This window comes from Oncorhynchus tshawytscha, linkage group LG12 (genome assembly GCF_018296145.1).
Source record: "Oncorhynchus tshawytscha isolate Ot180627B linkage group LG12, Otsh_v2.0, whole genome shotgun sequence".
NCBI lineage: Eukaryota > Metazoa > Chordata > Actinopteri > Salmoniformes > Salmonidae > Oncorhynchus > Oncorhynchus tshawytscha.
Window position 1 is genome coordinate 12,181,566 of NC_056440.1, and position 143,472 is coordinate 12,325,037.

The following is a 143,472-nucleotide window of genomic DNA, read 5'->3' on the forward strand; positions in this document are numbered from 1 at the left end:
GGAGGGTTTAGAGTCTAACCAGACACCTAGGTGTTTGTAGTTGTCCACATATTCTAGCTCAAAACCGTCCAGAGTAGTGATGTTAGTCGGGCGGGGCGGGGGGGGGAGGGTGCGGGCAGCAATCGGTTGAAGAGCATGCACTTTGTTTTACTAGCATTTAAAAACAGTTAGAGGCCACGGAAGGAGTGATGTATGGCGTTGAAGCTCATTTGGAGGTTTGTTAGCACAGTGTCCAGGGAAGGGCCAGATGTATACAGAATGGTGTCGTCTACGTAGAGGTGGATCAGAGAACCACCAGCAGCAAGAGCGACATCATTGATATATACAGAGAAAAGAGTCGGCCCGAGAATTGAACCCTGTGGCACCCCCATAGAGACTGCCAGAGGACCGGACAACAGGCCCTCCGATTTGACACACTGAACTCTATCTGAGAAGTAGTTGGTGAACCAGGCGAGGCAGTCATTCTAGAAGCCAAGGCTATTGAGTCTGCCGATAAGAATGCGGTGATTGACAGAGTCGAAAGCCTTGGCCAGGTCGATGAAGACGGCTGCACAGTACTGTCTTTTATCGATGGCGGTTATGATATAGTTTAGGACCTTGAGCGTGGCTGAGGTGCACCCATGACCATCTCGGAAACCATATTGCATAATGGAGAAGGTACGGTGGGATTCGAAATGGTCGGTGATCTGTTTGTTAACTTGACTTTCGAAGATTTTAGAAAGGCTGGGCAGGATGGATATTGGTCTATAACAGTTTGGGTCTAGAGTGTCTCCCCCTTTCAAGAGGGAGATGACCGCGGCAGCTTTCCAATCTTTAGGGATCTCAGACGATACGAAAAAGAGGTTGAATAGGCTTGTAATTGGTTGCAGCAATTTCGGTTGATAATTTCAGAAAGAGGGTCCAGATAGTCTAGCCCAGCTGATTTGTAGGGATCCAGATTTTGCAGTTCTTTCAGAACATCAGCTGTCTGGATTTGGGTTAAGGAGAAGCATGGGGGGGGCAAGTTGCTAAAGGGGGTGCTGAGATTGTGGCCAGCGTAGGGGTAGCCAGGCGGAAAGCATGATCAGCCATGGAAAAATGCTTTATGGAATGATCGATTATCGTAGATTTATCGGTGGTGTCAGTGTTTCCTATCTTCAGTGCAGTGGGCAGCTGGGAGGAGGTGCTCTTATTCTCCATGGACTTTACAGTGACCCAAAACTTTTGGAAATTAGTGCTACAGCTGGCCTTAGCTTTCCTAACTGACTGAGTATATTGGTTCCTGACTTCCCTGAAAAGATTCATATCGCGGGGGCTATTCAATGCTAATTCAGAACGGGCAGTCAAGTCTGTGGTGAACCAAGGTCTATAACTGTTCTTAGTTCTACATTTTTTGAATGGGGCATGCTTATTTAAGATGGTGAGGAAAGCACTTTTGAAGAACAACCAGGCATCCTCTACTGACGGGATGAGGTCAATATCCTTCCAGGATACCCGGGCCAGGTTGATTAAAAAGGCCCACTCGCTGAAGTGTTTTAGGGAGTGTTTGACAGTGATGAGGGGTGGTTGTTTGACCGCGGACCCAGTACGCACACAGGCAATGAGGCAGTGATCACTGAGATCCTGGTTGAAGACAGCAGACGTGTATTTAGAGGGCAGGTTGGTCAGAATGATATCTAAGAGGGTGCCCATGGTTACGGATTTAAGGTTGTACCTGGTAGGTTTCTTGATGATTTGTGTGAGATTGAGGGCATCTCAAATCAAATTATTTGTCACATACACATGGTTAGCAGATGTTAATACAATTGTAGAGAAATGCTTGTGCTTCTAGTTCTGACAATGCAGTAATAACCAACGAGTAATCTAACTAACAATTCCACAACTACTACCTTATACACACAAGTGTAAAGGGATAAAGAATATGTACATAAAGATATATGAATGAGTGATAGTACAGAACGGCATAGGCAAGATGCAGTAGATGGTATAGAGTACAATATATACATATGAGATGAGTAATGTAGGGTTTGTAAACATAAAAGTGGCATAGTTTAAAGTGGCTAGTGATACATGTATTACATAAAGATGACAATATGCAGTAGATGAATAGAGTACAGTGTATACATATACATATGAGATGAGTAATGTAGGGTATGTAAACATTATATTATGTGGCATTGTTTAAAGTGGCTAGTGATACATTTTTTACATCCATTTCCATCAATTTCCATTATTAAAGTGAGCTGGAGTTGAGTCAGTATGGCCTTGAGATAGAAGCTGTTTTTCAGTCTCTCGGTCCCTGCTTTGATGCACCTGTACTGACCTCGCATTCTGGATGATAGCGGGGTGAACAGGCAGTGGCTCGGGTGGTTGTTGTCCTTGATGATCTTTATGGCCTTCCTGTGACATCGGGTGGTGTAGGTGTCCTGAAGGGCAGGAAGTTTGCCCCCGGTGATGCGTTGTGCAGACCTCACTACCCTCTGGAGAACCTTACGGTTGTGGGAAGAGCGGTGATACAGCCCGACAGGATGCTCTCGATTGTGCATCTGTAGAAGTTTGTGAGTGCTTTTGGTGACAAGCCGAATTTCTTCAGCCTCCTGCGGGTGAAGAGTCGCTGCTGCGCCTTCTTCACAACGCTGTCTGTGTGGGTGGACCAATTCAGTTTGTCCGTGATGTGTACGCAGAGGAACTTAAAACTTACTACCCTCTCCAGTACTGTGCCGTCGGTGTGGATAGGGGGGTGCTCCCTCTGCTGTTTCCTGAAGTCCACAATCATCTCCTTTGTTTTGTTGACGTTGAGTGTGAGGTTATTCTCCTGACACCACACTCCGAGGGCCCTCACCTCCTCCCTGTAGGCCGTCTCGTCGTTGTTGGTAATCAAGCCTACCACTGTAGTGTCGTTCCTCAAACTTGATGATTTAGTTGGAGGCGTGCATGGCCACGCAGTCGTGGATGAACAGGGAGTACAGGAGAGGGCTCAGAACGCACCCTGTGGGGCCCCAGTGTTGAGGATCAGTGGGGTGGAGATGTTGTTACCTACCCTCATCACCTGGGGGTGGCCCGTCAGGAAGTCCAATACCCAGTTGCACAGGGCGGGGTTGAGACCCAGGGTCTCGAGCTTGATGACGAGTTTGGAGGGTACTATGGTGTTAAATGCCGAGCTGTAGTTGATGAAAAGCATTCTCACATTGGTATTCCTCTTGTCCAGATGGGTTAGGGCAGTGTGCAGTGTGGTTGCGATTGCGTCGTCTGTGGACCTATTGGGGCGGTAAGCAAATTGGAGTGGGTCTAGGGTGTCAGGTAGGGTGGAGGTGATATGGTCCTTGACTAGTCTTTCAAAGCACTTCATGATGACGGAAGTGAGTGCTACGGGGCGGTAGTCATTTAGCTCAGTTACCTTAACTTTCTTGGGAACAGGAACAATGGTGGCCCTTTTGAAGCATGTGGGAACAGCAGACTGGGATAAGGATCGATTGAATATGTCCTTAAACACACCAGCCAGCTGTTCTGAGCATGCTCTGAGGACGCGGCTGGGAATGCCGTCTGGGCCTGCAGCCTTGCGAGGGTTAACACGTTTACATTTTTACTCACGTCGGCTGCAGTGAAGGAGAGTCCGCAGGTTTTGGCAGCGGGCCGTGTCAGTGGCACTGTATTGTCCTCAAAGCGAGCAAAGAAGTTATTTAGTCTGTCTGGGAGCAAGACATCCTGGTCCGCGACGAGGCTAGTTTTCTTTTTGTAATCCGTGATTGACTGTAGACCCTGCCACATACCTCTTGTGTCTGAGCCGTTGAATTGCGACTCTACTTTGTCTCTATACTGACGCTTAGCTTGTTTGATTGCCTTGCGGAGGGAATAACTACAATGTTTGTATTCAGTCATGTTTCCGGTAACCTTGCCCTGGTTAAAAGCAGTGGTTTGCGCTTTCAGTTTCACGCGAATGCTGCCATCAATCCACGGTTTCTGGTTTGGGAATGTTTTAATCGTTGCTGTGGGTATAACATCGCTGATGCACTTTCTAATGAGCTCGCTCACCGAGTCAGCGTATTCGTCAATGTTGTTGTTGGACGCAATGCGGAACATATCCCAATCCACGTGATCGAAGCAGTCTTGAAGCGTGGAATCAGATTGGTCGGACCAGCGTTGAACAGACCTGAGCGCGGGAGCTTCTTGTTTTAGTCTCTGTCTGTAGGTTGGAAGCAACAAAATGGAGTCGTGGTCAGCTTTTCCGAAAGGAGGGCGGGGGAGGGCCTTATATGCATCGCGGAAGTTAGAATAACAATGATCCAGGGTTTTACCAGCCCTGGTTGCGCATTCGATATGCTGATAGAATTTAGGGAGTCTTGTTTTCAGATTAGCCTTGTTAAAATCCCCAGCTACAATGAATGTAGCCTCGGGATATGTCGTTTCCAGTTTACATAGAGTCAAATAAAGTTTGTTCAGGGCCATTGATGTGTCTGCTTGGGGGGGAATATATACGGCTGTGATTATAATCGAAGAGAATTCCCTTAGATTTGCGGTCAACATTTGATTGTGAGGAATTCTAAGTCAGGTGAACAGAAGGATTTGAGTTCCTGTATGTTGTTATGATCACACCACATCTCGTTAATCATAAGGCATACCCCCCCGCCCCTCTTCTTACCAGAAAGATGCTTGTTTCTGTTGGCGCGATGCGTGAAGAAACCCGCTGGCTGCACGAACTCCAATAGCGCCTCTCGAGTGAGCCATGAAGCAAAGAATGTTACAGTCTCTTATATCTCTCTGGAATCTAGCTTAGATTGTAGGATGGCCGGGGTGTTAAGCATGTCCCAGTTCAGGTCACCTAACAGTACGAATTCTGAAGATAGATGGGGGGGGGGCGATCAATTCACATATGGTGTCCAGGGCACAACTGGCGTCCGAGTGGGGTCTATAACAAGCGGCAACGGTGAGAAACTTGTTTCTGGAAAGGTGAATTTTTAAAAGTATAAGCTCAAATTGTTTGGGCACAGACCTGGATAGTATGACAGAACTCTGCAGGCTTTCTCTGCAGTAGATTGCAATTTCGCCTGCATTGGCAGCTCTATCTTGTCGGAAAATGTTATAGTTAGAGATGGAAATTTCAGGATTTTTGGTGGCCTTCCTAAGCCATGATTCAGACACGGCTAGGATATCCGGGTTGGCTGGGTGTGCTAAAGCAGTGATTAAAATAAACTTAGGCTTCTAATGTTAACATGCATGAAACCAATGCTTTTACGGTTACAGAAGTCAACAAATGAAAGCGCCTGTGGAATGGGAGTGATGCTGAGGGCTGCAGGGCCTGGGTTAACCTCTACATCACCAGAGAAACAAAGGAGGAGTAGGATAAGAGTACGGCTAAAGGCTAAAAGAGTTGGTCGTCGAGTGCATTCGGAACAGAGAGTAAAAGGAGCAGGTTCCTGGCCGCGGAAGAATAGAGTCAAGGCATAATGTACAGACAAGGTTATGGTAGGATGTGAGTATAGTGGAGGTAAGCCTAAGCATTCACTGACGATGAGAGAGGTTTTGTCTCTAGAGGCACCATTTAAGCCAGGTGCGGTCACCGCATGTGTGTGGGGGGGTGGAACATAAGGGCTAGCTAAGGCATATTGAGCAGGGCTGGAGGCTCTACAGTGAGATAAGACATAAATTACTAACCAAAATAGCAATAGACAAGGCATATTGACATTAGGGAGAGGCATGTATAGCCGAGTGATCATAGGGTCCAGTGAGTAGCTAGGTGAGCTGGAGGCACGGCAATTCAGACAGCTAGCAGGCCGCGGCTAGCAGCAGGGCCTCAGGGGAACGTCGCAATGGGAGAGTCTGTTGAATCCCCCTTGGACGGTTATGTCGACAGACCAGTTGTGATGGATCAGCGGGGCTCCCGCTCTCGGCAGCAAAGGGTCCAGGCCAACTGGCAGAAGAGGTATTGAAGCCCAGGAATTATCTGAGGGATTTCTTCGGCTAGCCGGGAGAAGGGCCTAGCTCGAGGCTAGCTCTAGCCTAACTGGTGCTTGCTTCAGGACAGAAACTCCCTCAGACATTTACATTGCACCCCGACAATACCAACAATACCACCCAATACAAAGCACCCCTACAATATGATGCTGCCACCCCCATGGTGTTCTTCGGCTTGCAAGCCTCCCCCTTTTTCCTCCAAATGTAATAATGGTCATTATGGCCAAACAGTTCCATTTTTGTTTCATCAGACCAGAGGACATTTCTCCAAATAGTACGATCTTTGTCCCCAAGTACAGTTGCAAACCGTAGTCTGACTTTATGGCGGTTTTGGAGCAGTGGCTTCTTCCTTGCTGAGCGGTCTTTCAGGTTATGTCGATATAGGACTCGTTATACTGTGGATATAGATAATTCTGTACCTGTTTCCTCCAGCATCTCCACAGGGTCCTTTGCTGTTGTTCTGGGATTGATTTGCACTTTTCGCACCAAAGCACGTTCATCTCTAGGAGACAGAATGCGTCTCCTTCCTGAGCGGTATGACTGCTGCGTGGTCCCATGGTGTTTATACTTGCATACTATTGTTTGTACAGATGAACGTGGTACCTTCAGGCATTTGGAAATTGCTCCCAAGGATGAACCAGACTTGTGGAGGTCTACAATTTATTTTCTGAGGTCTTGGCTGATTTATTTTGATTTTCCCATGATGTCAAGCAAAAAGGAAGTGAGTTTGAAGTTAGGGCTTGAAATACATCCACAGGTACACCTCAAATTGACTCAAATTATGTCATTTAGCCTATCAGAAGCTTCTAAAGCCATGACATAACTTTCTGGAATTTTCCAAGCTGTTTAAAGGCACAGTCAACTTAGTGTATGTAAACTTCTGACCCACTGGAATTGTGATACAGTGAATTTTGTGAAATAAGTGAAATAATCTGTCTGTAAACTATTTTTGGAAAAATGACTTGTGTCATGGACAAAGTAGATGTCCTAACCGACTTGCCAAAACTATAGTTTGTTAACAAGAAATTTGTGGAGTGTTTGAAAAACAAGTTTTAATGACTCCAACCTAAGTGTATGTAAACTTCCAACTTCAACTGTACTTTGAGGAATCTCCAGGTTTGCATGAATATCCAAATGCAGAAGAATATTACAGCTGGTATTTGGACAGATACACTAGTCCTAACTACAAGCTAACTAGCAAGTTTTATGAAATACACATAGCTAGTTAGATACAAACAAGAGTTAGCGACATACTGGTGATGAAGTGCTTCGAACACAGATAAATGTATCAAGCAACCGGAGCCCACAGCTTTCCATCATCATCACGGCATAATAGCCTGAAATCATGAGGTTCTTCCAACCTGGTTCTTGGTAGTTGATGAATCTTAATTTGCTGTTCTTTTTCTCCTACTATTGTTCAGAGAAAACGGTATGCAACAGCTTTACGGCATCTTAAAAGCAGGGTTACCTCATTGGCTGACAATTGTGATGTACAGTGCATTCTGAAAGTATTCAGACCCCTTCCCCTTTTCCACATTTTGTTACGTTACAGCCTTATTCTAAAATGTATTAACTAAAACATGTTCCTCATCAATCTACATACAATACCCCATAATGACAAAGCGTAAAGCGTTTTAGAAATCACATTCACATAAGTTTTCAGTCTATGAGACTCATAATTGAGCTCAGGTGCATCCTTTTTTCCATTCATCATGCTTAAGATGTTTCTACAACTTGGAGTACACCTGTGGTAAATTCAATTGAATGGACATGATTTGGAAAGGCACATAGCTGTCTCTATAAGGTCACACAGTTGACAATGCATGTCAAAGCAAAAACCAAGCCATGAGGTCGAAGGAATTGTCCGTTGAGCTCCTTAGACAGGATTGTGTTGAGGAAAAGATCTGGGGTAGGGTACCAAAAAATGTCACCCGTCCAAACAGAGCAAACATCGGAGAAGGGCTGTGGTCAGGGAGGTGACCAAGAACCCGAAGGTCCCTCTGACAGAGCTCCAGATTTCCTCTTTGGAGATGGGAGAACCTTCCAGAAGGATAACCATCTCTGCAGCACTCCACCTGCCACCATCACTTCGGTGAAGCATGGTGGTGGTGGCATCATGCTGTGAGGATGTTTTTCAGTGACAGGGACTGGGAGACTAGTCAGGATCGAGGGGAAGATGAACAGAGAAAAGTACAGAGAGATCCTTGATAACAACCTATTCCAGAGCGGGGCTGGAGCAAAATTTCAAAAAGTGAAGGGGTCTTGTAACTGAAAGCAAGTCGGAAAGCCAGTGCAGGTGGTGAGTTTAATAATAAACGGAATGTCAAACAATATAACAAACACGAGTAGCATATAGACATGAAACACATAAACAATACTGACTGGGGAAAGAATCTAAGGGAGTGCCAGTTATAGGGGAGGTAATAAGTGATGTAATGGAGTCCAGGTGTGTCTGATGACGATGTGCAGGTGCGCGTAATGATTGATGCCAGGACCGGTGGTTAGTTTATCGGTGACATCGAATGCTGGAGGGGAGGAGCAGGAGTAGACATGACAGGTATGATTACTTTCCAAACGCACTGTAAATTCCACACAACAGTCTATCTGTTCATGCTAAAAAAAAAAAGGTCGATTTTTAAAATATTTTTTAGGTATGTTGTAGTTTGTTGATTCAGACGACGTGGAAGTATGTTAGAAACGACCTACAAAGCATATACAAAATGTTTATAGAATGATACAACATTTTATTTTAATACTGATACATCCATTGTCGTGTTATGAGTAAAGTAGACAATTTAACATAGAAGTAACGAGAGTACCCTACGTCTGTACCCTACTCTGTACCCTACTCGTTGTTGACAACATGTAAACTATATTTTGTCTCCAATGTTTATTGAAAACATAAATACATTTTCACAATGGGTATTAGTCTCCCAAATCCATTATTAGAGTTGTTGGTTAGCTAGCTAGCGAATTTGAGACATATTAACATTGACATAAAATCAGTCAAAACACCTAAACAACAATGAAACCTTTATTTAACTAGGCAAGTCAGTTAAGAACAAATTATTATTTACAATGACGGCCTACCCTGGCCAAAACCCTAAACCGGACGATGCTGGGCCAATTGTGTGCCGCCCTATTGGACTCTCAATCACAGCTGGTTGACTATTGTCCAAAATAATGAAAAAACGGAGCAAAGTAGCGTACAGTGCTGAGAATGTTCTTTCTTATCTTTTAGGAGTACGGTTTGTTAATGAAGAGCAGCTGATTGGTTGAAGAATCCATTTGAGATATCCAAACTGGTGGAGAGAGTACTGGGTAAAGTGAAGGTGTGAGGATCACGAGAGGAGGGCTTGTTTAGATTTTTTGTACTTCTGAGGATCAGAAGGAATGTGTGTTGCGTCTTATCCGATTTGAGAAGCTTGACGTGTCGGTTGTGTCTCTTTGGAACATGACACCCCTCAAGGGGGTAATATCTGGCGTCTCGTGGGAAGTGGATGTTGCAGAGATGAAAAATATTAATGGAGTGATTGATGCACATCGCATGAATTGTGTGGTGAATGAAGAAAAAGTGAAGGGTATAAGTTATTTCGTTTTTTGATATGGAGTCTCTCCCTACTCAAGTGCAGTTGGGGTATATTAACTACAGAGTCAGAGCATTTATCCCAAGACCAATGCAGTGTGATCACTGTAAAGCTTTTGGACATGTTTCAAGTGTTTGCAGAAAGTTGAAGCCAAGTTGTGGAAAAGATAATTTCATGTGTTATAAGTGATGAATATGTGACATGTTGTAATTGTGGTGGGAACCATGAAGACACATCTTTGGAATGCCCGACAAGGCTGAAAGAGAATGAGGTGGCCAAAGTCAGTGTTGTCCAGAGCATTTCATATGCAGCGGCTGTTAAAACGATTGAGGGTTTGAATGGTGCTTCTGAAGAGTCCATGTGGTGGATAGGCCTTCACTGCAGGCTGCAGGGGTTGCCTTTCACCAGCAGGACCCAGATATGTTATAAAGGTTAAATAAAAAAAATAAAACATATGTTAAAGGTTAAGAAGGTGGACTTTGTGGCCTTTATAGCTATGGTGATTAATGGCACTGCCAAAGTGGAGAGGAAGTCCAGGAAAATAGATATTGTGTATGCGGCTCCTGGCTGAGCGGTTCCTGGCTGGGTCTGAAAGACTTCTCTGCCAAGGAGTTGCATGGAGTATTGTCACAAGCCTTACAACCCTCTCAGGCTCTTGATATGGAGATTTGAAAGAAGAAATTTAGTGGGAGTTTTGTTTTTGTCAATGTACTATTTTTATTTGGGTGGATTAAGTTTGTTTTCCCTATCACATATGAATTGTATTTTTACCTTGTTTTTTCAACCCTGTCCAGTTGGTGGGGGGCAATACCGTTTTTGGGGGGTTTGTAGTCTGCCATAAAGCCCACACAAGAACAAGATGAAACGAGTCACTTACGATTCCTCACATGGCAGTTTCTTGTCATCGTTGGTAGCTATCTGGCCATCCAGAATCATAACTCACAGACTTCTGCCACATAGAAGTGTGCGCATCGTTTTTATGAAGTTGTCAGCTAATTTATGACAACAGGCACAACTCTGATATAAAGTCGTTTTTTTTTACCAAGTTGTCGCTATTCCACATATATCATTCGATTCGCAACAACCTAACCATTACGAAACTTCTATTCAATCAAATTAGCCTCACGTAGCAAACTAACAATTACATTTTTGTTGACCAAATTCGATACTCATTGACTTCCATACAAAAAAATCCTCACTTCGTGGGTTTATTTTCATGGACAAAATTTGGGCAGAGTAAAACCTCTCGCTTCGACTTTTCCTCTCTGACTACAGCTAACAGTCAGATACTTATCCTTGGTTAAATATTAAACTGTTGATTCTGTTTAGCTCTCGTCATAACGTCACTACACAGGCCGTACATATAAAGCTTCACACAAACGAGGGAAAGGTTTCCATTCAGTGTCTGGGGAAGATGGCGGCGACGTGTTCAATATTGCCCAAGGGCCAACTACTGTACAGGAATGCTGTCAAGCTGCAGGTCGCAAGGTAAAGTGAAACCGTTGGAAGTTTTAATTGCTAACATTTACTCGCATCTTTGTTCAACAGAGAACGTACTTAACTTACCCTTACACAGCGCAATTAAATACTTTGAGAATGTGAACCCTAATTATGTGAACTAGGTCGCTTTGAATCGTAGAGTAATTATATTAGGGACGATATATCCAACAATGTCTGCCTGCTAAATGTGTACGTTATCTGCAATTGTTGGTCAAATTATGAAGGTTCAACGATGTAAAGGAGGAAACATCCTGATTAATGATGAAAAAGTTGCACTAACTGAGTCTACTAGCCTACTTTAATAATTTGCTGGGCACCTGAACTTTGACCCATTTCAAATGGGATCAACTGTGTGGTGTTATCACTTTTCCAATGCTGACACAATGTAACTAAACCCTATGACAACATGGCAACTGAATAAAACAAAAAACAACTACTCTATCCTTTCCTCTGACTGCAAATTCAAGTCAGCATGCAAAATTCCATATTCTATATTTTAAGCAATAATGCCCGATAAAGATGGAGTGCCTGGTATATGGCCATATATATATCACAACCCCTAAGGGCTGTTCCTGTTTACGACTCAAGATGGAGTGCCTGGATACAGCCCTGGAGTACCTGGACACAGCCCTTAGCTGTGGTATATTGGCCATATATCACAACCCCCGAGGTGCCTTATTGCAATTATAAACTGTTTACCAACGTAATTAGAGCAGTAAAAGTGTTTTGTTATACCTGTGGTATATGGTCTGATATATCACAGCTGTCAGCCAATCAATATTCAGGGCTTGAACCACCCAGTTTATAATGTCTGTTATAAATGCTATATTTATTATTGCCAGCAGCATACCAACCTGCATACCACTGCTGGCTTGCTTCTGAAGCTAAGCAGGGTTGGTCTTGGTCAGTTCCTGGATGGGAGACCAGATACTGCTGGAAGTGGTGTAGGAGGCACTCTTTCCTCTGGTCTAAAAAAATATCCCAATGCCCCAGGGCACTTCCCTGTGTAGGGTGCCGTCTTTCGGATGGGACATTAAACGGATGTCCTGACTCTCTGAGGTCATTAAGGATCCCATGGCACTTATTGTAAGAGTAGGTGTGTTAATCCCGGTGTCCTGGCTAAATTCCCAATCTGGTCCTCAAACCATCACGGTCACCTAATAATCCTCAGTTTACAATTTGCTCATTCATCCCCCTACTCTCCCCTGTAACTATTCCCCAGGTTGTTGTTGCAAATGAGAACATGTTCTCAGTCAACTTACCTGGTAAAATAACTGATAAATAAATAAATATTGGCCATATACCACACCACCTCTGGCTTTATTGCTTAAATATACCACTGCTGTCAGCCAATCAGCATTCAGGGCTCGAACCACCCAGTTTATAATCCCAATTTTAAAGTGATCCACTGCTAGCCTACACTCAGCTTTTAACTGCTTTGCCATCTTTTGCATTTCCATTCAATCCATCTGATTTGAGTCAGTGACACCAGAGCAGATGATCTGTAGGCCTGTCAGACTGCTTGGTCAATAACTTGATTCAACCAAGTTCTTCTGAGCCACTACTAATGGACAAATCCATGACACTCTTGGATTTAAAATGGTAACACATCTTCACAAGTAATATTGGACATCTTCTATGCAATATCCAAGGCAGGTTCTTGTAAATAACACATGAGTAATGCTGTTTTCATTCAACTGACCAGACTAACATAAATGGCTATTGATCACACTCATACCCAGGGTGTAGGCTACTCATCATAGCGCGATAACTGCAGTGCCACCAGTGGACTCATTTCGATTTCATGGCCTATACTGATCAGACATGTTTCTATTGTATATCAATGCCAAGTTGCCTGATCCTGCAAAAACTCTAAATTCTTTTGATTCTTTAAATTCTCAACAAAAAAAATTGTGTAGGAGGTTTTCAGACAAAGGATGGTTCCAGTCTATGTTTGTGCACGAAGTGGAGGCCAGGAAAGATGCCCACTCCAACCTGCTGTCGAAGAGTGAGACCAGCGACCTCTACAAAATTCAGTGTATGTAATAATATATTATATCCTAGCTGCATCAACACATCTATATTATCTTCTGCAGGAGTGGTTGAGGTTCAATAATAAACTAAATGTGAGACAAATGCAGAAAATTATGTTGAATTGGATTCATTTGCTTTGTACACAGCATAGCCTCTGTGTGACATTTTATCAATCCGTCTCTTTGGAAAACAGTGAAAGGATCATCGTAATTTAAGGCATATTATTGCACCAAGTGACCTACAGGAAGATGGATGCAGATCTGTGGCTAAATAAAGTGAGAATGTGTAATTACATGGTATCATAAAATGCTATCATGTGTTTTGTTGATCATGTGTTTTGTTGTGACAAAAATGTAATTAGAAATGTCTAGTTCTCATCACATACTTTAACTTTGGATAGTTTGTCCTTTGACTTGTCTATAACTTTAGCCTGACCATTATAATCAGCAGGGAAATTGGGTTAGAAAGACCATTACAACCAGCAGGGAAATTGGGTAGGAGGACGATGATCCAAAAATAGTTTATTTGCAGACGGAATAACGCATTAGTCTAATAATATGACTGATGCTGCTCAGTATGTTATATGATATTTCCCTTTTTTTGCCTAAAATCCACCCACCAATATTCAGACTAGCTTATTCTGTCCCTTTCTCTCTCAGTTCACAATGTCAAGCCAGAGTGTCTGGAGGCGTACAACAATCTGGAGTGAGTTCATCTTTATTTTTTATTTTTTGCTCACATGTGCTGTAAATACTAACTGACAGTCTCCTCTTTTGGTCATTCACAGTAGATGTTTACTAGATATCTGTGAGTAGGACTGCACAATTGATGAAAATGCAGACATATACAGTATCTGGCATATTGTGTCTTTGTACGTTTCCATGAATTCAGGGCTGAGGTGCAGCACAAACTCCACTTAGACCAGGACTATCCCTGTGATGTTGTGGGGAGCTGGAATACTTGGTATGGCGACCAAGACCAAGCAGGTAAGTGGCAGAGACGTCGGTGCATAACAACAGTGTCACAAAACCCTAATCGACTGTTATCTAATGATCTGTTGATGTATTCTTATGTTCTCTGTTAACCTTGATCTAATGTTATCACATACCTTTTCCTGAAGATAGGTCTCTTGCACAATGATGTCACTCACCAGAAGCATCTAGCTGATCGAGGTAAACAGTTTGGCTAATACATCACTGACCTCTGCTGTCTGTTTGTTGCAGTGCACCTTTGGCGGTATACAGGAGGCTACCCAGCATTGACTGAATGCTTGACCAAATTGAACAACAATAAGGTAGGATGTGTAAACTATATGTTTTTAGCATTTTAAAAGCAATTAGAAATGATGTTCTGGACAAATCAGTACCACAACAGATCATTCAAAATGTATATCAAGTTATGTCAAATATTTGTAAATCTGATATTGTTATATACAGTTGAAGTCGGAAGTTTACATGCGCTTAGGTTGGAGTCATTAAAACTCGATTTTCAACCACTCCACACATTTCTTGTAAACAAAATATAGTTTTGGCAAGTCGGTTAGGACATCTACTTTGTCCATGACACAAGTAATTTTTCCAACAATTGTTTACAGACAGACTATTTCACTTAAAATGAACTGTATCACAATTCCAGTGGGTCAGAAGTTTACATACACTAAGTTGACTGTGCCTTTAAACTGCTTGGAAAATTCCAGAAAATAATGTCATGGCTTTAGAAGCTTTTGCTAGGCTAATTGACATCATTTGAGTCAATTGGAGGTGCACCTGTGGCAGTATTTCAAGGCCTACCTTCAAACTCAGTGCTGCTTTGCTTGACATCATGGGAAAATCAAAATAAATCAGCCAAGACCTCAGAAAATAAATTGTAGACCTCCACAAGTCTAGTTCATTCTTGGGAGCAATTTCCAATCGCCTGAAGGTACCACATCCATCTGTACAAACAATAGTATGCAAGGATAAACACCATGGGACCACATAGCCGTCATACCGCTCAGGAAGGAAACACGTTCTGTCTCCTAGAGATGAACGTACTTAGGCGCGAAAAGTGCAAATCAATTCCAGAACAACAGCATAGGACCTTGTGAAGATGCTGGAGGAAACAGGTACAGAAGTATCTATAAAACGAGTCCTATATCGACATAACCTGAAAGTCCGCTCAGCAAGGAAGAAGCCACTTCTACAAAACCGCCATAAAAAAAGCCAGACTACAGTTTGTAACTGCACATGGGGACAAAGATCGTACTTTTTTGGAGAAATGTCCTCTGGTCTGAAGAAACAAATATGGAACTGTTTGGCCATAATGACCATCGTTATGTTTGGAGGAAAAAGGGGAGGCTTGCAAGCCAAAGAACACCATCCCAACCGTGAAGCACGGCGGTGGGGGTGCTTTGTGGGGGTGCTTTGCTGCAGGAGGGACTGGTGCACTTCAGAAAAAGGATGGCATCATGAGGGGGACAATTATGTGGATATATTGAAGCAACATCTCAAGACATCAGTCAGGAAGTTAAGGCTTGGTTGCAAATGGGTCTTCCAAATGGACAATGACCCCGAGCATACTTGCAAAGTTGTGGCAAAATGTCTTAAGGACAACAAAGTCAAGATATTGGAGTGGCCATCACAAAGCCCTGACCTCAATCCTATAGAGAATTTGTGGGCAGACCTGAAAAAGCGTGTGCGAGCAAGGAAGCCTACAAACCTGACTCAGTTACACCAGCTCTGTCAGGAGGAATGGACCACAATTCACCCAACTTATTGTGGGAGGCTTGTGGAAGGCTACCCGAAACATTTGACCCAAGTTAAACAATTTAAAGGCAATGCTACCAAATATGAATTGAGTATGTAAACTTCTTGTCCACTGGGAATGTGATGAAAGAAATAAAAGCTGAAAAATATCATTCTCTCTACAATTATTCTGACATTTCACATACTTATAATAAAGTGGTGATCCTAACTGACCTACGACAGGGAATTTGTACTTGGATTAAATGTCAGGAGTTGTGAAAAACTGAGTTTAAATGTATTTGGCTAAGGTGTACGTAAACTTCTGACTTCAACTGTATAAAAATATCAGAGTATCCTCATTATTTTGGGGGGAAAGCATGGCTCTACTACTCGCTGACGTGAAATAACTTTTCTTCTTTAGTTGACTAATTCATGAATTTCAAACAACATGAAACTGTTTTAAAGGAGTATCGGCACTTCAGGATGGAAAGGAGTAAAATGCTGGTCTCACGGCGGAACCAGCTTCTTCTAGAGTTCAGTTTCTGGAACGAGCCAACACCCAGAAATGGACCCAACATTTACGAGATGCGCTCATACAAACTCAAGGTAAGACGCTGATTGGGACTAGAAACATGCAAACTGTGGTCATACAAACTTAAAGGGATACTTCAGGATTTTAGCAATGAGGCCCGTTATCTACTTCCCCAGAGTCCAATGACCTTGTGGATACCATTTTTATATATCTCCATTCAGTTTTAAGGAAGTCGTCAACTTACGTTAGCGCAATTGCCAACTAGCGGTAACGCAATGACTGGACGTCTATGGGAACAGCTAGCATGCAGACTTCCAGTCATTGCTCTAATGCTAGTTAGCATTTGTTCGCAAAACTACCTCTTAACTTCCTTCGTACTGGACGCAGATACAAAAAATAGGTACCCACAAGCTAATCTGACGCTGGGGAGGTAGATAAAGGGCTTCTTTGCCAAAATCCTGAACTATCCCTTTAAGATAAGTCTTGCAATGACCTAGACATACAAATTGCGCTCATAGAAACTCAAGGTAAGATACTGCTGTGAGGACACCCAGAGATATACAAACACTGGACCTACAGAACACAATGGACATCATGTACCAAAGCTAAGATAAACGTCTAATCTCAAACACAACCAACATGTCTGGCTCGACTGTATCTAATGAGTATGTAGGCCTACGTCACACTGCAATGTGTACAAAACTGTATGTTTTGATTGCAGCACCTGCATGTCTAGGAGTATGGTATGTAAATGGGATGCTGTTGCATTCTGTAGGTGAAGGACACGGGTGGTTATGAAGTTAAACGTTTCCTGTGTTCATACTTCAGTGTAATTATCTCCAGTAGCTAGATTTCCATCTAATTAGCGAAAGATTTTCATGCGAATATTCTAGAATCTGCATAAAGAAAATATGTGCATTTTTCCACCAGTGGCATGTTTCCAGCAAATGGACTTGTTGAGAGTAACAATCAGTATGTGATGATGTAGTGCACACAAAATGTACTTTTTCGCTTAAGTTTTCATGTTATGTTTTGTTTTATTTTACCTTTATTTAACTAGGCAAGTCAGTTAAGAGCAAATTCTTATTTTCAATGATGGCCTAGGAACAGTGGGTTAATTGCCTTGTTCAGGGGCAGAAAGTCATATTTTTACCTTGTCAGCTCGGAGATTCGATCTTGCAACCTTTCGGTTACTAGTCCAACGCTCTGACCACTGTACCTAATAAAAATCTATGTGTTCAATGTGTTTCCATTGCATTTTCAACTCTACCGATTAGTTTTATCACAGAAACGGTTACATGAAATAGCAAATGTGCCTACTCTGGTCTTGCTAACTGCGCAATAGCTAACAACTCGCAGATATAGTGCATGTAGGCTGTGTGGGTTGTCTAGTCTACATCAGTGGAGGCAGCTGAGGGGCTGAAGGCTCATAATAATGGCTGGAATGGAGCAAATCAAATGTTATTTGTCACGTGCTGAATACAACAGGTGTAGTAGACCTTACAGTGAAATGCTTACTTACATAACCAACAGTGCAGTTTTAAGAAAGAAAAAAAAAGATGAAAAATACAGATAAAGACTAAAAAAAATATATTATAATTATATAAGATTTTTTTTTTTACAATATCAATATTACAAATAATTAACTAGCAACAGTAGCGAGGCTATACACATGGGATTCCGGTACAAAGTTAATGTGCAGGGGCACCAGTTAGCCGAGGTAATTGAGGTAACATAGCCTACCTGCACTGAACTAAAGGGTAGAGCTGCCACTTTCAAGGAGCGGGACTCTAACCCAGGAGCTTATAAGAAATACCTCTATGCCCTCCTATGAACCATCAAACAGGCAAAGCGTTAATACAGGACTAAGATCGAATCATACTACACCTGCTCTGACACTCGTCGGATGTGGCAGGGCTTGCAAACTATTAGACTACAAAGGGAAGCACAGCCGTGAGCTGCCCAGTGACACGAGCCTACCAGACGAGCTAAATAACCTCAATGCTCGCTTCGAAGCAAGTAACACTGAAACATGCATGAGAGCATTAGCTGTTCCAAACGACTGTGTGATCAAGCCCTCTGCAGCTGATGTGAGTAATACCTTTAAATAGGTCAACATTCAGAAGGCCGCAGGGCCAGGTGGATTACCAGGACGTCTAGCCCGAGCATGCATTGACCAACTGGCAAATGTCTTCACTTATCACGTTTGATGGTAAGACCCAGGTGCAGACAATGTCGAAATAACAAAAGTTTATTACTCGAACAGGGGCAGGCAAAAGGAAAGGTAAAGGGTAGAAAGGTGGGGCAAAGGTACAGGACGGCAGACAGGCTCAGGGTCAGGGCAGGCAGAAAGGACAAACTGGGCAAACTAGAAAACAGGAATATGGACATGGCAGGAGCAAGGGGAAAACGCTGGTAGGTTTGAGGAACAAAACGAACTGGCAACAGACAAACAGAGAATACAGGTATAAATACACAGGGGATAATGGGGAAGATGGGCGACACCTGGAGGGGGGTGCAGACAAGCACAAAGACGGGTGAAACAAATCAGGGTGTGACAACACCCACCCCTCTAGGGATGCCACCTGGCGTCCTACCTGGGCGCATACCTGGTTGAGCGGGGTGCCAGCGCTGGAACTCGAGATGAGGCCTGGGTCCTGGACGTCACTTGCGGAGACCCAGCACCCATCCTCCGGGCCATAACCCTCCCAGTCAACCAGGTAGTGGAATCCCCTGCCCCGAGGTCAAACTGTATGCCGGTCGGCAGTCAATGAAACGGGGGAGAGAGGTGGGCCTGGAAACAGGAGACAAGGGGCAGTCAGACATGGTTTTAACTCTAGACACAGAAAAGGTAGGAAAAATACGGAGGGTACGGGGGAACAGAGGACGAACAGCAGAGGGGCTAATGATCTTGGAGCAGGGGGGAAATGTCTCGGCTTCCGGGGGTGTAGCCGCAGCAATATAGCGACGTACCAGTGCCTCAGGCGTGACCTTCTTGGATACCAGTCGGTGCTGTGGAAGCGAAGTTGTCAGAGCCTTACTGAACCCCTCCCGGAGGTCCTGGTACTCTGCGTAGCTGGCGGAGAGGTCCGGGGCAATTTCCAAGCCCCAGGAAGACATCCCGGGGCAGGCAGAGCTGACTTCAGGCAATGAGTGTGGCAGGACAGGCTCCAGCCCACGATGGCACCAGTAGCCCAGTCAATGGAGGGATTGTGTCGTTGGAGCCAAGAGAATCCCAATACCACGGAACCTGCGGAGACTCAATCAGCAGGAATTGGATCGTCTCGCTGTGGTTTCCCCCGACACTCGTAGGTTGACGTGGGTGGTCGGGTGGGTGACCCGGCCTATAGAGCAACTGTCCAGCGCTCTAACACCCATGGGAATTGAGAGGGGTTGAGTGGGGATGCCCAGCTCGGACGCCAGGGTAACGTCCATGAGACTCACATCGGCCCCCCGAGTCGATGAGTACCTGGAGAGACTTGGACTGGTCACCCCACCGTAGGTTGGCACGGAGAGGGGGGCGAGCAAGGGGAGACGGAAAATGATATTTAAGGCCCACCAGAGTACTCGCTCCAACAAATGAGCTAGGTCTGTTGAAGGGACAGGTAGACACATAATGACCGGCAGTACCGCAATACAGACAACGCTGGGTCTCAAATCTGCATACGCGTTTGGCTGGAGACGGCCTAGCCCTGCCGAGCTGCATTGGCTCGGGAAGAGATGAATCGGCAGTCTCGGGAGGCTCTTGGAGGGACTCGGGTAAACTCGGATCCTCTCGGGGACATAGACACCGGAGTTCATCAGATGCAAGGTGGAATCCTTGAGTGAGCGATTGGGACTGTAATCAGACCTCTTCTCCATCCTATGTTCCCGTAGCCGATCATCGGTCTGGATGGTTAAAGCGATGAGTGAGTCGAGATCCGTTGGTAGTTCTCGGGCTGCCAGCTCATCCTTTACCTCCTCCGATAATCCGTGCAGGAATGTGTCGAACAGCGCTTCCGGGTTCCATTTACCCTCCGCTGCTAGCGTGCGGAACTCCACCGTATAGTCTGCCAAACTGAGGGTGTCCTGCCGAAGCTTGAGTAACTTCCGGGCAGCCTCTCTCCCAGACACCAGAGCCTCAAACTTTTCTCACCTCCGCCACGAATACCTCCAGACTGAGGCCGAAGGCAGATTGTTGCTCCCACACCGCCGTGGCGAAGGCGAGTGCCCTCCCGAACATTAGCGTAATAATGAACACTATCTTTGAGTGGTCTGAAGGCAACGAAGAAGGCTCGAAAACGAGGGAGCATTGGGAGAGAAGAGCCCGGAGGGTTCTGGTATCTCCATCGTAGCGCTTCGGGGAGGTAAGCGGGGTTCCTGGGAAACCGGGGTTTGCACTGCTACCAGCCGGGTTACTGACTGGCTGAGAGGTTACCGTCGTGGTAGGCTGCCTGGTAGGCAACCCACGGAATTGCTCCCGCAATGCGTCCAATGCTAGGTCGTGACATTCGGCCACGTCCTGGAACCCTTCCATCAGAACGTGAAGCAACTCCTCATGTCTAATATTCATTAACTACAGCTCAACGTTCAATACCATAGTGCCTTCAAAACTCATCACTGAGCTAAGGACCCTGGGACTAAACACCTTCCTCTGCAACTGGATCCTGGACTTCCTGACGGGCCGCCCCCAGGTGGTAAGGATAGGTAACAACACATCTGCCACGCTGATCCTCAACACGGGGGCCCCTCAGGGGTGTGCTCAGTTCGCCTCCTGTACTCCCTGTTAACTCATGACTGCACGGCCAGGCACAACTCCAACACCATCATTAAGTTTGCAGATGACACAACAATGGTAGGCCTGATCACCGACAACGATGAGAGCCTATAGGGAGGAGGTGAGGGACCTGACCATGTGGTGCAAGGAAAACAACCTCTCCCTCAACGTGATCAAGACAAAGGAGATGATTGTGGACTACAGGAGAAGGAGGGCTGAGCACGCCCCCATTCTCATCAACGGGGCTGTAGTGGAGCAGGTTGAGAGCTTCAAGTTCCTTGGTGTCCACATCACCAACAAACCAGAATGGTCCAAACACACTAAGACAGGTGTTGAAGAGGGTACAACAAAGCCTATGCTTACTTACAGTCGTGGCCTAAAGTTTTGAGAATTACACAAATATTAATTTCCACAAAGTTTGCTGCTTCAGTGTCTTTAGATATTTTTGTCAGATGTTACTATGGAATACTGAAGTATAATTACAAGCATTTCATAAGTTTCAAAGGCTTTTATTGACAATTACATGAAGTTGATGCAAAGAGTCAATATTTGCAGTGTTGACCCTTCTTTTTCAAGACTTCTTCAATCCGCCATGGCATGCTGTCAATTAACCTCTGGGCCACATCCTGACTGATGGCAGCCCATTCTTGCATAATCAATGCTTGGAGTTTGTTAGAATTTGTGGGGTTTTGTTTGTCCACCCGCCTCTTGAGGATTGACCACAAGTTCTCAATGGGATTAAGGTCTGGGGAGTTTCCTGGCCATGGACCCAAAATATCGATGTTTTTGTTCCCCGAGCCACTTAGTTGTCACTTTTGCCTTATGGCAAGGTGCTCCATCATGCTGGAAAAGGTATTGTTCGTCACCAAACTGTTCCTGGATGGTTGGGATAAGTTGCTCTCGGAGGATGTGTTGGTACCATTCTTTATTCATGGCTGTGTTCTTAGGCAAAATTGTGAGTTTGCCCACTCCCTTGGCTGAGAAGCAACCCCACACATGAATGGTTTCAGGATGCTTTACTGTTGGCATGACACAGGACTGATGGTAGCGCCCACCTTGTCTTCTCCGGACAAGCTTTTTTCCGAATGCCCCAAACAATCGGAAAGGGGATTCATCAGAGAAAATGACTTTACCCCAGTCCTCAGCAGTCCAATCCCTTTACCTTTTGCGAATATCAGTCTGTCCCTTATGTTTTTCCTGGAGAGAAGTGGCTTCTTTTCTGCCCTTCTTGACACCAGGCCATCCTCCAAAAGTATTCGACTCATTGTGCGTGCAGATGCACTCACACCTGCCTGCTGCCAATCCTGAGCAAGCTCTGTACTGGTGGTGCCCCGATCCCGCAGCAGAATCAACTTTAGGAGACGGTCCTGGCGCTTGCTGGACTTTCTTGGGCGCCCTGAAGCCTTCTTCGCAACAATTGAACCGCTCTCCTTGAAGTTCTTGATGATCCAATAAATGGTTGATTTAGGTGCAATCTTACTGGCAGCAATATCCTTGCCTGTGAAGCCCTTTTTGTGCAAAGCAATGATGACGGCACATGTTTCCTTGCAAGTAACCATGGTTGACAGAGGAAGAACAATTATTCCAAGCACCAACCTCCTTTTGAAGCTTCCAGTCTGTTATTCAAACTCAATCAGCATGACATAGTGATCTCCAGGCTTGTCCTCGTCAATACTCACACCTGTGTTAACGAGAGAACCACTGACATGATGTCAGCTGGTCCTTTTGTGGCAGGGGTGAAATGCAGTGGAATTTTTTGGGGGGATTCAGTTCATTTGCATGGCAAAGAGGGACTTTGCAATTAATTGCAATTCATCTGATCACTCTTCATAACATTCTGGAGTATATGCAAATTGCTATCATACAAACTGAGGCAGCAGACTTTGTGAAAATTAATATTTGTGTCATTCTCAAAACTTTTGGCCACGACTGTATATGTAGGTAGAGGTAAAGTGAATATGCATGGATAATAAACAGAGTAGCAGCAGCGTAAAAATGGAAACCATGTGTTTGATGTATGTGATAGAATTCCACTTATTCCGCTTTAGACATTAACATGTGCCCGTCCTCCCCAATTAAGATGCCACCAACATCCTGTGGTCTACATGATGAGATTATTATGGAAAATAGCGAGATTATTTTTATTTGTCAAAAGGCAGTCAAACATCGATCATCATGTCACCAAAGTAAGACCCTCGATATTTGTTAGAAAGCAGTGTCAAGCTCATCACCGTACACTTTCACCACCATGTGAAGTTCATCATTACTTATTTCATCTGTAGCCTAATAAACGGCATGGTTTTCCAAGTCATGCTGGGAGGACCACACATTATATCATTGCTTGACTCCAAGTTTACTTCAATATGATGGTGATTATGTAAATATTTGTGCATCAAAGCTTTTCCACAGCCATTTCCCTTATAATTAATTTTAACGACACAAAAAGATCCCACCATGTCGAACTATCACATTATCTGTTGACATTTATGCATTGATGTCGTGAGAGAGGCGTGATCATTTTTTAAAATACGATATGACTTTACTTGCATAAAAACTGGATGGAAACGTGGTTAAAGACATTGTTTTCTTTTTCTCAACCAACTTTTAGCCTGGAACGATGATTGAATGGGGGAATCATTGGTAAGACTTCTCATGAGACTGCAACATGTTCATTGTTTGAAAGAAATGTGCATGTACCATATGCATCTAAGTTGCATATCATTTTTGTAAATAATTAATGCAGAAATAAAGCTGGTAATAAGTAACATCAGTAAATGTTTCAGTAGAATGTCAAATATGTCCAATATTGACTGTATTCATTACCTATCTTGATAGGGCGAGGGCGATCAAACATCGACAGGAGAACAATGAGGCAGTTGGAGGGTTCTTCTCTCAGATAGGAGACCTGTATGAAGTTCATCATCTGTGGGGTGAGTCGGCTGATGATACCCGTATGCAAAACATTGACACTATTTTATCAAATGAAGCCAAACAATGCTGTGTGTTTGTGACAGACAGTTTACTACTATCAATACACACACTATGGTCCAACACGTTGAATTATTGTTTATTCTGTATGTCAATGTCTGTTGTACCTGCCCCTATTTGTATATTATGAATACATGCATACTAAATAATTTGTTCCATCTACAGCCTATAAAGACCTTCAATCCAGAGAAGAGACAAGAAACTCTGCCTGGCAGAAGGAGGGATGGGATTCTAGTGTCTATTATACAGGTAGGAAAGAATACACACAAAACAAACACATAGACATCAATCAAAACCTCTCTGGCAATGCATTGTGCTTTTTGTCTTCAACTGTGACAGAAGCTTCAGAATAATCATGTTTTTCAATTGCATCAAACTCAGTATTCCACTAGGTTTGTAAGTCTAAATGAATTGTCTTGTGGGCTGTCGGATCAGACTCACTGAAGTACATTCGTGAATACTGATAATTTCAAATAATTTAATGAAAACCCTGTATTACTCCGTCTTGACACAAAATATAGGCTGCTGTCTTTTTTTAAGTGTTTCCCAACTTCGTTCCTCGGTTACCCCCAATAGTACCCTGGACAAACTCATCCAGGACGTGATGATTAGTTGACAAGTTGAATCAGGTGTGCTTGTCTGGGGCTACAATAAAACTGTGAACAGTTGAGGGTACTCACAGATTGCAGTTGAGAAAAAAATGGTTTTAGATGTTTGATGTTGAGCTCTAACCTCTCTCTCTGTCACATCTCCTCTCCTAGTGCCTTTGATCAGGAGCATGGAGTCTAGGATTATGATTCCTACAAAGAGTTCACCTCTGCAATAACCAGATTCAGTCAAAATCCCGTTCTGGAAGACCAAAGCGAGAACAGATTATGGGCATTTTTCCATCGTGTCTCTCTGTCTTTTTCTCTTTTGTTGTAGGTGCAGATAACTTAGGCCTACATGTAAAGCTTGAATCTATAAACTTTGGTAGATGGAACCTTTTGATGACAACTAATGTTTTGATGCACTGGCAAGCTCTCAGTTTGAAGACTGCATTCAAAATAGAATCCAGTTTCCATTTTTGCTACCATGGTGAATCGGGGAGAGATTTTATTTCACCTAAATTGATAGATAAATTATATTTCAGGTGAATTATGTGCCAAACAAGGGAAAGGAAATCTTCAATAACGTCAATAAGGTATGAAGTAGCTATGAAACTGTAAAGTAATAGCTATGATAGGGAAATTATCTTGTTGCTACTGTATTATCATTATGCATCTTGAGTGTGTGAACATACAGCAGTAAGAAATGCCTACTCAGTGGACATGTAGAAGCATATGCCATATCTCAGGTATAAGAAACCTATAGGTCAATGTGAGCTAATGTGAGTCTCTTCCCTTGTCAACCATCTGAAGTAGCAAATCAATAGACATAAGTAGATGCATCTTTGAAATGAGAAACATGAACACTGGATTATTAAATGCTATGTAATCTTTTTCTATGTCTCATTGATTTTGTGTTTTATCTTCTTGTGATAGTGTCATGTTAATCTATTGAATTTAATATTATTTGACCTGGAAATGTATTAAGTGTATGGAAATATGTTTTTGCAGTGGTGGTATTGCAGACCCCAAGTTACAAACACTGTTCTAGAATTGTTAATATTTTTCTGTATAGGTGTGATAATTAGGCTATGGGTATCAGATATTGTTATATCAGAATATGTTATTATACACTCCCCTTCGTATTTATTTGGACAGTGAAGCTAAAACTTTTAATTTGGACAAATTTACTTGTGTAGCTTTAAGAGCAGGGGGCGTGTTATTATACGATGCCTTTTATTTGAATATACAGTAGTGGAGTCAGATTGCGTCTGATGTTTTTCTCTTTATCTGTGACTGACTAATGCAAGACATACAGTTAAATAACTAAGCAGCAAGCGTCTAGTCCTCAGGAATGAAAATAACACACTCAAAACGTTAATTTAGGAACCTTTTATTGGATCGTTCCTGTAAATAGTCAAACATTCATTCAAACCAACTAGGGGATTGCGCTATTCAGAACCATGGATTTGCACATTCTGGATCACAGACTGCGAGTGACCAGCATTTGCAAAAATGGTCTGGTCAATTTCACTCACCCCCTCATCAAACTAATTTTCCTGCGGAACAGAGCAAGGTAAGGTTGTTTGCATGACGAGATTATTTTAGCTAATTTAAAACAGTCAGCGATCCTAAAACCAGCAACAACAAAACAAAAAAAGCAGTTCGCACTCGCTGATAGCAGACATGCTTGCTAGCTAACGTTTGCTAGTTTGTTAACCCTGTCTCACATTCATCTGCTATGTAAATGTTATGATATACTGTAGTTAGCGACGCTATCCCGTTCAATTAAGGCCGTAATTGTGCATGTCATGCTATGTCGATGTAGCCAGCTGCACCCCTAAACAATGATTTAAAACGTTGACCAAAGGTAACCAGACCATTTAATGTGGTGCACTGTTTATTGTACTTGCCGTCAATGAATGAGCACACCAGTCCAAAATGTAGTAGTGTTTAATTTTTCTATACTAATATCAGTCTTTCATTTGCTGAAACAGTAGCTCAGTAAATGTTTAGCTAGTATTTTGAAGAGTGATCATTAGAAAACCTAAAGTATGTTTAGTTGTTATTAGGCCTATTGGTAACTATGCCAACAAACAAAACACGTATTCAGTGTTCAGATACAGGTGGTCTTTGGGCAGAGCAATTGTGTAGTCAACCCCGCCTCACTTTCACTGTTTTCTATTCAGGTACTTGTCTGTTCTTACATGATATTATGATGATGAAAGCACTTTCCTTTCAATGGGACCTAATCACTTCCCCAAGACTTGTCATGGCAAAGGCAGCTCTCTGGAAATTCATCTTTAAAGAGCCTGAATATAAAGCTTTTAAAGTGTCTGGAATGGATGGTGGCTGCAGTGGCAATTTTTAGTTAATCCCTGGAAATCCTGCCTTTGTTATGTAATTGTTTATGACTCGGCCTGTCCTGCATATGCATCAGCCGGAAGAAAGGATTAAACATCTAGCAGTAACTATACAGGCTAGCAGTATATTATATAGTAGTAGCCTATATAATTGTAGGCCTATGAATTCAGAGGTGGAAAGGAGGCTCAACATACACAGTAGGCCTACATAGTTTGGGAAGAAATGCCATCCATGCCAAGTTGGAAAAGGCTGTTTTTAAAAGGTGATTTTTATAGCCTAGACCCCACTTTGTGTTCTGCGAAGTCTCAGCGGCTCTACTGGCAGTCTTCAAGGACTTGCTTATCATAAAGGTTTCACAGATCAATCCAGAAACATCAGTCTACCAGCTCAGGCGCCATACTCGTCTGACAAGCGTCACTGATGATAGAGTTGGCCTTGACTCCTCCCCCCACCCCACACACTGGATATATTGCTCAATGAAAGCTTCTAAAGGTGTTAGTCACCCAAAGAGTTCCTCAGCTTCTCCCTCCAGTGAGTCATTAGTAGGTTATTCATTGTACCTGCTGGCCTATGGATACACTTCATGACAGGTCAGCTACTAGGGTTGAATCCAAAGAAAAGTCAGAATGAAGTAGAATTGCCCTGTCATGCAGTAACAGCTTAGGGACTTAGGCTGTTAACCTACATGGGTTTTGTCTCCCTTTGTTGTTGCTTTGTAGTTATGTCATATTCTGTTGTCCTGGTTGTTTTCCTGTTTTGGGGTAAGGATCAGGCCATGTGGAAAAATAATGGTTTAGACTGAATTGTTTTGAGTTACCATGAATGCATTTGGGGAACATAACAACAACAACCCTAATATAAACAATGTTTTTTTTTTAATTTTAGACCGCTTCACAATATAATTGGTTTTAGACTACAGATCTCCCTCTTGTAGGGCTCTGCAATACATTAGAATATAGGGCACAAAATCACTCAAAAGCAAACAACCACAGAAGGAATTTTCAGGATAGGCTACCTAACCAGTCAGCACAGTATAGTAGCAAGCAGATCTTGTAAGCTGTTTTCTTGTTACAGCTCTGTCTGACAGTTTCTTCAGTAGCACAATTCTCATTCCGCAACAATCTATTGTAGAATATCTGTGTGAGTGTATTATTGAATCTTAAGTAGCCTACTCTAGTGTTCAGCAATAACCAGCTGGTAATGGTAACTTTATTGATCATCGCTCTCTCTCACCAAGTTTCTGGTTCTTCTTGTGTTATTCTTCTGCTGAAATAAGCACCATCAGCCTTCATGATAAGGGTTTGAAGGAAAGGTTAAGGATTATCTCTCTCCCAGCTGAATTTAGTGTCTGCTACAGTGTTAATCTGTAAGGCTGTGGTGGTGGTCAGGGATGCACACTCATACTGTATAATGTTAGCCAGTAGCCTGTGTTGCTGCCTGCCCCCTGACCTCTGCAGCTTGCTGACGAGAGAGCATGGGTCGCAACTCTGAGCCAAAACTAATGTGGATTTCTTTTCTTCTCCATTTGCCTTCTACAGTAGGCAGTCAAGGGCCCTTGGTTAGCAGCAGGGGGAGAGCTGGGTAAACTTCATCCATTGTTCATTCGAAGACACTCTGTGAAAGTGGAACGCCCATTAGGTCAGCCTCTAGCCAATCGCAAGTTTAGACACATACACCATGTTCATCCAGAGTTGGTGGGAGATGGTTCATAACACAGAACGCCATCACGGCTCACAACCCTCACCTTTCCTCTGACGGAACTTTCCTCTGTATTGGTAAAGAACATCATTTTGAGTGCCATTTTTTTCCAAGTCTCTCTTTCACTTGATCTCTTGCCCTCACACCACAAAATAAATAAATTGTTTATCACCAATCATAAATGTGCTGACTGTGCCTTTGTTGCATCATGGAGACACATGAGAATGGAATGGATGTTTACTTTTATCATCTAAGGCTGGAATAAAGAATTAGAATGTTAAACCTCTGTGTCAGTGCCGCAGATGTTTTGTAGAAGCTTTTATAGAAAATCTAGAATGACTAGCACAGAAACAGGAAACTATCCTAACCCAGCAACAGCGTCACGTGGTTGGGAAGTTAAATACCCAGCTCCAAACCATTTTAAGAATGTGCCTGCATCAATTAGGCTACACTCTCCCTTTGGTAATTTTTTTTGGATCATTAATAAGCTTTTAAATGTTTGCAACCTTAACAAAGCAGACTGAGGGTTGCTACCTGTTAGAACAATCCTCTACCCCTTCTTCTAGCAGGCTTTACAATAACAAGTCGGAAATCTAGAAGTAAATTTCGAGGTTGAGAATGAAGCAAACTTTCACTGGCCTCGTTCATGCTCTGACGGGCGCTGGGCTACCTAGCAGTATGTAGCTGTAGAGCCGGACAGGGTGAGAGGTCAACAGGAAGGGCTGACTGTGAGGTGACAGTAGACAATGGTCTGCTGAGTTAGCTCGCTGCCTTGCTTGCTCTACAGACGGCTGGGTGGAGCTATGCATTTTGTCCCCTCTCACTGGTTGTGTCCGAAATGGCTCCCTAGTCCCTACTGTATGATGTGCAGTACACTACTCTGTAGGGAATAGGGTGCCATTTCGGATCCACGCCTCTCTCTGGATTGATTGCCCTGTCTCATGAAACCAGCGGATTACGTTTTGCTGAGTAGGACCCCGTACAGGATTCTAGTGTTATACAGATGGGGGGATAGCCATGGGGGGGTGTTGCTGTCTGTTGCTGAGGCAGAATAACAGTGAAGTGGAAGGTGTTGCACTGTTTAATCATCCAGAAGATTGGTCTGACTCTTAACTCTGCATCCGTGACAACGACCATAGGAGTTGACTATACAAGTCTACAGAACCAACTGATCTGGGGCCAGGCTATTTCCCCTTTGGTTTTGCAGCAACCTTGCAAGGGAGAGAGGCGTGGTCTTGAATGAGCCACATACTGTATGTTTATGCTGAATGGACTTCCTGTTCTTTCACTCCTCTCCTGCAAAACTTCTACTTTGTATTATGCATAGTCCTCGTGAACCGCTCTCTTCTGCTGGCCAGGGGGCATTCTGCCACAAAGACAACATTGTGGACAGAGTGTCTCCAAAACTCCTGTCTCTCTCTGAGACCAAAGTATTTTCGGTTCAGGCCTGAAATAATGAAGCCAGTCGGAGTCCCCCGCTTACCCCAATGTACCCAGTGTCCCCCACTGCTAGGCAGCACAGCATTGGGCCTAATGAATGGGGCCCTCGAAAGAAGGACCATCCTGCCGTCCCATCTCAGAACGGCCTGGTTTGGCTCTGCTCTCTCTAGGATTAAAAAACACAGTGGGTGATTGAAGCAAAGCAGAGCCTTGTTCGATTGGGTGCACACATTGTGAGCAGACCAGGCATGCTGGGGGAATATTGGCACAGTGAAGACTAGAGTTTGGTGCTTGGCCAGAGGGCACTAGGTTTAAATCACCCCTAACACACACACCATCGCCATACTACACAGTAACACTCAGAGTGGCAACATGTTTTAGTTTGTTCTGAAAATGGTGATCTAATCTTCTCTCTCCCTTTCTCTCAGATGCAAGTTCTTCAGTCTGACAGAGACCCCAGAGAACTACACTGTTGTCCTGGATGAAGAGGGATTTAAAGGTAAATGACTCCTCCTTTGTATCAACCAGAGATGCACCACTTAACAAACCTCCACCCCCAGCCTATTCTCAATCACACTCCCTTAACATCCTGAAGTCAACAACTTCAACGTCACATGTTTTTTATGGCCGAAACTCTTTTTCTTTTGAGGTATTTTATTCCCAATGTCTGTATCTCACAGATGTAGTTGACATTACAGGCACATTTTGCCTCCAGGCCTTCTCTATCTTTCTGTCTATTTTAAGAGGTGAAAGCTGGTGCAGAGAATCCACAAGGGGCTGCTTCTGACAAATGATTCCAACCAGAACAGTTCCCCTTTTGAAGGGGAATAGATAGAGAGAAGCAGAGCCTTGTAACACAATTAGACCCAACCAAATCATGAGAAAACAAAAAGATAATTACTTAACTATTTGCACATCATTACAACACTATATAGACATGTCATTTGAAATGTCGTTATGCTTTTGGATCTTTTGTAAGTGTAATGTTTACTGTTGATTTTTGAGAGCGAGATCAGAGTCCTGGCACTGCTGTGAATAAATACCATTAGTTTCCCAGCCTGAAAGGGTTGTTTTTCTTCATCCCCTGAAGCAATGGAAGTTCACTTCACACATTTTTAATTCAAACCAGGCTCATCCCTGAGAACACTGAATTGTTGCATGACAGTGCTCTTCTTATGTGGAATTAAATAGGCTCTATAGCAACTAATATAAAAACATATTGCTATATAAGATTAAATAACATGGCAACAAAATACACTGAACAAAAATATAAAGTGTTGGTCCCATATTTCATGAGCTGAAATAAAAGATACCAGAAATGTTCCAAACACACAAAAAGCTTAATTCTGTCATTATGTGCACAAATGTGTTTACATCTCTGTTAGTGAGCATTTCTCCTTTGCCAAGATAACCCATCTACCTGACAGGTGTGACATATAAAGATCAGTACACAATTCCTGGAAGCTGAAAATGTCCCAGTTCTTCCACGGCCTGCTTACTCACCAGACATGTCACCAATTGAGCTTGTTTGGGATGCTCTGGATCGACATGTACGACAGCGTGTTCCAGTTCCCGACAATATCCAGCAACTTCGCACAGCCATTGAAGAGGAGTGGGACAACATTCCACAGGCCACAATCAACCGCCTGATCAACTCTAAGCAAAGGAGATTTGTCATGCTGCATGAGGCAAATGTTGGTCACACCAGATACTGAATCATATCCCTACTTTTTTTTGGTATCTGTGACCAACCGATGCATATCTGTATTCCCAGTCATGTGAAATCCATAGATTAGGGCTTAATGAATTTATTTAAATTGACTGATCTCCTTATATGAACTGTAACTCAGTAAAATCTTTGAAATTGTTCCAGGTTGCGTTTATTTCAATTTATTTCGGTAAACAAACATTGATTTGTGAAATCCAGTACAATGCATCTGCTAGTGTATTTCAAAAGGTGATTGTGCACATCTCCTTATACAACCCAATATACGAGTGCACTTTCCTCCCAGTTCCTATACTTCCTGTATAAATCAAATATTACATTAAAAGTTTGAGAGCTCACACCTGCTTCCCAAGTAGCTGCTGGGCTATCTGCTGTTGATGACCTGTTTGGGGAAGGGGTGAGGACTGATCAGTGTCCTGTCTGGGTCAGTTATGGCCCTCTACACCCTGTAGGGAATAGTGTTTCCCTGCCCTGTGCCCATCCTGTGTGAATAGACTGATGCAACCAGAGCGGAGAGTGAGAGGAGGAACTGGTTGAACCCTCCTTGACCCCTTCTCAGACCATAAACACACACACTCTGTTAAGAAGTCTAGCGATAGAAGTACTGCACCAGAATCAGCTTACTCTCCCCAAATCTTAGACTGACCTTAGATCAGTCTCTGGGGGCACTTCATCCTGCTCTCAACATACTGTAGGGACCATAGTGGGGATGGTGGAGAGTGGATGATGCCATTATTTACCCCCCCCCCCTCCCTCCGAAGGAAGTGGATGGCAGTGGGGGTGGGGTCCAATCAGAGGGAATTACTTAAAATAGCTGTGTAGACATAAGGTCAGGTTTGGAAAGTATTTTAAACATTTTAAGGGGTGGATCAGCTTAATATTGCGGAAAGAATATTGGTTCCATCAATGTAATTGTCTGCATCGTTTCCAATCCCCCATATATTTCTTTGGTAAATATGTATATATCCATACACGCATGCATACATATACACATATACATACACATTCCTATATAGACATACATACTTTTTAAAAGAATATACCTTTATTATTATTCCCCGCAAACCCTTCCACCGATCCCCCAATTAGAGTAAACTAATAAACACTTCTGCTTTTACCTTCAATTTATACATCTTAATACACATTTTACAGACACAGTCTATTTTACAATAGTTATATTTTGTTTGTTTTTATGTCCTTCCTCTATTTCTGATGTCCATCCAGTTTGATTTCTATTTGTAACTGTGCTATTTCACAAAAGTTCTGAACCTATATACATTTTACAGACCCGTATGTTTTACATGGTTTATCTTGTTATTAGTCCCACCCTTCTGCTCCATTCAACCCCTCCCATCTATCTCTCAACATCATCCATTTGGGATTTCTATTTGCCATATATTGTTCAACTGTGCTGTGATGCTTCAGAAAAGTACTGAACCTTTCTATTCTCATAGCTTCTACAGACTGTAAATTAAAAATAAACATTTTTGCTAAAATAATTATGATATTAATGATTGATTGACTATGACTTTTCAAATCACCCAGTATTGCTATCTGCATCGTTAGTTCTAGTCAAATGTTACAATTCTTCAGCCATTCCTGGACCTGTGACCAAAAATGAGCTACATATGGACAGTACCAAATAAATGACCTAATGACTCTGCCTCCTCACAGCAGAATCTGCAGAGCTGGGAAGAATGTATCCCCCATATATATATAACATTCTATTGGTTGCAAGAATTTTGTATAATAATTTAAATTGAAAAATTTGAAGTTTTGAATCCGGCGTTGTTTTGCGTATCAGTTCATAAACCATGTGCCATGGAATGGGTACATCGAACATCTCTTCCCAACTATTTTGCAATTTATATGGCACAGGTGTCAGTGTTTTGGTCCTTAAATGAAATTGGTGAATGTTTTTATTCATCACACTTTTCTTTAACCATTTATGTTCTTTAATACAGGGCCGACATACAAGTTCCTTACTTTTTTCCACTTGCCTCTTTCATTTTTGTGGTAATGCTGCAATTAATTGGTTGTAATTTTGGGTAGAGCAGACATTTCCATATGTCTGTGTTAGCTGCATGTGTGACAACTCCGCCAGTCCTATTTATGATATCATTCACTAAAATTATACCTTTTTAAAAAATGTATTTGAAAAATAGTTTTTTAAATTAATTTGTATATTTGAATTTAACCACAATATTTGTTGTATTATTTGTTCTGTCTTTTCAGGTGGATTAAACTGAAATTGCAACCAACTTTCTAAGGCCTGTTTAAAAAAGAAAGATATTTTGGAGATTATTTCCTTTTCAAACAACAGAAAGTGAGCAGGTGTAATCTGAATAAAGGGAAAAAGGCCCTTCCTGAATATAGGATGAGACATTTGTACCAATTTACTAGAGAACCAGTTTGGATTTAAGTATAACTTTTGTATGACTGATGCCTTTAGTGAGAGGTCTAATGCTTTTCTATTTCATCATTTCTGCCCTCCGAATTCATATTCGTTATATAATTAGGCCCTTTTCATTTAATCTGGCTTGCCGTTCCAAATAAAATTGAATATTTTATGTTCATATAATTTAAAAAGCAGGAAAGTAGCAACTTTGCATTGGGCTTGTATGTACGATTGCTTTTAGAAAGAAGGCCTAACTTAGCTGTGGGTTTTCTGTTCAATACAGTATAGACCACTAGTGGATAGTGTTTGTTTGAGTGAAGTGGTGTGTGTGTGTTCTGACATTACCTAACCCCCCCCCCCTCTCCCCCCTGCAGAGTTGCAGCCCTCGGAGCATCTACTGGTCGAAAGTTCCGTGTGGCTGCCACTCAACGTGGTCTCCAACGGCAACTCCTCCAGCAGCTCGCAGGCGGTGGGCGTGACCAAAATCGCTAAGTCTGTCATCGCCCCATTGGCCCAGCAGCATGTGTCAGTCTTCATGCTCTCGACCTATCAGACGGACTTCATCCTGGTGAGTCCCCTGTCTCTGTGACCCCTCCAGTTATTACCTGCTGGGGCTTATTGGGTTGTCTGATGTGATTCTTTATCATTGTTTTTCAACGTAATAGGTCTACATTTCTCTCTGAACATTCTGTAACGTTACTCCCTCCTAAACGTGCCACTGGTATCCAACCATTACAACAGTTGCTAAGCAATAGCCAAAGGCGTCATGCCCATAGGGGGCACAAGGGCACAGATTTGTCCTAATTTTTCAGATTTTAAATGAATTACTGAACTTCCTTTTTAAGCCCACGTTTTATCATTATTTATTTTAAAAAAGAGGAGGGTGCACACTCACTGGACCAAGTAAAGTGTACCCCCCCCATTTTCCCAAGTAAGTGGTCCCTTCCAAGGTGTGCCACAGAGCAAAGACACACAGTGTTTGATCTGCCTATAGCTGCCTGTGATGTGCAGGACTCTCAGGAGGTATGCTTGTAAATTCATTTGATCAAGCTATGTAGCCTACTGATTCCTTCTTGATGAGTAAATCATTTAAAAAAACATTTTTATTGGTTCTCTCTAATACCTCATAACTAGCTACCAAGCCATTTTAGGCTATTAATCAAGTTTGAGTAGCTTGTCTAATTATCTTAGCTGGCATGCCTGCTGACAAGATTGCTAGACTTTAGAAAAGCAAGCAATAACTATATACTGAATAAGACTCGCATTCCTTTCAATATTTTACCCAGATTTTAGCAGAGATGCAGAGAAGCATATTTGGTTCCTTTAAAAAATAACCATCAGTCAGGAGGATACAGACAGTTCAAGAGGTATGCTTAAATATGCCGAAAAAGAAACAGACTTTTGACATAGAATTAAGCATAATGATTATGGCTCTATTGCAGGAATAAGCTGTTTCAGGTGTTTGAAAAAATGCTAAGTTCTCAAACTCAAATCTGCCATCCTCACTTACTTTGTCCCCTCAAATCCTTGTCAAAGAAGAGCATTTTACACAATGGTGGGAGCAGTGGGTCAAAGTGTTGCATGTTACGGAAGACGCCGATGATAAGGTGTGATGAAGTAGGTATAGCTTTGCAAAGAAGTTGCATTTGTCCCACTCCAAACGTAAGATAAATGTTATAAGTACAAATAGGCCACTAGTCCATTTGAAGTAATAGAAGTGACTACAATGTAGCTTTTAGCAATGTTCTCTCTCTCAATGTCACTGACTGTCAGCCCGTATGTTGTCCGCTTACTGTAGGTGAGGGAGAAGGACCTGGTTGTAGTTATTAATACTGTCTTACTGTAGCTGAGGGAGAAGGACCTGGTTGTAGTTATTAATACTGTCTTACTGTAGCTGAGGGAGAAGGACCTGGTTGTAGTTATTAATACTGTCTTACTGTAGCTGAGGGAGAAGGCCTGGTTGTAGTTATTAATACTGTCTTACTGTAGCTGAGGGAGAAGGACCTGGTTGTAGTTATTAATACTGTCTTACTGTAGCTGAGGGAGAAGGACCTGGCTGTAGTTATTAATACTGTCTTACTGTAGGTGAGGGAGAAGGACCTGGTTGTAGTTATTAATACTGTCTTACTGTAGCTGAGGGAGAAGGACCTGGTTGTAGTTATTAATACTGTCTTACTGTAGCTGAGGGAGAAGGACCTGGTTGTAGTTATTAATAGTGTCTTACTGTAGGTGAGGGAGAAGGACCTGGTTGTAGTTATTAATACTGTCTTACTGTAGGTGAGGGAGAAGGACCTGGTTGTAGTTATTAATACTGTCTTACTGTAGGTGAGGGAGAAGGACCTGGTTGTAGTTATTAATACTGTCTTACTGTAGCTGAGGGAGAAGGCCTGGTTGTAGTTATTAATACTGTCTTACTGTAGGTGAGGGAGAAGGACCTGGTTGTAGTTATTAATACTGTCTTACTGTAGCTGAGGGAGAAGGACCTGGTTGTAGTTATTAATACTGTCTTACTGTAGCTGAGGGAGAAGGACCTGGTTGTAGTTATTAATACTGTCTTACTGTAGGTGAGGGAGAAGGACCTGGTTGTAGTTATTAATACTGTCTTACTGTAGGTGAGGGAGAAGGACCTGGTTGTAGTTATTAATACTGTCTTACTGTAGGTGAGGGAGAAGGACCTGGTTGTAGTTATTAATACTGTCTTACTGTAGCTGAGGGAGAAGGACCTGGTTGTAGTTATTAATACTGTCTTACTGTAGCTGAGGGAGAAGGACCTGGTTGTAGTTATTAATACTGTCTTACTGTAGGTGAGGGAAAAGGACCTGGTTGTAGTTATTAATACTGTCTTACTGTAGGTGAGGGAGAAGGACCTGGTTGTAGTTATTAATACTGTCTTACTGTAGGTGAGGGAGAAGGACCTGGTTGTAGTTATTAATAGTGTCTTACTGTAGGTGAGGGAGAAAGCCTGGTTGTAGTTATTAATAGTGTCTTACTGTAGGTGAGGGAGAAGGACCAGGTTGTAGTTATTAATGGTGTCTTACTGTAGGTGAGGGAGAAGGACCAGGTTGTAGTTATTAAGTGTCTTACTGTAGCTGAGGGAGAAGGACCTGGCTGTAGTTATTAATACTGTCTTACTGTAGGTGAGGGAGAAGGACCAGGTTGTAGTTATTAATAGTGTCTTACTGTAGGTGAGGGAGAAGGACCTGGTTGTAGTTATTAATACTGTCTTACTGTAGGTGAGGGAGAAGGACCAGGTTGTAGTTATTAATAGTGTCTTACTGTAGGTGAGGGAGAAGGACCTGGTTGTAGTTATTAATACTGTCTTACTGTAGGTGAGGGAGAAGGACATGGTTGTAGTTATTAATACTGTCTTACTGTAGCTGAGGGAGAAGGACCTGGTTGTAGTTATTAATACTGTCTTACTGTAGCTGAGGGAGAAGGACCTGGTTGTAGTTATTAATACTGTCTTACTGTAGGTGAGGGAGAAGGACCTGGTTGTAGTTATTAATACTGTCTTACTGTAGGTGAGGGAGAAGGACCTGGTTGTAGTTATTAATACTGTCTTACTGTAGGTGAGGGAGAAGGACCTGGTTGTAGTTATTAATACTGTCTTACTGTAGGTGAGGGAGAAGGACCTGGTTGTAGTTATTAATAGTGTCTTACTGTAGGTGAGGGAGAAGGACCTGGTTGTAGTTATTAATACTGTCTTACTGTAGCTGAGGGCGAAGGACCTGGCTGTAGTTATTAATACTGTCTTACTGTAGCTGAGGGAGAAGGACCTGGTTGTAGTTATTAATACTGTCTTACTGTAGCTGAGGGAGAAGGACCTGGTTGTAGTTATTAATACTGTCTTACTGTAGGTGAGGGAAAAGGACCTGGTTGTAGTTATTAATACTGTCTTACTGTAGGTGAGGGAGAAGGACCTGGTTGTAGTTATTAATACTGTCTTACTGTAGGTGAGGGAGAAGGACCTGGTTGTAGTTATTAATAGTGTCTTACTGTAGGTGAGGGAGAAGGACCTGGTTGTAGTTATTAATACTGTCTTACTGTAGGTGAGGGAGAAGGACCTGGTTGTAGTTATTAATACTGTCTTACTGTAGGTGAGGGAGAAGGACCAGGTTGTAGTTATTAATAGTGTCTTACTGTAGGTGAGGGAGAAGGACCTGGTTGTAGTTATTAATACTGTCTTACTGTAGGTGAGGGAGAAGGACCTGGTTGTAGTTATTAATACTGTCTTACTGTAGCTGAGGGCGAAGGACCTGGCTGTAGTTATTAATACTGTCTTACTGTAGCTGAGGGAGAAGGACCTGGTTGTAGTTATTAATACTGTCTTACTGTAGCTGAGGGAGAAGGACCTGGTTGTAGTTATTAATACTGTCTTACTGTAGGTGAGGGAGAAAGCCTGGTTGTAGTTATTAATAGTGTCTTACTGTAGGTGAGGGAGAAGGACCTGGTTGTAGTTATTAATACTGTCTTACTGTAGGTGAGGGAGAAGGACCTGGTTGTAGTTATTAATACTGTCTTACTGTAGGTGAGGGAGAAAGCCTGGTTGTAGTTATTAATAGTGTCTTACTGTAGGTGAGGGAGAAGGACCTGGTTGTAGTTATTAATAGTGTCTTACTGTAGGTGAGGGAGAAGGACCAGGTTGTAGTTATTAATACTGTCTTACTGTAGGTGAGGGAGAAAGCCTGGTTGTAGTTATTAATAGTGTCTTACTGTAGGTGAGGGAGAAGGACCAGGTTGTAGTTATTAATGGTGTCTTACTGTAGGTGAGGGAGAAGGACCAGGTTGTAGTTATTAAGTGTCTTACTGTAGCTGAGGGAGAAGGACCTGGCTGTAGTTATTAATACTGTCTTACTGTAGGTGAGGGAGAAGGACCAGGTTGTAGTTATTAATACTGTCTTACTGTAGGTGAGGGAGAAGGACCTGGTTGTAGTTATTAATACTGTCTTACTGTAGGTGAGGGAGAAGGACCAGGTTGTAGTTATTAATACTGTCTTACTGTAGGTGAGGGAGAAGGACCAGGTTGTAGTTATTAATACTGTCTTACTGTAGGTGAGGGAGAAGGACCTGGCTGTAGTTATTAATACTGTCTTACTGTAGGTGAGGGAGAAGGACCTGGTTGTAGTTATTAATACTGTCTTACTGTAGGTGAGGGAGAAGGACCAGGTTGTAGTTATTAATACTGTCTTACTGTAGGTGAGGGAGAAGGACCAGGTTGTAGTTATTAATACTGTCTTACTGTAGGTGAGGGAGAAGGACCTGGCTGTAGTTATTAATACTGTCTTACTGTAGGTGAGGGAGAAGGACCAGGTTGTAGATATTAATACTGTCTTACTGTAGGTGAGGGAGAAGGACCAGGTTGTAGATATTAATACTGTCTTACTGTAGGTGAGGGAGAAGGACCTGGCTGTCGTTATTAACACTCTGGAGGAGGAGTTCAACATCTACAGAGAGGTGGGGGGAGAGTACTCTGCTGTTCTCAGCCAAGATGTCCACAATGGCTTCCAGAAGAACGGCAAAGAAGGTACGTCACAGCAGAGAGGGGGGGGTGTGACTGAATGTATTGGAGGGAGTCACAGAAAGGGACAGACATAGAGAAACGATAATAGAGAAACGATAATATCAGTGCTCTTTTTTTAAGGGAACTATGGGTAACAGAATAGCCATGTTTTACAATAAAATCCCCCCACATGATAAAGTGAAGACATGCTTGTACTCTATAACACTACTTCTCACTGTCCCAGTGCTATAGGTTATTTCAGGTTGGGTTCAGGTTCTAAACTATTATTCCCCTTCTGTTTCATATCCAGCCCCCCAGCTGACAGTGCACCCTTTGCTGATACCTCAGAACCAGTTCTGTGTGATGAGTCTGGACCCAGACACTCTGCCTGCCATCGCAACAACACTCATCGACGTTCTCTTCTACTCCGACAGGTGAGCCTTGCTCCCTGCAAAACCCTTGTCCCTTTTATCAGAGTTGTTGCCTTACCAGTTCAAGTCAAGATGGCTGCAGTGTGAAATCCTTACTTAGGGTAATGGTTCTGCCATATTTTTGTAAACAAGTTGTTTTAAGACGGCACATAAGTGGTCTTATTCTGAGTCTGTGGTGTAAATGATTTTCTTCCTCAGTCCTAAAGAGGGCGCTCTTCCCAGCCAGGACCTGGACTGTATCAAGTTCTTTTCCTTCTCTCTGATCGATGGCTACGTCTCTCTGGTCATGGACACAGAGGCACAAAGACAGTAAGACTCATCTCCTCTTACCTCTCTTACATCTGAGCTGACAAAGTTTCACTTTGTGGGTGGCCTATCGGTTAGAGCGTTGGGCCAGTAACCAAAAGGTTGCTAGTTAGAATCCTTGAGTCAAGACGGTAAAAAAATGTCTGTGCCCTTCAGCAAAGCACTTAACCCTAATTGCTCCAGGGTCCCCATTGATAATGGCTGACCCTGGACGTGACCCCACTCTCTGAGGGTCTTAAGATATGCAAAACCACACTCCCCCTATCTCAATTTCTCACATGCGTATAATACACACAAGAAATAGGACATATAAGCACCCACCTAATTATTATTTTAAATATTTTTTTCTTAGCAGTCAAACTGCCGACGTGTTCACGTCATGTGACATGCACACATCATTGCTATAGTATTTGGAAGATGAATACACAACGCAGAGTTTGAGAGGACTAAAAATTAGAGTACCAATGGTCAATAGCTAATTGTAAGTAGAAGTTGGGTTTCAGTTCAACATCTGTGGAATGTCACTCCTGAACTCAGAGCAACGTGTTCTACGTGGGCCACATTTTCATTGGTCTGTACATTGAGTCTGGAGTGGGATACTTGTTATTTGGCCATTGGCCAAGTTGTCCTGCAAGGACTTCTGATTGGTCAACCCCAGGCTAGGGTGGGGGGTTATAAGTGGCATCCTGTCCTTTGTTCTGGGGGGAAATGCTGAGGACAGGGGGAGACTGAACATCTGACTCCCACCATAACATTTAGATTTGTCCTCTCTGAATAAACCTATTTTTCTCCCCCTGATTTGCTTTGGAGTTTGTTTTATTGAAGGATAGATATACATTGCTAACATCATTTAGACGTTGTTTACACGTGACACTTACATGTTATGTGTCAGTTTACTATTTCATATCAGACAATGAACATGAAATGTCCATCTTATACAATGAAAGAAATCTTATAAGACAACCCTATGCTTAGCATGACTGTAAAATAGTACATTTAGCTAAAATAGGCATATCACAAAGAACAGTAACAACTTATTTTCTGGTATATAATAAAGAAGATTAGGCTAGTTAATATGCAGCCGGCACTCCTGGATCTAGGCCTAAAGTGCCATCGCAAAGTATTCAGACCGCTTTTTCTTATTATTCCACATTTTGTTACATTACAGCCTCATTCTAAAATGGATTACTTAAAAAAATATATAATTGAGGAACATGCTTAATTTGATCCATTTTAAAATAAGGCTGTAATGTAACAATGTGGGAAAAGGGAAGGGGTCTGAATACTTTCCAAATACACTGTATTTCAAAAATAAAATGGACAGTGCCCAGTGCGGAAAGTTGATTAGGCCAATTTACTAAAAGCTTTGTTGGAGCCATTTTTAAGTAGGGTAGTCTTACCTGTTTGACAGACCCAATTATGCTATATTGGTCGTTATTTCCTCCAATAGGGAGTCTCCCCAGATCTTTTCAAAGGTCCCCCATAACCCCAGTTTACCTGACAGTGCAGCAGCTTTTCTCCAGTTTACCTGACAGTGCAGCAGCTTTTCTCCAGTTTACCTGACAGTGCAGCAGCTTTTCTCCAGTTTACCTGACAGTGCAGCAGCTTTTCTCCAGTTTACCTGACAGTGCAGCAGCTTTTCTCCAGTTTACCTGACAGTGCAGCAGCTTTTCTCCAGTTGACCTGACAGCGCAGCAGCTTTTCTCCAGTTGACCTGACAGTGCAGCAGCTTTTCTCCAGTTTACCTGACAGGGCAGCAGCTTTTCTCCAGTTTACCTGACAGTGCAGCAGCTTTTCTCCAGTTTACCTGACAGCGCAGCAGCTTTTCTCCAGTTTACCTGACAGCGCAGCAGCTTTTCTCCAGTTTACCTGACAGTGCAGCAGCTTTTCTTTTCCAGTGGGTTTTGTCTGTATTCCACCCTATCTAGTGTTTTATGAAATTGCAACTGTAGATTTCCTTGCTGAACTCCTATGTGATGGGGTCGAGTCTCTAGATTTCCTTGCTGAGCTCCTATGTGATAGGGTCGAGTCTCTATATTCCCTTGCTGAGCTCCTATGTGATAGGGTCGAGTCTCTAGATTTCCTTGCTGAGCTCCTATGTGATAGAGTCGAGTCTCTAGATTTCCTTGCTGAGCTCCTATGTGATAGGGTCGAGTCTCTAGATTTCCTTGCTGAGCTCCTATGTGATAGTGTCGAGTCTCTAGATTCCCTTGCTGAGCTCCTATGTGATAGTGTCGAGTCTCTAGATTCCCTTGCTGAGCTCCTATGTGATAGAGTCGTCTCTAGATTCCCTTGTCTCTAGATTCCCTTGCTGAGCTCCTATGTGATAGGGTCGATTCCCTTGCTCTCCTAGATTCCTTTATATTCTTGCTGAGCTCCTATGTGATAGGGTCGAGTCTCTAGATTCCCTTGCTGAGCTCCTATGTGATAGGGTCGAGTCTCTAGATTCCCTTGCTGAGCTCCTATGTGATAGGGTCGAGTCTCTAGATTCCCTTGCTGAGCTCTTACGTATCTGGGGGAATAATTAAATGGTTCTCATGGGCAATTTTAAACTGGGACTGGTTATCGCCAAACTCCAACGCCATATAAGGGCTATGCAATACGTTGAATTTCACCCAGCTGATAAAGGCAGCTACAAGGCTGAACCCTAAAGACCTATCTAAATCAACGCTAATTGATATTATCCTAACTAATAACCTGCGTAAGTACCCAGACATCTGTATCTGCCCAAACAATGTGCGTGTGCAAGGCATAATAAAATCCCCAAATTACCCCCTCGGGTAATAAAGGGAATGTCAAGCAGTTTTGTGAACAGGCTTTCCTGAATGAACTTTCTGCATGTGACTGGGAAAAGATGTACATTCCTTCCAGACATTGAGATGGCGTACTCCTAAACTGGGCAAAAAATGAAACGTCCTCTCACTGTCAACTGTGTTTATTTTCAGCAAACTTAACATGTGTAAATATTTGTATGAACATAACAAGATTCAACAACTGAGACACAAACTGAACAAGTTCAACAGACATGTGACTAATGGAAATTGAATAATGTGTCCCTGAACAAAGGGGGGATCAAAATCCAAACTAAAAGTCAGTATCTGGTGTGGCCACCAGCTGCATTAAGTACTGTAGTGCATCTCCTCCTCGTGGACTGCACCAGATTTGCCAGTTCTTGCTGTGAGATGTTACCCCACTCTTCCACCAAGGCACCTGCAAGTTTCTGGACATTTCTGGGGGGAATGGCCCTAGCCCTCACCCTCCTATCCAACAGTTCCCAGAGGTCTTCGCTGGCCATGGCAGAACATTGACATTCCTGTCTTGCAAGGAAATCACACACAGAACGAGCAGTATGGCTGGTGGCATTGTCATGCTGGAGGGTCATGTCAGGATGAGCCTGCAGGAAGGGTACCACATGAGGGAGGATGATGTCTTCCCTGTGACGCACAGTGTTGAGAACGAGCTCAGTCCGATGATGCTGTGACACAACTCCCCATACCATGACGGACCCTCCACCTCCAAATTGATCCCGCTCCAGAGTACAGGCCTCAGTGTAACGCTCATTTCTTCTATGATAAACGCAAATCCGACCATCACCCCTGGTGAGACAAAACCACGACTCGTCAGTGAAGAGCACTTTTTGCCAGTCCTATTTGGTCCAGCGACTGTGGGTTTGTGCCCATAGGCGATGTTGTTGCTGGTGATGTTTGGTGAGGACCTGCCTTTACAACAGGCCTAGAAGCCATCAGTCTAGCCTCTCTCAGCCTATTGCGGACAGTCTGAGCACTGATGGAGGGATTGTGCGTTCCTGGTGTTACTCGGGCAGTTGTTGTTGCCATGCTGTACCTGTCCCGCAGGTGTGATGTTCAGATGTACCGATCCTGTGCAGGTGTTGTTACACATGGTCTGCCACTGCGAGGACGATCAGCTGTTCGACCTGTCGCCCTGTAGCGCTGTCTTAGGCGTCTCACAGTACGGACCGGGGCCGTTTCTTTTTTTGCTGAGTTTATTTCCATAAGCTTTTGTGAACTAGAAATAACTTGACATTAAACTGTATTTTGAAAGGTCTCCGGTCACCATTCAAGTAATAGGCAACATTAAACATATACATTCACACGGTATTGGGGACCTATTTAATTTTTATTTTGTATTCTTACTGGTCCAGTTTTACGATTTCCATCTTAACTCTCCTTCACCCTGGTGTGAAGGAGCGCAATGGCAGAGCAGACCGTGTACAGGCTATTACATGCCAATGGATACATGCCAATATATTTTTCACAACATCTAAACGGATTGGCTTCCCTTCTCCAAAACTCTCCCTACTGAACCAAGAAGTGAACAAACACACTATACAGCGCAAAGCCCACCTCATGATCTCCTGTCCTGCCTTCTAGTCCACACTGTTTTGATCTTCCTAAAAGTCCTCGCATCCGGTCCTAAAAGTCCTCGCCTCCGGTCATAAAAGTCCTCGCCTCCGGTCCTAAAAGTCCTCGCCTCCGGTCCTAAAAGTCCTCGCCTCCGGTCCTAAAAGTCCTCGCCTCCGGTCCTAAAAGTCCTCGCCTCCGGTCCTAAAAGTCCTCGCCTCCGGTCCTAAAAGTCCTCGCCTCAGGTCCTAAAAGTCCTCGCCTCCGGTCCTAAAAGTCCTCGCCTCCGGTCCTAAAAGTCCTCGCCTCTGGTCCTAAAAGTCCTCGCCTCTGGTCCTAAAAGTCCTCGCCTCAGGTCCTAAAAGTCCTCGCCTCCGGTCCTAAAAGTCCTCGCCTCCGGTCCTAAAAGTCCTCGCCTCCGGTCCTAAAAGTCCTCGCCTCAGGTCCTAAAAGTCCTCGCCTCCGGTCCTAAAAGTCCTCGCCTCCGGTCCTAAAAGTCCTCGCTTTGTGAGAGAAGCAGACATGAAAGAGAACTTTAGCCTACCGATGTCAACTAGATTTTTCATTTATATCATTATGGTGAGCAAGGCTTCAATTCGTATTCTAGAGTAACAAGTAGGCTAATGACGAGAAGCTTCATGTATCCAATTTTTGTTGACTAACAAATAGCCTACCAAATGGCAGAAATTATCAGCAGGAACATCAATAACAATGTAATACAACAAAATTAACATGAGGCCTAGTGCTTATTTGACTCTATGCACCTTGCTTTATTTGAAAGGATTTGACGATGGTTAGTTTGAGACTTAGAGGAAAACAGTGCAACGGGTAATGATAGGCCTACACAGTTGAAGACATGACGCACGGGCCCCAAGGACTATAAGCAGCGAAGTTGATGGATACCTTTGAGACAGTGGATTGATGCATGTTGTATATATTACTATTGTTATTAAAAATGTGCCTGCAGTGCCATATAAGACATGTCAAACTCGCAGAGGGCCGAGTGTCTGTGGGTTTACGCTCTTCCCTTGTACTTGATTGAGGAATTAAGGTCACTGGTTAGTAAGGAACTCTCCTCACCTGGTTGTCTGGGTCTGAATTGAAAGGAAAAAACAAAAACCAGCAGACACTAGGCCCTCCATTGAATGAGTTTGAAACCCCTGTTGAAAGAGGACACTTCTTTTGAGCCTAAAATAAAGAAAATAGAATAAAGAAATATGTAGACCTTCCCGCAGTTGAGACTGTACGGTATTATAATAGCACTATGGCTCCAGGCTATTGCTTTTAAGAGTCAGGCGTCACACAGACGTTAGTCAGGCGTTCAATGGTAGGCGATAGCCAGATGGTGGTGCTGTTGCTCCTCCTAAATTCTGGCCTGTGATACTTGGTAGCAGCAATGACCAACACTGTGTGTGTGTCTGTGTGTATTCTAGGTTCCCTGCTGATCTTCTCTTCACAAGTTCCTCCAGGGAGCTGTGGAGGATGGTGCGCATTGGGGGACAGCCTCTGGGTTTCGGTAAACTACCTTTTAATCCATCCTCTGAAAGACCCACTATAAGTAGGTTAGGATCATGCCCAACTCTAACGTGGGTAGACTGATACTTATACTGATACTACAAATACTTAATTGTTGATCTCTCCATCTCTCTTCTCTTCTCCAGACGAGTGTGGCATTGTTGCCCAGATATCCCAGCCCTTAGCCGACAACGACATCTCAGCCTATTATATCAGCACCTTCAGCTTCGACCATGCCCTGGTGAGCAAGCCTTTAGCTGCTAATGTGACAGCCACTGGCACCCAGCTTTACACTACAGAACATGGAGTATAGAACTTTAGAAGAGGGTATGTTCTGATTCTGACCAACAGAGGGCACTGTTCACCCCTGGATAAAGGGTAGCGTGTAGTTTAATGACTGTGATAGTTATTTTATCCAAGAATACAGTAGCAGGTGTTTGCAACGGGGCTTATAAACATCACAAGAATGTCAGCAGTGCTATCAGATGACAGAATGAATGTTTGATTTGTCAGAGGATGCTAAATCAACCGCTTCCTGTGGACTTTCCAGCTTTTGATGGTCTGACGTGTCTTCTGCACTATCTGCATAGTTGACACCTGAATGACACTGATAGTTTGACGTGAGATACCTGACTGAGAGATAAGCTGTCAGTCAGAATACTTCTCATGCTGAAGACAATCAGATTATAAATGGAAAACCATCCACATTGCGGAACCTGACATATTGCTTCCGGACAAGCTAAACAAACCTTTTGGGCACCTTCTTCGCCCACTTTGAAGATAACACAGTGCCACCGACGCGGGCCGCTCCCGAGGACTGTAAGCTCTAGTTCTCCGTGGCCGACGTGAGTAAGACGTTTAAGCGTGTTAACCCCCTCAAGGCTGCCTGCCCAGATGGCATCCCTAGCCGCGTCCTCAGAGCATGTGCAGACCTGCTGGCTGGAGTGTTTTTAAGGACATATTCAATCTCTCCCTATCACAGTCTGCTCTCCCCACTTGGTTCAAGATGTCCACCATTGTTTCTGTACCCAAGAAAGCAAAGGTAACTGACCTAAATGACTATCGCCCCGTAGCACTCACTTCTGTCATGAAGTGCTTTGAGAGGCTAGTTAAGGATCATATCACCTTAGCTGTCACCCACTGCAATTTCCATACCCCCCCAATACATCCACGGATGATGCCATCACACTGCACACTGCCATATCCTATCTGGACGAGGAATACCTATGTAAGAATGCTGTTCATTGACTACAGCTCAGCCTTCAACATAGGGCTGTGGCGGTCATGACATTTTGACAGCCGGGCATTGTCAAGCAAATAACTGCCGGTCTCAAGGTAATTGACTGTTAATTACGTGAACACATTTAGCCTACAAGCCACAGGTGCAGACCTTTGGAACATCTACATTTTAAAAAGTATAATAAATCAATTTAATATACGCCATCACAATACATCCATTATTTATTTTGGCTCATAGAAACATGATATGAAGGGACAGAATATCCAGAAGGCCAGAATAGCATACTCTGAGTTGTCAGTATGTCAGGCCCCAATATGGCTATGGGCTACACTAGTTAATTTAGCAGAGAAGATATACCTAAAATTCTGTGGCATTATTTTATAGTATGAAGCACGTCCTTGTTATTGAATTCTGAGACGCATATTGAAGATGTTAGAAGAACTGTCCACATTTATCCTTCAACAAGATGAGTAGGCCTAACGAACATTAAAAGCACTAGCATATGTCAATCCACTCTCCTCTATTAGTACAAAAGTTGACCTATTCTAAAAGTTGTCCTTCTGTGCAATGAATAAATATTCCAAATATATTCTGGGACAGTTGTGGGATGTGATAGATCCCAAATTAATACAACCATACGCATGAAATAAAACACTTTTAAAAGTAATGAGGCTGATGCAACACGTTTAGCTTAAAATGTTGATAAACTATTAGGCTATTTCTTCATATTTATAAGCGCAGCAATGCGCACATAGCAGTTGGCTATAAGCGCAAATATTCAAAAATGCAATTAACTAATGACCATCAGCAGCATCAGAGCTTGAAGAAGCCTAGTTACCATGACTAAACGGTCATGTGGAATTTGACTGCGGTCATGACTGGTGACCTCCGGTGTGGCGGTAATACTGTCACCGTAACAGCCCCACTTCAGCACCATAGTACCCTCCAAGCTCATCATTAAGCTCAGGACCCCCAGTCTGAACCCTGCCCTGTGCAACTGGGTCTTGGACTTCCTAATGGGCCGCCCCCCAGGTGGTTAAGGTCGGCAAAAACACCTCCACTATGCTGATCCTCAACACAGGGGCCCCACAAGGATGTGTGCTCAGCCCCCTCCTGTACTCCCTGTTCATCCATGACTGCGTGGCCACACACGCCTCCAACTCAACCATCAAGTTTGCAGACAACACAACAGTGGTAGGCCTGATTACCAACAACGACGAGACAGCCTACAGGGAGGAGGTGAGAGCTTTGGCGGAGTGGTGCCAGGAAAATAACCTTTCCCTCAACGTCAACAAAATGAGGAGCTGATCTTGGACTTCAGGAGACAGCAGAGGGAACTCGCCTCCATCCAAATTGAAGGGCCACAGTAGAGAAGGGGAAAAGCTTCAAGTTCCTTGTCGTACACATCGCTGACAATCTAAAATGGTCCACCCACGCAGACCGCGTGGTGAAGAAAGCGCAACACCGCCTCTTCAACCTCTGGAGGCTGAAGAAATGTGTCTTGGCCCCTAAGACTCTCTTTACAGATGCATCATTGAGAGTGTCCTGTTTGACAGTATCACCGCCTGGTACAGCAACTGCACCATCGTAACCGCAAGGCTCTCCTGCGGGGGTAACACACCTGCCCTCCAGGACATCTACAGCACCCGGTGTCACAGGAAGGCCAAGAAGATCATCAAGAACCTCAGCCACCCGAGCCACAGTCTGTTCACCCCATTATCATCCAGAAGGAGAGGTCAGTACAGCTGCATCAAAGCTGGGACTGAGAGAAGGAAAAACAGCTTCCAGCTTAAATAGTCATCACTAGCCAGCCTCCACCCAGTACCCTGCCCTGAACTTAGTCACTGTCACTAACAGGCTACTGCCTGGTAACTCAACTCTGCACCTTAAAGGCTAATGCCTATGTACATTGACATGAAACATGAGACATGGTCACTTTAATAATGGAACACTGGTCACTTTAATAATGGTTACATACTGTTTTTCCCATTTCATATGTACAGTTGAAGTCGGAAGTTTACAAACACTTAGGTTGGAGTCATTAACTCGTTTTTCAACCACTCCACAAATGTCTTGTTAACAAACTATAGTTTTGGTATGTCAGTTAGGACATCTACTTTGTGCATGACACAGGTAATTTTTCCAACAATTGTTTACAGACAGATTATTTCACTTATAATGAACTGTATCACAATTCCAGTGGCTCAGAAGTTTAAATACACTAAGTTGACTGTGCACGCACACGCACACACACACCGGCATTATGGTAGCTGATTCATGTCGGAGAGACAGACAGCAAGGTTTATATAAATCTCCGCTGTTGAAAACTAAATGTCAGTCTAAAAGAAATGTGAGAATGACTAGATGCTTTTTATAGTGGAGATCAAGTTTATTAAGTGCCTGGCTGGACTGATGAGACTGTGGATTGTGCAGTCAGATGGAACAAAGTAAATAGGCATTTCAACATCATAGATTTAGCCGGTGGTAAATTGTGGAATAGACAACAGTTGGCACGGGGTTTTAATCTATCAGCATTCAGGATTAGACCTGTTGTATAATGTTAGATATTACTGCACTGTTGGAGCTAGGAACACAAGCATTTTGCTACACCTGCAATAACATCTGCTAAACACGTGTATGTGACCAATAACATCTGATTTAAGATGCTGATGGAGTAGGAATTGGACCCATATTCCATTCTGTTCTCTTCTCCTGTTCTACTGTAGGTACCTGAAGAGGACATAGTGAGTGTGACTGAGATGCTCCGGCAGCACAGGAAAGAGCCAGCCTGCTGATGGCGACCTGGCGGCTTGGTCCATACTACACCCCTCTCCGTGTCCTGGGGCAGTACAGGTCTGAAGAGAGATGCGAACTCCGTGCCTAGACTAGCACTGCAGCGTGAGCAGTATTAACCATAAACTTTGTTGCCATGACCACCAAAAGCACTTCAAGGAAGGGGTGTCTGAGGAGAGCCTCTTGTCTTCCCAGAATTCCCTGGGAGGCGCATTGTTTGGACGCTGCCAGGACCCCTGACCAATGGGACAAGGATATTGGTGAACTGAAGTACTGTTGTGATGATGGTAACACTGTACTTAAGGCCTGCAGGTATAATGCATTATGATGCAGTTATGTTTTCATTAGAAGACTTGTTATAGGCATATATAACCCCCTCATGTCTTGTTATCGTCTCATAAAGATCCTGACTGAATAACAGCCATCGAGTCATAGCCCATGCCTTGTAATAACGCATTATAAAGGCTTGTACATGTTTATAACATGTAATAATGCATAATACCCGCAGTTTATAAAATGTAACCGTGATGGATTTTCTTATGCTACTTACCTGCTTGCCGCAGGGCACAAACATGTTACTAGTACTATAAACAACACGACTGTCTTCCAGTGGTGTTCATATCGTAATGCTGTGTCAGAACGCCACCCTTTGTGTCAAAGGTCAAGTTATTTCATGGTTGAGTGAATTATGTGAAGCACAACTTATGCATTGGTAAAACATTATTCTCCATTGGTGCTTTCCTTTTTCTTTTTTTCGCCATATCTTCACAAATTGTACTTGTAGTAAGGCACATAAATGGGCTAATCGCACCCCAATAACTGAAGACGCTCAGTGATGTCAGCACAAGTCTTATTTTGGACAATCACATTAGAGAAAAAAAGACATACCGAAAAAAAACTAAGGTAAAGTTTGAGGTGTATTGGTGGAAATTAGTGTTAATTGTTAAACATATCAGAATGATATTTTCTTGAAAAACATACGCAGGCAATACTAGGGGGAAAAAAACAACATGCCATGATTTATCCAGGTTAAAGAGTAGCTTTATTCCGTGATGCAGTTTCAACATCAATATTTTTTTAAGGGTCAACATTTCTGTACTTTATTGTCTTATTCTTCAATTTTCTTTTTCAATTTGCACAATTAAGACATTTATTATTAAATAATGTATTGGTTCTGGTCTTCATTATGGATACATTGTCACCTCATTTTTTTCCCCCAGTTAACATTTGATTGTTAATTTACTTTTGTATGGATGAATTTACACTAAAATAGCTTAGATATGGGTTTGAGGCATTACACATGCTAAGTTATGCGATGTCTTCATGACAACCGTCTTGTTGAGTAGACTTGTAATCTATATTAGATGAGTGGGTGTGCATTTAAATGGGAGGAGAAAGTTCCACACTAAAACATGACATTTTTATAGAAATTCTAAGAAAATGTGACATTTCCTTTATTGGTTGTGGTTGAGACACCACTCATATATTAGAGTTGATCAAGCCATCATACGTGTCTCCTTCGCACACCAGCACAGAAGAACTCTAACAGACTTACAATATGTTTGGTAAATATTTTTACTGTACTCTTACAACAACAGTTAACCATTTGTGACATACTTGGATTGTTAAAAGAATAACCTACTATTGTTGGTGATTGTCAAGTTTTTGTGTGCATGTGTAAAGTGTGTGTTAAGTATACATACACACTGTGTAGCAAACATTGTAATAACCATGTTGCCCTTCACCAGTTTTACTCAGTGTCTTTCTAGTGATCATGTTGGAGACAGCACGTGCAGCACCCCACTCTGGAAATGTGGACAAGTATCAGAAGGCTTTAGAACAAACCATAGAGCTTTCCAAACTGTCAGATCATGAAGCTGGCATCCTCCTGACTAGTTACGTAAGTAACAAGATAGAATGGAGGTGGTTCGGTCAATATTTTTGCCCGAGACCCGATGAATTGCATTAGCTCCCCAGGTTAATGACTGGGCTTTATCTCAGTGGGCTAACCAAGTATTGAGGGAGTGTAGGGAACCGGGGGTCACAGTGACAAACCATAGTGACTGCCTCTTCTGGCGAATGAATTTCCCAAATTCCCCATGATTGGAAGTGATGACTTAACCCACGTGATCTCAGATGGTTTTCTCAGAACTGCCCGTCGCAGTGTCACAGCCATTATTGTTTGAAGCTCAACTTTCTGCCAATATTCCACAGGGTTAGACAGTGATGACTGTTAACCCACATGATTTCCTATGCTTTTCTCAGAACTGTATTATTCATAGGAAAGCTGTAACTACAGTGTAACAACCGCCGATTCAGATCTATGATGGTACCTTTTTACACTGCTCAGCATAGTTCTGAACTATACTAGAAAACAGGTCAATTGCACAAGGAGAATGTCCAGTGAACTGATTTGAATTCCCCCCATCGTGTTTGCAGATGAAAACAAATGGCTTCCTGAATGACCAGCAGGCCCCCAGCATGGATGGTGTTCCCTCCGCAACCATCGCTGGCTCCACCCCTAAGGAGAAGCTTCGGAACATCTCCAACAAAGCCATGATCTTCCACTGGCACATCGACATGGTAACCAAATACATGACTAAGATGTTGGAGGTCTCAGATAATGACACTCAGATTCTTCTGGGTCTCCTGAGCGATTCCAGGGACCGTCTCAAGAAACTCTCTGGCCGCGTAGAGGTGCTCCTGCAGTTTCTGGACCTAAACACACCCACTACTACGTCCACTAAGCCCCAAGACGTGCTCCGTGATGACTATGAGAAAAAGCTCTATGGCTGGGCTGTGCTAAACTGGCACAAGGAATTTCTGGCCATGGTGTTACAGGAAGTTGCTGGCTTTAAGGATAATAGTGTGTGAGGATTATATAAAGTGGTTGTTTGTCACCCAAGGGTGATTTTAGGATATTTATTCCAAAATAATCAGGTATTTCATGTAATTGAACAATCGGGACAAAGGCCAACCGCCAATAATATAAATGTGAAAGAGAAGAGTTTGATTGCTGCACAGTATATATTTTATATCTAGTTTTTTATTTATTTTTTGTTATTATTTTTGAAACAGTCCAGAACACAGTCCTGAAACAGTTTTGAATCAAATTCATTGGTTTGCTCTTACGGTTATCAAATTTTGTATTCATATTTAAGCTACTCAGTTCACTCTCTTTAAGCTATTTTGTCCCTACTGCTCCTTGTCTATGGCGCCTCAATTATTCCCTTATGCCCCACACATGGCAGATACATTGAGGTCAATGAGGTAGTGGACGGTAAACTCAAGTAAACCCAGATTAGGGTTAGGGATCTAATTACCCACGAAGCTCTGGGATTTTGCTCATCATTTTGTTTATGACAACATCCCTGGTTGTAGGTAGCCTGGTCGAACGAGTCAAAATTGAAGGAGCATCTCCTCCTGACTTAGCTGATGCACAGGGGTGATGGTGGTTGTGGTTATAGAGTGAAGCAGAACCACGGGAAGTGGTACAGGCACTTCCCAGACAGTGAAAGGTTGTGTCCCAAATGGCACTCTATTCTGTAGTGAACTACTTTTGACCAGAGCCCAAGTAGTTCACTAAATTGGGAATAAGGTGCCATTTGGGACGCAGTCACTGGCTCCCTAATCAGTCACATCTCATGACTTCCTCCCTGCATCCCCACACAAAACAGATCGCAGGCTGACGTCTGTCAGTTTCATTCTGATGCTGGATACTAAAGCGTTGCCTATGCCATAGATGGTCATTGTATACTACAAATGTATGCATTTGTGTACTGTAGGTTGTTTTTAGGTTGCTTGATGGCCTATTTAACTGTACACTATATGGGTTTGTGTTTAAACTTGCCACTTTTGGTCTCTTAGCTACGTGGTGGCCTTTTTATAAACTGGACATTTGTGTTCAATTTGCACACAAAATGTATGTGTTCAATTTGTCATGCGATTGATATGAACACCTCAAAAAGAAGAATCAAATGGGTAATGTTCCCTTCAAGAACTGGAGCTGAAGGTAGTAAACACTGTAAATGTTATTCATATTTAATTAAAAAACAATATGAATACAGTAATGAATGACTACTTTTACTGTATTAGTTTTGCCATTCATATTAAAAGCTCGGTGTAGCCAAAATTCTGTTTTTCCTTTGTTTTGTATGAAATGTGAACAACAGCTGATGAAACTAACACTGTACATGTGAAACGTGTTCAGTGTTATTTCCCCAATAGTTGATGGTTGAAAATCAACACAGAACCTTAAATTCAGCAGGTTCTGCTTGGCTGGAGCTGTGGATTGCTTCAGGACATCACCAGGTAAAAATAATAAAGACTCTAACAAACGTCTATGCCAATAACCGCTAGCTTTCAAGTTACATATTCCTACCATTAAGCTTCCCTGCTTCACTTCTATGGTAATGCACTGCTCAGGTCCTCTTCCCCGCTCCAATTCTGTGTTCTCACCCTGATCTGTTTCACCAGTCTTTGTGATTGTCTCCACCCCTCTCCAGGTGTCGCCCATCTTCCTTATGATGCCCTGTGTATCTATACCTGTGTTCTCTTTTTGTCTATTGCCAGTTGGTTTTGTTTGTAAAAACCTACCAGTGTTTGTTTACCTGCTCCTGCCTGGTTTCCTGCTCCTGTTTTCTAGTCCCTCCAGGTTTTGACCATTCTATCTGCCCTGAGACAGCCTGCCATTTTGTACCTTACCCCACCGTTCTGGATTACTGACCCCTGCCTTCCCTGAGACAGCCTGCCATTTTGTACCTTACCCCACCGTTCTGGATTACTGACCCCTGCCTTCCCTGAGACTGCCTGCCATTTTGTACCTTACCCCACCGTTCTGGATTACTGACCCCTGCCTTCCCTGAGACTGCCTGCCATTTTGTACCTTACCCCACCGTTCTGGATTACTGACCCCTGCCTTCCCTGAGACTGCCTGCCATTTTGTACCTTACCCCACCATTCTGGATTACTGACCCCTGCCTTCCCTGAGACTGCCTGCCATTTTGTACCTTACCCCACCGTTTTGGACAACTGACCCCTGCCTTCCCTGAGACAGCCTGCCATTTTGTACCTTACCCCACCGTTCTGGATTACTGACCCCTGCCTTCCCTGAGACTGCCTGCCATTTTGTACCTTACCCCACTGTTCTGGATTACTGACCCCTGCCTTCCCTGAGACTGCCTGCCATTTTGTACCTTACCCCATCGTTCTGGGTTACTGACCCCTGCCTTCCCTGAGACTGCCTGCCATTTTGTACCTTAACCCACCGTTCTGGATTACTGACCCCTGCCTTCCCTGAGACTGCCTGCCATTTTGTACCTTAACCCACCGTTCTGGATTACTGACCCCTGCCTTCCCTGAGACTGCCTGCCATTTTGTACCTTACCCCACCGTTCTGGATTACTGACCCCTGCCTTCCCTGAGACTGCCTGCCATTTTGAACCTTACCCCACCGTTCTGGATTACTGACCCCTGCCTTCCCTGAGACTGCCTGCCATTTTGTACCTTACCCCACCGTTCTGGATTACTGACCCCTGCCTTCCCTGAGACTGCCTGCCATTTTTTACCTTACCCCACCGTTCTGGATTACTGACCCCTGCCTTCCCTGAGACTGCCTGCCATTTTGTACCTTACCCCACCGTTCTGGATTACTGACCCCTGCCTTCCATGAGACTGCCTGCCATTTTGTACCTTACCCCACCGTTCTGGATTACTGACCCCTGCCTTCCCTGAGACTGCCTGCCATTTTGTACCTTACCCCACCGTTCTGGATTACTGACCCCTGCCTGCCTTGACCTGTCGTTTGCCTGCCCCTGTGGTTGTAATAAACTATTGCTACTTCTACAGTGTCTGCATCTGGGTCTTACCTAAACGTGATATGTGGTTAATGCACTGCTCTGGTCCCCTTCCCTGCTCCACTCAGCCTGAGCAAGATTATTGTTTTCTTATTCCTTTTTGACCATTTAATGGAAAACCAAACTCAGCAAAAAAAGAAACATCCTCTCACTGTCAACTGCGTTTATTTTCAGCAAATTTAACATGTGTAAATATTTGTATGAACATAATTCAACAATTGAGACAAAACATTAACAAGTTTCATAGACATGTGACTAACGGAAATGGAATAATGTGTCCCTGAACAAAGGCGGGGTCAAAATCAAAAGTAACAGTCAGTATCTGGTGTGGCCACCAGCTGCATTAAGTACTGCATTGCATCTCCTCCTCGTGGACTGCACCAGATTTGCCAGTTCTTGCTGTGAGATGTTACCCCACTCTTCCACCAAGGCACGTGTAAGTTCCCAGACATTTCTGGGGGGAATGGCCCTAGCCCTCACCCTCTGATCCAACAAGTCTCAGATGTGCTCAATGGGATTGAGATCCGGGCTCTTTACTGGCCATGGCAGAAAATCCTGTCTTGCAGGAAATCACGCACAGAACGAGCAGTATGGCATTGTCATGCTGGAGGGTCATGTCAGGATGAGCCTACAGGAAGGGTACCACATGAGGGAGGAGGATGTCTTCCCTGTAATGCATAGCGGTGAGATTGCCTGCAATGACAACAAGCTCAGTCCGATGATGCTGTGACACACCGCCTCAGACCATGATGGACACTCCTCCTCCAAATTGATCCCCCTCCAGAGCACAGGCCTCAGTGTAACACATTCCTTCGACGATAAATGTGAATCTGACCATCACCCTTGGTGAGACAAAACCAAGACTGGTCAGTGAAGAGCAAACGAACCCGCCGTCACTGTCTGGTCCAGTGACGGCGTGTTTGTGCCCATAGGCAACGTTGTTGCCGGTGATGTCTGGTGAGGACCTGCCTTACATCAGACCTACAAGCTCTCAGTTCAGCCTCTCTCATCCTATTGCGGACAGTCTGAGCACTGATGGAGGGATTGTGCGATCCTGGTGTAACTCTTGATGTTCGGATGCACCGATCTTGTGCAGGTGTTGTTACACGTGGTCTGCCACTGCCAGGACAATCAGCTGTCTGTCCTGTCTCCCTGTAGTCGTAGGTGTCTCACAGTACGGACATTGCAATTTATTGCCCTGGCCACATCTTCAGTCCTCATGCCTCCTTGCTACATGCCTAAGGCACGTTCACGCAGATGAGCATAGACCCTGGGCATGTTTCTTTTGGTGTTTTTCAGAGTCTGTAGAAAGGCCTCTTTTTAGTGTCCTAAGTTTTCATAACTTTGGCCTTAATTGCTTACCGTCTGTAAGCTGTTAGTGTCTTAACAACCGTTCCACTGGTGCGCGTTCATTAATTGTTTATGTTTCATTGAACAAGCATGGGAAATAGTGTTTAAACCCTTTACAATGATCTGTTTAGTTATTTGGATTTTTACTAATTATCTTTGAAAGATAGGGACGTTTCTTTTTTTGCTGAGTATATTACAGCAAGTAACTTACTTGTTATCCAGAACAATTTGATATATTGAGATAAAAACAGCTGGACTGGGCCTTTAATAGATGATTACACACAACATGACAAACATGGCATTGTGAATGTATTCTGGTTCATAAATCTCATTGCATATCTTCAGCCTGAGCCAAACTTTCTGTAGTGGCAGTTGCATCACTTTCTTGCACGTCAACTTCCTGAAGTTGAGAAATAGGTAGGTGTCATGGGAATAATACCAGGTGATTCAGTGGATATTCAGACATGTAACTCATCGGCCACAAAAAAAAACTGAAGATGGAGTTTGGTTAAGCAAATAACCACGTAAAAGGAAACATCTTAATTGATTTTTCTGATGGGTTTTCACCTTGTGTGATATCACATTGTAGGATATGAAGGAAGTTGATCATATCTGCATAACTTTTTTTCAACATATGACGAAGCAAGATGAATATAAGACTGTGACCACTGTCAATGGGCTGAGCAACTCATTCTTGGCTAAACTGACAACATAAGCAAGGAAAAACTAAATATATAATGACATATGAGATTTTATATGTGAAGTTAACTGCAGGTAATATTATGCAACATCTGTGTCCACAACTACACTCAATTACAACATATTACAGAAAGAAAAGTTTTGCAAATTATTCACAAAAAGACCTACTTGAAAACCATGTGTACTTTAATTCATGTCTTTCAGTATTGTAAAATATTGCTGTAATTTTGCATTGACTTCTTTCCCAGGACTTCTTAAAGCATTGTGCATATTGGTGATGATGGTCACTCTGGAGGCTGACTCTTTACACCGAATGAAATCACCCAGGGGCTGCAGGGTCAAGGAGCTAACCACTCTCTCCAAAACACTCATCAATGACAGCCTAACCAGCTATGTAAGTAGCTACATCTTTCCTAATATGCCATTTAACAGACGCTTTTATCCAAAGCAACTTACATTGAATATATAAAAATGTTGTATGTGATCCCAGCAGGAATTGAACCCACAGCCTTACTTGGAGTTGCTAGTTCTGCCATTCTCTTACCAACTAAGCCACACACACCACCTGAACCAAACAGTCTTCAGTAGCTATGTTTCCATTAACTTCCCCATGGATTTTTGTTGTTGTCTATAAATGCGACAATTGCCTTGTAGGGTGCTTTGCCATTTCACAATTTTGTTTCGATAAAAACAGCTGGTCGTAATGACGTCACACCTAAAAATCGCGAAATACTTTTGAAGCTACGCAGGCACGTGAAGTTTCGAATAAAAATGTGGTGGTTAAAGTGTTTCCGTTACTCATTTAGACAAATTGCGCATTAATAAATTGGCGACAGCCTGTATGCCCTCCCACCTATCCGTGTCATGCCTCAGGTACCCCGCGAAAGCCAGCATGGATAGAATGCAATAATTTACTAATGTGTGTCATATAATAATTCTCATGTGCCAACGTATCGCCAAGGTTCGTGCCATGGTGAAACTTACCCTCCTGAAGATCTGAAATAATTGGATGTTGAAACTTACCAGCCAACCAGAAAAGCAAGGCGATGCAGTTCAAACCCCCCCATTAAAAAAAAAAAAAAGTATTTTGCCAGCATTACGCATTTAGAATGACACGTGGAGTGAAGGTTGTGGTTACATGATGACAACACGTGCCCCACGTACCTTCAAAAGTAATCGGCAATCATCATTTATTAGAAAAACTGTTTCCATCGTCATTTGTCGCAATTAAGTTCGACAAAAGAAAAATGTCTCCAATCTTCCGTTTCCATTACACGTGATTTTTCTGCCAACATTGCTTTTGTCGAATAAACCTGGGTCAATAGAAACCTGCCTACTGACTGACTTTAGTAACCGTGTTTACTTACATACTGTACCTGTACAATTACTACTGTTCTGTTCCCTTGGGTCCCATCGTGAAGCTTTCAGTTCTTTACTTATTGATCCACGCAAATTCCAACGTTTTCCTTTCTGCCAATTTGGCGAAAGACAAGTCAGTTCATGGGTCAAAATACCAACTGTTGTTACTGGGATATTAATTGCCCTCTTTATTTAACTGAGACATTCTGTCCATGATAAGTAACAACTGAAAAACATTGACTTAAAACAGAATGTACTGAAGACATTCCATCATGTCAGAGTACATATTTATGGTCTATTTTCAAATATTTTTTTCCACAGATGGCAGCCAATGGACAGAACCAACCTTTTGCCCAGGGGTTCCCAGTTCTGGACCTCAACAGTACCTCACCTTCCCCTCTGGAGAGAGCTCAGTGTGGGCTACACTTCATTGGCAAGGCCCTGAAAGAAGTCCTCAAGGACCAAGAGAGTGACCTGAACCCAGATCACATATCAATGCACAACAACCTGAATGACTCTGTTACCATGGTGGGGAGGCTATCTGCCTGTCTGAAGATAACCATTGGGGTTGACTGCACCCAGAAGACAGCCCATCCCGAGATGCCCAAGCCCCCCTTTCAGAGGAAGCGGTGGAGCATTACCCTGCTGGAGGAGTCGCGGGACTTCCTGGTTTGGGTGGAGTCTGTAGTGGATTCCAGAATACCATTGATTCTATAATCACTGAATTATATTTTATTTATTATAATATTGTATTTGGTGAATTGAATGTATTTATTCATCTTAAATGCTATTTATTCAAATGTTATGGATGCTTTCTTTTAGTACAAAGTATCAGCATATTACCAGCTCATATCTATCTTGACTACAGCAACAGCATTTCTGTTTTCTTATAAAGCTGATTTGTATCGGAAGTTCTGCAATAATAATAATAATACCATTGCCAAACAGTGTCATGATGACATAGTTCTAATAGTTTGTGCTAAATGAAACAGTTTGCATACTTAGTGGACAGGCCTACACTGTGTTCCCTTCCCATGTGACAGTCATTAATCAAATAGCCATGAATGAACATTTGTCAGGACCTTAATATATTTTCTAATTACAAGACAGATTCTGTTTTCACAGCCTTCAGGATGATTAATTGTTTAGCTCTGGCTATGTTCCCCAAGTGGATAATTTAAAGGCATGGAGAATTATTATATCTGCAGAAGGCTACTGTGCATCCCAAATGGCACTTTATATAGGGGCGTCAGGTAGACAAGTGTTTAAAGCATTGGGCTAGTAACCGAAAGGTTACTAGATCGAATCCCCAAGCTGATAAGGTAAAAATCTGTTGTTCTGCCCCTGAACAAGGCAGTTAACCACTGTTCCTAGGCCATCATTGTAAATAAGAATTTGTTCTTAACTGACCAGTTAAAATAAAAATATACCTGCACCCTACATAGTGTTTAAATTACAACCACTGAAAGCCCCTTCTTCAAATCAAGCGAGATGCTTCAAGCTCATCAAACACTTCTGAAATTGATGTGACACTGTCCAAGTTTCTCATCCCCCACTTTCTGAAAAAATAAAAGATGTTTAAAAAGTTTTCATTTTGTCATACTGTATATTAAAATATGCCAATTCTTGTTGATACAGCTCTGACCCCCGGTAAACATTATCCAATATATAGAATGCTTTCATAGTGTGAAATACATAAACTTATTTAATAAAATACTGAGAATTTTTCTGAAAGGGTCTGCGCAATGTAAACTGTAAGCCGATAACTTTCACAGTCACTTTATTAAATAACCAGTCAGTCAATATCCATGCACGACTACACACAAAAGTAGACATTCTTTAGTTTGTTTTTATATTCAACAATAAGGACTAAACAACCAATAACAACCTTCAGTATATCGTCAGGCATTAAATACAGACCTTTATAACATGGGTCGTGTTCATTTTGCACCGAACAGACTAAAACATGTGAGACTCAAACATTTTCTGTTGCGTGCCCTAATGAACATGACCATAATGTGGAACAATGGCAGCATGAGGTGAATCCTAACTGGTCTAATGAGCCCTGATGATCATCACTGATGAAGTTATGAAGCTATGCACTTATGAAGTGTAAATAATATAGCTATATCACATACAGTATTTGTCCATTGTTGTGAGGTTACGATAGTGTTCTTCAGAGCCATATGTAGAGACTGTTACTCTCGTTACTTTATCAAAAGGTTCAACATGGCGTCCGTTATTGTCAGTCAAATCCCCTCTATACAGGGTTTGGTGTTCTTGGTGGCTCCCATCTGTTAAGCACCATATGGTGTCAGACGTTTCAAGGCCATTATGTCGACACAAGATGAAGGGGAATCCCGTCTTCCCACGGAGTATCAAGGTGTGTCTCTTGGCTCTTAGTTGGACTCTTAGTTGGACTCTTAGTTTTCTTTACATTCTCGTAAGTCCCAGACAACCGTTATTAGTTTCAATACAGTCTCGTAAGTCCCAGACAACCATTATTAGTTTCTATACAGTCTCGTAAGTCCCAGACAACCATTATTAGTTTCTATATAGTCTCGTAAGTCCCAGACAACCATTATTAGTTTCTATACATTCTCATAAGTCCCAGACAACCGTTATTAGTTTCAATACAGTCTCGTAAGTCCCAGACAACCGTTATTAGTTTCTATACAGTCTCGTAAGTCCCAGACAACCATTATTAGTTTCTACACAGTCTCGTAAGTCCCAGACAACCGTTATTAGTTTCTATACAGTCTCGTAAGTCCCAGACAACCGTTATTAGTTTCAATACAGTCTCGTAGGTCCCAGAGGACCATTATTAGTTTCAATACAGTCTCGTAGGTCCCAGAGGACCGTTATTAGTTTCTATACAGTCTCGTAGGTCCCAGAGGACCGTTACTAGTTTCTATACAGTCTTGTAGGTCCCAGAGGACCGTTACTAGTTTCTATACAGTCTCGTAGGTCCCAGAGGACCGTTATTAGTTTCCATACAGTCTTGTAGGTCCCAGAGGACCGTTATTAGTTTCTATACAGTATCGTAGGTCCAAACAATCATATAGGCAGGAGTTCGGGTGGACTTTCTCCATAACAGTATTTTGCTTGTGGATTTCTGTAGGTATTTTCATGTTGGACACTCTTCAGGAGCAAAAAGAGAGGGTAATCACAACCATTAGAATGTTTTACATCAATCTCTCTTGCCATCTCTGCATGACAGGATGTGGGTAGGGTCAGGGAGTGATGAGAGAACTGGGCCCAGATTCACAAAACCTTAAGAATATATTTCTCATTAACTACCATTTTTTTTGATAAAAGCTAGCTAAATCAGTTTCCTAGCAACAAACATCTTAAGAAGCTTCATAAGAAAATCATTCAATCTTGTTGAAGAATTGCATTTACAAACTAACTTATTTTTTTCTTATTTATTAAGAAGCTTCTTACATTTTTGCATAAGAAGTGTTTTGTGAATCTGGGCAAGGTTATCCTTGTTTGTTTCATGTAGACAACTCAACCTACCTGCGATGAAGTCCGACACTTGGCTAAACACAGCTCAAAGTGGTCCTCCACGGCTGTGAATAGGTTCTGGAAGCCATCTGCAGCTCTGTTCAGGAAACTCTCTAGAAGAGGTTGCTGAGAAGGAGAGAATATGAGAAAGAGAGAGAGAGGAGTAGAGGTGCAACAGTCAGATCAAAATCTGGTACTTCTCACATGGATTAGTCATAACACAACCACTGCAAAAGGTTCAGATGAAAACAACGTAAAGTTAAAGATGTCAGGGTAAGATAGAGATCTGACTCCATTGCCTGAAAAGCCATGCACCCAAAAGGTGTACATGCAAAAGATGCAAATTCTCATTTGGAACAAAACATTTTGCTGTTGGATGCAGCTCAACAACAGTGCCACAGCTTGAATACCTTATCAGGCTGGAGGCAGCAGGACACACAGTGCTCGTAGATGTTGCAGCAGCCATTGGCCAGACAGCTTTTACAAATGTACTGTCTTGAGCTGGGGGCATTGACATTACAGCAACCATTCACCAGCAGATCGTTTCTGTCACACACATAACCTGTGGGGACATTCACATGTACAATGGATTAGTGACTTGAATATTGAAGTGGTATTTTATAATACCTCAATGATAGGGGCATTTCTCACATCATCTTTCCTTAAAACGCATTGGGGAAGAAGAACAGAGGGGAGGGACCTTGGGCATTCTTCTCAAATACAGTTGAAAAGAAGGTGAGGAGAAGGTGAGAAAAAACTGTTGGAGAAAGAGGCGTTATTCCCTAAGGGATAACAAGTGAGTGAATGAGTCCAGTTAGGTTCATAACTCACCCAGTTCATCTGTGAGCAGCGTTTTGCCCTGAATGGAGTTCCGGCACTGAGTGATCTGCCTGCTACTGTTGCCCAGGTTGAACCTGACTTTCCATGGGATCCGGTGATCCGGGTCCCTGGCCTCCAACAGGTTGCGATCCCGTATGGTTCTCTCCTCCTGCATAACACATCACAATATATATCTCACACACACATCTAGTATGGCCAAAAGTCAAGACCTTGCTGCAAGACAGATAGATAGTCAGGTGTGGTTTGACAAACTAGTATAGCCTAGAGCTGGACCTCATATCAATCAAATGTATTCATAAATCTGTGTTCTGTGGACTAAATATAAACATGAGATGTCAAGAGTTTAAATACCTGTTTCAGGGTGCTGGTTAGGAAGTAGATCAAAGACAGTCCAAACACCACACCTAGCACCCAACGTTTTCTCAGTAACCTTCTTAGCACCATGGCATGACGTTATTGGAAGATCCCTGATTGGATTACAACAATGCTAACTAGATAATATTAGCTGGATAAACCATATGGTAGCTAGAAATTTCTGGTTTAACTGGGGTGTCTGGTTATGATTGGCAGTTTAGAAATCACGTTCAATAACTGAGCTTCGTTTGGTCAACACCACAACCTAACCCATTTTGCTGGCTAGTTAGCAAAGCTAGGCAAGACACAGTGGTAAATAACGTTAGCTAGCTATCTGTATATAAATACGCTGTAGAGAAGGACCACAGCTGTGCTAGTTAGATAGCTACAAAGTAACGTACACATTCGCTAGCCGTTTAAAATAAAGACTGCTTTGTTAGCCTGCGTCGCTGGAAACAAGCTAACGATGCTAGGCTAACTACTCACCCAGCTAGCTAGACTGACAGTTAACATTAGCTAGCTAACGTTACCTGCCGTGAGATACATTAGCTAGAGTTAGCTGGCTATAACTCTGCAAAACAACCCCTACTGACAAATAACATATATTGTTGACGTTGCCGTCAGATAAATGACCGAGAAAGCTGAGAAAATAAACAACGTTTTCCCCATGAAATCTGACGTCCACCATCAAAACAATTCCCTAACACGGATGTGTGGTGGGAAAGTGAACGCTGATTGGCCGAGTTGAATGTCATTGACGTCATACAGGAAAAACATCGTCGCGAGCCAGGCCAGGCAAGCCGCAGGGGTGTGTAGGCAAAATAACTACATGGGAATGAGAAGAATAAACAAAACGATGATTCAGGTGAGACCAACAATTGCCGTGGACAAATATTAACTAAGAATCATGCATATAAATCATGCAATAGAGAAACCAGTAAACCATTGTACTGTACATGTAAATGGTGGCGTGATGGTGCGACTGCCAACCATCATAGCTAGTTAGCGTTAGCTATCTGCGGTTAGCTAATTGTTGCAATAAAGTCTATCCAACCATCGATACTCTCCTTGCGGCGTTGTACTGTATTCACTTATTGCAGTCTGTGTGTCTGTCTGCACCCCACCATAGCCCTGGATCACTCGGGTATGAACTGGATGTGCCATGCAGAGAAGACACAGCAGCAACACGGATGGCATGCCCTCTGAAAGGTTTGAGTTCACGTCCTAGGACACAGGCATTTGCAGGTTCATCATCACAACCTGAAATTGTGCACTAAAGAGGATTGAATATATATATTTATATAACTGGTTAACTTCGGGAGCCAAATCCATTGAAAGGCAATGCAAGAAATAAACAATAGACAACAGTCTTTGAACCGTCAAAAGATGCAGCTGATCCTCTCTCTGCTCTCCAGGAGCCGTAGCCAAACCCTTGGATCAGAAAGCAGCCTGGACGAAGGAGGTGTGTTTGACTGCCTGAAACCCGACTCGCCCACCTCCCCCCAGCAGCTCTTCTCCGGCCTGGTTGGGGTCGGGGTTCCCTCGGGATCTGGTGTGCCCTCCGCAAACTTCCAGGCGGCTGGTCTTGTTCTGGGGACTCCTCCAGACGTCTTCATCCAGATGACTGCCTCCTCCAGGGAGGAAGGGGGGCCACACCGCTCTGAGTGTGGGCCCTACCTCCCCCGCCCGCCCCCGCACCATCATCACAACCACCACCACTTCCACCAGCCACTACAGCACCGTACATCCGGAGAGAGGCATGGGAACAGGGAGGAGGCCTCGGAAGACCCCTCTACACCAGCTCCGGCCTTGTCGGAGCTGAAGCCTGTAGTCACCTGGCTACAGAGGGGGTTCCCGTTCATCCTGATCCTCCTGGCTAAAGTGTGTTTTCAGCACAAGCTCGGTAAGACTGGTTTTAGATCTCAATAAATAAAAAAAAGTGACTCTTACACGTGTGTAGTAATACCAATACTACACTGATATACTACACTGAAATAAATACTATACTGATAAATACCTCACTGATATAAATACTACACATATATACTAGACTGATATAAAGACTACACTAATGACAATGTTTTTGTTAGTAGTTGCTTGGTAATTGTATAGTATTGGAGTCGGTCGTTTTGAGGAATAAGTAGAATAAGGAAAATTTGGAAACTTTGGACGTGTCAGATACTGTGTGTGACTGACTGGTAACTTCTGTTTCTCTCTGGTAGGTATTGCTGTCTGTATTGGGATGGCCAGCACGTTTGCCTTCGCCAATTCATCATTCAAGCACCAGGTGTCACTACGGGTAATTTTCACCTTTTGTACAACTTTGATATGAGAGCATAACTCTGATACTTTTTATAAACATTATTTGAGTGTTATCGATCTATGTAAATAGCTAGCCCGAGAGAAAGTGAGAATATGCGTACATTGGTGATTAGTAAAGTATTTGATTATGTACTATTTGTCTGTCTGCATATCAGGAGGAGAGGTCTGTGGTTGTAGCTCTCTGGATGATCATGTTCCTATCTGGAAACATAGTGTATCTCTACTACACATTCAGTGCTGAGGAGCTGTACAACAGGTAGGGTAAAACCATGTCTTGTGGTTCTTTCTTATGGTATTGCACTGAAAACCTTACATTGCACTGAAGACCTTACATTGCACTAAAAACCCAACATTGTCAACCACTCAATATTTAGGCCTAATGGTTTACAGTTGGCTGACATTGACATTTACCTCTTTGATATTATTCTCTTTCTCATCGATCTGTATACAGTATGACTGTGGTAATTTTTTCATTCAGTTTTGTCCTTTTTGTTGTTGTAATATGATTTTCATTGTCTTTAGGTTATGTTACCATGTGCCTTCTTGTCCTGTGAGTATTGATTTTCGTTTATCATTTCACCTGTTTTCACATTTTGTTTTGTCCTTCACATTTTGTTTTGTCCTCCACATTTTTAGTCATGTTGTTAATTTTTGTTACTGTCTTCTGTGTTGATCCATGAATGTGTCCCTTGTAACCATTAGAGACTAGACCAGACATAAGGTATCACATCCATCCACAATCAAACCTCAACCTGTAAAGTACTGAAATCTGTCTCATCTCTGCCCCCCCCAAAAAAAATCAGTCTGATGTTTGCAAAGCCCAACATAAACAGCTTTGACTTCTTTGATCTAATCTGGGCGGTGGGGATCACCGACTTTGTTCTCAAGTACTTTACAATCGGCCTGAAGTGCTTCATCCTGTTTCTACCCAAGATCCTCCTGGCCTTCAAATCCAGGGTAAGAGCCTGTGTTAGTGTGTTTTTATATTCATCAAAGTTTTTACTGTTTTCCTCAGGGTTACAGCTAGTGTGTGTTTTATATTCATTAAAGTTTCCCTCATGTCCTTGGGGTCACAGTGTGGGAGTGTGTGCATTGATGTCTTATCCACATGACAGTTTTGCTTATAATAACCTGTGGTCACAGAAAGAGTGTGTGTCTGTGATTGTGTATCTGTATGTGTTCTATCAGTGTGCAGGTTTTGCACCTGGGGCTCACAGTATGTTTTGACAAGTGATTTATACATACACTAGATGACTGATAGGGGGCGCTGTGTTGAGGCCACCGTGCCTCCATATTGGCATTCCTATACCGTTGTAAAAAATATTCTGGAATCTATAGAAATCCATTTATTAATGTGTATTTGTTTTTGCCACATGTATTCTGTTACGGACACCTTCATGCATACTTTTAAATGACATGTGAGCTAAATATATATTTTAAAAATATATAAAAATGGTTGCTTAAACTATATCTTTTTGAGATTACTAATGCCACTGGCCCCACTACAACAACGAATATTCAATACATGTCATTTTGACCATGAAACATTTAATTGAAATACTGTAGAATTCCATTAATTCCTATGGACGGCTGCTCCTACTGGGGAGTGCCACAATTTTCTGACCGGTGGCTTCAAAGCCTCTCGATAGCCAATACATAAAATCAGCAATCCAGGGTTTATATACATCATTGGTTTTGACTCGACTAATAAACAGGCCAATCGGAGAATTAGGCGGCTGCCACTGAGCTCATTCATCCTGGGGGACTGCAGGGGTGAGGTCATCACTCCCTGGGGCTGGACCATTACTGTGGTGTGTGTGTGTGCTCCCACTACCACTCACTTTCGGCTGCTGGGGAAGCCCACGCCACGCAATCACTAAACCGACCGACCAACCCCCACCTCAGCCCCCATCCTCTGCCTTCCTGCCCCCCCTTACAGAAAAAGACACGCCAGACTCATGTACATTGATTTATTATTTGATTTAGTTTGCTCTGCTGTTTCTTCAACATTGCTCCTTGGCTGGCTACATTGTTGGCACTGTCAGTGCACTCCACTCTAGGGAAATGTATTTTCTAGTATCCATGGATCCACTTGAAGCAAGATTTAATGAAAACATGTTTTTAGCAGCTGAGGGGGATAACTCATAACAGTGGCGTACCCTAACTGCTGGTTAGGTTTTGATTGGTAGTCTGAGAGGTCAGCGTCACTAATGAAAAAAACCCAGCAGGAAGTCCCAGAATGTGTTGGAACTGCTGCCATGGCTCAAAGTTTCTGGCTGGAGTCCAGTTTTTGTTTGACACATCCAGTGTGTGTGTGGGGGGGGTCAACAATGAGGAAAGATGAATTTCCTGCTTGCGGAGGTCTCCCACCCTCAGTGTCTCTGCTACAGGGTTTCCAACCCAGAGTGATTAATCTCAGTCAAGTGATATCCACATAACCATTATACATACTGTGATGCCACTGGGAATCCATTTCCTGTTAGTGTTAGCCTTCTGTTTTTGAACCCCCCCACTCCTCCCACACACACAGCAACAACAGGAACTTTTTATTTTTGAAGAGTACTTTCGCCTTGTCCTCCTGGCTTCCCCTGTGGGATCCATTGGAGAGCAAGGAGGAGTGGCCTCTTAAAGAAAAGATGGCTGCCCCTGCAGGTTGACTTGCCTAGGGCTGAACTGTGTGGGTAGCAGGTGAAGAGAGCCAAGTGGCTGCCAGTTTCTCTTGCAGTGTGGGGAAATTGCCTTTACTGCTGTGAAGCTGCAGCCTGCGGAGCCCTCGCCGGTGGCCATGCTTAGGCTGGAGCTTGTTGCTTGCAGTGTGCTGCTGCTCAACAGATCGGACTAGAGCTAGCCTTATATGTGCTGCTTTTTGGCCGTTTACTTAACTTAATGAAAAACAGACTATATTGAGGGAATATACACTTGTCTTTGAAGATTAAAATTAGTTTGTGATGAAACCTCAGTTTTTTTCACACCATCTCAAACCACAGACATTGTTCAGATGAATCATAAAACATGTATTACATGCATTTCCAATGTCTTATCAGTGTCCTCCATGTGTGTGTATGTCGCAGGGTAAGTTCTACCTGGTGATAGAGGAGCTGAGTCAGTTGTTCAGGGCCTTAGTGCCCATCCAGCTGTGGTACAAGTACATCATGGGAGAGGACCCGTCCACCAGCTACTTCCTAGGAGCCATGCTCATTATCAGCTACAGCCTCTGCAAGGTAACGTAGCGCTAATATAACTCACCCACAGCCTCTACAAGGTAACGTAGCGCTAATATAACTCACCCACAGCCTCTACAAGGTAACGTATAGCTAATATAACTCACCCACAGCCTCTACAAGGTAACGTAGCGCCAAAATAACTCACACTCCTTTATGTGTAGGTGGTGGTAGTTATATTCAATGTTGTTGGAGTAGCCTGTTCAATGGAGTCATATTCAGTTATATTCAACTCTGTATATTTAGGAGTTGTTGGTATTGTGATTGCTAAATGTGGGTGGGTGGGGGTAGTGTATGTGCAAGAAATGCATGATAAATAGGCTAAAGCATGAAGACATCATGGGTGGCTACAGCTTTGAAAGTATTATGGGTTGAGATGAGACACTGGAGAAATTTAGTCATAGTTGTTCATAGATGTGTGTCCTCAGAAGGTTGCAAAATGGGACAGGACACTGCACCTCACTGAGTGGTTAAAGAATAGAACATTTCATTCAGTTAAGAATAGAAAAGGAACCAAAATATATTGACCTAGTAGAGAATTGTGTTAGTTAGAAAGAACGTCATAAGTTAGAATTTTGTAATGTTTTCAGGATAATATTCAGTGGTCACCAACCCTGTTCCTGGAAAGCTGGAGGTGCAGGTTTTTTTTCCATCCATGCACTAATGCACCCGATTCTAGAGCCTTGACTGTTTGTGTTTATCTTTCAGTCGTTTGACCTCTGTGGACGAGTATCAGCCATACGCAAGGCCATGGCAATTCTCTGCAGTTCTCAGGTGAGAAATTATTACTTTTTGTAAATACAACTATCTGGGTCAATTGGCAACCCACTTCACTATCCTATAGCCATGGAAGTAATATTTCTAGCTAAAGTAGTACACCTTCAACTGTCAACTGGTTGTGCCTGATCTTGCACTCTGATTGAGTTATATTACTACGTATACATTATTAGATATACAGTGGGGCAAAAAAGTATTTAGTCAGCCACCAATTGTGCAAGTTCTCCCACTTAAAAAGATGAGAGAGGCCTGTAATTTTCATCATAGGTACACTTCAACTATGACAGACAAAATGAGAAAAAAAATCCAGAAAATCACATTGTAGGATTTTTAATGAGTTTATTTGCAAATTATGGTGAAAAATAAGTATTTGGTCAAGAACAAAAGTTTATCTCAATACTTTGTTATATACCCTTTGTTGGCAATGACAGAGGTCAAACGTTTTCTGTAAGTCTTCACAAGGTTTTCACACACTGTTGCTGGTATTTTGGCCCATTCCTCCATGCAGATCTCCTCTAAAGCAGTCATGTTTTGTGGCTGTTGCTGGGCAACACAGACTTTCAACTCCCTCCAAAGATTTTCTATGGGGTTGAGATCTGGAGACTGGCTAGGCCACTCCAGGACCTTGAAATGCTTCTTACGAAGCCACTCCTTCGCTGCCCGGGCGGTGTGTTTGGGATCATTGTCATGCTGAAAGACCCAGCCACGTTTCTTCTTCAATGCCCTTGCTGATGGAAGGAGGTTTTCACTCAAAATCTCACGATGCATGGCCCCATTCATTCTTTCCTTTACACGGATCAGTCGTCCTGGTCCCTTTGCAGAAAAACAGCCCCAAAGCATGATGTTTCCACCCCCATGCTTCACAGTAGGTATGGTGTTCTTCGGATGCAACTCAGCATTCTTTGTCCTCCAAACACGACGAGTTGAGTTTTTACCCAAAAGTTATATTTTTGTTTCATCTGACCATATGACATTCTCCCAATCTTCTTCTGGATCATCCAAATGCTCTCTAGCAAACTTCAGACGGGCCTGGACATGTACTGGCTTAAGCAGGGGGACACGTCTGGGACTGCAGGATTTGAGTCCCTGGCGGCGTAGTGTGTTACTGATGGTAGGCTTTGTTACTTTGGTCCCAGCTCTCTGCAGGTCATTCACTAGGCCCCCCCGTGTGGTTCTGGGATTTTTGCTCACTGTTCTTGTGATTATTTTGACCCCATGGGGTGAGATCTTGCGTGGAGCCCCAGATCGAGGGAGAATATCAGTGGTCTTGTATGTCTTCCTAATATGTCTTCCTAATTTCCTAATAATTGCTCCCACAGTTGATTTCTTCAAGCCAAGCTGCTTACCTATTGCAGATTCAGTCTTCCCAGCCTGGTGCAGGTCTACAATTTTGTTTCTGGTGTCCTTTGACAGCTCTTTGGTCTTGGCCATAGTGGAGTTTGGAGTGTGACTGTTTGAGGTTGTGGACAGGTCTTTTATACTGATATCAAGTTCAAACATGTGCCATTTATACAGGTAACGAGTGGAGGACAGAGGAGCCTCTTAAAGAAGAAGTTACAGGTCTGTGAGAGCCAGAAATCTTGCTTGTTTGTAGGTGACCAAATACTTATTTTCCACCATAATTTGCAAATAAATTCATTAAAAATCCTACAATGGGGTTTTCTGGATTTTTTTCTCATTTTGTCTGTCATAGTTGAAGTGTACCTATGATGAAAATTACAGGCCTCTCTCATCTTTTTAGGTGGGAGAACTTGCACAATTGGTGGCTGACTAAATACTTTTTTGCCCCACTGTACACTGAGTTGACCTTGTATGGAATGGGAATGTAAACATTTACATTTAAAAAATATACATTATTTAGTAATTTAGTAGACACTCTTATCCAGAGCGACGTGCAGGAGCAATTAGGGTTTAAAGTGGTGAAAGTGCACATTGACCGATTTTTCACCTATTCGGCTCGGGGATTCGAAACCAGCAAACGTTTGGTTATCGGCAGCCTTTCGGTTAACCGCTAGCCTACCTGCCTTTGTCTCTTTGTGACCACCTAGTTGCTGCTCTATCACCCACAGAGTTATGGTGTGAGAGCCAGCAGCCAGCAGTGCAGTGAAGCCGGAGATGTGTGTGCTATTTGTCAGGGCGACTTCAGAGACCCCATCGTTCTTCTCTGTCAGGTGAGGGGACATATATGAACCCATGGCCCTGTCTCTAGCTACTATCCTCACTAGTATGTTATTCACTGCTAAGAGTTCTATGTTACATTTGTGTCAGGTTGTCATTTTTTACCAACAGCTGATTGTGTGATATTGTGGGCAATCTGTGGTGTAGACAGTAAGTAGAGTAGTGTCATGTCATGGGTGAAGGAGTGCATGTAATCGTTAAACTTAATTTTGTCTGTCTGTCTGTCTCTCTCCCCTCTAGCATGTGTTCTGTGAGGAGTGCCTGTGTCTGTGGTTCGACCGTGAGCGAACGTGCCCCCTGTGTCGATCTGCGGTCATAGAGACCCTGCACTGCTGGAAGGACGGCACCACCTCTGCCCACGTCCAGATCTACTAGTGATTGATGGCCAGATGCCCACCAGACACTGGGTGGCACTATGGAGTCAAATTTAGTATGCCATTAATGTATCAAGTCAGTTACTATACCTTCTCTACACCGCTGTCACTATCCCTATCACACTGCTTGTCTAAGTTTGGCTTCAGCCATGTCTTGCAAAGAAATAGAATATTAACTTATCTCAGTGTGACCCAGCACCATGTGGTATGGGTTAGTATTCTGGCAAAGGGTACCTATAGTAGTATCTCAGTGCAACAATTGCTTGTTTGCTCATGTATTTAGTTTGATTTAGTTACTTATGCATTTCACCTGATTTGTAGTGTAGATTCAGCTTATGTTTAATGACATTATTTAAAATAAAAAAACTTTATAGAAAAAGTCACAGGTTCTGTTGTCTTTCATTGTGTATCAGACTTTCCAATTAAACCATGATTTATGCAGTATTGTTCAACATTTATTGAATGTTTTATGTTGTCACGATATTGCTCATTGTATAATAATTATAGCATGAATACATTTTTACTTTTCAAACTTTTATTATCTAGATTGAGCACAGAATTCACAATGTAATACATATTTAAATAGCATGTAAAGAACACATTCTTTATAAAAGACACAGATTCAGCACTGCAATTGAAAACTACAGTTTTTGTGATATATAAAAACAGCTTATGACTGTAAACATAAATAGCATGCCCTTATATTTGCACATGGTTTCTTGCACGGTTTCATTAACATTATCTGCATGAACACTGCTACAAAATGCTGAGCCCCCAAGACAATTTCAAAAGTTCCAAGAAATGTAACAGTTAATGTATTCCCCTTTCTTCAGTCATCAATATTTGATACAGCCCACAGCATTATTCACCTAATAAAAATAAATGACTAGAAACAAAAAAACGGTAGGAAAAAAATCGTATCAAAATGGATTTTCATCTGTAGTGATGGTAGAGCCCAGACTTTACATGGTCTATAATTATTACAGAAGCTTATCTAACAAGTACAGTGCAATTGTTCCACTGAGCACCAAGAATGCCCATCACAAGAGACAATGCGCCTAAAAGTAGGCTGCACGCGTTCTTAAATGTATGTTTTTGCATACCAATAGGATATTTCAGTTAGGTAATTGACATCGTATATAGTGCATCGATAATTCAAGTGTAAATTCATCAACGTATGACAGTTGCGTGGGCAATATAAGTACGTTTTTCCTTTGGTAACCGTCAGGGGAGAATGACATCACCGTTCCTTACTCGGAAGAACCGCCAGACATTGAGAGGGATGATAAAAGTTACGTCAATTCATATCTGAATACAAATGAATTCAAAGCAATGAGTCAAATGATCTAATAAATGGGGGAAAAGCGTACCGAGAAATGTATTCACGCAGTACTGTATCTTAGACCCACATGTCCTAAAGTATTATTTGAATTGAAAATGTTACTCAATCTCTGTGACATAATGTTATGTCACCTGAATTCAGAAGCACAACATTTTCCTTAGCCAACATAAAGTACAAATAATATATGTCCTTTGATTTTGGTCAGATTCCTTATTTTTCAAATCCCTGTTCCTAACAGTCTTGCTGCATGTGTGGCATGTTTATCATGATGACATGCCAGTGTGCACGCTGGACCTCGGCGCTCTGGGGCTGACTGGCTGGCATCCATTTTCTCAGTGCAAATATTCTGACAGCTTTCTCTCCTCTTCGGGATCATCTAAAATGGATAAATAAATTCAAACGTTAGTGCATTATAAACATTTAGTTCATATTTAGATTTTTTTCATAATCTTTGAATAGTCCAACATAGTTTTGCTTATGAATAACTAAATTATACATACTCAAATTGTAAATAAACTACAGCTTACACCAACTATAGTTACATATTTATAACCGCAATTTACCTGCTGAACATTGTTGGGGAAAGTTGACAAACAACCGTCTATACTCGCAACCAAGTTTGTTTGCTTTACTCATATGCTGCGTTCAAAGCAACTCGAAACTGGGAACTCGGAAATCTCCGACTTCAGACTTCAGTGAGTTCAAAACAACTGGGAACTCGGACAAAAACGAGCTCCGACTGAGAAAAATAAATTTGAACGGTCATTCAACTCGGAATTCGAACTCGGGAACTCGGGCCTCTTTCTAATGGTCCGACTTTCCGACCAAAAGATTACTGACGTCATGATTTGACCTCGTATTTTTCCGAGTTCCCAGTTGTTTTGAACCTGGCAATAGTGATGACGCGTACCTGTGAAGCTTACCGGTTGCTGGTTTTGCCTTTGCAGTGTCTCGCACCTACAGGTGTCGCTTTCTGATAAAGAGCATGAGGACGGTGATTTGTATTGCTGTGCATACAAAACGTTTAAAGTAGACTTTTCTATTAAACTCCAGTTTATCGTAATATCTGTTGTCTCGAGAGCCAACCGTCCAGGTTTTATCCATCTCGTCCCCGATCCTCCGGAGGCGGGAGGCGAGCGACTGGGTCCCGGAGCATGGTGAGGGTCCTTGGGCACATATAATCGAGTCACCGGGTAGAGGCAGAGGCTGGTCTATCGGGAGCCAGCACATGTTCTCAAAAAATCTATTTATATTTATTATCTGTCCTTGTCCCCTCCTCTTATCCACTCATCGGTAATATGATCCTCTTTACTGTACGGATCAGATCTGGACTGTGTTGTTTCGCTCTCTCTCTTTCTTATATTATTCATGATTAAAGAGTCACATGGTGTGAGGGGTTTACATCATATTCTCCCAAAAGAGAGAGGTAATCATTAACTCTTAAAAACCCGTCGTCTCATTTTATCCGCATAGGCTTTTGTTTGATATAATGGTCAAAGAGAGGTCTAGTTGAATAATCATAGGATTTAAAATAATAAGTATAATACATTTGAGAGTACTGTACCTAGAAAGTATACAGTCGGGATCATAAACCTTTTTCTTTAATAATTGTGTATTTTCATTTAAACTTTATTCATTGTACACGTTATTCTTTGTTGAAATTAAAATATGAAACAATCCACTATTACAGACCGATGCGCCCATAATAAACTGAGGAATTACATTCTGTGGAACTAATCTGATAGCAAAGTCTATAGTCGGACAGGTTTTGGTACAGGACTTCACTGTTTTTTGTTTTGAGATGGGCTAGCTACAAAAATGTTAACCCTACCGCTTTGTTATTTTGTCGAAAAATAACAAGTTAAAGATATATGTTGTTGCAACAATGGTAGAAAATATGGCAGCGTTTACAGAGCGTTTGAAGCAAGAACTGACAAACAACATACCCGCATATTGACTCGGTACCGATACCCCTGTATATAGACTCGTTATTGTTATTTTATTGTGTTACTTTTTTCCTTCCGTTTTCATATATATTTTTGCAAATAATTTCTTACTTACTTTTAAAAACAGTTCTGCATTGTTGGTTAAGGGCTTGTACAGTATTGGCCAAAAGTTTTGAGAATGACACAAATATTAATTTTCACAAAGTCTGCTGCCTCAGTTTGTATGATGGCAATTTGCATATACTCCAGAATGTTATGAAGAGTGATCAGATGGATTGCAATTAATTGCAAAGTCCCTCTTTGCCATGCAAATTAACTGAATCACCAAAAAACATTTCCACTGCATTTCAGCCCTGCCACAAAAGGACCAGCTGACATCATGTCAGTGATTCTCTCGTTAACACAGGTGTGAGTGTTGACGAGGACAAGGCTGGAGATCACTTTGTCATGCTGATTGAGTTTGAATAACAGACTGGAAGCTTCAAAAGGAGGGTGGTGCTTGGAATCATTGTTCTTCCTCTGTCAACCATGGTTACCTGCAAGGAAACACGTGCCGTCATCACTGCTTTGCACAAAAAGGGCTTCACAGGCAAGGATATTGCTGCCAGTAAGATTGCATCTAAATCAACCATTTATCGGATCATCAAGAACTTCAAGAAGAGCGGTTCAATTGTTGTGAAGGCTTCAGGGCGCCCAACAAAGTCCAGCAAGCGCCAGGACCGTCTCCTAAAGTTGATTCAGCTGCGGGATCGGGCCAGTACAGAACTTGCTCAGGAATGGCAGCAGGCAGGTGTGAGTGCATCTGCACGCACAGTGAGGCAAAGACTTTTGGAGGATGGCCTGGTGTCAAGAAGGGCAACAAAGAAGCCACTTCTCTCCAGGAAAAACATCAGGGACAGACTGATATTCTGCAAAAGGTACAGGGATTGGACTGCTGAGGACTGGGGTAAAGTCATTTTCTCTGATGAATCCCCTTTCAGATTGTTTGGGGCATTCGGAAAAAAAAGCTTGTCTGGAGAAGACATGGTGAGCGCTACCATCAGTCCTGTGTCATGCCAACAGTAAAGCATCCTGAAACCATTCATGTGTGGGGTTGCATCTCAGCCAAGGGAGTTGGCTCACTCACAATTTTGCCTAAGAACACAGCCATGAATAAAGAATGGTACCAACACATCCTCCGAGAGCAACTTCTCCCAACCATCCAGGAACAGTTTGGTGATGAACAATGCATTTTCCAGCATGATGGAGCACCTTGCTATAAGGCAAAAGTGATAACTAAGTGGCTTGGGGAACAAAATATCGATGTTTTGGGTCCATGGCCAGGAAACTCCCCAGACCTTAATCCCATGGAGAACTTGTTGTCAATCCTCAAGAGGCGGGTGGACAAACAAAACCCCACAAATTCTGACAAACTCCAAGCATTGATTATGCAAGAATGGGCTGCCATCAGTAAGGATGTGGCCCAGAAGTTAATTGACAGCATGCCATGGCAGATTACAGAGGTCTTGAAAAATACTGTAATTGTCAATATTATGTAATTGTCAATAAAAGTCTTTGACGCTTATGAAATGCTTGTAATTATACTTCAGTATTCCATAGTAACATCTTACAAAAATATCTAAAGACACTGAAGCAACAAACTTTGTGGAAATTAATATTTGTGTCATTCTCAAAACTTTTGGCCACGACTTGTTGTATTCGGTGCATGTGACAAATACAATTTGATTTCATATAAACGATGAGTAACTGAACTCCAATGGTGTCTCTCTTGGCCAACCAAGTCGGGAGGACTCTAAAAATAAGATGTTTTGTGAAAACGTAAGTGGACCAGAAAGAAGACAGAAGCATGTGTCATCTGCAACTTTACAGGGGAACAGTGAACAAGAAGAGGATCAACCACAATGTATCGATAGCCCGAGGGCTTGCTTGGTGGAAGGACCAGTCCCTTGTTGGAGAGGATTCAAGAGGAGAGGATATGAAGGAAGAGACAATACCACAGTGTGAAAGTTAACAAGGCGAACAAATTGGTGGATCAATTCATTCAAGACCTGGTAAGATGATGTCCAGGATGATCATGACAATTCCACCAGTAGAGGTAGCCTACCTACCACTTCATTAAGTGGAACTCAATTTCATTGCTGATTTACTTATTTTTTGCAGAATGAGATAAATGACATTCCCTTCTTTGATGTCGAGTCGCCCTATGAGTTAGCCCCGAATATCTTCCAATATCTTAGACGGACAGAGTTGGGATGATGTGCTCAGGTAAACTAAGATCATGATCAGATCCGTCAGTTATATAAAACTCAGAGACTACTCTGTTTTCACTTGAAGCATAAGTAGACCTGAACAGACCGCACACTGTTTTGTGCAACCCTAATGTGACGTAGGCCCTAGTAAGTGATGATGACCACTATCCAACATGTTCCCTTCAATATCCTCTCCAGGTCAGCAAGATGTGTAGTATAAGTACACCGTTCTACTTTGCTGTACCTAGTGATGATCACTCAATATGCTTCCACAGGTTCCACGGCGTGGGCCGTCCTGGCGGAGGACGATGTGTTGTCATTTAGAATGTGTCTGGAGAATGGTTATCACCACGGTACCGCTGTCTCTGACTCCCCCTGTTGGAAGAACACACTACGAGACTGCAGGAACTCTGAGAACACTGTGCGCTCCAACTGGGAGGTAGGAGACGGCTTGGCTTGATAGGGGTGTGTGTCTGACTGCTTGGCTGTGTGTGTGGCACTTTAACTCAATGCATTTTTTTAGATAACACTTCATCTGAATTTGCCCTTAAACCTGTGTAACTATACAATATTAACTTAAACCTGTGTAATAATACAGTATTAACTTAAACCTGTATAATAATACAGTATTAACTTAAACCTGTGTAATAATACAATATTAACTTAAACCTGTGTAACTATACAATATTAACTTAAACTTGTGTAACTATACAATATTAACTTAAACCTGTGTAATAATACAGTATTAACTTAAACCTGTATAATAATACAGTATTAACTTAAACCTGTGTAACTATACAATATTAACTTAAACCTGTGTAACTATACAGTATTAACTTAAACCTGTGTAACTATACAGTATTCATTGTAGTAATAACATTGTAATTGCAAGGACCCCGATAAACAACATTTCGACTTGCATGTCTTCCTACTCCTAGAATCGTGTTGGATCAATCAGCTAACTGCAGTATGACCTTTGAGAAGGTGCTGTGTGACATCAGTTCCTGTGACAGCTATGTTGTTGCCGATGTAAGATATACAGTATATAACCAGTTTTCAGTGTCAGAAGGGGCAAGCAGCTGTGTTGATAAGCACATTTCCAGCCTAATGAAGACAGATCAATAGACATTGAGCTGCTATTTTGACTCTGTACTAAAAGAGACCACCACTTGTCTTTGAACTCCTTTTTTTCATGTTCTTTTAATTCAACCTGTTGTGAAAACACAATAGACTTCAGCCTCTATGTTATGTCCCTTACAGCTATTCGACTGGGTCCGGTGTACAGTAGGATGATAGCGTGACTTGAGCTGCTGAAATGAGTCTGTTAAATGTTGTTTCAGGAGGCTGGGGCCCACAGGGAGTGGTCTGATTAAATTCTCCTCTGGCGCCGGTGAACTCTGGCTGGGTCCCAAAAGGCACTCTATTCCCTACATACAGAGACAGAGGGCTGCCTGCTGCAGCAAATTGTATTCACCCAGAATATCATGTCTTCCCCCTCAGGAGGCTGAAAATATTTGGCATAGGCCCTTAGATCCTCAAAAAGTTTTACAGCTACACCATCGAGAGCATCTTTACTGGCTGCATCACCGCTTGGTATGGTAAATGCACCACCCTTGACTGCAAAGTGCTACAGAGGGTGATGCGGACAGCCTAGCACATCGCTGGGCCGAGTTCCGTGCCATCCAGGACCTCTATATCAGGCGGTGCCAGAGGAAGGCTCGAAGAATTGCCAAAGACTCCAGCCACCCAGTCAAAAGTTTGGACACACCTTCTCATTCAAGGGTTTTTTCTTTATTTTTACTATTTTCTACGTTGTAGAATAATAGTGAAGACATCAAAACTATGAAATAACACATATGGAATCATGTAGTAACCAAAAAGTGTTAAAGAAATATATTTTATATTTGAGATTCTTCAAAGTGGCCACCCTTTGCCATGATGACAGCTTTGCACACTTGGCATTCTCTCAACCAGCTTCATGAGGTAGTCACCTGGAATGGATTTCAATTAACAATTGCGCCTTGTTAAACATCATTTGCTGCTGTGCCTCTGTTCTTTATTTTACTCTTATTATTATCTGTCCTGATGCCTAGTCACTTTACCCTGCCTTCATGTACATATCTACCTCAAATACCTTATTATTATCTATCCTGATGTCTAGTCACTTTACCCTGCCTACATGTACATATCTACCTCAAATACCTTATTATTATCTGTCCTGATGCCTTGTCACTTTACCCTGCCTTCATGTACATATCTACCTCAAATACCTTATTATTATCTATCCTGATGCCTAGTCACTTTACCCTGTCTTCATGTACATGTCTACCTCAAATACCTCGTACACATGCACATTGATCTGGTACTGGTACTCCCTGTATATAGCTTCACATTCATCTGGTAGTGGTATTCTCTGTATATAGCTTCACATTGATCTGGTACTGGTACTCCTTGTATTTATATTTTTTTATTTCACCTTTATTTAACCAGGTAGGCAAGTTGAGAACAAGTTCTCATTTACAATTGCGACCTGGCCAAGATAAAGCAAAGCAGTTTGACACATACGACGACACAGAGTTACACATGGAGTAAAACAAACATACAGTCAATAATACAGTAGAAACAAGTCTATATACGATGTGAGCAAATGAGGTGAGAAGGGAGGTAAAGGCAAAAAAGGCCATGGTGGCAAAGTAAATACAATATAGCAAGTAAAACACTGGAATGGTAGATTTGCAGTGGAAGAATGTGCAAAGTAGAAATAAAAATAATGGTGTGCAAAGGAGCAAAATAAATAAATTAATTAAATACAGTAGGGAAAGAGGTAGTTGTTTGGGCTAAATTATAGGTGGGTTATGTACAGGTGCAGTAATCTGTAAGCTGCTCTGACAGTTGGTGCTTAAAGTTAGTGAGGGAGATAAGTGTTTCCAGTTTCAGAGATTTTTGTAGTTCGTTCCAGTCATTGGCAGCAGAGAACTGGAAGGAGAGGCGGCCAAAGAAAGAATTGGTTTTGGGGGTGACGGGAGAGATATATCTGCTGGAGCGCGTGCTACAGGTGGATGATGCTATGGTGACCAGCGAGCTGAGATAAGGGGGGACTTTACCTAGCAGGGTCTTGTAGATGACATGGAGCCAGTGGGTTTGGCGACGAGTATGAAGCGAGGGCCAGCCAACGAGAGCGTACAGGTCGCAATGGTGGGTAGTATATATATCTTTCAGAACATCAGCTGACTGGATTTGGGAGAAGGAGAAATGGGGAAGGCTTGGGCGAGTTGCTGTGGGGGGTGCAGTGCTGTTGACCGGGGTAGGAGTAGCTAGGTGGAAAGCATGGCCAGCCGTAGAAAAATGCTTGTTGAAATTCTCAATTATAGTGGATTTATCAGTGGTGACAGTGTTTCCTATCTTCAGTGCAGTGGCAGCTGTATATCGCTCCACATTGATCTGGTACTCCCTGTATATAGCTCCACATTGATCTGGTACTCCTGTATATAGCTCCACATTGATCTGGTACTGGTACTCACTGTATATAGCTCCACATTGATCTGGTACTCCCTGTATATAGCTCCACATTGATCTGGTATTCCCTGTACATAGCTCCACATTGATCTGGTACTCCCTGTATATAGCTCCACATTGATCTGGTACTCCCTGTATATAGCTCCACATTGATCTGGTACTCCCTGTATATAGCTGCACATTGATCTGGTACTCCCTGTATATAGCTCCACATTGATCTGGTACTCCCTGTATATAGCTCCACATTGATCTGGTACTCCCTGTATATAGCTCCACATTGATCTGGTACTCCCTGTATATAGCTCCACATTGATCTGGTACTCCCTGTATATAGCTCCACATTGATCTGGTATTCCCTGTATATAGCTCCACATTGATCTGGTACTGGTACTCCCTGTATATAGCTCCACATTGATCTGGTACTCCCTGTATATAGCTCCACATTGATCTGGTACTCCAAGTGTATATAGCTCCACATTGATCTGATACTGGTACTCCCTGTATATAGCTTCATATTGATCTGGTACTGGTACTCCTTGTATATAGCTCCACATTGATCTGGTACTCCTTGTATATAGCTCCACATTGATCCGGTACTCCTTGTATATAGCTCCACATCGATCTGGTACTCCCTGTAATATAGCTCCACATTGATCTGGTACTGGTACTCCCTGTACATAGCTCCACATTGATCTGGTATTCACTGTATATAGCTCCACATTGATCTGTTACTCCCTGTATATAGCTCCACATTAATCTGGTACTGGTACTCCCTGTACATAGCTCCACATTGACCTGGTACTGGTACTCCCTGTACATAGCTCCACATTGATCTCGTGTTCACTGTATATAGCTCCACATTGATCTCGTACTCCCTGTATACAGATCCACATTGATCTGGTACTCCCTGTATATAACTCCACATTGATCTGGTACTCCCTGTATATAGCTCCACATTGATCTGGTACTCCCTGTATATAGCTCCACATTGATCTGGTACTGGTACTCACTGTATATAGCTCCACATTGATCTGGTACTCCCTGTATATAGCTCCACATTGATCTGGTATTCCCTGTACATAGCTCCACATTGATCTGGTACTCCCTGTACATAGCTCCACATTGATCTGGTGTTCACTGTATATAGCTCCACATTGATCTCGTACTCCCTGTATATAGATCCACATTGATCTGGTACTTCCTGTATATAACTCCACATTGATCTGGTACTGGTACTCACTGTATATAGCTCCACATTGATCTGTTACTCCCTGTATATAGCTCCACATTGATCTGGTACTGGTACTCCCTGTATATAACTCCACATTGATCTGGTACTCCCTGTATATAGCTCCACATTGATCTGGTACTCCCTGTATATAGCTCCACATTGATCTGGTACTCCCTGTATATAACTCCACATTGATCTGGTACTCCCTGTATATAGCTCCACATTGATCTGGTACTCCCTGTATATAGCTCCACATTGATCTGGTACTCCCTGTATATAGCTCCACATTGATCTGGTACTCCCTGTATATAGCTCCACATTGATCTGGTACTCCCTGTATATAGCTCCACATTGATCTGGTACTCCCTGTACATAGCTCCACATTGATCTGGTACTCCCTGTATATAGCTCCACATTGATCTGGTACTCCCTGTATATAGCTCCACACTGATCTGGTACTGGTACTCACTGTATATAGCTCCACATTGATCTGGTACTCACTGTATATAGCTCCACATTGATCTGGTACTCCCTGTAAATAGCTCCACATTGATCTGGTACTCCCTGTATATAGCTCCACATTGATCTGGTACTCCCTGTATATAGCTCCACACTGATCTGGTACTGGTACTCACTGTATATAGCTCCACATTGATCTGGTACTCACTGTATATAGCTCCACATTGATCTGGTACTCCCTGTAAATAGCTCCACATTGATCTGGTACTCCCTGTATATAGCTCCACATTGATCTGGTACTGGTACTCCCTGTATATAGCTCCACATTGATCTGGTACTGGTACTCCCTGTATATAGCTCCACATTGATCTGGTACTGGTACTCCCTGTATATAGCTCCACATTGATCTGGTACTCCCTGTATATAGCTCCACATTGATCTGGTCCTGGTACTCCCTGTATATAGCTCCACATTGATCTGGTACTCCCTGTATATAGCTCCACATTGATCTGGTACTCCCTGTATATAGCTCCACATTGATCTGGTACTCCCTGTATATAGCTCCACATTGATCTGGTACTCCCTGTATATAGCTCCACATTGATCTGGTACTCCCTGTATATAGCTCCACATTGATCTGGTACTGGTACTCCCTGTATATAGCTCCACATTGATCTGGTACTGGTACTCCCTGTATATAGCTCCACATTGATCTGGTACTGGTACTCCCTGTATATAGCTCCACATTGATCTGGTACTGGTACTCCCTGTATATAGCTCCGTTCTTCTGTATTTTATTCCTTGTGTTAATATTTTATTATTTTGAAACTCTGCATCTTTGGGAAGGGCTCGTAAGCAAGCATTTCACAGTAAAGTATACACTAGTTGTATTCGGTGTATGTGGACAAATAACATTTGACTTAATTCGATTTGGATCACTGAATTTTATAAGATACTATGCGTCACTATGAGATCCTTGTATAACCAGGGTTGAGTTTTAGCTGACATTTTTTTCCCCCGGTGGTTTTTCGAGGCAAACTGATCAAATATTTCTCTCACCTTCATACAGTATCTTGTAGATGCACTGAGGAAGCAGAACTGCAGGTTGTGCTTTGATCTTGCCTAAAATTGATACATCAAACGTTTCATGGCTTGGAAGAGGGAAAGGCATGGATTTCTCCTGTTGATTCTTGGCTGAAGGACGATGCACTAATTATGTTGAGTGTTGTTACCTTCCTGACAAACCCTGAGATGTCAGATGGAGAGTCTGTCTGTCTGTCTGTCTGTCTGTCTGTCTGTCTGTCTGTCTGTCTGTCTGTCTGTCTGTCTGTCTGTCTGTCTGTCTGTCTGTCTGTCTGTCTGTCTGTCTGTCTGTCTGTCTGTCTGCCTGCCTGCCTGCCTGCCTGCCTGCCTTCCTGCCTGTCTGTCTGTCTGTCTGTCTGTCTGTCTGTCTGTCTGTCTGTCTGTCTGTCTGTCTGTCTGTCTGTCTGTCTGTCTGTCTGTCTGTCTGTCTGTCTGTCTGTCTCTGTCTGTCTGTCTGTCTGTCTGTCTGCTTGTCTGTCTGTCTGTCTGTCTGTCTGTCTGTCTGTCTGTCTGTCTGTCTGTCTGTCTGTCTGTCTGTCTGTCTGTCTGTCTGTCTGCCTGCCTGCCTGCCTGTCTGTCCCATTTCCTCATGCTGGAAGACCGATGCTCAGTGAAGTGGGTGGTACAGTAGCTAGCTGAAGTGGTATAAGTGATTGTAGCATGTAAATTGGGGAGTTGAAGCTAGCTATCTTACCATCTTGTTTGTGCCACAGTGTCATTGGTAGCAAACTAGTTGAAAGGGTTTATCTGGCAGCCCTTTGGTGCTACTCTCTGTGGTTATCTCTGTCTGCAGCTCTCTCCAACAGCCCAACCCAGCACCAGTCCTGACCCACATCCAGGTTCCAGCACCGTAGAGGAGCTCTGTCTGTCTGAGACAGCCCAGGGCAGCTGGTGCTGGGGTGGACCTGGGGTAGCTTGTCTCATGGCTATTCTCATGCCGACTGTGAGGAACTCAGCTGCCACCTCACTCAACTCTGCATGTCTCCAATTGACTAAGCTGCAAATGGGAAACTTGGGAAGCATTTGGTGTTTCTATGCATGTGCAGAGAGAGGACTGTCTAAAGCTAGGATGAGCTAGTTATATCTGTTTAGAGCTACTGTAGGCCATAACTGATATCTGCCTGGTCCTCTTGAGCAGTATGCATCAATGTGACTAAAAAGTGACTGTTTTAGGCTTCTATTCACTATGTTGCGAATCTCTTTAATGTTAATATAATCCCTCGTGTTGTGTAACGTTGTTTTCCGTCCCCCCCAGGTACACATCAGGGGATGTGAGACTGTGGGACACCCTCCACTAGGACTCTGCACCCCCCTTCCTGAGGCCCACTTCCTGAGGCCCAGCCCCCTTGACTGCAGACCTCAGCCCCAGACCTCACATCAGTCACGTCTGGTGTGGCTTCCTATGGCCATGGTGAGTGGGGGTCCTCAACTCTCCAGTCAACTTAATGGCTATTCCACTGGCTAGCCTTTTCTGGGAATTGTACAGAAAACATTTTGCTTTCACAAGACTTGGAAATAACAGTTTCAGGGTGTGATTAGCAAGACACACATTCCACATTAGCAAGCTAGCTGGGCAAAAGGTTCCACGTGACTCTGGCTGCTGCATCTGGTCTTGGATCTTGGACCTGCTACTCATGCAAGTCCAGGATTAGTTTCAGCCAGAGTTTGTTTGTGTTTCACACATGATTTGCAGCACATAGCAGGGTTCCAGATCCCTGGGAGGGTCCACACACCCTGGCTCTGAGCCTGGAGAGCCCCACCTTAGCTGCTGGGCTAGACGTCCGGCTGGACCAGCCTGATGACGGGCTACTGGAGGACCCTCTGCCAGGCCACGCTGCCCAAACCTGTGTCTCTCTCAATTCAATTCAATTTCAATTCAAAGGGCTTTATTGGCATGGGAAACATATGATTACATTGTCTCTCTTTCTCTCTCTCACTCTCTCACTCTTTCTTTCTCTCTCTCGGTCTCTCTCTTTCTCTCTCTCTTTCTCTCTCTCTCTCTCTCTTCCTCTCTCTCTGTCTCTCTCTCCCTCTCTCTCTCTGTCTCTCTCTCTCTCACTCTCTCACTCTTTCTTTCTCTCTCTCTCTCTCTCTTTCTCTCTCTCTCTCTCTTTCTCTCTCTCTCTCGGTCTCTCTCTTTCTCTCTCTCTCTGTCCCTCTCTCTCTCTCTCTCTCCCTCTCTCTCTCTCTCTCTCTCTCTCTCTCTCTCTCTCTCTCTCTGTCTGTCTGTCTGTCTGTCTGTCTGTCTGTCTCTCTCTGTCTCTCTCTCTCTCTCTCTCTCTCTCTCTCTCTCTCCTCTCTCTCTCTCTCTGTCTGTCTCTCTCTCTCAGCTTGATCATTTGAAAGAGGATTATGATAGAATCCCCTGATGCAATGATACGGTGTCTACATTGATCCAGTCTGCTGTTGTGATTTCTCATATTTGAATTCCTCTATCTGTCACAGTCAAGCCATTATATACCATATTAGTTCATTAGCAGTGCAACTGGACTTTTCATATGTGAGGTACTTTACTGTCACATGGAGTGAGAAGTCTAATCAGCAGGCTGAATAAAGTTCACTTTTCTAACAGTGGCTCTGGTCGCAGGAGGAGTCTATGGTCCTAGTACCAGGGGCTGAGGGGAGAGGAGTAGACAGTAGCCCCACGGTGACCCTCTCTGCTGGGGAGACAGTGTACCTGCTGGCCCCTGAGGACCTGGAGCCCCGGGTGCTCCATACCATCTACGGCCTCCCAATCATCTGTCTGGACGCCTCAGTGACACACGCTGCCCTGGGGGTCAAGAACTGTGGCTGGGACATGAACGATGGAGGCAAGGTAGGTGAATCAACATGTAATTGATTACAGTCTTTTGACAGGGTCGTATTCATTAGGGAATTCATTGAAACATGACAGACAATGAGGGATTCTAATGAATACAAACCCGATGTTGTTTTTGATATACTGTACCTGGAGTTAGGAACAGGGTTACATTAAGGTAGGTATGCCAAAGCTAAGCACTAAGCAAATACTGAAGCCCAAACCATTATTTTTCTGAGTGCTCAACACATTTGGACGGCTATAAATTGGCCAACCTTTAATGTTTGTTTTTTACTGATATAATTATAGGGCTGAATTGAAACCCGAAGTGAATAGCATCCCTATCGTCACCCCAAACCTGCATCTCTCTGAGTCTGAGTAGCAAAACACCCATCTGAGTCTGAGTAGCAATGCACTAATCTGAGTCTGAGGAGCAATGCGCTAATCTGAGTCTGAGTAGCAATATACCCATCTGAGTCTGATTACCAATACACTAATAAGTCTGAGTAGCAATACACTAATCTGGGTCTGAGTAGCAATGTACTAATCTCAGTCTGAGTAGCAAAACACCCATCTGAGTTTGAGTCTGAGTAGCAATACACTAATCTGAGTCTGAGTCTGAGTAGCAATACACGAATCTGAGTCTGAGTAGTGTCATGATGTTGCCCTCTTTGGGTACAGCAAGCCCATCCCCCTCTCCCTGCCTCCCCCTGCCTCCTTCAACTAGCTGCTGTGGTCAGAGAGAGGTTGTAAATTCCTGAGAAGACCCTGCCTCATGGCCACACAGTATAAGAGACAGAGTGAATTTTCATAGAGAACAAAGGAATTTCTTCCACCTCACAGAACTGGAGGTCCGAACAAATTTCATGTTCCCGGACAAGGTATAAAAGATTGGTGAAGAATCCAGCTACGAACTGGTCCGTTTGTTACATTTTGGGGAAGCTCATAAGAGACGGTGTGGCCACATTGCCATAACGCTGTTTATATAATAGCCTCAGATATGAGGTTTACATCTAATTGTTGTATAAGATTAATGAGTGAGTATGATACTGTTTGTAAAATTGTTTGATGTGATTTTGGACTGTTAAATGAAGGAAACTCCAATTCCCTTTTGAGTTGAACTAAATCAGAGGATCGCCCCTGTTCCCAATTAGGGTCAGGCATCCTGGGGCAGCCCTTTTCTGCAATTCCGAATAAAACCCAACTTTGAGAAATGATCACCAGACCATGTTTCTCTCAATCACGGTAATACAAAGGTTGTAGACCATTGCTGAATCTTTTAACCATACCACGTGGTTAAACTCTTAGAATATCGATACCGACAGAATAAGAACAGGGCTTTGATATTAATTACTAGTCTGCAGCTAGGAATTCGGTATCATTGAACGCAAAGAACGACAACCGCCGAAACATCCACTCTACAACAACATGATTGAATGTCACTCTGAACTATCCTTTCCACTATAACCACAACAGAGAGAGAGCGGGAGAGAGACAGACAATTCTACAAAAGACACAACTTTTCAACAGCGATTAAGACGACACACTGAGCGTAAATATATATATTGATTGCAATTGTTCCCGAATGAGTGAGCGTTCATATGCAAAGGATTAGCATTTCAATTGTTATAATTATCAACTCTGTAGTGACTTCTCAGTCGATCCCCACTTCCCTTTTTATCCACCAAGCCGCGATGCCGGTTCATCCCACTAGGGCACATTCCCTTATCATTTCTGGTAACCATATTGACTTTGTTTGTTTATGCATTTCTGTGAATTACTTAGTTAGTAATATATAAATGATTTAAGACAATTGATGTATGGATCATAGTGAAGACTGGGTTCGTGCAGATAACCAACAATTTACAACGTTTGGAATGAGACTAACGTGAGGTAAATAATTAATTACTCAGAAGACTATGGATCAGATATGAAAATATCTGAAAAGTTATTTTAGGAAATGATAACTTTTTAATCTGAATATTTTCCTTGGTGCCCCGACTTTCTAGTTAATTACAGTTACATGATTAATCAGTTTAATCGCGTAATAATAATTACAGAGAATCTTTGATAAAAACTAAAAGTCTTCATTTAATGATAGTAAAGACACGACAGTAGCAATATACCCACCTGAGTCTATTAACAGTCTCTGGAACCCCAACAGGGAGGTGCACCCCAGTCTGGGGAATCTGGGACAGTCGCTGGGTATTGTGGGTATAGAAATAGCTGAACTACTCCTACTGGGCCTTGTTCCTAATTACTGTAGTATTTGGTTTACTCTTTACTCTTGATCCACATGCACACGCACACATACACACACTAAACATGTGGAGTCTATTTCCCAAAGTATCTGCTATTTGTATATACTGTATTATTGTGGTGTATCTAAGGGCCCTGCTCCTAACTGAGGCTAGTACCTTCATTTAGCCCTCTGCTAATTACAGGAGACTGAGTTTATGAAGCTTTTTCTTCGAGCAAAACGCAACAGTGAAGGTACAATGCTGCGTACAGAGCCCTCCACACACAGTACTACAATACGTTGAGTTACCCACAGCTGTGAAGTGAGCTGTAGCCTATTGTGTGTTTGTGTTAATGAGTCTGTTATTAAATAATGGGAAACAATGTTGTGTATGTTATAGTGAATTTTCCAGTACATATGTGGCAATTATTTATTTCAGAAGGTGTCAGCAAAACTAGTACTCTGTATGTGCTCTAGATCATTGGACACCATTAGATATGCACCTGTCGGTTATTCTTGTAATTGTTATGGCCATCTATGGTTACACCTCTTGGGTCATTTCCAGAACAGGGGTGTCCCTTTCAGAAGAGTTAGCAAGATGACATGTATTGGTCATTCCTGTAGAGTGCCATGGTCTGTTGCTATGGTCCTACATGCATGAAACTATTTCTGTGGCTCTACAGGTTACATTTCCTAATATGAAGGCAATATGATAACGGTGGCTAAATGCCAGAGGTGATGAGCCATTAAGAGGAGTTACTATGAGTGTGATGTAATGAGGACAAATAACACGTGTGTGCCAAGACTGGAAGGAGTTGTATTCATGAACCAGCTCGGCTTTTATGATGAAGTAATTAGAAGTCTATTTGAACTCACATGCTCCGGCATTTGTAAAATATGATTGACCAAATATTTCCACGACAATGTTTGCTACAGCTTTTTTTGTTGCCTAAAATTAATTTGTAGAATATTATACTGTACAGTGCATTCGGAAAGTATTCAGATCCCTTCACTTTTTCTACATTTTGTTACGTTACAGCCTTATTCTAAAATGGATTAAATAGTCCCCCCCCGTCAATCTATACACAATACCCGATAACGACAAAGCAAAAACAGGTTTTTAAAAATGTTTGCTAATTATTAGTATTTTTTAACTGAAATATCATATTTATATAAGTATTCAGAACCAGAGCGTTGCTGCACAGCTATTTTCAGGTCTCTCCAGAGATGTTCCATCAGGTTCAAGTCCAGGCTTAGAGACTTGTCCCGAAAGCACTCCTGCGTTGTCTTGGCTGTGTGCTTAGGGTTGTTTACCTGTAGGAAGGTGAACCTTCACCCCAGTCTGACGTCCGGACCGCTCTGGAGCACATTTTAATCAAGGATCTCTCTGTTCACCTTTCCCTCGATCCTGACTAGTCTCTCAGTCCCTGCCTGGTTTCCTCTAGACACTTGGCATTCAGGCAAAAGAGTTTAATCTTGATTTCATCAGACCCGAGAATCTTGTTTCTCATGGTCTGAGAGTCCTTTAGGTGTCTTTTGGCAAACTGACTACCGTCTGGCCTCTCGACCATAAATGCCTGATTGGTAGATTGCTGCAGAGATGGTTGCCCTTCTGGATGGTTTTCCCATCTCCACAGAGGAACTCTGGAGCTCTGTCAGAGTGACCATTAGGTTCTTGGTCACCTCCCGATTTCTCAGTTTGGCGATGGTGGTTCCAAACATCTTCCATTTAAGAATGATGGAGGCCACTGTGTTCTTGGGTACCTTCAAGGCAGCAAACATTTTGCGGTGGACATTTTTTGGTCCTTCCCCAGATCTGTGCCTTGACACAATAATGTGCGGACAATTCCTTCGACCTTATGGCTTGGTTTTTGCTCTGACATGCACTGTGGGACCTTATATAGACAGGTGTGTGCTTTTCCAAATCATGTCAAATCAATTGAATTTACCACCAGTGGAATGCAAATTGTGGAAACATCTCTAGGATGATCAATGGAAACAGGATGCACCTGAGCTCCAATTTGAGGATCTAATTTGGGCTTTAGTTGTAAATCGGTGTCATGCATTTCAGTGTATTTCAAGATAAATATTTGCAAGATGTAGTTTTGTGACAAAAACCCTGTTTGAAAAACCCACTTTGTTAAACACCTTATTCTGTCTCTCTCTAAATGTTGAATGTTTTGATAGGCCCAGATGCTGGTACTTAAGTAATTAGTCGAGTGACTAGGGACCGGACCTAAATGGAGCCTCTCTCTGTTGGTTAGACATTTCTTTGGCAGAGCTATCCCACTGACATCATTACAATGTTCTCATTCCTGATGATGTTATATTATCACTAAAGCGCCACATATTGGGCCTAGGAGAAAGTTTGAGGGATAACTTTGCTGCAGTGCTTCCTCTCAAGGTTACAGCTAAAGGATTTTTTTAAAATCTTGTAAAATCAAGAGAGATGTCATATACAATGGCAAGAAAAAGTATGTGAACCCTTTGGAAATACCTGGATTCCTGCATAAATTGGTCATACAATGTGATCTGATCTAGGTCACAACAGTAGACAAACACAGTCTGCTTAAACTAATAACACACAAACAATTATATGTTTTCATGTCTTTATTGAACACACCGTGTAAACATTCACAGTGCAGGTTGGAAAAAGTATGTGAACCCTTGGATTTAATAACTGGTTGACCCTCCTTTGGCAGCAATAACCTCAACGTTTTCTGTAGTTGTGGATCAGACCTGCACAACGGTCAGGAGGAATTTTGGACCATTCATCTGTTCAGCAATATTCTTGGGATGTGAACCGCTCTCTTAAGGTCATGCCACAGCATCTCGATCGGGTTGGGCCACTCCAGAAAGGTGTATTTTCTTCTGTTGAAGCCATTCTGTTGTTGATTTACTTCTGTGTTTGGGTCATTGTCCTGTTGCATCACCCAACTTCTGTTGAGCTTCATTTGGCGGACAGATAGCGTAACATTCTCCTGCAAAATGTCTTGATAAACTTGGGAATTCATTTTCCACCGATGATAGCAAGCTGTCCAGGGCCTGAGGCAGCAAAGCATCCCCAAACCATGATGCTCACTCCACCATACTTTACAGTTGGGATGAGGTTTTGATGTTGGTGTGCTGTGCCTTTTTCTTCACACATAGTGTTGTGTGTTCTTTCCAAACAACTCAACTGTAGTTTCATCTGTCCACAGAATATTATGACAGTAGCGCTGTGGAACATCCAGGTGCACTTTTGCAAACTTCAGACGTGCAGCAATGTTTTTTGTTGGACAGCAATATCTTCTTCTGTCGTGTCCCCTCATGAACAACATTCTTGTTTAGTGTTTTACGTATCTAAAAGATGTTAGCATGTTCCAGAGATTTCTGTAAGTCTTTAGCTGACACTCGATGATTCTTCTTAAAATCATTGAGCATTCTGTGCTGTGCTCTTGCATCATCTTTGCAGGACGGCCACTCCTAGGGAGAGTAGCAACAGTGCTGAACTTTCTCCAATTATAGACAATTTGTCTTACTGGGACTGATGAACGTCAAGGCTTTTAGAAATACCTTTTTAACCCTTTCTAGCTTAAATGCAAGTCAACAATTCTTAATCGTAGGTCTTCTGTGATCTCTTTTTTTTCGAGGTATGGTTCACATCAGGCAATGCTTCTTGTGAATAGCAAAGTCATATTTTGTGAGGGTTTTTTAGAGGGCAAGGGAGCTCTAACCAAAATCTCCAATCTCGTCTAAGTGATTGCACTCCAGGTTAGCTGACTCCTGACTCCAATTAGCTTTTGGAGAAGTCATTATCCTAGGGGTTCACATATTTTTTCCAACCTACACTGTGAATGTTTAAATGATGTATTCAATATAGACAAGACAAATACAATAATTTGTGTGTTATTAGTTTAAGCACACTATATCTATTGTTGTGACTTATATGAAGATCAGATAAAATTTGATGACCAATTTCTGCAGATATCCAGGTAATTCCAAAGGTTTCACATACTTTTTCCTGCCACTGTAGCCTACCAGCTCCACAGGTCTTCAATCTGACTAGGCATACATGTTGATGTCTCACGTCCTGTCCAAAATACTGCCGCTTAGGCCTCTTTTTCCATATGAATTATTCTAAAACAACACTACTGATTGGATAATATTTGATATGGTAGTGATCATGAATTAAATCGAGCATTGAGTTTTCGTTCGTTTCTTCTCTCCACTATAGACCTAGCTAGCTCATCTTCTCTAAATTATGCCAATTCATGATTAGCACATTTTCGCTTCACTAATTAAACTGAAGAATTACAGCTTTTAATCGGCTTTAACAAGTCTATCGGTTTCATAGTGTTTCTGACAGCATGTTCCTTCTGCAAAGTGGGAAGTAAGACTTGCCAACAAACTCTGAGGCAGAATGTGTTATGTGTTATTTCATGAGAAGACATATGCCTAATTAAAAGCTGTGAAAAGAATGGAGGTGGCATCCAGACGTTTTCTCTTCACACCGAGGAGTTGAGTCATCACTAGGACTTGTTGCTTTTCCAGCTACATATTTTAGAGGTATTATGATATGAATGGTCTTTGTAATGATCCTATCTCTCTCTCTCTGTCTGTCTGTCTGTCTGTCTGTCTGTCTGTCTGTCTGTCTGTCTGTCTGTCTGTCTGTCTGTCTGTCTGTCTGTCTGTCTGTCTGTCTGTCTGCATGCTCATGTGTATGGTATGTTGCTAAGTGTCTACATGTCTCATGTATTTGTCTGTCTGTCTGTCTGTCTGTCTGTCTGTCTGTCTGTCTGTCTGTCTCTGTCTGTCTGTCTGTCTGTCTGTCTGTCTGTCTGTCTGTCTGTCTGTCTGTCTGTCTGTCTGTCTGTCTGTCTGTCTGTCTGTCTGTCTGTCTGTCTGTCTGTCTGTCTGTCTGTCTGTCTGTCTGTCTGTCTCTGTCTGCCTGCTCATGTGTATGGTATGTTGCTAAGTGTCTACATGTCTCATGTATTTGTCTGTCTTATTCATGTCTTTGTCTATTGGCCTGTCTGTCTGGTGTCTGTGAGAGTCAGCCAGAGTCAGCTGAACAGTCAGTCTCCCTCTCCTCTGGACCTGCACCCTCCTTCCCTTCCCCAGCCCAATTCCTCCCTTCCCTCTCTCCCCTCCCGAGCCAGTGGACTTGGGGGTCTAGACATCTGCTCAGTGCTCCTGTTACCCTGTTACCCGCCACCTCTATAGGTTACACACAACACATCCATGACATAGATTTGTTCAGTGAAAAGTGTGGCATGTTCCATTAGGATCCTTTTGTTGTTTAGGATCAATGGTCTTGATTAACTTCTGACAGTTGCTTTGAATGTGTGTCTTCAAACTCTGTGAGCTTGATATACTGTATTCATGCCAATGTTTGTTCACATTGGATCTATAAGTTAGTTCTACTTGTTTTTAAATGCATTAACCTACCTGACATCTGAGTCAGTGTAAAAACAATGCAACATGAACTCAACTGACTGCATAATTTGACAATCATTTAGGGACATTCATCTTCATTTACTTAACAAAGGAACTCGTGAAGGGAGTGATTTAGGACAAATTATAGATCATTTTATTTTTGTTCTAACTATCCCTCCAGGAATCCAGCAGCACGATGACTCTGCTGTAGCCAAAGCCATGAGGCCTTTCATCAAAGCATGCTGAGGTGCTCCCTAAACTGTTTCCATATTAGCGTCAAACTGCCTCTATACTCCCTTTCGCTGACAGCTCCTCCACATAATAGCTGGTTTGGGCTGCTTTTTAATCAAATCCCCTCCCCCAAAACTGAGATGATTCATCGAAAAAAAGACAAGCAGACAGCCCCTTCTCATCCACTCCTGTCTCCTTCCCTTTCCTTCCTTCCCTCTCTCCTCTCCTTCTCTCTCATCTCCCCTCTCTCCTCTCCTTCCTTCTTCTCTCTCCTCTCCACTCTCCTCTCTTTCCATCTCCTGTCCTCTCCTTCCCTCTGCTCTCTCCTCTCATCCCCCCTCTGATCTCTCTCTCCTCCCCTTCTCTCTCCTCCCCCGCTCCCCTCTCCTTCCCTCTCTCCTCTCATTCCCCCTTCCCTCTCCCTCTCCTTCCTTCTCTCCTCTCCTTCCCTCTCCCCTCTCCCCTCCTTCCCTTTCCTCTCCCCCCTCTTCTCCTTCCCCCTCTCCTCCTAGGCCCCTTCCCTCTCCCTCTCCTTCCTTCTCTCCTCTCCTCCCCTCTCCCCTCCTTCCATTTCCTCTCCCCTCTCTTCTCCTTCCCCCTCTCCTCCTAGGCCCCTTCCCGAATCCCATCAAGCTGTCATTTCAAAGTCCTGTGTGTGGGTTTGTGTGTGTGTGAGAGTGTGTCCTGTGTATGTCCTGTGTGTGATTTTGGCTTGCTCCGCTTGGGGCTAGCTCACATTAACACTGCCTGGCCCAAATAGGAGACACAAAACAATTGGCATCTTCTCAAGCCTTACATCATGCTGCTTGCTCCCTCTCCTCTCTCTCTCGCGCTCTCTCTCCTACACAACTCTCTCTCTCTCGCTCTCTCCTACACACTCTCTCTCTCTTCTCCCCCCCTCTTCTCTTTTCTCTCATCCTTTGTTTAATGTCTTTATCTATCATTCCCCATTCTGTCTGAAGGTTGGCTAGTTTGTTTAGTGTTGTTTTGAAAAGAGAACTGCTCCAGCCACTAATTGACCAATTATAACACAGCCAGATTACATCATTTAAATAACATTTTAAAAGGCTTTTGTTATGGAGCTGGAGGGAACACAATTAATCATTCTCTTTGAATTAATATTGATATGCTTGTGGGTCAATGTCCTTCCTATCATATTCAAACCTTTTTGTTATTTAAGCTTTACAATACTGTATTCATAGCCCTTTTTGCCAAGAAAATGTAGTGTTTATAATTACTGACAGCCATTTAATTTAATTTAGATTCTGTTAATGTCCCTTCGTGTCAGTTACAAAGCATGGTCTGCTGCCTGCTTGTTAACAGCACAGAGATGAATTCCTGTGTAAAAGCGTAGGCAATGGAAAGTGTTGTGTTGAGTCTCGGAGCTCAGACAGACAGAGACGGTGTGTGTGAGAGAAGAAAGTTGTGAGGATCACTTCACTGCTTCATGTCTCATGCTGCTGCTAGATGTAGAGTACACCATGAGGACGTTTTACGCTCTGCTCAATCTGCTCAAATCCAGGTGTTATCTAACTCATGCTGCAGTGTCTGTAGCAACAGTATCCATTGCCAAATAACTCTGTTTCTATGTGTTACCTCTGTTTATATTCAGGTGCAGAATAATTTTTAGTAGCCAGTGAAGGAGTCTAACTCTCTGTGTAGTATTGTGTACAGATCCAGATAGACAGTCTATAGACAGGCAAGTCTGAGGTGTCTCTGGGAAACTCAACAGGAGACTGTTCCTGTGTCCACCTAAGAGACAGCCCCCCTCACCTGATGGTGTGAGGAAACAAAGACAGGAGGTGTCATTACACCTGCTGAGTGCACACACACACACACACATACACACACTGGCACATTATTTTGCCTGTCAGATTTGAGCACCACAGTAGTACCAGATTAGATCCAGTGGCTCCCTTGGGTACAGCCGCTGGGCTCTAGTCAGAAACAAACCTGTTTATCACAACACAATATTCCTCAACACACAATCACAACTGATTAGGAACATTGAAATATGGAGGTACAAACAGCATACTTGCAGGAGGGAGGCTCAGGTGTTTGGAAAAAGAAAAGCAATTTTCTTCGCACCTCTCTCTCTCGGGTTGCCGAGAGAGAGAGTGAGAGAGATATGTAGAAAATCAACTAAATGTATTGAAAGTAGTCTACAAAGTAGTCTATGCTTACCTGGCAGAATGAAATCATGATTATTTGCATCAATCCAGTGGGTAGTTGTTTTGCAAACTCTACCATCACACGTGCTACAAAAACACAGCCAAACAACTGCCTCTTGCTGAAATTTTAAGGATAACTACACCCAAAAATCCTAGACCTCAAAAGTGCTCTCCTGGTGTGTTTTAAGCATTGCTGTGGACTTCCAACCAATATAGTTGTTTTTCTATAATAATAAATAAAAAATCTGATTTTGAGAGCGAAAACCTGAGAAAACGGAAACCTGGAAAAACTAAACAGAGAAAACCTAAATGAAGTCAGCCAAAAAATAAAATAGATTTTATAAGAGGGAGCTAGGTGGATCAGCAGAGTGTTATAGCCTGGGGGTATTTGTGAGGGAGACAACGGGAGGCAGATGCTGGCAGCCTTCACACTGCTGTCCTGTGGCCTCGCCATTCAGCCGCTAAAACACACACACACGCGCACACTGTATCTGCAACCTGGCTCTCAGAATGGGGGAAAGAAAGACAGAAAACGAGCCATTTTCATCTGCACTTGTCCCTGACAGCGGTGCAGGAGTTGGCAGGTAAAATAAAGGAAAAATAATTGGGCAGAATCCTTACCAATCAAACTCCTGCCATGACTTTCCTACCAAATTCATCAGGCAATAAATAGACAGACTAATGCAGACAAAGCCCAGACAACTCTATGTCTCATTGTGCATAGCCAGTCTTTTAAAGGTGGGACCCCCAGCTCACCTGCAACAACAGCCAAAGTAGAATACTTAACTTTGTCCCTCCGCCTTATGTAGTCTTATATGTAGTCAGTCTCTCTGATGTAGTAGTCTTGTATGTAGTCAGTCTCTCTGATGTAGTGTTGTATGTAGTCAGTCTCTGATGTAGTAGTGTTGTATGTAGTCAGTCTCTGATATAGTAGTCTTGTATGTAGTCAGTCTCTCTGATGTAGTAGTCTTGTATGTAGTCAGTCTCTGATGTAGTAGTCTTGTATGTAGTCAGTCTCTCTGATGTAGTAGTCTTGTATGTAGTCAGTCTCTCTGATGTAGTCGTCTTGTATGTAGTCAGTTTCTCTGATGTAGTGGCGTTGTATGTAGATAGTCTCTCTAGAGTAATGTGGTATGTAGTCAGTCTCTGATGTAGTGTTGTATGTAGTCAGTCTCTCTGATGTAGTAGTCTTGTATGTAGATCGTCTCTCTAGAGTAGTGTTGTATGTAGTCAGTTTCTCTGATGTAGTAGTGTTGTATGTAGTCAGTCTCTCTATAGTAGTCTTGTATGTAGTCAGTCTCTGATATAATTGTCTTGTATGTAGTCAGTCTCTGATATTGTAGTCTTGTATGTAGTCAGTCTCTCTGATGTAGTAGTCTTGTATGTAGTCACTCTCTATAGTAATGTTGTATGTAATCAGTCTCTCTGATGTAGTAGTCTTGTATGTAGTCAGTCTCTGATGTAGTAGTCTTGTATGTAGTCAGTTTCTCGGATGTAGTAGCGTTGTATGTAGATAGTCTCTCTAGAGTAATGTTGTATGTAGTCAGTCTCTGATGTAGTGTTGTATGTAGTCAGTCTCTCTGATGTAGTAGTCTTGTATGTAGATCATCTCTCTAGAGTAGTGTTGTATGTAGTCAGTTTCTCTGATGTAGTAGCATTGTATGTAGTCAGTCTCTCTATAGTAGTCTTTTATGTAGTCAGTCTCTGATATAATTGTCTTGTATGTAGTAAGTCTCTGATATTGTAGTCTTGTATGTAGTCATTCTCTCTGATGTAGTAGTCTTGTATGTAGTCAGTCTCTGATATAGTATTCTTGTATGTAGTCAGTCTCTATAGTAGTGTTGTATGTAATTAGTCTCTCTGATGTAGTAGTCTTGTATGTAGTCAGTCTCTGATGTAGTAGTCTTGTATGTAGTCAGTCTCTGATGTAGTAGTGTTGTATGAAATCAGTCTCTGATATTGTAGTCTTGTATGTAGTCAGTCTCTCTGAGGTAGTAGTCTTGTATGTAGTCAGTCTCTGATGTAGTAGTCTTGTATGTAATCAGTCTCTCTGATGTAGTACTCTTGTATGTAGTCAGTCTCTGATGTAGTAGTCTTGTATGTAGTCAGTCTCTGATATAGTAGTATTGTATGTAGTTGTAGCTCCCTTCAGTAACCACGAGCACAACCGTTCCTTGATTTTAACTAGCGGCTTTATTCTGTAGTTTTAGTCAGAATTATCACCTTCCGTGAGAACTATAAAGTAAATGAAAAATACAGTTAAGCACACTCTTACAACCTTATCTTACGAGTGACTTATTAGCTTGGTATAACTCTGAAGTGCTTACATACATAACAGTTTAACCGGCGTTATAACGGGTTCAGATTAAACACATGAATAAAGGAAAAAATACCTCATTGGCTGCTTATTACAGAAGGGAGGAAATCAAACTTCACACTTATTATTCCTGGCATGAATTCACACTTCATCCTAACATACACTCTTCAACCTTTATGAACTACACCCGATGACATGAAAACTTGCCTTCCCTCCAAAAGTGTGTTGCTACAATAAGGATCCCCGTTACAATAGTATTAGCTACGTAGTTCCGCTTGTATTATCATTTCCCCCGCACAGCGGACACGTAAACAATTCAAACAAAAGACAACGACATAACCTGTAAGTCTAACTGTCAGTTACAGTAGTCAGTCTGTGATGTAGTAGTCTTGTATGTAATCAGTCTCTGATGTAGTAGTCTTGTATGTAGTCAGTCTCTGATATAGTAGTATTGTATGTAGTCAGTCTGTGATGTAGTAGTCTTGTATGTACTCAGTCTCTCTGATATAGTAGTCTTGTATTTAGTCAGTCTCTGATGTAGTAGTCTTGTATGTGGTCAGTCTCTGATATATTAGTATTGTATGTAGTCAGTCTCTGATGTAGTAGTCTTGTATGTAATCAGTCTCTCTGATATAGTAGTCTTGTATGTAGTCAATCTCTGATGTAATAGTCTTGTATGCAGTCCGTCTCTGATATAGTAGTATTGTATGTAGTCAGTCTCTGATGTAGTAGTCTTGTATGGAGTCGGTTCTGGCTGAGGGGGGCTGGAGTCTGTTCTGGCTGTGGGGGCTGGAGTCTGTTCTGGCTGTGTGGGGGCTGGGGGCCGGAATCTGTTTTGGCTGTGGGGGCTGGAGTTTGTTCTGGCTGTGGGGGCTGGTGGCCGGAGTCTGTTCTGGCTGTGGGGGCTAGGGGCTGGAGTCTGTTCTGGCTGTGGGGGCTGGTGGCTGGAGTCGGTTCTGGCTGAGAGGGGCTAGGGGGCTGGAGTCTGTTCTGGCTGTGGGAGGCTGGAGGCTGTTCTGGCTGTGTGGGGCCAGGGGTTGGAGTCTGTTCTGGCTGTGGGGGCTAGGGGCTGGAGTCTGTTCTGGCTGTGGGGGCTGGAGTCTGTTCTGGCTGTGGGGGTCTAGGGGCTGGAGTCTGTTCTGGCTGTGGGGGCTGGGGGCTGGAGTATGTACTGGCTGTGGGGGCTAGGGGCTGGAGTCTGTTCTGGCTGTGGGGGCTAGGGGCTGGAGTCTGTTCTGGCTGTGGGGGCTGGGGGCTGGAGTCTGTTCTGGCTGTGTGGGGCTAGGGGGCTGGAGTCTGATCTGGCTGTGGGGGCTGGAGTCTGTTCTGGCTGTGGGGGCTGGAGTCTGTTCTGGCTGTGGGGGCTGGAGTCTGTTCTGGCTGTGTGGGGCTAGGGGGCTGGAGTCTGAAATGGCTGTGGGGGGCTGGAGTCTGTTCTGGCTGTCCATTAGGGTGGCCAAGGGCCAGGGTCTAATGCACGTCTTCCTCCTCTCCTCCTCCTCTCCAAATTGGTTGCTCTCTCACTCTTTTTCTGGAGTTTCCAGGGAGCAAATGAGGGTCTTGATTAAACCGGGGCTGTCTGGAATACTGCCTGTTCATAACTGCCCAGGCCACAGATGGGGAGAGGGAGAGAGAGCCAAGGTCGTGCCCAGTGGTCCTGTGCCAGTAGAAAAATAGCCTGTCTGCAATGTCTCCTCTAGTAGGCTTTCTGTTTCATGGCAGTCTGTGACTCTGCACTATGTGTTAAAACATCAAATAGTTAGTCTAGTTTTCAACATACCTTTATTGACCTCAACTGTTAACATAACATGTTCCAGTATTTGAGTGTCCACGGTACGATGATGTAATCCCAATCTGGTGTGTGCAGGCTCACTGTCACTTTGCTGTGTTTCTAGTAGAAAACAAGGATGGGAATGATGAATGTGTAGTAGTGTGTTCACTGGCAGCTTAGGGAAGACAGGGGCACAGTTCAAACAGACTGCCAGACAGTAACTTTTAATCCCCTGAAACAACACCACTCAGCAGCCACGACCATGGGTGCATCTTAAATTGCACCTTATTCCCTATATAGTGCACTACTTTTGACCAGGGCCCATATAGGGCTCTGGACAAAAGTAGTGTACTAGGTAGGGAATAGGGTGCCTGTTGGGACACACCCATGTCTCGCCATACGTCTTAGTTACAATACTAATGCCCATTTAGCTATGCAACCCTGATTCGTTTAATTTCTTGAAGCGGAAATTTAATCTGTTCACCCCCAAATAAATTAGATTTGGTGTATGAACTTTTGGAAAGCTTTTAGCATGGACTCATCCTCTGGCTGTTGCTGGGGACCCAATAAACTGAAGCGGTGATGAACAGATGGAGCTGTGGTCCATGGGGCATGTGTGGCTCGTCAAACCAGACCCAAGAATCTTCCTCTTAGTTTTATTAATGCTACAGCACTGCCATAACGCAGCCCAAAATGGCACCCTATTCCCTATATAGTGCACTTCTTTTGACCAGAGCCCCGGTGAAAAGAAGTGCACTATATAGGGAATAGGGTGGGATTTAGGAGAGAGATCATGTTTAATCAGTTCAGAACACCTAAAATACCTGTAGCTTTGAGTGAATTCGTGTTATTGGTGGCTATAGTAATGACATTTTGGTTTATATGAGGGCAGAAGCAGATGAAAACCTCTCAATGCCACCTGCTCTTGCTGTTTCTACCTGTCTTTGTTGGTGTGTATCTTCTCTGATCATGTCTCACTGATTCTCTGTTAGTTCCCTCTGTAATTAATTGTTTTGAGACACCACTGTTGCTCTGGTAATCTAGTAAATATGAAATTACAACTTCCTCTCTGTGTGTTCCGTTTCAGGGTGAGGGTGTTTTACCTGCGCACCGGCTCCTCTGTGACATCACTGTATGCCCACCACATGGGCGTAGCCTCCGTGCAGGCAGACGATTGGAAGATTGTGAGCGGCTGAGGCGAGGGATTGGTCTGCTAATGGGAGATGAGGATGGGAGCCAACCTGTGTAAGGTGGGACAAGAGAGTTCAATTCAATTCAAGGGCTTTATTGGCATGGGAAACATGTGTTAACATTGCCAAAGCAAGTGAGGTAGATAATATATAAAGTGAAATAAACAATAAAAATTAACAGTAGACATCACACATACAGAAGTTTCAAAACAATAAAGGCATTGCAAATGTCATATTATATATATATATATACAGTGTTTTAACAATGTACAAATGGTATAAAGGACACAAGATAAAATAAATAAGCATAGATATGGGTTGTATTTACAATGGTGCGTGTTCTTCACTGGTTGCCCTTTTCTCGTGGCAACAGGTCACAAATCTTGCTGCTTTGATGGCACACTGTGGAATTTCACCCAGTAGATATGGGAGTTTTTCAAAATTGGATTTGTTTTCGAATTCTTTGTGGATCTGTGTAATCTGAGGGAAATATGTCTCTCTAATATGGTCATACATTGGGCAGGAGGTTAGGAAGTGCAGCTCAGTTTCCACCTCATTTTGTGGGCAGTGAGCACATAGCCTGTCTTCTCTTGAGAGCCATGTCTGCCTACGGCGGCCTTTCTCAATAGCAAGGCTATGCTCGCTGAGTCTGTACATAGTCAAAGCTTTCCTTAATTTTGGGTCAGTCACAGTGGTCAGGTATTCTGCCACTGTGTACTCTGTAGGGCCAAATAGCATTCTAGTTTGCTCTGTTTTTTGTTAATTCTTTCCAATGTGTCAAGTAGTTATCTTTTTGTTTTCTCATGATTTGGTTGGGTCTAATTGTGCTGCTGTCCTGGGGCTCTGTAGGGTGTGTTTGTGAACAGAGCCCCAGGACCAGCTTGCTTAGGGGACTCTTCTCCAGGTTCATCTCTCTGTAGGTGATGGCTTTGTTGTGGAAGGTTTGGGAATCGCTTCCTTTTAGGTGGTTATAGAATTTAACAGCTCTTTTCTGGATTTTCATAATTAGTGGGTATCGGCCTAATTCTGCTCTGCATGCATTATTTGGTGTTCTACGTTGTACACGGAGGTTATTTTTGCAGAATTCTGCGTGCAGAGTCTCAATTTGGTGTTTGTCCCATTTTGTGAAGTCTTGGTTGGTGAGCGGACCCCAGACCTCACAACCATAAAGGGCAATGGGCTCTATGACTGATTCAAGTATTTTTAGCCAGATCCTAATTGGTATGTTGAAATTTATGTTCCTTTTGATGGCATAGAATGCCCTTCTTGCCTTGTCTCTCAGATCGTTCACAGCTTTGTGGAAGTTACCTGTGGCGCTGATGTTTAAGCCAAGGTATGTATAGTTTTTTGTGTGCTCTAGGGCAACAGTGTCTAGATGGAATTTGTATTTGTGGTCCTGGTGACTGGACCTTTTTTGGAACACCATTATTTTGGTCTTACTGAGATTTACTGTCAGGGCCCAGGTCTGACAGAATCTGTGCATAAGATCTAGGTGCTGCTGTAGGCCCTCCTTGGTTGGTGACAGAAGTACCAGATCATCAGCAAACAGCAGACATTTGACTTCGGATTCTAGTAGGGTGAGGCCGGGTGCTGCAGACTTCTCTAGTGCCCGCGCCAGTTCGTTGATATATATGTTGAAGAGGGTGGGGCTTAAGCTGCATCCCTGTCTAACCCCACGACCCTGTGTGAAGAAATTTGTGTGTTTTTTGCCAATTTTAACCGCACACTTGTTGTTTGTGTACATGGATTTTATGATGTCGTATGTTTTACCCCAACACCACTTTCCATCAGTTTGTATAGCAGGCCCTCATGCCAAATTGAGTCGAAGGCTTTTTGAAATCAACAAAGCATGAGAAGACTTTGCCTTTGTTTTGGTTTGTTTGGTTGTCAATTAGGGTGTGCAGGGTGAATACATGGTCTGTTGTACGGTAATTTGGTAAAAAGCCAATTTGACATTTGCTCAGTACATTGTTTTCATTGAGGAAATGTACGAGTCTGCTGTTAATGATAATGCAGAGGATTTTCCCAAGGTTACTGTTGACGCATATTCCACGGTAGTTATTGGGGTCAAATTTGTCTCCACTTTTGTGGATTGGGGTGATCAGTCCTTGGTTCCAAATACTGGGGAAGATGCCAGAGCTAAGGATGATGTTAAAGAGTTTTAGTATAGCCAATTGGAATTTGTTGTCTGTATATTTGATCATTTCATTGAGGATACCATCAACACCACAGGCCTTTTTGGGTTGGAGGGTTTTTATTTTGTCCTGTAACTCATTCAATGTAATTGGAGAATCCAGTGGGTTCTGGTAGTCTTTAATAGTTGATTCTAAGATCTGTATTTGATCATGTATATGTTTTTGCTCTTTATTCTTTGTTATAGAGCCAAAAAGATTGGAGGAGTGGTTTACCCATACATCTCCATTTTGGATAGATAATTCTTCGTGTTGTTGTTTGTTTAGTGTTTTCCAATTTTCCCAGAAGTGGTTAGAGTCTATGGATTCTTCAATTACATTGAGCTGATTTCTGACATGCTGTTCCTTCTTTTTCCGTAGTGTATTTCTGTATTGTTTTAGTGATTCACCATAGTGAAGGCGTAGACTCAGGTTTTCCGGGTCTCTATGTTTTTGGTTGGACAGGTTTCTCAATTTCTTTCTTAGATTTTTGCATTCTTCATCAAACCATTTGTCATTGTTGTTAATTTTCTTCGGTTTTCTATTTGAGATTTTTAGATTTGATAGGGAGGCTGAGAGGTCAAATATACTGTTAAGATTTTCTACTGCTAAGTTTACACCTTCACTATTACAGTGGAACGTTTTACCCAGGAAATTGTCTAAAGGGGATTGAATTTGTTGTTGCCTAATTGTTTTTTGGTAGGTTTCCAAACTGCATTCCTTCCATCTATAGCATTTCTTAATGTTACTCAGTTCCTTTGGCTTTGATGCCTCATGATTGAGTATTGCTCTGTTTAAGTAGACTGTGATTTTGCTTTGGTCTGATAGGGGTGTCAGTGGGCTGACTGTGAATGCTCTGAGAGACTCTGGGTTGATGTCAGTGATAAAGTAGTCTACAGTACTACTGCCAAGAGATGAGCTATAGGTGTACCTACCATAGGAGTCCCCTCGAAGCCTACCATTGACTATGTACATACCCAGCGTGCGACAGAGCTGCAGGAGTTGTGACCCGTTTTTGTTGGTTATGTTGTCATAGTTGTGCCTAGGGGGGCATATGTGGGAGGGAATGCTGTCACCTCCAGGCAGGTGTTTGTCCCCCTGTGTGCTGAGGGTGTCAGGTTCTTGTCCGGTTCTGGCATTTAGGTCACCACAGACTAGTACATGTCCCTGGGCCTGGAAATGATTGATTTCCCCCTCCAGGGTGGAGAAGCTGTCTTCATTAAAATATGGGGATTCTAGTGGGGGGATATAGGTAGCACACAGGAGGACATTTTTCTCTGTTAGGATGATTTCCTTTAGAATTTCTAGCCAAATGTAAAATGTTCCTGTTTTGATTAATTTAATGGAGTGAGTTAGGTCTGCTCTATACCAAATTAGCATACCCCCTGAGTCCCTTCCCTGTTTCACACCTGGTAGTTTGGTGGATGTTCTTTCTCTTGGTTGTTTAGTGTGCATCTGTTGATACATCTATTTGTTTGTATCACTAAAGGCAGGTAGAGTACTGACATGTGCTGTTCTGCACTTATTCATATCTTCATTTATGTGTCTTGCGGTTCCTGTCACTTGTACGCATTTAAAAAATATTCAGCAATATGCAACATTGACCTATCAGGCTGACATTGGCAGCAAACCAACAGGTGCATCAGTATTGATTGATCAATTCTCAGCTCCTTAGTGAATGTGTTTGGGTTTGTGTGTGTTTGGGTTTGTGTGTGTTTGGGTTTGTGTGTGTTTGGGTTTGTGAGTGTTTGGGTTCGTGTGTGTTTGGGTTTGTGTGTGTTTGGGTTTTGTGTGTGTTTGGGTTCGTGTGTGTTTGGGTTTGTGTGTGTTTGGGTTTTGTGTGTTTGGGTTTGTGTGTGTTTGGGTTTGTGAGTGTTTGTGTGTGTTTGGGTTTGTGTGAAAAATATGTTTATAAAAATATATATAAAAAATATTTAATTGTAAAAAATGGTGTTTGTTGTTTCTCCTTCCTGTCTATTTTCAGGCACCAAGTCAGACACGTCCGGTTCAACACTAGCTCCCTGATGACCACCAACCTCCCAGACAAAAGTCTCCACGAGGGGCCTGCATCACAGACGACGACCTCACAGCCTCCCTAACCCCTCTAACACTGACTCCCGCTAACACTCTAAACCCTGAAGGCTGTTTGATGCTAATGCTATTCATAAACATGGCATACCCCGGTTCTAAGTACTTCCTCAGGCTGTCCTATCCCAATACAGATCCTTGCACAAGAAAATACTTCTCATAATTATAAGCTTTTGGCTTAGCGTACCTCTACTCTACAGAGAAAATTATGCAGAGAGCATTGGCTCATTCTCTCTGTCCACACGACACAGGGGACAGAGAGTAGTGTCTGTTGTTTAACTCACCTCATTCTCTCTGTCCACACGACACAGGGGACAGAGAGTAGTGTCTGTTGTTTAACTCACCTCATTCTCTCTGTCCACACGACACAGGGGACAGAGTAGTGTCTGTTGTTTAACTCACCTCATTCTCTCTGTCCACACGACACAGGGGACAGAGTAGTGTCTGTTGTTTAACTCACCTCATTCTCTCTGTCCACACGACACAGGGGACAGAGAGTAGTGTCTGTTGTTTAACTCACCTCATTCTCTCTGTCCACACGACACAGGGGACAGAGAGTAGTGTCTGTTGTTTAACTCACCTCATTCTCTCTGTCCACACGACACAGGGGACAGAGAGTAGTGTCTGTTGTTTAACTCACCTCATTCTCTCTGTCCACACGACACAGGGGACAGAGAGTAGCGTCTGTTGTTTAACTCACCTCATTCTCTCTGTCCACACGACACAGGGGACAGAGAGTAGTGTCTGTTGTTTAACTCACCTCATTCTCTCTGTCCACACGACACAGGGGACAGAGAGTAGCGTCTGTTGTTTAACTCACCTCATTCTCTCTGTCCACACGACACAGGGGACAGAGAGTAGTGTCTGTTGTTTAACTCACCTCATTCTCTCTGTCCACACGACACAGGGGACAGAGAGTAGTGTCTGTTGTTTAACTCACCTCATTCTCTCTGTCCACACGACACAGGGGACAGAGTAGTGTCTGTTGTTTAACTCACCTCATTCTCTCTGTCCACACGACACAGGGGACAGAGAGTAGTGTCTGTTGTTTAACTCACCTCATTCTCTCTGTCCACACGACACAGGGGACAGAGAGTAGTGTCTGTTGTTTAACTCACCTCATTCTCTCTGTCCACACGACACAGGGGACAGAGAGTAGTGTCTGTTGTTTAACTCACCTCATTCTCTCCGTCCACATTAGACACAGGGAAGTGATCTGCCACTAGGACTTCTCTGAAGACTCTTCCTCCCAGGACCATGTTCTGCCCATCTGCAGTTCTCACTACGTAGAGTCATCTGGTTACAACCTCGGCCGTTCCGTATGACATCCTGTCTTGCTCTTACCCTTCCTACTGACCCACGTACACAATCTACAACCAGGACTTTTATACACTGGCTCCGCCTCTGGACACTGTATGTTATGTGTGACTGCATTGTTCTGATATCCTGGTTAAATCAAAAATCTAATCAAAATCAAATTTTATTTGTCACATGAACAGGTGAAATGCTTACTTTACAAGCCCTTAACCAACAACCAACAATGCTTTAAGAAGTTTTAAGAGAAATAAGTCTAAAGTAAAAAATTAAAATGACAAATAATTAAACAGCAGCAGTAAAATAACAACAGCGAGGTACAGAGTTTAACGATGTTCTCTCCGTCACATTAGACAGGGAAGTGATCGACTGTTCTCTGGGACACTTCCTCCCAGGACCATGTTCTGCCCATCTGCAGTTCTCACTACGGGGGCATCTGGTTACAGAGTCGATGTGCGGGGACATCCTGTCTTGCTCTTACAGAGTCCTACTGACCCACGTACACAATCTACAACCAGGACTTTTATACACTGGTCAATCTGCACTGTATGGGGGTTAAATCAAAAATCCAAAAAGCCCTCAAATTTTATTTGGTATGTTATGTGTGACTGCATTGTTCTGATATCCTGAATCGATGTTGAACAGGGAAATGCACTTTACAAGCCCTAACAGAACCAACAATGCTTTAAGAAGTTTTAAGAGAAATAAGTCTAAAGTAAAAATTAAAATGACACCGGTTAAACAGCAGCAGTAAAATAACAACAGCGAGGTACAGAGTTGATGTGCGGGGGCACCGGTACAGAGTCGATGTTGCGGGGGCACCGGTACAGAGTTGATGTTGCGGGGGCACCGGTACAGAGTCGATGTTGCGGGGGCACCGGTACAGAGTCGATGTTGCGGGGGCACCGGTACAGAGTCGATGTTGCGGGGCACCGGTACAGAGTCGATGTTGCGGGGGCACCGGTACAGAGTCGATGTTGCGGGGGCACCGGTACAGAGTCGATGTGCGGGGGCACCGGTACAGAGTCGATGTTGCGGGGGCACCGGTACAGAGTCGATGTTGCGGGGGCACCGGTACAGAGTCGATGTGCGGGGGCACCGGTACAGAGTCAATGTGCGGGGGCACCGGTACAGAGTCGATGTGCGGGGGCACCTGTACAGAGTCGATGTGCGGGGGCACCGGTACAGAGTCGATGTGCGGGGGCACCGGTACAGAGTCAATGTGCGGGGGCACCTGTACAGAGTCAATGTGCGGGGGCACCGGTACAGAGTCAATGTGCGGGGGCACCTGTACAGAGTCAATGTTGCGGGGGCACCGGTGCAGAGTCGATGTGCGGGGGCACCTGTACAGAGTCAATGTGCGGGGGCACCGGTGCAGAGTCGATGTGCGGGGGCACCTGTACAGAGTCAATGTGCGGGGCACCAGTACAGAGTCGATGTGCGGGGGCACCTGTACAGAGTCAATGTGCGGGGGCACCAGTACAGAGTCAATGTGCGGGGGCACCGGTACAGAGTCAATGTGCGGGGGCACCGGTACAGAGTCAATGTGCGGGGGCACCGGTACAGAGTCAATGTGCGGGGCACCTGTACAGAGTCAATGTGCGGGGGCACCGGTACAGAGTCGATGTTGCGGGGGCACCGGTACAGAGTCAATGTGCGGGGGCACCGGTACAGAGTCAATGTGCGGGGGCACCGGTACAGAGTCAATGTGCGGGGGCACCGGTACAGAGTCGATGTGCGGGGGCACCGGTGCAGAGTCGATGTGCGGGGGCACCGGTTAGTTGAGGTGTTTGAGGTAGTATGTACATGTAGGTAGCGTTAAGTGACTATGCATAGATAAGAAGATTGAATGCTGTGCTCACTGTTGTTTCATCAGTGTTCAGTCTGGTTTAACCAGGATATGGGGTCTGCACAAATCAAACCAGCTTTTATAAATCTGTTTGATTTTCCAAACGGAATAAATTTTAAAATTTTGTTTGTGAAGGTAGTAGTCCGTATTTATTTTTAAAGAACCTCATGTTTCCTCATAAAGGTGTAAATGTACATTCAAAGCATTGGTTTTGCTATCCACATTTTGTACAGTGAATTGTTTAATTGAACTTATGATGTAAAATAAATGAATTCAGAATAAATGCATTGTCATGATGGGATTATATTTTGTTAATAAAGAGATATTGAACTTCACACTGATACAGTATGCTCCATAAATTGAACAACAATCAACTAATCTTTCTGCTTAATTTACTTCAGTGGAACTGCGTAAAGTGCTTCTGTATTCACAAGAAGATGCACGCAAAACACAAATAATGTTGACATTTTTCATCACAATTTTTATTTTGAATTTATAGAAAATGTATATAAATTACTGTCAAGGCTATTACAACTTCTTTGGGCATAATATCCATTTAATGTATTAGAAATTGAACTTAAAACAAAGAAGTAGTACATTTAAGTGGTTATTCTTTGGTTTTAGAGGGTAGGAAGGTGAGACTTACAACTTAGAGAGTGCTGTAAGTCTCCCTACCAAGGCCATAGCAGAGGATAGTGTCCAGTGTTTCAATTGGAAAAACACAGACATAATAAAGCTGGGAGAAGTAGATAAATGAGTCCCAAGTCTCTAGCCCTGTAGGAATGCACTGTGCCCCGTGTCTCAGGCTCTGAATGTGAGCCAGAATAATAGTGACCCTGGATGCCATTGCCAACTCTGATCCTCAGAAGTAATCCACATAACAGGTCATGTGAACATCTAGGCACTCAAAATGTTAGCACTGTAAACATAACATTGACATGAGGGGGGCAGTATGGAGGGAGGAGGGGGGTATAAAGGTTGAGGGGGGTATATGTAGATAATATTGTGCATTTACATGTCATGTATCACAATGTATTATTCTGATAATAATTTCCCATGAATAATTAAAAGTATGAAAACATTAGTGCATGTTAATTGTATTTAAATATTAGTGCATATGAAAAGTATTTGGCTTTATTACAGAGGAAGACGGAAGAGGCTAATTCAACAAAAAAACAGCAGTACCATAACGATGTCTCTTAAAGGAGACCGAGGCTCATTTAGATTTTCCACATCGCAAGGTTGCAGTGTCCATGTGTAAGAATCGAACATGCATCCTCGTCTCAATATCGAAGGTGTTTAGAATCTGAGGGGAGAAAGGCTAGTGGAATATAAGACTGATATGGCAGTATACAGTATATAAAGTATACAGTACAGTATATAAATAAATAAACAGTATATAAAGTAAAAAGAATAAAGTATACATTATATAAAGTAAACAGCATAAAGTATATCAAGTATACAGTATTGAAAGTATAATGTATATAAAGTATACCAGAATTTAAAGACACCAAATGTCACTGTTTTAATAGCTTGTGTTTGTATAACTCATAGTGAAATGGCATTTCCTTTTTTTTAATGAAACAGACAATTTGAATATCTTGTGCAATACACAGTTAACACCATACCTGTAGAAAATTTTCAAAAGTGATTCCTTCATAGAATTCATCAGGTTCCTGAAAAACAAAGTAACCCAATTCAAGCAATATGGCATGATGACCTGTTCTTAGGCACGACACGAAGCAGTACACAGTAGAACGGTACTTTGCACTTCAAAATAAGGTGTGGTTCACTGTAATTAATCGCGCTATCAGCATATCTTACTCATATACCTACTTCATCAACTATTTGATCAGTAGTACAATAAAGCAGTGTTAGTGATAACCCCGTTACCATTTTGCCCCTGGTAGTGCTTGCCACTTCCAGCATGGCAGCGTCTGCGATGGCTTTGGCGGTTTCCTGTCCGATAGTGCCAGCCTTAGATAGGAGCTCCTCCACCACCTAGATAGAAAACAGCACAATGGTCCATAAAACATTTATTCATTTATTGTGTTATCTTGAATTTCTGATGTACACGCAATTCAGCTTTAAAGCTGCCATGAATATTGGAATAAACTCAATTTATACTAAAATGGTCGATGATAAACCGTCCATCACAAAGCGTCACAGGGATAGGAGTGCTGACAGGATCAGTATTGCGTTTTAGATCCTAATGTAAAAGATTACTATGTGGACAGTGGGACCTGATGTTACATCAGCACTACTTCTCTGAGACACTTTGGGGGGAATTCCGACCCGAGTTAAACACACCGGTAAATGGATAGTCCCTTATATGCACTTTTCTCTCTATGAGTATACTGACCTTGATCTTAAGCATGAGAATAGCATGCTATTCACCCTGCTGTTCGTTTGGGGTGGAGATCAAATAAATGAAAGTTTGGCTGTGGTGTCTACAGATACACCGGATTCTGACCTTGACTTAAATCCCACCTTTACATGCGCTGAAACTGTGAATAAGGGCGAGAAACCTGTCGGCTCCAAGTGGAACAACATCAACTTAATTTTTTTCTGATGGAAATAACACCATTCTCCATGCACTGCCATTTACAGATTGATAAGAACTATTGATAAGAGCTGGGTAAATGAGTAAGCCGTAACGACAGGACCATTGTCATCACAGTTCCATGATTATTAGGGTAGATTTATAGGACTACTGTTCAACCCCTACTGTACACTGTTCTCACTTTACAATATGTCATGGATTGAACAATTGAATATGGTCAATTTCAGGATGAATCAAACAACTGTATTTTAATTGATTTTATTCATAAATACTTTCCTACCCCTAAATAATATACAAGATCAGAGTATTTTTAAATCTACCAATTGGTTCTGAAACAGAGATGAATATGCATATATTTAGATGGCTTTCATTAATTGATCCCTAATATTCTGAACCCTTCTCTCCATAAATTCTAGTGAGTCTGTCAAGAAAATTCAAATTAAAGATAGGCCTACACTAAATTCAAATTAAAGATAGGCCTACACAAAATTCAAATTAAAGATAGGCCTACACAAAATTCAAATTAAAGATAGGCCTACACAAAATTCAAATTAAAGATAGGCCTACACAAAATTCAAATTAAAGATAGGCCTACACAAAATTCAAATTAAAGATAGGCCTACACAAAATTCAAATTAAAGATAGGCCTACACAAAATTCAAATTAAAGATAGGCCTACACTAAATTCAAATTAAAGATAGGCCTACACTAAATTCAAATTAAAGATAGGCCTACACAAAATTCAAATTAAAGATAGGCCTACACTAAATTCAAATTAAAGATAGGCCTACACTAAATTCAAATTAAAGATAGGCCTACACTAAATTCAAATTAAAGATAGGCCTACACTAAATTCAAATTAAAGATAGGCCTACACAAAATTCAAATTAAAGATAGGCCTACACTAAATTCAAAGGGATGGCTTCAGATAAATTTACTGAAAAACATATTGAATGTAAACTCCACGAGAAAATCTGTTGGCTAGCAAGTGGGAGGGGTTTTCAGCAGTTGAATTAAATGAATTCAGTGCGCCAAGGGAACCATGCCTGCAAAGCCTGTTACACACCAGCACAAGGTGAAATCCAACTACTGAGAAGTGTGTAGGAAAGGCGTACATTTCCCAAGTCTGAATCGGGCCCTTTGCGAATACAGGCCCTGGGCCTGGAGGACTATGGTGAGGAGAGAGAAGTAAAGGGAGGCGTTACCCGTCTGTACTCCTCCAGGTTGATGGTGCCGTCGCTGTCTGTGTCATGCATGTTGAACAGAACTGGAGAGACAATAAAGAGGAACAAGCTAAACAGTATGTTTTTTACCAAATATTTTCTCTATAGAAAAATAGTGTAACTTAAGGGTCTCTTACTATCATTGTTCAGGGGAAGGATATGACTCTAATGGCTCTAATGACTCTAATGAATGATTAGAAAACTATTTGCCTCTGAGATTCAGCCATGATTATGAGGATCAAGACAGACTGGCTGGTGCACTTTAGGCCGTATTTAGATTCTAGACAAGAGTATGATTACTGAACTGAAACTTTGTTAGAATTCTATCTACGCTTGAAGAATAGCCCTTAGAATAGAAACTCAGAATATGTTATTTTTCTTCAATTATAAATCTTGGTGTTGACTTAGTATCAAACCCATGTATTCTGCATGACTCAAGACCACGTTAGCTCACTGAGTTAAAGCCTAGGCATTAGCCCAGGGTACTAACCCAAGTCTTAGACAATCTTACTTTACTCATCACCAAACCAAACTCACATCGTAGTTTCTCCCTCCTCAGGTTCTCTCTCTCCTCCTCCGTTAGGCCCATGGCTGCTGGGCGGAAGTGCGTCATCACCATAAGGAACTCCTCAAAGCCAATCTCCTGGACTGTACCCGTCTCATTCTGGTGGAGGTTTCTGTATCAGGATACAGAGGAGGCATTTAGCTGGTTAAACCAGGCTCACCAGTGAGGGCAGGGTTCAGTTTGGTTCAACCAAACAATTAGAGAGGCATAAAGTTACAGTTACATGGCAATTTACTGACTGCCATGTGCTGAACATGCTTCACGACTAAAGCCTTCACAGCATCACTGATTACTTCATGAACAAAACTCTTGTCTATGTGTAATAACTTGGTTATAACAGTCAATGGCAGTAAAGATGTATTGCATGAGTGATTTCAATATTTTCAATATTGTTTTTTATTTTATATATTTTTTACCTATTTTTCTCCCCAATTTCGTGGTATCGAATTTGTAGTTACAGTCTTGTCTCATCACTGCAACTCCCGTACGGACTCGGGAGAGGCGAAGGTCGAGAGCCGTGCGTCCTCCGAAACACAACCCAACCAAGCTGTACTGCTTCTTGACACAATACCCACTTAACCCGGAAGCCAGCCACCACCAATGTGTCGGAGGATATTTTCCATATTACACTTTGGCTATATACTCACCTTTTATCAAAGAATGCATTAATAATTTGAGCCCGGATTGGATTGTTATCTAGAGCAGGGATGCTGGCCAAATCCTCTCGACTGCAGAAGAAACATGATATGACAATACGTTAGTAACAAGTCAACAACAAAACAGAAAACATGATATAATAGTTATTTACCTCTATTAATCAAAGTTAAATGGCGTCTTTTTTTTCTAAAGGTCAAGGTTATTGTTCTGTCAATACATATTATTTCAATTCAGTACAGTACAGAATATCAAAAATAAATACTTGCACACTCCCTTTTTCTTTCTAAAGGGAACGCCTGTGCAATCTATCACTATGTCACTATGCAAGGCAACCTGCCAATGATGAGTGATTGTGTGTGTGTGTGTGTGTGTGTGTGTGTGTGTGTGTGTGTGTGTGTGTGTGTGTGTGTATGTGTGTGTGTGTGTGTGTGTGTGTGTGTGTGTGTGTGTGTGTTTGTGTGTAGTGTCAATGTGTGTGTGTGTGTGTGTGTGTGATGTGTGTGTGTATGTGTGTGTGTGTGTGTGTGTGTGTGTGTGTTCATGTGTGTGTGTGTCCCACTGTGTGTGTGTGTGCTATGTCTGTGTGGGCCATAACATAAATACCCACAATGCAACACATTCAAGAGGACTTAGCAGGCACTATTTTAGGCCTAGATTCAATCAGATCATGCGTTAACCGACGATAGCCGACACCCGCATAGCTGATGTTTTGGAGGTGTCGGAGGTGGAACTGCTGAGCAGCTGCTCTTGTTCATTGTCACGAAGCCACACTCATCCCACTAATATTAGTTCAGAAGGAGAAAGTGTGGGCGATATAGAAATAATGACACTCACATTTAAAATAATTAAACAAAATGATGAGGATTTCTATCGGCCTAATCGAGGTGTAGATTACATCTCACATTCAAGTCTTCAAACTTATAAACAAGGCTGCATGAGATTTCTCATAATGCGACTCCGTGCAGGCAGGTGTAGATTTACAGTGGGGCAAAAAAGGGCGCTGGTGGACCGTATGAGGGCGTTGGTGGACCGTATGAGGGTGTTGGGGAACTGTATGAGGGCGTTGGTGGATTGTATGAGGGCGTTGGTGGATTGTATGAGGACGTTGGTGGATTGTATGAGGGCGTTGGTTGGATTGTATGAGGGCGTTGGTGGACTGTATGAGTGCGTTGGTGGATTGTATGAGGGCGTTGGTGGACTGTATGAGGGCGTTAGTGGACTGTATGAGGGTGTTGGGGAACTGTATGAGGGCATTGGTGGACCGTATGAGGGCGTTGGTGGACCGTATGAGGGTGTTGGTGGACCGTATGAGGGCGTTGGTGGACCGTATGAGGGCGTTGGTGGACTGTATGAGGGCGTTAGTGGACTGTATGAGGGTGTTGGGGAACTGTATGAGGGCGTTGGTGGACCGTATGAGCGCGTTGGTGGACCGTATGAGGGCGTTGGTGGACCGTATGAGGGCGTTGGTGGATTGTATGAGGGCGTTGGTGGACCGTATGAGGGCGTTGGTGGATTGTATGAGGGCGTTGGTGGATTGTATGAGGGCGTTGGTGGACCATATGAGGGCGTTGGTGGATTGTATGAGGGCGTTGGTGGACTGTATGAGGGCGTTGGTGGATTGTATGAGGGCGTTGGTGGACTGTATTAGGGTGTTGGGGAACTGTATGAGGGCATTGGTGGATTGTATGAGGGCGTTGGTGGATGGTATGAGGGTGTTGGTGGACTGTATGAGAGCATTGGTGGATTGTATGAGGGCGTTGGTGGACTGTATGAGGGCGTTGGTGGACTGTATGAGGGCGCTAGTGGACTGTATGAGGGTGTTGTGGAACTGTATGAGGGCGTTGACTGTATGAGGGCGTTGGTGGACTGTATGAGGGCGTTGGTGGACCGTATGAGGGCGTTGGTGGACTGTACTGTATGAGGGCGTTGGTGGACTGTATGAGGGCAGTGGTGGATTGTATGAGGGCGTTGGTGGACTGTATGAGGGTGTTGGGGAACTGTATGAGGGCGTTGGTGGATTGTATGAGGGCGTTGGTGGATTGTATGAGGGCGTTGGTCGATTGTATGAGGGCGTTGGTGGACTGTATGAGGGCGTTGGTGGACTGTATGAGGGCGTTGGTGGATTGTATGAGGGCGTTGGTGGATTGTATGAGGGCGTTGGTGGACTGTATGAGGGCGTTGGTGGACTGTATGAGGGCGTTGGTGGACCGTATGAGGGTGTTGGTGGACCGTATGAGGGCGTTGGTGGACTGTATGAGGGCGTTAGTGGACTGTATGAGGGTGTTGGGAAACTGTATGAGGGCGTTGGTGGACCGTATGAGGGGCGTTGGTGGACTGTATGAGGGCATTGGTGGACTGTATGAGGGCGTTGGTGGATTGTATGAGGGCGTTGGTGGACTGTATGAGGGCGTTGGTGGATTGTATGAGGGCGTTGGTGGATTGTATGAGGGCGTTGTGGATTGTATGAGGGCGTTGGTGGATTGTATGAGGGCGTTGGTGGACTGTATGAGGGCGTTGGTGGACTGTATGAGGGCGTTGGTGGATTGTATGAGGGCGTTGGTGGATTGTATGAGGGCGTTGGTGGATTGTATGAGGGCGTTGGTGGACTGTATGAGGGCGTTGGTGGACCGTATGAGGGCGTTGGTGGACCGTATGAGGGTGTTGGTGGACCGTATGAGGGTGTTGGTGGACCGTATGAAGGCGTTGGTGGACTGTATGAGGGCGTTAGTGGACTGTATGAGGGTGTTGGGGAACTGTATGAGGGCGTTGGTGGACCGTATGAGGGCGTTGGTGGACTGTATGAGGGCATTGGTGGACTGTATGAGGGCGTTGGTGGATTGTATGAGGGCGTTGGTGGACTGTATGAGGGCGTTGGTGGATTGTATGAGGGCGTTGGTGGACTGTATTAGGGTGTTGGTGGACTGTATTAGGGTGTTGGGGAACTGTATGAGGCCGTTGGTGGATTGTATGAGGGCGTTGGTGGATTGTATGAGGGCGTTGGTGGATTGTATGAGGGCGTTGGTGGACTGTATTAGGGTGTTGGGGAACTGTATGAGGGCGTTGGTGGATTGTATGAGGGTGTAGGTGGACCGTATGAGGGCGTTGGTGGACTGTATGAGGGTGTTGGGGAACTGTATGAGGGCGTTGGTGGACCATATGAGGGCGTTGGTGGACCGTATGAGGGCGTTGGTGGACCGTATGAGGGCGTTGGTGGATTGTATGAGGGCGTTGGTGGACCGTATGAGGGCATTGGTGGATTGTATGAGGGCGTTGGTGGATTGTATGAGGGCGTTGGTGGACCGTATGAGGGCGTTGGTGGATTGTATGAGGGCGTTGGTGGATTGTATGAGGGCGTTGGTGGACTGTATGAGGGCGTTGGTGGATTGTATGAGGGCGTTGGTGGACTGTATTAGGGTGTTGGGGAACTGTATGAGGGCGTTGGTGGATTGTATGAGGGCTTTGGTGGATTGTATGAGGGCGTTGGTGGATTGTATGAGGGCGTTGGTGGATTGTATGAGGGCGTTGGTGGACTGTATGAGTGCGTTGGTGGATTGTATGAGGGAGTTGGTGGACTGTATGAGGGCGTTGGTGGATTGTATGAGGGCGTTGGTGGACTGTATGAGGGCGTTGGTGATTGTATGAGGGCGTTGGTGGACTGTATTAGGGTGTTGGGGAACTGTATGAGGGCGTTGGTGGATTGTATGAGGGCGTTGGTGGACTGTATGAGGGCGTTGGTGGACCGTATGAGGGTGTTGGTGGACCGTATGAGGGCGTTGGTGGACTGTATGAGGGCGTTGGTGGACTGTATGAGGGTGTTGGGGAACCGTATGAGGGCATTGGTGGACTGTATGAGGGCGTTGGTGGACCGTATGAGGGTGTTGGTGGACCGTATGAGGGCGTTGGTGGACTGTATGAGGGCGTTGGTGGATTGTATGAGGGCGTTGGTGGACTGTATTAGGGTGTTGGGGAACTGTATGAGGGCGTTGATGGATTGTATGAGGGCGTTGGTGGATTGTATGAGGACGTTGGTGGATTGTATGAGGGCGTTGGTGGACTGTATGAGAGCGTTGGTGGATTGTATGAGGGCGTTGGTGGACTGTATGAGGGCGTTGGTGGACTGTATGAGGGCGTTGGTGGACTGTATGAGGGCGTTGGTGGACTGTATGAAGGCGTTGGTGGACTGTATGAGGGCGTTGGTGGATTGTATGAGGGCGTTGGTGGACTGTATGAGGGCGTTGGTGGACTGTATGAGGGCGTTGGTGGACTGTATGAGGGCGCTAGTGGACTGTATGAGGGCGTTGGTGGACTGTATGGGGGCGTTGGTGGATTGTATGAGGGCGTTGGTGGACCGTATGAGGGCGTTGGTGACAATACCTTAGTGTCTCCTCATTGTTACTCAGCTGTCTGAATCTCTTGTTGATGTTGCCAATCTGCTCCAGGGAAACTGAAAGAAACCAATCACAGTAGTTTAGAGCAGATTAGCATTCGCAATTTATCAGTAGTGAGCCACTTAAGACTTAAAGTCCTAATAACTTGAGAGTATTGTATTTACAGATACACCGCCCTCCTAGACTGGTTGGCTATCTTTACACTGCTTTTCATTTTCATTCAAGCTTTCCTTCTGGATTCTATCTGTTGTGAAATGCAAAACGTGTCAATGAACTGTAGCAAAACATAAGGTGCAAACAGGTACAGAACAGATAGACCTGTTCAGAACTGTGACAACAATGGGCCTACGACACAATCAGCCTGATGATAAAAACACAATCAGCCTGATGATAAAAACACAATCAGCCTGATGGAAAAACAAACACACTGGTGTGATTATATTTGCATTCAAAGGGAACTTTGAATTATTGACTTATGTGTGAGCTAATGTCTTCACATGAGCATTTGAATGTTATGGTTGCTAGATACAGTTATAGAACCATAGTTTGTGATATTTGGAAGAGGTTATTTAGCCGACAATAGTGTTTATTTTAAAGGAGGAACTTGCTTCACCTCTCAGTGCCTGTTAAGAGCACATACTCAAATGCATATTTACAGGAGCAACAACTACTGTAGGTGAATATGCTTCAGTAACCACAGAACAATAGGCTACCACACACTAGACTTTGCACAGGCAGGTGTAGAGATTAATGTAGGTGGGGGTGCATTCATTGTCAAGATCTCCATTCTCACTTTACACACACGGTAATAAACTTAAGTTGGAATTTTATTGGAAACGGTCCATGATCAATCAGAGTATTATTATCAGTCTTCATTGAACTCTCTCACCCTCTCTTCTGAAAATCAGTCATCCCGTTTATGAAAGCAGCCAGCTGATAAGATTAGCAGATCAATGTTCCAAACACCTAGCTACCACTTCAAACCTGTACATGTTATACACTGAGGAGAAGCTAACCTGTACTTCATCCACGTGTTATACACTGAGGAGACGCTAACCTGTACTTCATCCACGTGTTATACACTGAGGAGACGCTAACCTGTACTTCATCCACGTGTTATACACTGAGGAGACGCTAACCTGTACTTCATCCACGTGTTATACACTGAGGGGAAGCTAACCTGTACTTCATCCACGTGTTATACACTGAGGAGAAGCTAACCTGTACTTCATCCACGTGTTATACACTGAGGAGACGCTAACCTGTACTTCATCCACGTGTTATACACTGAGGAGAAGCTAACCTGTACTTCATCCACGTGTTATACACTGAGGAGAAGCTAACCTGTACTTCATCCACGTGTTATACACTGAGGAGAAGCTAACCTGTACTTCATCCACGTGTTATACACTGAGGAGACGCTAACCTGTACTTCATCCACCTGTTATACACTGACGGGAAGCTAACCTGTACTTCATCCACGTGTTATACACTGAGGAGAAGCTAACCTGTACTTCATCCACGTGTTATACACTGAGGGGAAGCTAACCTGTACTTCATTCACGTGTTATACACTGAGGGGAAGCTAACCTGTACTTCATCCACGTGTTATACACTGAGGAGAAGCTAACCTGTACTTCATCCACGTGTTATACACTGAGGGGAAGCTAACCTGTACTTCATCCACGTGTTATACACTGAGGAGAAGCTAACCTGTACTTCATCCACGTGTTATACACTGAGGAGAAGCTAACCTGTACTTCATCCACGTGTTATACACTGAGGAGAAGCTAACCTGTACTTCATCCACGTGTTATACACTGAGGAGAAGCTAACCTGTACTTCATCCATGTGTTATACACTGAGGAGAAGCTAACCTGTACTTCATCCACGTGTTATACACTGACGGGAAGCTAACCTGTACTTCATCCACGTGTTATACACTGAGGAGAAGCTAACCTTCATCCACGTGTTATACACTGAGGGGAAGCTACTTCATCCACGTGTTATACACTGAGGGAAGCTAACCTGTACTTCATCCACGTGTTATACACTGAGGAGAAGCTAACCTGTACTTCATCCACGTGTTATACACTGACGGGAAGCTAACCTGTACTTCATCCACGTGTTATACACTGATACACTGAGGAAGCTAACCTGTACTTCATCCACGTGTTATACACTACAACTGTACTTCATCCACGTGTTATACACTGAGGGGAAGCTAACCTGTACTTCATCCATGTGTTATACACTGAGGAGAAGCTAACCTGTACTTCATCCACGTGTTATACACTGAGGGGAAGCTAACCTGTACTTCATCCACGTGTTATACACTGAGGAGAAGCTAACCTGTACTTCATTCACGTGTTATACACTGAGGAGAAGCTAACCTGTACTTCATCCACGTGTTATACACTGAGGAGAAGCTAACCTGTACTTCATCCACCTGTTATACACTAAGGAGAAGCTAACCTGTACTTCATCCATGTGTTATACACTGAGGGGAAGCTAACCTGTACTTCATCCACGTGTTATACACTGAGGAGAAGCTAACCTGTAATCCACGTGTTATACACTGAGGGAAGCTAACCTGTACTTCATCCACGTGTTATACACTGAGGAGAAGCTAACCTGTACTTCATTCACGTGTTATACACTGAGGAGAAGCTAACCTGTACTTCATCCACGTGAGAGAGAAGCTAACCTGTACTTCATCCACGTGTTATACACTGAGGAGAAGCTAACCTGTACTTCATCCACCTGTTATACACTGAGGAGAAGCTAACCTGTACTTCATCCATGTGTTATACACTGAGGGAAGCTAACCTGTACTTCATCCACGTGTTATACACTGAGGGGAAGCTAACCTGTACTTCATCCACGTGTTATACACTGAGGGGAAGCTAACCTGTACTTCATCCACGTGTTATACACTGAGGAGAAGCTAACCTGTACTTCATCCACGTGTTATACACTGACGGGAAGCTAACCTGTACTTCATCCACGTGTTATACACTGAGGAGAAGCTAACCTGTACTTCATCCACTTGTTATACACTGAGGGGAAGCAACACTTTTCACTTCCAAAAATACTGTGATATTTGTTGGACTGTCAATTAATTTTTAGATACATAATTGACAGTGCAATTTTGAAATCACAAATTATTATTTTTACTACAAAGTAAAAAATCTGACTATAGAGTAGCCTGTAGACTCAACATATTAATCTTGCATGGAGCCATATTGGCAAGTTGCATGACATTCTATACATCTGGTTCAATAAACAGTGGTCCCTCTGTCCTTACCTACCACCACCTACCACCTTCTAATCAAATGTTCAATTGAATGACAGAAGGACAATCCAACTATTGTCTATTCATGTGAAAACAGCCAGAATACAGCATCTCATTCTGTGCTCTTCAGAAGACTGACCAAAGAAATGTGACTATGCAATTCAGAATTCTAGTTTGAAATATGAACTGAGGAGGCACTTCTAGATTTGCTACACTGCCCCGGTCAACTGTAAGTGCTGTTATTGTGAAGTGGATACATCTAGGAACAACACTGGCTCAGCCGTGAAGTGGTAGGCCACACAAGCTCACAGAACGGGATCGCCAGGTGCTGAAGCGCATAGCACGTACAAATCGTCTGTCCTCGGTTGCAACACTCACTACTGGGTAGCAAACTGCCTCTGGAAGCAACTTCAGCACAATAACTGTTTGTCAGGAGCTTCATGCAATGATTTTACTTTTGCCTAGCAGCCGCACGCACACAAGCCTAAGATCACCATGCGCGATGCCAAGCATCGGCTGGAGTGGTGTAAAGCTCGCCGCCATTGGACTCTGGAGCAGTGGAAATGTGTTCACTGGAGTGATGAATCACGCTTCACCATCTGGCAATCCAATAGACAAGTTTTTAGGTTTTGCGCATGCCAGAAAAACGCTACCTGCACCAATGCATAGTGCCAACTGTAAAGTTTGGTGGAGGAGAAATAATGATCTGGGGCTGTTTTTCATGGTTCGGGCTAGGCCAATTAGTTCCAGTGAAAGGGAATCTTAACACTACAGCATACAAAGACATTCTAGACAATCTTGTGCTTTCAATTCTGTGGCAACAGTTTGGGGAAAATGTTCCTGTTTCAGCATGACAATGCCCCCATGCACAATGCGAGGTCCATACAGAAATTGTTTTTCAAGTTCAGTGTGGAAGAACTTTAGTGGCCTGCACAGAGCCCTAACCTCAACCCCATCGAACACCTTTGGGATGAATTGGAAAGCCAACTGCGAGCCAGGCCTAATCGCCCAACATTACCCGACCTCACTAATGCCCTTGTGGCTAAATGGAAGCAAGTCCCTGCAGCAATGTTCCAACATCTAGTGGAAAGCCTTCCCAGAAGGGTGGAGGCTGTTATAGCAGTAAAGGGGTTACCAATTCCATATTAATGCCCATGATTTTGGAATATATTCAGTGAGCGGGTGTCCACATACTTTTGGACATGTCGAGTATTTTCCCTTCATCAAAGTTTAGTCTATTTATTGATAAATAAAGAGTTGTTTTGAATTTGATTATAATCAAATAGAAAGTGAAATAAAACTGTTAAGAGTATTGTAAAGCCTAGGCTACTTACATCCAGTTCGATCAGCCAGATCTTGGAACTCGTGTTCAGTGCCCGCAGACTGCGAGGCTCCCATTGCGATTATTCTCAAAAGAGCTGCAAATGCGCATTGAAGTTCTTTCAGGAGCGCACTATGATCTTAACCGCAGGTAAAACTACTTGAGTTGTACCGTCCTCACTAGTACCAAGAAGCTCTTTCCTCTGCTTTCATAAGGAAGTTAGTAACATACTCTTTATTATGGTCCATTGGGAGAGACGCTGTGCTGACTTCCCCAAGGTCCTAAAACAGTGTACCATTGTAGAGGAATATATATCGATTTTTTTTACACGAGTCAATTCAGAATGAGTCGACTGTGTCCTTGAATTAATTACTGGTAATGTGACGGATGCACAATCAGTCATTAATAGCAGAATGAGACTTTCATTTCAAATGTAATCTTTGCGTGTAGTGAAAAGGCATTGTCATTGAGTGTAACGTTACAGACCCTTATCTTTCAAAAACATATACCTACTATATTCTCAAGTCAGAGTACATTCTAGAAGAAATAACAGAAAAAAAACTGCAGTAGGCTTATGTAATAACACAGTCAAGACCAAAATAAACATTTTATTTCTATTTATTAAGTCTGGCAACCCATTCCTGTTTCAAGTCATTGTAGTCCTGCAATGTTTTACTTGTAAATATACAGCATTTTTTTAATAACAAGTTCTAGAAATGTGAAAGTCATCCTTTCATAAGTGCATGAATCATTATTATAATGTAATGTGACAGAAGAAAAGAGGGGCACCTTGTCAGTTGAACAACTGAATGTATTCAACTCAAAATGTGTGAGGAGAAACTGGAGCGCTCATGTTCATATCTTTTCATACTGTAACACTCATTTTCATACTGTGACATTCATTTTCATATTGTTTAATACTGTAAAGTTAATTTTCATATTGTTTCATACTGCAAGGTTCATTTTCATATCGTTTCAGACCGCAAGGCTCATTTTCATACCGCAAGGTTCATTTTCATATCGTTTCAGACTGCAAGGCTCATTTTCATACTGCAAGGTTCATTTTCATATCGTTTCAGACTGCAAGGCTCATTTTCATACTGCAAGGTTAATTTCCATATCGTTTCAGACTGCAAGGCTCATTTTCATACTGCAAGGTTCATTTCCATATTGTTTCAGACTGTAAAGTACATTTTTTTAATATTGTTTCATGTGGAAGTGGAAAGGGGTAGAGAGACTAGGGAGTCAAGTCTGGGAAGACCTCTTGACAGATGTTGGAGAAAGTATATTGAGGTGGAGAGAGAGAGAGAGAGAGAGAGAGAGAGAGAGAGAGAGAGAGAGTAAGTGTTTCGATCTCAGTAAGTCTTCATGAAGTTAGAGAGAGAAAAGGGGCTTTGGCTTTGACTGGTGTTGGTTGGCAGGCGGTGGTACAGCACATGATCCAGGTACTGAAGAATTAACGGGTCAGTATTCAAAATAAGCTTCTCAAGAGTAAGAGCGCTGATCTAGGACCAGTTTTGCCCTTAAGATCATAATGAATGAGATAATATGGACAGGTGGAGAACCTGATCGTAGATCAGCACTTTCTACTCAGACTCTGTGAATACCGACGGCCCTGATGGTTTTGGGGACAGGATGTTGTGTCAAGTAATGGAACTGGATGGGGAACAGAGGGCCCTGTCCAGAAACAACCCCTAGACCCTAGTAGTAGCTCCACCCTGCCCTATAATAGGCTAGTAGTAATGCCTCCCTGTCCTATGAAAGGCTAGTCGTAGCGCCAACCTGCCACACAATAGGCTAGTAGCACCCTTAGCGGCATTGGCTGAAAGCGGATGTCTGGTTTTCAGGGATAAAGTATGTTCAACCTAACTTCCATTTCCCCTGAAAAACGGAAGTGAGGACTCCACTCAGGCATCTTTCCACATTAGGTTAGGCTAGTAGTAGCTACAATCTGCCCTATGACAGGCTAGTTGTAATTCTGCCATATTGTTTATACACATCCAATCCTTTCAGATGTACCTGTGCCTAGGTGGTAGGAACTAGGGGTTGTTTTGAATGGGGCCGAGGAGTAGTGAAGGCTTAGCTATGTGGGCATGGTGTCCTGGTTCTCCTGGCTGTCCTGGTTCTCCTGGGAAGGTCCCTCTGGGCCGTTGGGGCTCTCCTGTTGCACTGGGCTGGGCATCAGTCTGTGGTAGAGGTCCCGTACGGTGCCCAGGGTCTCTGCCATGTCCTCTGGGTAGCGTGTCTGCAGCTCCTCGTTGGCAACATAGTGGCTGTCATGGAACTCTGAGAAGTAGCGTCCCACCTCCGGGTGAGCGATCTCCAGAGGGGCAGAATGGGGCTCTAGATTTTCTAGGAGACGAGAGAAAAAGAGGCATAAAGATACTAAGTATAGTGTCATTTAACAGGAAATCTCAAACTGAGCCGAGGCAAGTTACTGTACAAGATAGCTGCATATTCTGTGTACATTTGAAAGTATATAGGCCTACACCTCAGCAGCACCTTACTCATCCAGCATGTATAACTCTTCAATAAGCATTTCAAGTATTACATTTGTCATGTTTCTTCTCAGAATGCCTCCTTAACGAACTACCACTGCCCTGACATTGAGAATGACATACTGTACATGTCACTGAAAGATAATGTCTCTGGTATAGATGTACCCTGGGCAGCGTATCGGCAGGTGCCGTCCTGCACTAAGACGTTGTAGAAGGGCTGGTTAGCCCCGCTGGACAGCTGGTGGACCCTCATGGTGGTAATCCACTCCTGGCTCATGGTGCACTTGGGGTCCCAGCCATAGATTGCACAGTTATAGCCAGACCTGGAGAGAAGGGGGACAGTCACACAGTGTCACACATGGGGAAAGGGCACACTACAGGTTTATAAATCACAATGATTATAATAAAAAGTATTATTCCATAAATAGCTATTCTGCCATTCAACAGAGTACAGTAGTTTTACATTGACAGTGTTAATCAACAGCAGAGGATGGCAGCTTTACCCAGATAGAGGGTGGTGGAGGACAAACAGCTGATTCAGGGATGGATGGAAGGACAAACAGATGGAAAGATTGAGGGATTGATAGACAGGAAGGATTAATAGACGGAATGGATAAACAGACAGACATGCAGACGGACTGTTTGCTCGGACAGACTGAATGCTCAGACCCACCTCTTGTGTTTCATGATGAGGCCTACACTGTACTGCAGCTCTAGGTGTTCGGGGGCGCTGCGTCTCTTCACCTCTGGCTCTACAGGGTGCTTCTTGTGCTGGATGTGTTCCAGGGTGTGTTGTACCAGATAACCCACTGCCCCGTGTTGGGATGGGTCCAATGCCTGGATGTGCTGCAGGATGTCGAGGACCTGGAAGAGGCAGGAGAGGGGTCAGACACCAGTCATTATCAGTTGGGGAAAGCTTGTCCTCTGCTCTGAACTGTAGTAAGCAGGTAGAGGCAGGTTAACGGTTAGAGCATTGGGCCAGTAACTAAAAGGCTGCTGGTTTGAAAACCTGAGCAGACGAGGTCGAAAAAAAGAATCTGCCTATTTGCCCTTGAGCAAGGCACTTAACCCTTATTTGCTCCAGGGGCGCCGTGTAAAACAACACATTTCACTGGACATATCTGGTGTATGTGACAATACAACTTAAAAAAAAAAAAAAAGAAAGCCAGCAATTTTTTTATATTTTTTTTACAAGAAATCTGCAGTATCAAAGCCAGGGTAAAGCCATTCAGTCCAATTACATGTACACTACATGGGCAAAAGTATGTGGACACCTGCTCGTCAAACATCTCATTCCAAAATCATGGTCATTAATATAGAGTTGGTCCTCCCTTTGCTACTATAACAGCCTCCACTCTTCTGGGAAGGCTTTCCACTCGATGTTGGAAGAAGGTGTTCAATGGGGTTGAGCCAAGTTTTCCCACACTGAACATTTCTGTATGGACCTCGCTTTGTGCATGGGGCATTATCATGCTGAAACAGGAAAGGGCCTTCCCCAAACTGTTGCCACAAAGTTGGAAGCACAGAATCGTCTAGAATGTCTTTGTATGCTGTAGCGTTAAGATTTCTCTTCACTGGAATTAAGGGTCCCGAACCATGAAAAACAGCCCCAGACCATTATTCCTTCTCCAGCAAACTTTACAGTTGGCATTATGCAATTGGGCAGGTAGCGTTCTCTTGGCATCCGCCAAATCTAGATTCCTCTGTCAGACTGCAAGATGGTGAAGAGTGATTCATCACTACAGAGAACACATGTTGAGCTTTACACCACTCAAGCCGACGCTTGGCATTGTGCATGGGGATCTTAGGCATGTGTGCGGCTGCTCGGCCATGGAAACCCATTTCATAAAGCTTCCGACAAGCAGTTGCAACCGACGACAGACTAATTTTACACCATGCGCGCTTCAGCACTCGGCGGTACAGTCCTATGAGCTTGTGTGGCCTAAAACTTTGCGGCTTAGCCGTTGTTGCTCCTAGACGTTTCCACTTCACAATAACAGCACTTACAGTTGACCAGGGCAGCTCTAGCAGTGCAGAAATGTAACGAACTGACTTGTTGGACAGGTGGCATCCGATGAAGGTGCGATGTTGAAAGTCACCGAGCTCTTCAGTAAGGCCATTCTACTGCCATTGTTTTCCTATGGAGATTGCATGGCTGTGTGCTCGATTTTATACACCGGTCAGCAACGGGTGTGGATGAAATAGCCGAATCCACTAATATGAAGGGGTGTCCACCTACTTTTTGGCCATGTAGTGTATTTGGGTTTCGTGGGGCTCAGTTGGTAGAGCATGGCGCTTGCAACACCAGGGTTGTGGGTTCGATTCCCATGGGGGAGTCGCTCTGGATAAGAGCGTCTGCTAAATTACCAAGATGTAAATGTAGATATGCCGTGTTGAAATATCATGCTAACCTTCTCAGGCCAGATGCCCAGGTGGAAGTAGAGTCTGGCCTGTAGTAGAAGGTACTGAACGTTGTCTGGGTTGATGGTGAGGTAGAGATCCAGAGAGTCTCTCAGCAGCTGGTATGATTTTTCATTGCCCTCCCTGCATGACATAGCACAGTGATACACAGTGTTGTTTCATACCACAACAGCGACAGCTGAGTGTAGGAATGTATTTTTGACCAACTCTAACATTACCTCAAGGATGAGATCCTGAGGACAACATAGAAAAATCAGGAAAAAAGAAACATTTGGATTGATTCAATTCCATGATGTACGGTTGGAAATGTTCTGATGTCAGAAAAGCATAAATTATATATTAGTCAGAAAAAAAACATTCCTATGTTCATAAGTCTTACCCTCGTTTGCCGATGTTCAGCAGATTTCCCACCATCCTTAACAGCACTTCTGTTGTACTGATGGCATTGTAGTAGTCTGCAGTCACCTGATGACCAATGAGGTACTCGCACTCCTTAGCCGTCAGCTGCTTGCCTTTACCGAAGGCGTCAATGTACACAAAATCATAGATGTCCCCACTCCTGAATGAGACATGAGGTTTTATCAATACAAGTACAAACATGTTACTTTGACGCGGTTTCTGGCATGCAATGCAGACAATGCTACATCGGGTATATTGAAACCAAGCATTTATGGGAGCGCAATACTGAATTTCACCCAATCATGAACTAGTTGAAAACTAAACGTTAAACTATCCCATCAAGATCAATTAATTTTATGATTGTCTCTATGCACAACTATGCCAGTGGATGGAAAAACGTATAGTCCTTGATCACTAAAGAAGCATTTGCCTTCCATTCACTTCCTCTCACAATTTGGCCCCTTACCCTCTTTGTTGCTGGCACCAGCGAAGCAAGAAGTGATTGGGGAAGTTGACAGGCTCCAGTTGAACCCCCAGTTTCCTGGCCAGCGTCATGTAAAGGACAGAGAGGCTGATGGGAATGCCTGTCCGGCGGAGCAACACCTACGTAGGGAGGAGATATGGGAGTATGAGAGCCACATAATGTCTGTCATGTTTCTTAGTTGATTAATATAGCATTATAAAAGGTCCTATATAGACTTTCACTTTATTTGAATAATCAAGTCCAGGGCCCATTTTCACAAGGTCTCAGAGTAACAGTGCTGATCTTGGATCAGGTCCCCCTGTCCAACTACTGTTATTCATCATGATTGAAAAGACACACTGATCAGAACTAAAACTCTGACACGCTTTGCGAATACTGGCGAAGGAAAACATCATCATCCATGTCCTCTATAACCTCTCTGAGCTACTGTACCTGGTGTATGTAGGAGTTGAGAGGGTTGTAGTAGCTCATACCTGGTGTATATAGAGGTTGAGAGGGTTGTAGTAGCTCATACCTGGTGTATATAGGAGTTGAGAGGGTTGTAGTAGCTCATACCTGGTGTATATAGAGGTTGAGAGGGTTGTAGTAGCTCATACCTGGTGTATATAGGAGTTGAGAGGGTTGTAGTAGCTCATACCTGGTGTATATAGGAGTTGAATGTTGTAGTAGCTCATACCTGGTGTATATAGGAGTTGAATGTTGTAGTAGCTCATACCTGGTGTATATAGGAGTTGAATGTTGTAGTAGCTCATACCTGGTGTATGTAGGAGTTGAGAGGGTTTTAATAGCTCATACCTGGTGTATATAGGAGTTGAGAGGGTTGTAGTAGTCACACTCGTTGCCCTTGTACTGAAGCTGCTCGTATAAAACAGCATTGAGGGTAACGACCACCTGTCTCTGGAGATCAAAGTCATCTACAGCAAAACAATCGCCTAGAACCAGACACAATCAGAAAACAGGATCACATTGTAAAGTACATCAGTGAAGAATAGGGCTGAGGATTAAACAAAATTATACTTACACTCAAGACCTACAGATGAAGTCGGAAGTTTACATACACTTGCTGTAGTCATTAAAACTCATTTCTCAACCACTCCACAAATGTCTTGTTTACAAACTATAGCTTTGGCAAGTCGGTGCATGACACAAGTAATTTTTCCAACAAATGTTTACAGACAGATTATTTTACTTATCATTCACTGTATCACAATTCCAGTGAGTCAGAGGTTTACGTACACTAAGTTGACTGTGCCTTTAAACAGCTCGGAAAATTCCAGAAAATTGTGTCATGGCTTTAGAAGCTTCTGATAGGCTAATTGACATCATTTGAGTCAACCTGTGGATGTATTTCAAGGCCTACCTTCAAACTCATTGCTTCTTTGCTTGACATCATATTAAAATCAAAAGAAAGACCACAGAAAAATTATAGACCTCCACAAGTCTGGTTCATCCTTGGGAGCAATTTCTAAACGCCTGAAGGTACCACGTTCATCTGTACAAACAATAGTACGCAAGTATAAACACCATGGAACCACGCAGCCATCATACCGCTCAGGAAGGAGACTCGTTCTGTCTCCTAGAGATGAACGTACTTTGGTGCGAAAAGTGCAAATCAATCCCAGACCAACAGCAAAGGACCTTGTGAAGATGCTGGAGGAAACAGGTACAAAAGTATCTATATCCACAGTAAAACGAGTCCTATATCGTCATAATCTGAAAGGCCGCTCAGTAAGGAAGAAGCCACTGCTCCAAAACCACCATAAAAAAGCCAGACTTCGGTTTGCAACTGCACATGGTGACAAAGATCTTACTTTTTGGACAAATGTCCTCTGGTCTGATGAAACAGTAATAGAACTGTTTGGCCATAATGACCACCATTATGTTTGGAGGAAAAAGGGGGAGGCTTGCAAGCCGAAGAACATCATCCCAACCGTGAAGCACGGGGTGGCAGCATCATGTTGTGGGGGTGCTTTGCTGCAGGAGGGACTGGTGCACTTCACAAAATAGATGGCATCATGAGGCAGGAAAATGATATGGATATATTGAAGCAACATCTCAAAACATCAGTCAGGAAGTTAAAGCTTGGTTGCAAATGGGTCTTCCAAATGGACAATGACCCCAAGCATACTTCCAAAATTGTGGCAAAATGGCTTAAGGACAACAAAGTCAAGGTATTGGAGTGGCCATCCCAAAGCCCTGACCTCAATCCTATAGAAAATGAGGCATACTAACCTGACTCAGTTACACCAGCTCTGTCACGAGGAATGGGCCAAAATTCATCCAATTTATTGTGGGAAGCTTGTGGAAGGCTACCCGAAACGTTTGACCCAAGTTAAACAATTTAAAGGCAATGCTGCCAAATACTAATTGAGAGTATGTAAACTTCTGACCCACTGGGAATGTGATGAAAGAAATAAAAGCTGAAATAAATCATTCTCGCTACTATTATTCTGACATTGCACATTCTTAAAATAAAGTGGTGATCCTAACTGACCTAAAACAGGGAATTTTTACTAGGATTAAATGTCAGGAATTGTGAAAAACTGAGTTTAAATGTATTTGGCTAAGGTGTATGTAAACTTCCGACTTCAACTGTACCTGGTTAGATATTTTAAAGGGCGAGTTAACTCTAAAATCAAGTTTGGCATTTGCAGAGCAAAAGTGGATCGTATGTCAATATGAACGTGCATGGACTCAAAACGACAGACTAATTATTCTGCTTCAAATCCACATGAAGACTACTTTTCCACATGAAGACTATGTTTTTTTTTGCTTTGGAATAAGCTCTTTGTATTCATTCCTAAGAGACACTGAGAGAACATGTGTTTCTCTTCAACTCCTCAGTCCAGACCAACCTTGTGTGACCCTCAGGCTTGGATGAGAGGGGTTCTTTATCCGCAGCATCTTCTTGACCTTGTCAGTGATCTCCTCCAGCTGGGAGGATATACCGTCCAATGACACATCTGCCAGGGGGTTACAATACTGGTCTACCAGCAGAGCTCCTACAACAGGAGAGGAGACAATTGGAGACTGTAAAAATACATGGTTAAAAGCTGGTTATACACATTCTTTCTTATGACCTTAACACTTTCACTCTATTTATGTTATTTTCAAAAACCACAATGCAGAAGGAAACACAGACATTGTTTTTTTCCCCTAAACACCTCATTATTTCCAACATTATGCCCAAGATTCCCAACATTATTCACAAGAAGACAATGCTTACCAAGCTGTTTCTCTGAGTTTGTTAACACTAGTCACTGGGATAAGAGTGTATTGTGCAGTGCAGTGTGCAGTGCAGTGTATGGCTAAGCCCACTCCACATGTATGCTATTATATCCATATTATTCAGCGTTACTTTGTTTGAGTGGTGTAAAGTACTTAAGTAAAAATACTTTCAAGTACTACTTAAGTCTTTATTTTTGGTATCTGTACTTTACATTACTATTTTTTATTTTTGGAAGACTTTTACTTCACTACATTAGAAAATAATGCACTTTTTACTCCAAACATTTTTCCTGACACCCAAAAGTACTCGTTACATTTTGAATGCTTTGCAGGGCAGGAAAATGGGCCAATTCACACACTTATCAAGAGAACATCCCTGGTCATCCCTACCGCCTCTGATCTGATGACTCACTAAACACACGCTTCATTTGTAAACTGTGTTGGAGTGTGCCCCTGGCAGGCCGTAAATATTTTTTTTTAAATAAAAAATGGTGCAATGTGGATTACTTAAAATAAGGAATTTTAAATGATTTATACTTTTACTTTGGATACTTAAGTACATTTTATCAATTACATTTACTTTTCATACTTAAGTATATTTAAAACAACATTTTAGACTTTTACTCAAGTAGTTTTACTGGGCGACTTTCACCGGAGTCATTTTCTATTAACGCATCTTTACTTTTACTCAAGTATGACAATTGGGTACTTCTTCCACCACTGCCTTGTTTACACTGCAAGTCATGAAAGTCTATTATCAACCTAAGTGCAATGTAGTGTATGGCTAGGCCCATTCCACATCCATGACTCACCCTCTAGGGCTGACTGCTGCTCTGCAGGCTGCTCCAGAAACATCTTTAAACTCCTCAGGATGTTCTTCTGGCGCAGGAAATAAAGGATTTTCTTTGCATAGTACTTCAGTGTCAGGCTTTTCCTATGGGAGGCAGAGAAGGTGTGAAGAGAGATAGGAGAAAGAGTGAGCGAGGGAGAGAGCGCAAAATAGGGAGGGGTGGAGCAAGGGAGGTGAAAATGAGAGAGAAAGATAGATTGGGGACAGAGTGATGAGAAAGAAGGCAAGAGAGGAGGGAGAAAAACAGATTTTCATTGTCCATTGTTACAACGCTCCAGGGAGGATTAACACAGAACACAGAATTAATGGCCAAAGATAGTAGTTGTGCTGGACTGGAGTGTGGACATGGTTCTTACCTCCTGTCGGAGTTGAGTATGGAGAGCAGCTCGTCTTCACAGAAGTGCTCTGGGGCGCCGAGGGACTCGATCTCAGCAAAGCTGTCCCCCAGCACCTGGCCAACGCAAGGCTGCATTACAGATCTCTGGGTTAGTGCTAAAGAGGCCAGCCCAGCTCACACACACTCAAATACGGACACCACTACATGCACATAGCGCAGGTAACACACGCTTGCATGTGCTCAACACACACACACAATGCACATATACACCATCAGGCCAGCCCAGTCACATTGAGCATGATGTGGTGGGGTTAGGATGGCCAATAAATACAGTATCTTTCATGCTCATTTTTTACAATGTTAGTAACACCTCTTTCCGTCTCCACGAAGTACACAGAGCAAAAATATAAAATGCAATTCTAGGCCTGCCCAGTCATGTGAAATCCATAGATTAGGGCCTAATGAATATTTAAAATGTACTGATTTCCTTAGATGAACTGTAAATCAGTAAAACATTTGAAATTGTTGCATTTATATTTTTGTTCAGTATAGCTAGGCTGAATCAGAATTACAATGGCAGCTTACTACTAAAGATATCACTTACAACTTCCGTGAAGAATCTCTGGGAGATGGATACAACTGTTCGTCGTATTTGTAGGCCAACAGTGTGCCGCGTTCTGTATTCTTTCTGCCAATCACAGCACTCGTTCTGGCGGTAATGCTTCTGCAATCTTGGCCATCTGGGGAGAGTAGGAAAAGGGACTGCAGTCAGAAAGTTAAGGCAGACAGTTAGCCATATAAAGTATTGACTTGAGGTGTGTGACAGTCTGACACATGATCACTCACAATAAAACAATCCAAAAGCATCCAATGTCTGCAATCTGCATTAGGCTTCAATTTAGTGCTGAACGATTAACCAACATTTTATTTTTTGGGTTATTAAACAACTAATTGACCAAAGTCGGTTCAATTACTTCAATTCTGTTTTTTGGAGCCTAACACGCCATTTCTCTACAGAGAAATCAAATCATTCACAAAATAAATCAAATCAAGAACCATGTGGGATGCAGGGATTAAAGGAGTTGTAGTTTTCATTAAGCAAATATTCAACCTAGTTCAGATCAGAAACGTAGTAATTAACAACAATGGTCATAATCCCTTGCAGCAGTTTTTTTGAGGTTCAGACAGATCAGAGAGGAAGAGGCAAAGCGAAAGGTTTTACTCTCGCCAAAATCAGTCCAAAACAACCCCAATGCGTTTCTATGGGTTTATTTTGGACCTAAGTTTGTCACCTGCCTTCCCACCTTTGGGACAACGACTCCCATTGTTAGGGCGGAGACTTGAGCATCTCGTCATTAGATAGATCTCTGGAAGAACACACCTGTACATCTGCTATGTTACGTTAGATACACACAGACCACCTGAGAGAGGAACGTACACAACAACGACAAGAGGGCCAGAGACAATGTGAAAGTATGCCTTATCTACTTTGATGAACTCGTAAAATGATTTTCCGACAGCTCTGCAGCACACTTTGGCAGCCTAGCTATACTGAACAAATAAAAAAAGGCAACATGTAAAGTGTTGGTCCCATGTTTCATGAGCTGAAAGAAAAGATCCCAGACATTTTCCATATGCACAAAAAGCTTATTTCTCTCACATTTTGTGCACATATGTGTTTACATCCCTGTTGGTAAGCATTTTTCCTTTGTCAAGATATTCCATCCACCTGACAGGTGTGGCATATCAAGAAGCTGATTAAACAGCATGATCATTACACAGGTCCACCTTGTGCTGGGGACAATAAACAGTCACTCTAAAATGAGCAGTTGTGTCACACAACACAATGCCAAAGATGACTCAAGTTGAGGGAGAGTGAAATTGGCATGCCGCCTGCCAGAATGTCCACCAGAGCTGTTGCCAGATAATTGAATGTTAATTTATCATAAGCTCCTTCCAACATCGTTTTATAGAAGTTGGCTATAAATCCAACTGACTTCATGTGTAACCCCGCCAGCCCAGGACCTCCACATCCGGATTCTTCACCTGCAGGATGTCTGAGAACAGCCGCCTGGACAGCTGATGAAACTAAGGAGTATTGTCTGTAATAAAGCCCTTTTGTGGGGGGAAAAAACTAATTCTGATTGGCTGGGCCTGGCTCCCAAGTGGGTGGGCATATGCCCTCCCAGGGCCACCCAGGGTCACACCCCTTCCCAGTTATGTAATTTATTTATTTAAATTGAGTGATTTCCTTAGATGAACTGTAACTCAGTAAAATCTTTGAAATGGCTGCATGTTGCATTTACATTTTAGTTCAGTATAGCTAGGCTAAGTCAGAATGACAACCATGGTAGCTTACTACTAAAGACATCACAACTTCCTTGCATGTTGCATTTATATTTTTGTTCAGTATAAATAGGATGTCTAAAGACAGTACAGTATGGGGATGACAATGTTAGATGGCCTGGCTGACCGCTACTGCCTGAGCAGATGAGATGGTGACTTTTAAGGAATGAAAAATAAGAAAGTAATCAAATAAAAACTAAGTAATATACACAACTGAAATATTGAAATAATACATAGTAATTTCCTATGTTTCTATTGATGTCTACCCAATGTGGACCTGATCAGAGACAATGGGATATTTTCTGTTTAGGCTGTGGGATTTCCATTAAAAAGCTCAGAAAAACATTTTAAAGTCATCGTTTCATAATGCATTTCATGTTTAAAAATAATAATAATCGAAACTGACTTCAAAAGGCATTACCTAAATTGCAAATGATATAAGTAGCTTGCTGATAGTTGGTGGCCTTCAAAGAATGCCAATAGATTCTGAACCACTACGTTACTGCACGGGACTCAGAGAAAAACAAAGTGCCATGTCAAGCCAACTGATTTTTACAACAACTAACGTTACACAAGACCTGCAGTCCAATCACTGTATTTCCCACCATTCAAGGTCACACAATTTCAATAGCTGTCCTCAGCGGCACAAGACAAATAATTGTGAAATTGTTATTTTGACTGAGACATTTTATTAGTACAGCTGCCTAGCTCTAAACTGGCTATAGTACCTACTGCTTTGTGTGATGTCAAATGTGGTGCATCAGCAGAAAGTCAACGGCCGTTAGACAGCTCCCTTTGCTTGCTCGCTATAACGGATCTGTTCTGACTGTACTGAAATAGATCTAATATTTTAGAGAGGCAACTGCGATTTAGATGCCAATTAGCGTTAGAGAGTCAAAGCTCTAGTTAGCAAGATAGCTAACAAGATGATAATAATGTCAGTTCACCTGAGTTTGTACTGGTGTCCCCAGACCTTCCCCCTGCCGTGGCAAACGTCGTGTAGCCGCTTGCAGCTACAGGACACGTTGCAAATGTCGACATGTTTGAGGACAGGAAAGCATAAGATGTACTCAAGTAATTCGGCTGGCAGGTCTGTAAATTGTTTCTGTTCTATCTCGGAAACGAACCCGTTCATGCTGGAGCACCCATCTCCTGCTCCAGACGTCGCCATCTTTACTGTTTACTCCGATTACCTCAATCCACAAGTCCGCCCCTTTCTGGCGCAGGGGGCCGAACTTCGAGATCACCCAAAACTGTCAATAGCGTCTCAAAACCGTCCGGAGGGGCACATTTGGAAGATTGTTATTTAGAAATTTAAAATTAAATCGTTTTATGGAATCAATTCACTGTTGTTAGTAACAACAAGACAAGTGTATGCTGCATATATTAGTGATATATCAACATGCCATGGTTAATATGTTAGGATGTCAACACATGTCATTTCAATTGTACACACACAGAGTATATCTGACCAAATTATGAAAGACAAGCATTGTCAATTTGAATTCCGTAAAGTATGTGCGGAAATTATTCTTGTCTATCAACAATGACAAGCCACCGGGTTCTGACAACTTGGATGGGAAATGACTGAGGTTTATAGCGGACAATATTGGCACTCCTATTTGCCACATATTAAATGTAAATCTACTAGAAAGTGTGTTCCCTCAGGCCTGGAGGGAAGCAAGAGTCATTCCGCTACTTAAGAATAGTAAAGCCCCCTTTACTGGCTCAAATCGCCGACCAATCAGCCTTTTACCGACCTTTAGTAAACTTTTGGAAAAAATGGTGTTTGACCAGGTGCAATGCTATTTTACAATAAACAAATTGACAACAGACTTTCAGCACGCTTATGAGATTGAAGGACAAAATATTGTCATCAAAGTCTGGCATTCTCTGGATTTATGGTGATTTCAAAATAATTGGGATCTCAGAAAAAAGCAAGATCGAATCATGATGATGTCATTGATCTTCAGATCGTAGCTCTAGAAATATGCCGGATTTACAATTCTGAGTTGGATGACCGTTCAAATCATATTTTTCCAATTGGAGCTTATTTATTCCCGACTTCCCAGTTGTCTTGAACTCACTGAAGTCAAGTTAACAGATGTTTTGGGCACAGTACAAATCATGCTTCATTGACAGCATGGCCAATGTTGAATGTTTATAATTTTAAACTTTGAAAATAGCCCCTTAATCCCAGATTTGGGACCACACAGCCACTCCACTGAATATCAGGCTAGTGATTGCTTTGCAATGCTTGCAGTTAGCCACTGTCACGGATTCCTTTCAAACCACTCACTGTTGAATTTGCGATTTCCAACTTGTTATTTAATGCTCATGTGCAGTGGCCGATGAGCACCGATACCCTTTATCTATCATTTCTAAAAAGGATTTGCCAGTAGATTGTCGACTTGATTCATGATGATGACTGCAAGCTAAGATTTTGAAAGTATGATGTTGACATGATCAGTCCAAAGCTACTGTACATGTAATGTGATTTAACGTAATTTTATCTGTGGCCAATGACCTTTGAGCCTTCTTGGAGGGGCACTTCCAATGTAACTCTATGGCAGCACCCGAGGGGCTAGAATTTTCTAGCTCTACCCTTAGACTTGGCGGTGACGTAGTGTCCCCAGGAGTGGCATTACATTTATCCCAGCAGCATACAATCCTGCATACCACTGCTGGCTTGCTTCTGAAGCTAAGCAGGATTTGCCCTGGTCAGTTCCTGGATGGGAGACCAGATGCTGCTGGAAGTGGTGTTGGAGAGCCAGTCGGAGGCACTCTTTCCTCTGGTGTAAAGAAAATATCCCAAATGCCACAGGGCAGTGATTGGCCCTGTGATTGACACTGCCCTGTGTAGGGTGCTGTCTTTTGGATGGGATGTTAAACAGGTTTCCTGACTCTCTGAGGTCATTTTGATCCCATGGCACTTATCATAAGAGTAGGGGTGTTAACCCCAGTGTCCTGGCTAAATTCCCAATCTGGCCCTCAAACCATCACGGTCACCTAATAATCCCCAGTTTACAATTGGCTCATTCATCCCCTCCTCTCCCCTGTAACTATTCCCCAGGTTGTTGCTGCAAATGAGAACGTGTTCTCAGTCAACTTACCTGGTAAAATAACAGATAAATAAAATAAATAATTACACTGAGCCAATCACAGCACAGCGCTCTATATTTTCTGCTGGCTTGCCCCACCACCACAGAAAGCACTGAACTAGGCTGAAACACCTGCATTCTGGAGCTGCCTTACTCAAGAAAGCAAAAAAGAGACCATGTTTGTATGCGGCTTAATTAACTCAATGATATATATATTTTTTTAACATTGTTTGCAAACTGGTATGTGACAAGTATTATGCCAAAATAACATGCAAAACAGACAAGCCCCCCCCCCCCACAAAAAAACCCCAATAAGATTTTATTTATTTTGCTAAAAATGTGGGTCATGCAAAACAGACAATCTTTTCTAACGACATGCCACTGGCTTTATTGAGTGTCTATGGATGCGGAGGACTCAACACTTTACATCTCATCTACTACAGCCCCCCTAAATATTTAAAAAACTAAAAGCACTGTACCCTGAATTGTAAACTGTCATGATCAAAACATATTGATACAACAGTAGCTAAGATATAGAGAAGCCTGTTCTTAATAAAGCACTGGTCTGCATTCTTAAAAGCACTATCAACAAGGCAGGTCCTACAGGCCCTAGGTTTGTCACACATGGACTACTGTTCAGTCATGTGGTCAGGTGCCACAAAGAGGGACTTAGGAAAATTGCAATTGGCTCAGAACAGGGCAGCACGGCTGGCCCTTGGATGTACACAGAGACCTAACATTAATAATATGCATGTCAATCTCTCCTGGCTCAAAGTGGAGAGATTGACTTCTTCACTACTTGTATTTGTGAGAGGTATTGACATGTTAAATGCACAGAGCTGTCTGTTTGAACTACTGACACACAGCTCGGACACCCATGCATGCCCCACGAGACATGTCACCAGAGGTCTCTTCACAGCCCCCAAGTCCAGAACAGACTATAGGAGGCGCACAGTACTACATAGAACCATGACAACATGGAACTCTATTCCACATTAAGTAACTGATGCAAGCAGTCGATTCAGATCATTTAAAAAATAAAAATACAGGCACAGACACATGCATACACACCCACAATAGATATGTGGTAGTAGAGTAGTGGCCTGAGGTCATATACTTAATATGCGTGCTTAATGTGTTCTGAAATCTGTTGTGAATACATTGTAATATTTTTTAAATGGTATAAACTGCTTTAATTTTGCTGGACCCCAGGAAGAGTAGCTTCTGCCTTGGCAGGAACTATTTGGGATTCATAATAAATACAAATACACACACACTGTTAATTTGCTGGCTGACACCTTTTTTTGTCTATACAGTATACTGTACGTATTCGCAGTATTTCACAATTGTCTTCTTCCATTTTGTTCTTTCTATTTTAGTCAACTAAACATCCAGCAGATTGCCAGTTAAATAAATCAGCTTCTTTAGGGGAAAGTGTTGCTTTGATGGGCAATGTATCCATGACTACTTATCAAGTCATCTGGAAAAAAAGACCCAGTTGTGATTTTTGCTCTAATAAAACTATGAGCAACTTCCCTTCAGACAGGATGAATGTTGATCCTGTTACACCTAGAGATGAGGATCTCTGATGTAGAGCTGACTGACACATGGCTCTACAATTGTGCAGTAACAGGTGTATGGGGTGTAAGGATAATGAAGTTGAATTTGACCATCATAGGTAGCCCTATCCTCTGATCATCCTTATCCATTCTTGGTTGAATACTTATCCTCTGACCAGCCTTATCCATTCCTGGCTGAATACTTATCCTCTGATCATCTTTATCTATTCCTGGCTGAATACTTATCCTCTGATCAATCCTTATCCATTCCTGGCTGAATACTTATCCTCTGATCAATCCTTATCCATTCCTGGCTGAATACTTATCCTCCATTCCTGGCTGAATACTTATCCTCTGATCAATCCTTATCCATTCCTCACTGAATACTTATTGCCAAATGCTGTTCAATCATGTTCTCTTATTTTACCAGATAAATCACATTATAAATAAACAAATGACAGAATATACTGGTAACAATTTTTGTCTAGGACCATAGTTAATGCACGTGCTATACTATATGTACATCTTCATTTCATGTGTTGACCAACAGGTGTTGATGCTGGTCCTCATAGGAGGTCTGTAATTTACTGGGCTTCTCATCACTTGCCACAGTTCCTGAGTGGCGCAGCGGTCTAAGGCACTGCATCTCAGTGATAGAGACATCACTACAGAACCTGGTTAGATCCCGAGCTGTATCACAACCGGACGGAATAGGGAGTCCCATAGGGCGGCGCACAATTGACCCAGAATCGTCCGGAGTAGGCCGTAATTTAAAAATAATAATTTGTTCTTAACTGACTTGCCTAGTTAAATAAAGTTTAAAAATAAATAAATAAATCACCAGGTGTATATGTCAGGTAACATAGTGCTCTGCTCCTCTTCTGATACCTCAACAATAACATGTCACACAACAGATATACCACACCACACCCTACATTCTCTACACATTTGTGATCATCACTTATATATACACTTCACCATTCAATCCCTCAAACTAGTATAACAGTGATGATCGTCTCTTTCTGATTAAATGGGTCTAATATTGACAGATTGGGTGATGGTGGGTTGTTACTATTAGAATACTGTGAATGTTGTATGTTCTGCTGCACTTGTATTCATTCAGGGATATTTATGTCTCTCTGTGTTTTCAGAGACAAGCATCGGTGGCCCAGGAGTCTGCAACTCAAATGAGAGACAGGTAGAGGAAGTCAGCTCAGAGAAAGTTCTTAATTCACGAGAGAGCAGGACAGGATTAATGCATGATGGGAGAAACAGTGTCATGTACCCACAGCTTGCTTTTGCTTCTATTAACTAATTTATTCAGCATAATCAATGGCTTAACATCCTGTATTTGCAGATATAAATCAAATGTAGATTGATATGAATGTAAATGTCAGGTTGATCTTCACTGCTTGTGATATAGATAAGGGCCCACTGTGTACTGAACAATAAACTTTGTGCTATTGTCAATAACTTTGCTTACACTTAACGTACTAACAATAAAAACATTTTACTTAGCTACTGACCGAACCTATGACTCTCTCGTTTTGACAATATCACTTAGGGCCTACTGAAGGCGAGTCAAAATACCAGTATAAACATCACACAA

General features: G+C 42.9%; 7 protein-coding genes across 15 annotated transcripts; 4 read left to right on the forward strand and 3 right to left on the reverse strand.

Annotated features, from left to right (window-relative positions):
• The first annotated feature begins 10,756 nt into the window (after positions 1-10,756).
• On the forward strand, positions 10,757-25,532 carry nipsnap1 (nipsnap homolog 1 (C. elegans)). The gene is made up of 10 exons (XM_024438186.2): positions 10,757-11,006; positions 12,938-13,056; positions 13,712-13,757; positions 13,944-14,038; positions 14,276-14,346; positions 16,241-16,381; positions 23,672-23,703; positions 23,899-23,993; positions 24,217-24,300; positions 24,813-25,532. Exons 1-10 carry the CDS (start codon positions 10,933-10,935, stop codon positions 24,875-24,877), a joined length of 822 nt encoding a protein of 273 aa, XP_024293954.1. The 5' UTR covers positions 10,757-10,932; the 3' UTR covers positions 24,878-25,532.
• Positions 25,533-25,868: 336 nt separating this feature from the next.
• On the forward strand, positions 25,869-51,594 carry LOC112262567 (cytosolic arginine sensor for mTORC1 subunit 1-like). Its single transcript, XM_024438187.2, has 9 exons — positions 25,869-26,214; positions 30,569-30,639; positions 34,639-34,832; positions 39,653-39,788; positions 40,075-40,198; positions 40,394-40,504; positions 46,296-46,378; positions 46,524-46,618; positions 50,344-51,594. Exons 1-9 carry the CDS (start codon positions 26,102-26,104, stop codon positions 50,410-50,412), a joined length of 996 nt encoding a protein of 331 aa, XP_024293955.2. The 5' UTR covers positions 25,869-26,101; the 3' UTR covers positions 50,413-51,594.
• Positions 51,595-61,436: 9,842 nt separating this feature from the next.
• Positions 61,437-65,098, reverse strand: spring1 (SREBF pathway regulator in golgi 1). The gene is made up of 5 exons (XM_024438190.2): positions 64,372-65,098; positions 64,012-64,168; positions 63,591-63,742; positions 63,193-63,306; positions 61,437-62,814 (listed from the first exon to the last, which is right to left on the reverse strand). The coding sequence occupies exons 1-5, from the start codon at positions 64,462-64,464 to the stop codon at positions 62,731-62,733; spliced, it is 600 nt and encodes a 199-aa protein (XP_024293958.1). The 5' UTR covers positions 64,465-65,098; the 3' UTR covers positions 61,437-62,730.
• Positions 65,099-65,124: 26 nt separating this feature from the next.
• On the forward strand, positions 65,125-73,629 carry rnft2 (ring finger protein, transmembrane 2). Of its 2 annotated transcripts, none has more exons than XM_024438188.2 (10): positions 65,125-65,239; positions 65,504-65,583; positions 65,790-66,277; positions 66,597-66,673; positions 66,852-66,952; positions 67,500-67,653; positions 69,768-69,917; positions 70,626-70,691; positions 72,764-72,865; positions 73,113-73,629. In XM_024438188.2, exons 2-10 carry the CDS (start codon positions 65,537-65,539, stop codon positions 73,245-73,247), a joined length of 1,320 nt encoding a protein of 439 aa, XP_024293956.1. In that variant the 5' UTR covers positions 65,125-65,239; positions 65,504-65,536; the 3' UTR covers positions 73,248-73,629. The 2 variants fall into 2 exon arrangements, with proteins under 2 accessions (XP_024293956.1, XP_024293957.1); XM_024438189.2 differs by having other exon boundaries at positions 65,137-65,239; positions 65,475-65,583.
• Positions 73,630-75,606: 1,977 nt separating this feature from the next.
• Positions 75,607-108,515, forward strand: LOC112262570. 7 transcript variants are annotated; one of them, XM_042331346.1, is made up of 8 exons: positions 75,607-75,745; positions 78,404-78,585; positions 78,695-78,799; positions 79,059-79,222; positions 86,328-86,483; positions 87,645-87,887; positions 103,104-103,266; positions 107,362-108,515. In XM_042331346.1, the coding sequence occupies exons 3-7, from the start codon at positions 78,787-78,789 to the stop codon at positions 103,263-103,265; spliced, it is 738 nt and encodes a 245-aa protein (XP_042187280.1). In that variant the 5' UTR covers positions 75,607-75,745; positions 78,404-78,585; positions 78,695-78,786; the 3' UTR covers position 103,266; positions 107,362-108,515. The 7 variants fall into 7 exon arrangements, with proteins under 7 accessions (XP_042187280.1, XP_042187284.1, XP_042187281.1 ...); XM_042331347.1 differs by lacking the exon at positions 75,607-75,745 and adding an exon at positions 75,942-76,014; XM_042331345.1 differs by lacking the exon at positions 75,607-75,745 and adding an exon at positions 76,343-76,549.
• A 2,568-nt stretch (positions 108,516-111,083) lies between these two features.
• tesca (tescalcin a) lies at positions 111,084-124,898 on the reverse strand. Its single transcript, XM_024438199.2, has 8 exons — positions 124,654-124,898; positions 120,011-120,080; positions 115,627-115,707; positions 114,952-115,091; positions 114,397-114,458; positions 112,522-112,629; positions 112,257-112,304; positions 111,084-111,934 (listed from the first exon to the last, which is right to left on the reverse strand). Exons 1-8 carry the CDS (start codon positions 124,715-124,717, stop codon positions 111,845-111,847), a joined length of 663 nt encoding a protein of 220 aa, XP_024293967.1. The 5' UTR covers positions 124,718-124,898; the 3' UTR covers positions 111,084-111,844.
• Positions 124,899-125,242: 344 nt separating this feature from the next.
• On the reverse strand, positions 125,243-138,407 carry fbxo21 (F-box protein 21). Of its 2 annotated transcripts, XM_024438197.2 has the most exons (13): positions 138,151-138,407; positions 135,462-135,597; positions 134,877-134,986; positions 134,483-134,604; positions 133,298-133,444; positions 131,238-131,374; positions 130,425-130,561; positions 129,939-130,118; positions 129,778-129,792; positions 129,550-129,682; positions 127,812-128,002; positions 127,304-127,461; positions 125,243-126,992 (listed from the first exon to the last, which is right to left on the reverse strand). In XM_024438197.2, the coding sequence occupies exons 1-13, from the start codon at positions 138,372-138,374 to the stop codon at positions 126,724-126,726; spliced, it is 1,959 nt and encodes a 652-aa protein (XP_024293965.1). In that variant the 5' UTR covers positions 138,375-138,407; the 3' UTR covers positions 125,243-126,723. The 2 variants fall into 2 exon arrangements, with proteins under 2 accessions (XP_024293965.1, XP_024293966.1); XM_024438198.2 differs by lacking the exon at positions 129,778-129,792.
• Positions 138,408-143,472: the final 5,065 nt, after the last annotated feature.

What these genes read in the sequence shown, in the direction of transcription:
- LOC112262570 (XM_042331344.1), top strand. Translation starts at nt 79,122, where the DNA reads ATGGTTATCACCACGGTACCGCTGTCTCTGACTCCCCCTGTTGGAAGA. An exon ending in CTGTGCGCTCCAACTGGGAG is followed by an intron (nt 79,223 to 79,721) that starts GTAGGAGACGGC and finishes TCCTACTCCTAG; the next exon opens with AATCGTGTTGGATCAATCAG. An exon ending in ACAGCTATGTTGTTGCCGAT is followed by an intron (nt 79,813 to 86,327) that starts GTAAGATATACA and finishes CGTCCCCCCCAG; the next exon opens with GTACACATCAGGGGATGTGA.
- fbxo21 (XM_024438197.2), bottom strand. Translation starts at nt 138,374, where the DNA reads ATGGCGACGTCTGGAGCAGGAGATGGGTGCTCCAGCATGAACGGGTTC. An exon ending in AGAGATTCTTCACGGAAGTT is followed by an intron (nt 134,987 to 135,461) that starts GTAAGTGATATC and finishes TCTGTAATGCAG; the next exon opens with CCTTGCGTTGGCCAGGTGCT. An exon ending in ATACTCAACTCCGACAGGAG is followed by an intron (nt 134,605 to 134,876) that starts GTAAGAACCATG and finishes TGCCTCCCATAG; the next exon opens with GAAAAGCCTGACACTGAAGT.
- nipsnap1 (XM_024438186.2), top strand. Translation starts at nt 10,933, where the DNA reads ATGGCGGCGACGTGTTCAATATTGCCCAAGGGCCAACTACTGTACAGG. An exon ending in GTCAAGCTGCAGGTCGCAAG is followed by an intron (nt 11,007 to 12,937) that starts GTAAAGTGAAAC and finishes AAAATTGTGTAG; the next exon opens with GAGGTTTTCAGACAAAGGAT. An exon ending in TGCGCTCATACAAACTCAAG is followed by an intron (nt 16,382 to 23,671) that starts GTAAGACGCTGA and finishes ACCAACTTTTAG; the next exon opens with CCTGGAACGATGATTGAATG.
- rnft2 (XM_024438188.2), top strand. Translation starts at nt 65,537, where the DNA reads ATGCAGAGAAGACACAGCAGCAACACGGATGGCATGCCCTCTGAAAG. An exon ending in CAATTCTCTGCAGTTCTCAG is followed by an intron (nt 70,692 to 72,763) that starts GTGAGAAATTAT and finishes TATCACCCACAG; the next exon opens with AGTTATGGTGTGAGAGCCAG. An exon ending in CCATCGTTCTTCTCTGTCAG is followed by an intron (nt 72,866 to 73,112) that starts GTGAGGGGACAT and finishes TCTCCCCTCTAG; the next exon opens with CATGTGTTCTGTGAGGAGTG.
- spring1 (XM_024438190.2), bottom strand. Translation starts at nt 64,464, where the DNA reads ATGGTGCTAAGAAGGTTACTGAGAAAACGTTGGGTGCTAGGTGTGGTG. An exon ending in GCTGCTCACAGATGAACTGG is followed by an intron (nt 63,743 to 64,011) that starts GTGAGTTATGAA and finishes ATGTCCCCACAG; the next exon opens with GTTATGTGTGTGACAGAAAC. An exon ending in AGTGTCGGACTTCATCGCAG is followed by an intron (nt 62,815 to 63,192) that starts GTAGGTTGAGTT and finishes TTGCTCCTGAAG; the next exon opens with AGTGTCCAACATGAAAATAC.
- tesca (XM_024438199.2), bottom strand. Translation starts at nt 124,717, where the DNA reads ATGGGAGCCTCGCAGTCTGCGGGCACTGAACACGAGTTCCAAGATCTG. An exon ending in GAGGAGGGAGAAACTACGAT is followed by an intron (nt 114,459 to 114,951) that starts GTGAGTTTGGTT and finishes TTGTCTCTCCAG; the next exon opens with TTCTGTTCAACATGCATGAC. An exon ending in CTTTTGAAAATTTTCTACAG is followed by an intron (nt 111,935 to 112,256) that starts GTATGGTGTTAA and finishes TTCTCCCCTCAG; the next exon opens with ATTCTAAACACCTTCGATAT.
- LOC112262567 (XM_024438187.2), top strand. Translation starts at nt 26,102, where the DNA reads ATGGATTTGCACATTCTGGATCACAGACTGCGAGTGACCAGCATTTGC. An exon ending in TTCCTGCGGAACAGAGCAAG is followed by an intron (nt 26,215 to 30,568) that starts GTAAGGTTGTTT and finishes CCTTTCTCTCAG; the next exon opens with ATGCAAGTTCTTCAGTCTGA. An exon ending in GGATGAAGAGGGATTTAAAG is followed by an intron (nt 30,640 to 34,638) that starts GTAAATGACTCC and finishes TCCCCCCTGCAG; the next exon opens with AGTTGCAGCCCTCGGAGCAT.